Source organism: Malus domestica, chromosome 11 (assembly GCF_042453785.1).
Source record: "Malus domestica chromosome 11, GDT2T_hap1".
NCBI classification, from domain to species: Eukaryota; Viridiplantae; Streptophyta; class Magnoliopsida; order Rosales; family Rosaceae; genus Malus; species Malus domestica.
The window spans coordinates 35,069,961-35,214,139 of record NC_091671.1 but is presented as its reverse complement, the minus strand read 5'-3'; the positions used below and the strand labels follow the sequence as shown (position 1 = coordinate 35,214,139).

General features: G+C 38.9%; 9 protein-coding genes, 3 long non-coding RNA genes and 1 pseudogene across 13 annotated transcripts; 6 read left to right on the top strand and 7 right to left on the bottom strand.

Annotated features, from left to right (window-relative positions):
* Positions 1-14,843: 14,843 nt before the first annotated feature.
* Positions 14,844-17,499, bottom strand: LOC103413305 (uncharacterized protein At4g28440-like). The gene is made up of 2 exons (XM_008351783.3): positions 17,048-17,499; positions 14,844-15,353 (listed from the first exon to the last, which is right to left on the bottom strand). The coding sequence occupies exons 1-2, from the start codon at positions 17,310-17,312 to the stop codon at positions 15,142-15,144; spliced, it is 477 nt and encodes a 158-aa protein (XP_008350005.1). The 5' UTR covers positions 17,313-17,499; the 3' UTR covers positions 14,844-15,141.
* A 3,828-nt stretch (positions 17,500-21,327) lies between these two features.
* Positions 21,328-23,934, bottom strand: LOC103430141 (D-amino-acid transaminase, chloroplastic-like). Its single transcript, XM_070807364.1, has 5 exons — positions 23,583-23,934; positions 23,387-23,448; positions 22,653-22,828; positions 21,806-22,479; positions 21,328-21,630 (listed from the first exon to the last, which is right to left on the bottom strand). The coding sequence occupies exons 1-5, from the start codon at positions 23,617-23,619 to the stop codon at positions 21,527-21,529; spliced, it is 1,053 nt and encodes a 350-aa protein (XP_070663465.1). The 5' UTR covers positions 23,620-23,934; the 3' UTR covers positions 21,328-21,526.
* A 5,229-nt stretch (positions 23,935-29,163) lies between these two features.
* LOC103448720 (probable aminotransferase TAT2) lies at positions 29,164-36,828 on the bottom strand. Of its 2 annotated transcripts, XM_029089036.2 has the most exons (9): positions 36,551-36,745; positions 36,291-36,430; positions 31,825-32,219; positions 30,756-31,095; positions 30,422-30,640; positions 30,207-30,266; positions 29,731-29,886; positions 29,548-29,641; positions 29,164-29,444 (listed from the first exon to the last, which is right to left on the bottom strand). In XM_029089036.2, exons 3-9 carry the CDS (start codon positions 32,085-32,087, stop codon positions 29,326-29,328), a joined length of 1,251 nt encoding a protein of 416 aa, XP_028944869.2. In that variant the 5' UTR covers positions 32,088-32,219; positions 36,291-36,430; positions 36,551-36,745; the 3' UTR covers positions 29,164-29,325. The 2 variants fall into 2 exon arrangements, with proteins under 2 accessions (XP_028944869.2, XP_028944868.2); XM_029089035.2 differs by lacking the exon at positions 36,291-36,430 and having other exon boundaries at positions 36,551-36,828.
* Positions 36,829-57,007: 20,179 nt separating this feature from the next.
* On the top strand, positions 57,008-60,008 carry LOC103448847 (L-type lectin-domain containing receptor kinase IX.1-like). The gene is made up of 2 exons (XM_008388109.4): positions 57,008-59,490; positions 59,655-60,008. Exon 1 carries the CDS (start codon positions 57,331-57,333, stop codon positions 59,413-59,415), a length of 2,085 nt encoding a protein of 694 aa, XP_008386331.1. The 5' UTR covers positions 57,008-57,330; the 3' UTR covers positions 59,416-59,490; positions 59,655-60,008.
* A 22,509-nt stretch (positions 60,009-82,517) lies between these two features.
* Positions 82,518-96,428, top strand: LOC103428777 (L-type lectin-domain containing receptor kinase IX.1-like). Its single transcript, XM_029089034.2, has 3 exons — positions 82,518-84,747; positions 85,626-85,673; positions 95,492-96,428. The coding sequence occupies exon 1, from the start codon at positions 82,614-82,616 to the stop codon at positions 84,708-84,710; it is 2,097 nt and encodes a 698-aa protein (XP_028944867.1). The 5' UTR covers positions 82,518-82,613; the 3' UTR covers positions 84,711-84,747; positions 85,626-85,673; positions 95,492-96,428.
* A 3,210-nt stretch (positions 96,429-99,638) lies between these two features.
* On the bottom strand, positions 99,639-100,121 carry LOC139189543 (uncharacterized). Its single transcript, XM_070808514.1, has 2 exons — positions 100,005-100,121; positions 99,639-99,890 (listed from the first exon to the last, which is right to left on the bottom strand). Exons 1-2 carry the CDS (start codon positions 100,119-100,121, stop codon positions 99,639-99,641), a joined length of 369 nt encoding a protein of 122 aa, XP_070664615.1.
* A 4,581-nt stretch (positions 100,122-104,702) lies between these two features.
* On the top strand, positions 104,703-106,221 carry LOC114819649 (uncharacterized). Its single transcript, XR_003766966.2, has 2 exons — positions 104,703-104,989; positions 105,155-106,221. It is a non-coding gene; the product is annotated as an uncharacterized lncRNA (long non-coding RNA).
* A 6,897-nt stretch (positions 106,222-113,118) lies between these two features.
* On the bottom strand, positions 113,119-114,376 carry LOC139189110 (uncharacterized). Its single transcript, XR_011572638.1, has 2 exons — positions 113,488-114,376; positions 113,119-113,379 (listed from the first exon to the last, which is right to left on the bottom strand). It is a non-coding gene; the product is annotated as an uncharacterized lncRNA (long non-coding RNA).
* Positions 114,377-115,240: 864 nt separating this feature from the next.
* On the top strand, positions 115,241-117,900 carry LOC114819648 (L-type lectin-domain containing receptor kinase IX.1-like). Its single transcript, XM_029089033.2, has one exon. The coding sequence runs from the start codon at positions 115,320-115,322 to the stop codon at positions 117,714-117,716; it is 2,397 nt and encodes a 798-aa protein (XP_028944866.1). The 5' UTR covers positions 115,241-115,319; the 3' UTR covers positions 117,717-117,900.
* A 2,141-nt stretch (positions 117,901-120,041) lies between these two features.
* On the top strand, positions 120,042-120,470 carry LOC103448846 (agglutinin-2-like). The gene has a single exon (XM_008388107.1). The coding sequence runs from the start codon at positions 120,042-120,044 to the stop codon at positions 120,468-120,470; it is 429 nt and encodes a 142-aa protein (XP_008386329.1).
* A 222-nt stretch (positions 120,471-120,692) lies between these two features.
* LOC103448716 (uncharacterized) lies at positions 120,693-121,671 on the bottom strand (annotated as a pseudogene).
* Positions 121,672-126,109: 4,438 nt separating this feature from the next.
* LOC103448717 (L-type lectin-domain containing receptor kinase IX.1-like) lies at positions 126,110-128,790 on the top strand. The gene has a single exon (XM_008387985.4). The coding sequence runs from the start codon at positions 126,453-126,455 to the stop codon at positions 128,565-128,567; it is 2,115 nt and encodes a 704-aa protein (XP_008386207.2). The 5' UTR covers positions 126,110-126,452; the 3' UTR covers positions 128,568-128,790.
* Positions 128,791-141,616: 12,826 nt separating this feature from the next.
* On the bottom strand, positions 141,617-143,636 carry LOC139189099 (uncharacterized). Its single transcript, XR_011572609.1, has 3 exons — positions 143,509-143,636; positions 142,688-142,746; positions 141,617-141,806 (listed from the first exon to the last, which is right to left on the bottom strand). It is a non-coding gene; the product is annotated as an uncharacterized lncRNA (long non-coding RNA).
* Positions 143,637-144,179: the final 543 nt, after the last annotated feature.

Sequence of the window (144,179 nt, the reverse complement as noted above, 5' to 3'; positions counted from 1 at the left end):
CCTGCTGCAAGTGAATGTGGGAAAATGGATCTTCTCTGCTTGCTCAAGAGATGTCGGCTGAGAAAAAACCAAAGACTTATTTCGCTGCTCATGAGGGTCCGCTTGCTACCAAGAGGTATGTGATTGACATGACTTCTTCCAATGGGAAGAAATGTAAGGCTGCTAGATCTGAGCATGTGGCGTCTTCCATGTTGAGAATGGCTAGTACAATTGTGGATAAGATTACTCAGCGTAAAGGTTTTATCATGCCCCCAGTGCCGAAGTCTGTACCAGGACGTTCTTTGGGAGCCAAGTCCGGTTCACCTTTGTAGAGACTTGCTATTATGACGAGTGGTAAGGTGGACTCTGCTGCTAAAGTGGCGCCAAAGCCTGCTCCCTTTGCTGCTGAGATTGATTCGCCTCAGATTCAAGATCTTAAGCTTGCAATTTCTGAGCTTCGTTTCGCTACTTATGCTAAGAAGAGAGTGGATGAGCTGCAGCGCGTCCGTGTTAGTCTGCTTAAGAAGAATGAGCAACTGAAGGGTGAGAAGGATGGGCTTGAGGTTTTAAGACCTTCTCAATTTCTCCGGAAGACTTGCTTGCTTTTACTTTTAAGGCTTCCATTGGTGAAGTAGTTGGAGAAGTTAGTGCCCAGACTGGGGCAGCCAGGGGTGAAGCGTCGGATGATGCCGCTGCTAAGAGCGTTACGGCTGTTGAAAGTGTGGCGACCGAGTAGTCGTGGGATGTCCAAGCTGCTGTAGTGTAGTATTTTAGGTAGCCTTTAGGATTTTTTTTTGTTTTTCCTTGTAGCTTTTGTTTTGCTTGAACTCCTTCGGCCTTTGCTAGTTGTTTATAAACATGTTTTCCTTCGTTTTTCTTCATCTTCACTTCTTTTGTTCATGCCCTAACCTTTAGACTTGATAGACCAGTGGCAGGCATGCTACTTTTTTATAAGCAGACAAACTCGCGTAGCCTATGCAGCCGTAGGTGTTGGTGTAGAACTTTGCAAAGTTGTTAGCCATAGGGTTGGCAGCCGGATGCCTTACTTACAGAAGAAGACAAGTCCGTGTAACCACTAGGCTGTTAACCTTAACTTTCTTCAATTCCGTAGGTTGCATAGCAAGTATCACAACACTTTAGGACTTGGTGTAGGTTGTTCCGCGCTTGGCAGAGGTGAAGCTTATCGACTACGTAGCATGTCGGCAGTGGATAAAACTTCGTATATGCGCGCTAGCTTGTTTAACCTTTCACAAGAATGTGCTGTTGTATAAGTCTAGTGCGGCTTCACTGCTCGAAGGGCAAGCCGTAGGCAGTCTTCCGGAATCCGTAGGCTACCTTAGTGCACTCGGTAGCAGCTTTAGGATTCCAGGGCAGCCGTCCATTGGATGTACTGCGTAATGTGCCCTCTCCGTCTCTAGGGCCCGGTTCCCCACGGATTAGGCCAAGAGACCCAAAATCCTTCAGTTAGCTAAGCCTTGAAAAAGACCATTGCGGCTACTTCTAGGAATCCCGGCGCAAGCCATCGTGCATCTAGTTATACTAGGGCAGCCAGGCTCATCCACGTCTGGATATTCGGAGTGTAAAGTTTATCCTCCCGTCTTGGAGAGCTGACCCATATGGGTGTCGGAGAATTGGTTTACCCTCTCGCACTGGAGAGCATGGTTGGTCCCTCGGGGGTTCGCAATTCCTGCGATGAGTCCCTAAGAAGGGCGCAATCTTCTTTTGAAGTGCAGGAGTGATTAGTTGTTGTAAGCATGCAGCCAAGCCAAGTTGTGATTACTTCTAAATTCCTCATTGAAAACGAACGAGAACTTTAGCTGTAAGGTAGGAACTGCATAACAACTGGATAGTCCTCAGCTTGTGAGGTGGTGCCCGTCGAGCTTATTGAGTCTTCGGGTTTTGATGTAGCGGGAGGTCACACATGGTACTTCTTCAGATTGTAGGCCATCCATTTCTTTTCAATCTTTTTGCCGCTTCATGGTGGTGAGGGTGTAATTACTCTTGCCCCCTACTCTGCTGATCTTGTACGGACCTTCCCAGATGGGATCCATCTTTTTTGAGCCTTCTCTGCCGGCAGTGATGAAGGCTTTTCTGCGTCGTCGACATGCAAATGCCAGAAGTCTCCATCGGGTGGAGTAGGCGCAGCTAGAGTGTGCTCGGCTACTTCTGAGGCATCGTTGGGCCGCTCTGTTGCGTCACCTAGGCTCGGCGTGAAGACGCAGTAGGGAGCTGTGGAGATAGGGCCATGTCATACGCAACAGGAGATGTTCAACTGCCGGTATTGGGCCACTCTAGAGTTGAATCATTGAGCAAGGGTCGGCTAGGGCCGTGTGATGCGCAGCAAGAAATGGTACTCAACTGCCGGTACATGTTGCTCCTATGTAGAATCTTTTAGGGTGACGAGGACAAAACTTGCTTTCGAGTGTGTCCTTCCAGTGTTGCGTTTGTCAGAAAACTTTACATCTGCCAGGGTCTACGCCTTTATCGTCGCGCGTCTGGATTGGGCAGAATAGTACGTCATTAGGATGATTGCATGCGTTTGAAAGTAAAACTTGTGCTTCTGGGTTGCAACAATTATCGCCAAAGTTAGCTTTTGAATTTTTAATAATATCGAGGAGAGCTTTTGAACTGTAGAATACAGGTAACTGTGGAATACAGGTAGTCGGGCCCCCATCTCTTCTCGCATGATGGTAGAGCTTATTGCTACTTTAGATACCGTCAAACATGTGAATAAGTCATCCGCTGCTTTTAGGGAGGTGATGTTGGGTACTTCTTCAAGTCCTTGAATGTGCATTGGCGAGCCTCATCCCAAAGTGCATACTTCTCTGCCAAAGCAAAAGAGTCTGCCAGAGTTAGATCTTCTTTCATGATCAATTTTCCGAATAGCAGGTGATCTGCTGGAAGTCCTTTTTGGAAGGCTGCTCTAGCTATCGAGTCGTTGCATCCGACTATTTTTGCCTTCTCTACTTTGAACCTCCTCACATAGTCGCGAAGTGACTCATTTGGGTTCTTCTTGACGTTGAACAAATGATCAGATTTCTTTTTGATCGAGCGATAGGATGAATATTCTTTGGTGAAAACCAAAGAAAGTTCGTAGAAATTCCGGATGGATTGTGGCGGCAGGGTGTAGAACCAATCTTGCGCCTCGCCTTGTAGAGTGGTGGCGAATATCTTGCACATAAGCTCATCGTTGTTTCGATAAAGGATCATTGCGCTTCGGTAGCGCTTTAAGTGTCTCTCCGGGTCTTCATCCCCTTTGAAAGATGTGAAATGTGGCATGCTGAACTCTCGTGGAGGCTCTGCCTGCTTGATCTCGTCCGTGAAGGGTGACCTACTTATGTTGGTCATGTTCCGTCGTAGTGCCTCGTCGGTGACCTCGTTGCGTTGGAAATCATGCAATCGCTTGGTCAAGAGTCTCTCTACTTCTTCCTGAATTTGCCTTTGTTGGGGTAGCGGAGCTCTCGGCTGCCCCCAGCCATGACTTGCTGGTCTAGTCTGCTCTTCCATGTGTTTGACTAGTCTACGCCGCAGATGCAGTGCATGTGGTGCGTTTCTAGCAGGCAAGCGAGTTCTTTGCAGGCTGCTGGTTGAACTTGAGCTGGATTGAGTGACTGCTTCTCTCCGTCCGTCGTGCTGCCTACTCTGATGTGAGGTGGATGATGCTCCTTGTGGGTTTAGCCGTGAATGAACACTTTGTCCGGAAGGTTGCTCATGTTGACTATCGGAGTGTGACCCCAACCGTGAATGTATGCTCATCCGTGGGCCTAGTCGAGAGTACACGCTCCTTCGCGCGCTAAGACGGGAGTATACGCTATCTCAGGGGCCCAATCGGGAATGTACACTGCCTGAACGTTCGGCTCGTGGCTGGTCGAATGGCTGCTTGCCAGAACGCTGCTGGAAAGGTTCGTCTGCCCTTGTCCTACTTCGGGATACCTCGTCCGGGGCACGTTGGATCCCGATGCGTTGCAAAAGTTGATTCACCAAAGTTGTCTGTTGTGCAAGGGCGCTCGTCAACTCTATGACTTGTCGAGACAAGTGTTGTTCGCCATTTGGATTGGAAGAGCTTGGAAGGAATGCGCCTCCTTGGGCAGTGGAAATGTGGTAGACTCCGAGCGCGAGATTTGAGTTAGGAAATGTCAAATCAGCGAAAAAATGTGGTGAGAATGCCCCCGGCTCGATGGTAGGTCCGGATGGTTGAGATAGTCTTGGGCCGACTTGGGCTGCTTGGAAAGCCACGGGAGCAGGCTGGGCCGTGAGAGTGGGCTGCTCGAAAGAAGCAGGCTGGACCACGGGAGTGGGTTGCTCGTCGGGAGCAGGCTGGGTCACGAGAGCAGGCTGCTTGGCAGGAGCAGGCTGGGCCACGGGAGTGGGCTGCTTGGCAGGAGCAGGCTGGGCCACCGGAGTGGGCTGCTCGACGAAAGCAGGCTGGGCCACCGGAGTGGGTTGCTCATCGGGAGCAGGCTGGGTCACGAGAGCAGGCTGCTTGGCAGGAGCAGGCTGGGCCACGGGAGTGGGCTGCTTGGCAGGAGCAGGCTGGGCCACCGGAGTGGGCTGCTTGACGAAAGCAGGCTGGGCCACTGGAATGGGCTGCTCGTCGGGAGCAGGCTGGGTCACGAGAGCAGGCTGCTCGGCAGGAGCAGGTTGGGCCGTGAGAGTGGGTTGCTTGACGGGAGCAGGCTGGATCACTGGAGCAGGCTGCTCAATGCGCGGTGCATGTGAATGCGAGGCTTGGGCTTGGGTCCACGTAAACTTGGATGGCACGGCTTGGATCGTGGTCTTGGTACCGTGAGCCTTGGATGGCACGGCTCGGGCCGTGGTGAAGGCTCCATGGACCTCGCCACGAGTGGCTACCGAAGTAGCCACCGCGGTGGTTCCCATGGTGGCCGTGGTGAAGGCACCATGGACCTCGCCGCAGGTGGCTACCGAGGTAGCCACCACGGTGGTTCCCATGGTAGAAGCTTGTGGTGATGATGCCGCTCCCCTTATTGTCGCATTTTGCCTCACGGATCTCCGGGCCGTGGTGAAGGCTCCATGGACCTCGCCACGAGTGGCTACCGAAGTAGCCACAGCGGTGGTTCCCATGGTGGCCGTGGTGAAGGCACCATGGACCTCGCCGCGGGTGGCTACCGAGGTAGCAACCACGGTGGTTCCCATGGTGGAAGCTCGTGATGATGATGTCGTTCCCCTTATTGTCGCATTTAGCCTCACGGATCTCTGCAATCCCATTTCTTGAACATTAGAATTTTCACTTGTGGAATTTTCTAAATTTCTAGCCATTATATTTTGCTTATACGTTTTATCAAAGAACCTTTGCAAGTAAAAAATTCTAATAATAAGAACGTATGAAAAATATTCAAATGGACTAGAAAATAAAGAAAAAACCTTTTTGTGCGAGAGTCTTCTACGAGTATGGATTTCAACTCTCAATGAAAGCACCAATTTGTGGATGCAAATTTCTTCCTCCTTGATCTTGGACAATTTTGCACCTACAAAACAATTAACACCTTAGGTTAAGGCTAAGAGCCTCACGCGCCCACGATGAATGGGGGGGCTTTGGCCGAAGAACCTCCGATGCCAAAGTTAGAATTTAGAGAGAAATAGTGTTTAGAGAATTTTGGGATTTTTGCCAAAGTGTTGGAATTAGCTTTTTGGTGAGAATGGGAGTATATTTATAGGGATAGGAGGTGGCTAGGGTTTTTTGGGTTTTGTTCATGATTGATGGTAATTTTGGGAGTTATGTAGTTAATTGACTAATTAATTTGGCTAAATAGAATTATTGCCAAATTAATTAGCTAATTAGTGGGATGAAATGGGAAAATATGGGGAGATCCACTAGGATGGCCGGCCATTTGGGAGTTTTGGGGTTAAATGGATGACTTTCAATTAACAATTAATATATTATTTAGGTAAATATATTAATTGGCTAATTAACATTACAAAAAGGAATGAATATATGATTTTTTTGGCATGATTAACTAATCAATAAAAAAGATTAGCTAATCAGATGTGAAAAAGGTGAGTCAAAGTGGGAAAATAAAGGAGATGGCCGGCCCCTCTTTTGGGAGAGAGATAACCGGCCTTTAGGGTGTTTTTTTGGTGTTATGGCTAATTTAATTGACAAATTAATGAGTAATAATCCCATTAATTTGTCAATTATCTCAATTTATGTAGGATAATTGGTAGGTTATGAAATAACTACCTAAAATGTGGATGGATGAGATAATTTGGAATTGGTTACCTTTTCTGGAGCATTTTTGACTTGGTTGAGGATGATTGCTTGCTACTCGCATGTAGGATCCTCGTTATAGCTCAAGGGTATTTTTGTCTTCTTTTTCCCAAAATCCACGTGTCGCCTTGTGAATATTTTTGGCTCCACACTTATGATTATTATTATTGGAATTATATTGTTATTTTTCATATTTCCTAATATTGCTCTAACAATCTATAGATAGAATTTCGCCCCTACTCTTGTGCTTGTAGTTTGATAAGAGAGAGAAAGAGAGAAAGAACGAGAGAGGGAGGGAGAGAAAGGAGAATGGCAGAAGTGTTGGTCGCGCGGAGTGGGTCAGTCAACTTTTCTTCTCGCGCGCTTGGGCCTTCGAGTCGGTAACCTCGAAGACCCTTTGGCCCTGGAGTTTTAGCATTCTTGTTTGGTCTCTCTTTGGGACTAGTTCCAAGTCTTCGTATGACGGTTGATCATTTTGGCACAAATAGGGGCCTTCCAGTTTTACCCATGTGGAGGCTACAAGAGGGCCTGGCCACCTGCGTGCATTACTCACAACTTTTTAAATCTTATCTGCGTGATTGACGCTCAAAATTGCACCAAGTATCACTCTGATTTTAATTTAATCCAAGTAAACCAATTTTTCGACTGAATTTGTAAATCAAGTGATATGTCACAATTAAAAAATAAGTAGGTTAATCAATACTTAAGTAATAATTCAATCATCAATAACCACGTCATATGATTTAAATATATGGTCACCCTAACATTATTCTGTCTCGAAACTTAAAATTTCAACGAAAAAATCTCTAGTGTACCACCTAGCAATGAGTGGTATGAAAAGTGTAAATGAAATTCATTGTTTACGAATTAATTAATTGGAAATAAAATATCTAAATAATTGTGAAAATCAAACTTGACGGTAACTCCTAATACTACGTAGCATTAAAGCGGCCGCCTAGTTGTTTCCTCAAATTTACCTAGGAACTATTTATCAAACTATTTTAACTTTGCATTTAGCTAATGTCTTAGAACATGAGTTCTAAATCTTTCCAACTGAAAATGGCCAAGCCTGGTGTTTTGTTAGGGTTCTTGCAAATGCTATTCCGGGTGGCTTTGTGAAGACCAATGATTCTGTCAAGACCAACAACAACAACAACAAAGCCTTTTCCCACTAAGTGGGGTCGGCTATATGAATCCTAGAACGCCATTGCGCTCGGTTTTGTGTCATGTCCTCCGTTAGATCCAAGTACTCTAAGTCTTTTCTTAGAGTCTATTCCAAAGTTTTCCTAGGTCTTCCTCTACCCCTTCGGCCCTGAACCTCTGTCCCGTAATCACATCTTCGAACCGGAGCGTCAGTCGGCCTTCTTTGCACATGTCCAAATCACCGGAGCCGAATTTCTCTCATCTTTCCTACAATTTCGGCTACTCCTACTTTACCTCGGATATCCTCATTCCCAATCTTATCCTTTCTCGTGTGCCCACACATCCCACGAAGCATCCTCATCTCCGCTACACCCATTTTGTGTACGTGTTGATGCTTCACCGCCCAACATTCTGTGCCATACAACATCGCTGGCCTTATTGCCGTCCTATAAAATTTTCCCTTGAGCTTCAGTGGCCTACGACGGTCACACAACACGCCGGATGCACTCTTACACTTCATCCATCTAGCTCGTATTCTATGGTTGAGATCTCCATCTAATTCTCCGTTCTCTTGCAAGATAGATCCTAGGTAGCGAAAACGGTCGCTTTTTGTGATATTCGCTAGATTGCTCCGGTCATTAGTGTGGATAAGTATATAAATGGATAGAGATAGGAAAGCAAACACAAGATGTACGTGGTTCACCCAGATTGGCTACGTCCACGGAATAGAAGAGTTCTCATTAATTGTGAAGGGTTTACACAAGTACATAGGTTCAAGCTCTCATTTAGTGAGTACAAGTGAATGATTTAGTACAAATGACATTAGGAAATATTATGGGAGAATGATCTCGTAATCACGAAACTTCTAAGTATCGGAGTGTGGTGTCGTCTTGACTTGCCTTATCTGTCTCATAGGTAGATGTGGCATCTTCTCTGGAAGTAGTCTTCCTCCATCCAGGGGTGGTATCTTTAACTGGTGGAGATGCACAAGGTAATGTATCAATTTCACTTGAAGCTTACTTGTAGTTTCAGGCTTGGTCAAGCGCGATACAAACCATGTAGTAGGAGTCCCCCAAGTCGCCGAGCTAGGGGGTCTGCTGAAAGAGGTGACAGACAAGGTAAGCAATCAGAGCTCCGACTGATTGTTCACCTTCTCCCCATCTTGCAGCGGCATGAAGGATAAAGAGAAGAAAAATGAGAAGAGATGATATGAGATACTTTTGCTTTTGAAGAAGTAACTTTCCACATGCTTATTCTTGAACTGAGCTGGAGGGTTTTCTGGTTTCCTCCAGAGTATAAGGCCGACTGAAGAATTTGAGGGTCAAAACAAGTCCATCAAATCTAGAGTACGTTCCACCCTGCTGATATGGGATACTTTTGCTTTTGACAGAGTAATGGATGTATCGGCACGTGTGCTGTTACGCTTGTCTCCACATGCTTCCTTGTATCCTTCGCACTTGCCCTATCTGTTCCTCAAGCAGATGCGGAATCTTCCCTGGAAACATAAGATGTTGAAGATGAGTACTCGAGAGCAATGCCAGGTAAGTAATCAGGTACGGGGTTCCAGGCAGTCAGTTCCTGGCTGGAAGCTTGATTCCAAGTGCTGACTGATTGCTCTCTTTCTCCTTGTCTTGCAGGGAAAAACAAGGCCAAAGGAAAAGACAGGGAAAAAGCATAATATGGGATACTCTTGCTTTTAACCCTGATGATATGAGATATTCTTGCTCTAGTATAGCTTGTTTGCAGAGGTATTATCGGGGGGAAAGAAAGCTGAATATTTCGAAAGGCTTCGTTGGGAGTGCCCTCTCATATATGATGAAGGGTTGAGCATTTTTGCAGGTCTGCCTGTCCGTTGGGGATGGAGGTCGACATATATAGGAGTCTCCCTAACAACAAGTAGTAATGTTATTCCTTTACCCTGCTTGGTCATAGCACGGTAGTGGGAGCTGCCAGTTTCACATGTTTTAACTCTGTCAGAGCACTTTGAAAAAGTGGTCTGTGGTATCTGGCTCTCGAGATTCGGAGAACGATGCCTCTTCGATTTTTGAGAAAGCAATCATGCTGGGGGTCTGGCTCTCGAGATTCAGAGAGCAGTGTCTCTTCGATTTTTGAGGAAGTAATCATGTTGGGAGTCTGGCTCTCGAGATTCGGAGGGCGGTGCCTCTTCGATTTTGGAGCAAGCAATCTTGTTGGGAGTGTTGTCTCGAATGTGAGTAAAGGTTGGGCATGTTTGCTAGTCTACCTTGCCACGAAGCACAAAGGTTGACACACAGGGACTTTCCAATTATCCAGCAATGGTACTGTTCCTTTACCCTCACTTCGATTTTGAGAAAGTAGTCATGTTGGGAGTCTGGCTCTCGAGATTCGGAGGACGGTGCCTCTTCGATTTTGGAGCAAGCAATCTTGTTGGGAGTGTTTTCTCGAATGTGAGTAAAGGTTGGGCATGTTTGCTAGTCTACCTTACCACGAAGCACAGAGGTTGACACACAGGGACTTTCCAATTATCCAGTAGTGGTACTGTTCCTTTACCCTTGTAGGTAATAATATGGTAGCTAGACCTTCAAAATTTATGTGTCTAAACTTTGTTAGTGCTGTTTCTTTGCTATTCTTTTACCTTTCTTGGTCAGAGCGATGTAGTGGGAGCTGCAAGCTTCACGTGCTGAAATTTGGCAGAGAACTTTGGCAAAGTTATCTGTGATACCCATGAGCTAGTGTTGCGTGTGGGAAGTGGGTGATTGAACAGTAAGATTGATGTGCTTTCTACTTCACCAGAAGTCTTCGACAGAATGCCCATAATTTCTGCAAAGCTGAGTGTGCGTGTGACAGGTGCTGACAAGGCTAGAAAAGTAGGTGCCTCTTCGATTTCTGAGATCGGCCCTCGTGGTCTCTGAGCAGCCCAGCTTTTGAGAAAGCGAGCGCCTCTTCGATTGATTCGGAGAACGATGCCTCATCGATTTTTGAGAAAGCAATCATGCTGGGGGTCTGGCTCTCGAAGATTCGGGGAGCAGTGTCTCTTCGATTTTTGAGAAAGTAATCATGTTGGGAGTCTGGCTCTCGAGATTCGGAGGGCGGTGCCTCTTCGATTTTGGAGCAAGCAATCTTGTTGGGAGTGTTTTCTCGAATGTGAGTAAAGGTTGGGCATGTTTGCTAGTCTACCTTGCCACGAAGCACAGAGGTTGACACACAGGGACTTTCCAATTATCCAGCAATGGTACTGTTCCTTTACCCTCTCTTCGATTTTTAAGAAAGTAGTCATGTTGGGAGTCTGGCTCTCGACATTCGGAGGACGGTGCCTCTTCGATTTTGGAGCAAGCAATCTTATTGGGAGTGTTTTCTCGAATGTGAGTAAAGGTTGGGCATGTTTGCTAGTCTACCTTGCCACGAAGCACAGAGGTTGACACACATGGACTTTCCAATTATCCAGCAGTGGTACTGTTCCTTTACCCTTGTGGGTAATAATATGGTAGCTAGACCTTCAAAATTTATGGGTCTAAACTTTGTTAGTGCTGTTTCTTTGCTATTCTTTTACCCTTCTTGGTCAGAGCGATGTAGTGGGAGCTGCAAGCTTCACATGCTCAACTTTGGCAGAGAACTTTGGCAAAGTTATCTGTGGTACCCATGAGCTATTGTTGCGTGTGGGAAGTGGGTGATTGAACAGTAAGATTCATGTGTTTTCTACTTCCCCAGAAGTCTTCGACAGAATGCCCATAATTTCCGCAAAGCTGAGTGTGCGTGTGACAGGTGCTGACAAGGCTGGAAAAGTAGGTGCCTCTTCGATTTCTGAGATCGGCCCTCGTGGTCTCTGGGGAGCCCAGCTTTTGAGAAAGCGAGCGCCTCTTCGATTTCTGAGATCGGCCTTCGTGGTCTTTGAGCAGCCCAACTTTTGAGAAAGCAAACGCCTCTTCGATTTCTGAGATGAACCCTCGTGATCTCTAAGTAGCCCAGCTTTTGAGAAAGCAAACGCCTCTTCGATTTCTGAGCAGGCGCCTCTTCGATTTCTGAAGCTCCGTCGAGTGCAGATTTTTATAGGGGCTGACATTAAGTTCCAAAGCACATTTGAATCTCCACCAGTAGAAGCTTCATTCTTGCACTTCTAAGATCTTGATTTGTCCGACCTCTTCTCTCTTCAACACCTTTGAAAATGTCTGGCCCCTCCGACCGTTGTTTTGACTTGAACCTTGTTGAAGAGGCAGCCCCGCCTTCTCCAGACAACATATGGCGCCCATCCTTCGTCTCCCCTACTGGTCCTCTTACCGTTGGGGATTCCATGATGAAGAATGATATGACCCCTGCGGTGGTGGCCAGGAACCTTCTCACTCCCAAAGATAACAGACTACTTTCCAAACGGTCTGATGAGTTAGCTGTTAAGGATTCGCTGGCTCTCAGTGTTCAGTGTGCAGGTTCTGTGTCTAATATGGCCCAACGCCTATTTGCTCGAACCCGCCAAGTTGAATCATTAGCGGCTGAAGTGATGAGTCTCAAACAGGAGATTAGAGGGCTCAAGCATGAGAATAAACAGTTGCACCGGCTCGCACATGACTATGCTACAAACATGAAGATGAAGCTTGACCAGATGAAGGAAACTGATGGTCAGGTTTTACTTGATCATCAGAGATTTGTGGGTTTGTTCCAAAGGCATTTATTGCCTTCGTCTTCTGGGGCTGTACCGCGTAATGAAGCTCCAAATGATCAACCTCTGATGCCTCCTCCTTCTAGGGTTCTGTCCAGTACTGAGGCTCCAAATGATCCCCCTTCGGTGCCTTCTCTTTCTGGGGCTCTACCGACTGCTGAGACTTCTCCTAAGCAACCTTTGTGAAGGCTCCCTCTTGTGTGTTTATTTTGACTCATGTATATGTACATATTTGTAGCTTATCGGGGATATCAATAAATAAGCTTTCCTTCATTTCAACGTACTGTGTTAAATACACCAAAGCCTTCTTCGCTAAGTTCTTTGAATTTTCTTTTGTTGAAGCTTGTATGTTGAAGCTTTCTGAGTGGAGCATGTAGGTTGGGGTAGTGTTTCCTTAATTTTCCGAGTGAGGAAAACTTCTCGGTTGGAGACTTGGAAAATCCAAGTCACTGAGTGGGATCAGCTATATGAATCTTAGAACGCCATTGTGCTCGATCCTGTGTCATGTCCTTCATTAGATCCAAGTACTCTAAGTCTTTTCTTAGAGTCTCTTCCAAAGTTTTCCTAGGTCTTCCTCTACCCCTTCGGCCCTGAACCTCTGTCCCATAGTCGCATCTTCTAATCGGAGCGTCAGTAGGCCTTCTTTGCACATGTCCAAACCACCGTAACCGATTTTCTCTCATCTTTCCTTCAATTTCGGCTACTCCTACTTTACCCCGGATATCCTCATTCCTAATCTTATCCTTTCTCGTGTGCCCACACATCCAACGAAGCATCCTCATCTCCGCTACACCCATTTTGTGTACGTGTTGATGTTTCACCGCCCAACATTCTGTGCCATACAGCATCGCCGGCCTTATTGCTGTCCTATAAAATTTTCCCTTGAGCTTCAATGGCATACGGCGGTCACATAACACGCCGGATGCACTCTTCCACTTCATCCATCCAGCTTGTATTCTATGGTTGAGATCTCCATCTAATTCTCCGTTCTTTTGCAAGATAGATCCTAGGTAACGAAAACGGTCGCTCTTTGGTATTTCTTGATCTCCGATCCTCACCCCTAACTCGTTTTGGCCTCCATTTGCACTGAACTTGCACTCCATATATTCTGTCTTTGATCGGCTTAGGCGAAGACCTTTAGATTCCAACACTTCTCTCCAAAGGTTAAGCTTTGCATTTACCCCTTCCTGAGTTTCATCTATCAACACTATATCGTCTGCGAAAAGCATACACCAAGGAATATCATCTTGAATATGTCCTGTTAACTCATCCATTACCAACGCAAAAAGGTAAGGACTTAAGGATGAGCCTTGATGTAATCCTACAGTTATGGGAAAGCTTTCGGTTTGTCCTTCATGAGTTCTTACGGCAGTCTTTGCTCCTTCATACATATCCTTTATAGCTTGGATATATGCTACTCGTACTCCTTTCTTCTCTAAAATCCTCCAAAGAATGTCTCTTGGGACTCTATCATACGCTTTTTCCAAATCTATAAAAACCATGTGTAAATCCTTTTTCCCATCTCTATATCTTTCCATCAATCTTCGTAAGAGATAGATTGCCTCCATGGTTGAGCGCCCTGTCATGAACCCGAATTGGTTGTCCGAAACCCGTGTCTCTTGCCTCAATCTATGCTCAATGACTCTCTCCCAGAGCTTCATTGTATGACTCATTAGCTTAATACCCCTATAGTTCATGCAATTTTGTACGTCGCCCTTATTCTTGTAGATAGGCACCAAAGTGCTCGTTCGCCACTCATTTGGCATCTTCTTCGTTTTCAAAATCCTATTGAAAAGGTCAGTGAGCCATGTTATACCTGTCTCTCCCAAAAGTTTCCACACTTCGATTGGTATATCGTCTGGGCCTATTGCTTTTTTATGCTTCATCTTCTTCAAAGCTACAACCACTTCTTCCTTCCGGATTCGACGATAAAAAGAGTAGTTTCTACACTCTTCTGAGTTACTCAACTCCCCTAAAGAAGCACTCATTTCATGTCCTTCATTAAAAAGATTATGAAAATAACCTCTCCATCTGTCTTTAACCGCGTTCTCTGTAGCAAGAACCTTTCCATCCTCATCCTTGATGCACCTCACTTGGTTTAGGTCCCTTGTCTTCTTTTCCCTTGCTCTAGATAGTTTATAGATATCCAACTCTCCTTCTTTGGTATCTAGTCGTTTATACATATCGTCGTAAGCCGCTAACTTAGCTTCTCTGACAGCTTTCTTCGCCTCTTGCTTCGCTTTTCTATACCTTTCACCATTTTCATCGGTCCTCTCCTTGTATAAGGCTTTACAACATTCCTTCTTAGCCTTCACCTTTGTTTGTACCTCCTCATTCCACCACCAAGATTCCTTTTGGTGTGGGGCAAAGCCCTTGGACTCTCCTAATACCTCTTTTGCTACTTTTCGGATACAACTAGCCATGGAATCCCACATTTGGCTAGCTTCCCCCTCTCTATCCCACACACATTGGGTGATTACCTTCTCTTTGAAAATGGCATAATTCAAGCAGAAAGTATAACTTTCAATGTTTCTCATGAAGTACCAGGTTGTATTTCGGTTACACTGCAAAATTTCTCCAATTTCAAATATCTAAAGAGGAAATATGCTTGAAACAATTAAATTAGATTGAATTCTCACAAGCAAATATGTTCATCATCCGATCCAATTATGTCAATTCCAGAAGTCACGGATCCACTCTAATGAGCTAAATACCAGGAAAAATAAAAATTGGTTTCGGCTCGATTCGATTGGATCCACCCAGAAAAACCATCAGTTTCGTAGTGCTAAAGAATTGAATGCATGCATTTAAAAACGAAAAAGAAGGTGCAACATATAAGCAAGGAACTGATGGGGATGCTAAAGATGAGAAGAAATCATTGAAACACTTTCTTGGTGATGAACATTTGCTTACATTTCCATCTTTCATAAAAACAAAAGCTGTTCCTGCCACATCTAACAAAACCCTAGGGTCAGGTCATGATAATAATATTATATTAAAGCGTCACCAAGTCTTTTTTCACGAAAAACATCTTCGAGCCATTCCCAAACTAAACTTCCATCAATACGATATAAGCACGTAGCAGCAATAGCAGATTACTACGGAAAAAAACCAAAACCAACCATCGACGCTTTATGAATTTTGATTCTTCACTCACAATATACTAATTGCCAGGCGGCGCCCCTCCTTCCTCCTGAACATTCACCAGCTCATATTCCACTAGAGAGAGATTGTTATCCTCTTTGACTACAAAGTTTGCAGGTTCAGTGACCTCAATACGTCCCCATTTATCAACTGCTAGCCTCATCGATCCCTTGAACATGTCAATCCTTGCATTGCGGAGAATTACAGTTGCACCAGGCTTCATCAAGTCAACTGGGCAAGCAACAAGGTAAAACAAGATACAGTAACTGGGAATAATCATTTCAGCAAAACACATTTATTAAGAAACAGCGAAACTGCGCTCAGTTGTATGATACCCTTCATAGAATTTTACAGTAAACGAAACTCCAACTTATACATGTTCGCATCATATACAAAAGAAAAGTTGCAATACAGTGAAATTTATTTCCATTACATTTTTCTACAAAATGTGCAAAATTAATTAGATCAATATATTAATTCAAGTAAACATTGGGTAGATTGATCAAAGTATCAACATAACTTTACAACAAGGGTACCTTACATCAAGATGACAAGATGCCTGCCTCTAATTGAAGAAGGATCTATGTGAAGTGCAAGAATTGCTCATCTCTTAAGCCTAATTTCCTAAACTATACGTCTAAGTTGAACAAACTCAATTACTAAAATCCAGAACATCAAATCTCCATCATCTCAAAAGAAGATTCCACAGAGGTCCCGTCCCAATAAATAAGGTCTCTGCAGAAATCATTCCATTATACTTTTCACAGTACTTAAACAAGACAAAGTACTACTAAATCTCATCAAATTCAAAAACATTAATCACAAGACAATATTCTTGGTTTGATATGCTTTGCATGATATGTAGAATCAACAAAATAACATAAGACGAGCACCTAATCTCCAAACTTCATTTCGCCAAACATTTAAAGAAACACGTGAATGCGCCTATTCTTAATATTCTCTTCCTTTATGATTTCAACACCCTGCTTGTTCTACCTTATCCATATCAAGTCCACCAAATTATTGAGCATAAAGGTATCTTATTTATTTAGATTTCTTTACATAGTTTAAATTTTTTAAAGCACCACTGTAAACAGATATTCTAGAAACAAAAGCAAACTAAGGGCCTGCTTGGAAATGCATCTCTTCTAAGCACTTTCATGGTGGGTCAATTAAAATTTTTGATAAAAAATCAAGTGCTTCCTAGAAAAGCACTTGAAGGTATTCCGCGAGGAAGCACCTGCTTGGTGCCACTCCAGAAATAAAAATACAAACCATAATCAATTTCACCTTCTTTTGCCAAACAGTGCCAGCATAAAACTTAACAATGCAGACAACAACTTATCCCACTAAGTGGGGTCGCTGTATGAATCCTAAAACTTAACAATGCATAAAGCATCTCACTTCATTCAAACCTGTTAAAACATCACCAAATACCGGCAAAAAGAATAAACAATGCACAACTCTTAACTTTTCTTCAATAATTTCGAAAGATGTTAAAAAAAGCAATAACCAATAAGTAGATTTCTATAACTAGCATAGATAATTGTTGCAATTTTTTGCACCCAAGATTAACAATTAGGTTCATCTGAATTTTTTTACACCAAATTGAAGCCGCATACAATGTGCATAGCCTACTTAATGTCTAAAACCATTTTCTCTAACTCATTTGAGTTTCTCTTTTCTTCTCTAACCACCAAAAGCCATTAATCCTAATGCCCCCTTTCTTTCTGGCAGCCTATCCATTTTGCCAGCAACCAATACAGAAACAAATAAATCAGTAAACATAAACATACCCAGAAAAATATGTACACACAAATGAATCAAACCAAACAGACAAATAAAGTCAATTTCTCACAACCCAGACAAACAAAGCACATAAATCAACTTTCCCAAACAAACTGTAAGAAAAAGAGCCCCAATACCTTGATCGTTCCTGGCAGTGAAGAGAATGGTCCCAGTCTCGTCCCCAATCAAGCACTCAGAGATTCGAGTCTGGCGAAGGTGCTGCGACACCGATCGGCCCTTCTGCAGCACAGGGTTCGAGCTCAGGACCTTGGCGACGAGCGTGTGGCCGCTGGTCTCCGGCTTGAGCAACTCGACCTTGGTGAACACGGGCTTCCTGAGACCAGGCTTGGCATTGCTCTGCTGGGGTGTCTGAGACGGTGCCGTTTTGGTGGACGTCGACATGGCTTTCAAGTCCAAAAACCCTAAACCTAACCCTAAAATCGAAAGTCCAGGGGAAATGGATTTGTATGTGTTTTGATCTCTCTCTGCGACTCTCGCTCCCCTCCCCGCTTTGCGTTTTGGTGTGCTTTTATTTCTGCTATTGACTCTCTTACTTGACCATAAAAGAAAATAAAAAAATAAACTTAAAAAGACTTTGTGACGCTTCGTTTTCTACCATTTTACTCGTGTAAATCATTTTTTAATGTTACGATCTAATGATATTTTTTTTAATTTTTAAGTAAAAATTTTAGATTTGAATCTCGATAAAGATAAATTTAAGTTATATTATTATTAGATCATTAAGAAATTAAGTTTATTATTATTTTTTTAGAGTAAATACTTCTTTTTGTTAAAAAAAAAAAAAAAAAACTCGTGCCTCGCTAGTAGTTTGTGACTAGTGAGTCTGAGTTCGTGGGTTTGTGACTCTTCCGCTACCGCTTCTCTTCAGGCCTGTTTAGTATTTGGGCCTAATTTGAAGCCCAATATTTCAACCAATTTAGAGTCCAAGAGGTAACCTCTTTTTATTGAACTTTTATTGGAGCCCAAGGAGTCCTTATCATCAAAGGAAGTTGACCTACACCCCCGAGGCCCCAACTCCAAGTCTACATTTATAAATTTAAATTCTGTGTGTTACAAGAAGATGTTTTGGTTTGCAAGTAGTGGTTTGTTCAGATGGTTAGGGTAATTTTCTTCAACTTACTGTGTTTAGTGTATAAATCTTTCTTTGTCTCCTTAGTGTAGTTTTGAGTAGAAAAAATCAGAAAGATGATTTGATTTTTCTATCAACAAGGAGAGGTATTTGAACATATAACTTCTTTTTTTATTTTTTTATTTTTTTGGACAGGAGAACTTCTGTTAATGTAGATTTGGGAAGTGAAGAGAATGGGCTACTGGGCAACACCTAGGTTAACCTAACCTAATATCATGAAAGTTGATTATAAAATTAAATGATAATATAAAGTATAACTAAACTTTTTGTAAATACATATAAGATTCCTTAATTATTCGATATGAGATTTACACTCTCAACATGATCATGTCGAAATTTATAATGTTTATCACTAAGATCAACTCCAACCCTTGGAGCCAAACCCATATTTAGGTCTACCAAAAGACATAATTTAGTTTTATGAACCGTGAATATCACAGATCTCGCATGACCTAAATTTCAGGACGTAAAGTCTATTAGTTGTTGTGGATTGGTTTTAACTCTTTTTTTTTTTTTTGGAACTTTGAGTTATGTTATCTTAATTTAATTTTAGAATATTTTAACCTAAAAAAAAAATTAAATCCAACAAAATTTTCAAAACCGAACAATTCACACCAAGTTCTAACCAACCACCCAACCATTTTTTTTTTACTGTTGGTTTTGAAAAACAAAAAAAAAACATGAATTGCTGGATCAAAATCCTTAAATTGCCAAAAATGAATTTAATCTAGACAGTTGGTCCCCAACGGCCATTGAGACCCCTAAAATGTTAAGGGGTGTGATATCCACACACCCCATTTTACTTCTCACACACGTTTTTAATTTTCGGCCGTCGGATCGGATGAATTGAAGAACATCAAGGTACAAAAATTATCAAAAGGTATGTAAGAAGTAAAATGGGATGTGTGAATAGCACATTCCAAATGTTAATGGTTTGTATTGGCCCCTTATTAATTGGGGCCCAGCTGTTGACCACAATAATTCATTAGTAGCGTTGCTTTTAAAAAAAATTGTGGAGCCCCCAAAAAATTTAGGTTAGCCAAATTTGAATTTCAAACCAATTTTTTTGAATTTATGTCTCCCTCCCTATTGAATTGCAAGTTTAAACCCAAATATTGGGTTTGAGTCTCCCTCATAAAGTCGGTCTAATGAACAAGGCACTGAAATTTCACACACAGCTTCATAAATCAACCAGTAGTATTTATGAACATTTTGAAATTAAACAAAACAGTAATCACGTGCCTATGGGAGAGTGACTTACATTTAATAAGTTCACCAGAGAAATGTAGGAAAACTCTGTCAAAAAAGACTCTCGGCTATATCATCATTTTTACACAATGTATTATAATATCAACTCAAAAATTATGTTAAAAAAAAAAAATTACAAAAAATTCATAAATAATCTCACTTAAAAAAATCTTTTCTACATTTCTCAAGCTCACTATTATCGTCACGTCAATTAGTAAATAATATTATTTTGCGCACTTGCCGTTGTGCGTACGTTTTTTAATCGCACGATATTAGATTTATTAAATGGGGCCGTTACGTCTGGCGTGAGCCGTGGAGGCTACTGTCGTTTGTCGAGTAAAAAGTCAGAAAAGACGGGCAGCAAATGTCATCATCACTAGCATGTGTGGATTGCACTTCCCCAAATAAAGCCCATATAAAGGAAAGCATAAACCCTAGCTGGCAGCCGACCAAACACCGAAGTGGCCACACGATTAGATAAATTCGAAAGGAGGCGCCCCTTCGATGCCCTGAAACCTTATCTCTTGCATCCAAGATCTTAGATCTGACTTTGCAAACTTGAAGAAACCTTTCTCTCTTTCTCAGTTTATATGCAGGTGTTTATGTTTCTTTGAAGGCATCTGCGGGGGACGAGATGGTACATCTTTGGCCAGAATATTTCTCCCCGGGTCATCAATCACTGCAAGTCACTGGTCTGGAGGACGACGCAGAAGTTACAGATTCATGGAAGATTCCCGAGGACATGGTATGTAAGTTTGGGATTTCAATATTGGGAGTTAGTGGCATCGGTAAAGTTCTTTTTTCTTGTCGAGGATGTAGAAAAGAGCTGGGAGTTGTTCTGCAATGAGTAACTATAGCTGTTTTCTACTTATTTATCAAAAAGTTCGATCTGTGAGCAAAAATAAGGGAGTGGAAAGAAGCTACGAGATTATTGATCGGTATGATGAGTAAAAATACTTTTTTAAATATTCATACCTTCAATATCTTGGTAGATTTTGCAAGGAGAATTGGTTAAGGAAGCAAAAAACGTTATTGAAATGATGATTCAAAGAGATTCTCTTTGACAAGAATGTGCTCATTATCTAGAACACATTGATTCTTCACGGAAAAAAAATTGTATTTAATTTGGAAGATTGGTCAAGATACAAATTTGGATGTATATTTGTTTCATTGTAAAGCTAGAAATGTATTAATGATGCGATGCGATTAATTTAATTTATCCTAGATATGTAATAGGTTTAGATGTATATTTGTTTCTTTGTTAACCTATTAACGTATAAATGAATGTGTTCTGGTAAGATTTATTTACTGTGATAAGGCTTAGTTGTTGTTGATGTTTTGGCTCATGGCCGTAAGCAGAAGCAATTTTTTTTCCCTTTATTTTTGGCGCATCGACATTCCATCATCAAATCAAAAGAAATATGAATGTGCATATGAACGTTAATTAACTACTCGACAGAATGGCTGCCCTGCGAAATTTTATTTACGCTGTCTGACTCGTAGAAAGTGTGTAAACACTGAGGTTTCATCGAAGGGGGCAAGTTTCTATTTGATTAGATTGATGTTGTTCACCGGCAGATCTATATGTTGGAGGAGTTGAAACTTTTAACCCTTGAAGGAAATGTTTTTGCAGTATAAGAATACTGATACACCAGACATGCCTTGGCAATTGGCCTTTGGAGATGCTTCTAACCATTTTTGGCAGTAGGATTTCGAGCTGTTCTTCAATTGTTAAGGAACAAGAATATGCTTTTCGAAAAGGGTTTTCGCGTTTAGAATTCTCATACATTTTGCAAGGGCGTTCAGTTCATTCCAACACGATTTACAGCGAAATTCGATAGTCATGCAATCTGAAAGCAGAAAGTACGCTTTGACACATCTTTTGGAAGAGCTTAGGTGTGTTGAGTTACGCATCTCACGCTAACTACTGCACGAAATGAAGCTACAATCGATGCAGTTCATGGTTTCAAGTTGATCATGATGTAAAGGAGTTAAATTACTGCAATGTGGTTTCCCATATTTTCCAATATATCTTCTGCTAAAAGATTTTCATTCCAAGAAAAGTTTCTGAAGTATTTTATTCAATCATTTTCTCTCCATCTTCATAAACAAAGAAACCAAAGATGGAGCATCGACAAAGCATTTGTAACACCAGGGGTAATGATCAATGAGGCAGCTTAGATGCGAGAACACGCCCTCCTTCTGCCTCCTGATCTGATTACTCGGTATAAGGAACAGCAGTCCTCTGCGTACCAACCGGACCTGCTGTCATATCCTCCCAAACAAGATCTGAGAGTGCCATTGTCAATTCTCCCACCTTTCCTGTTACACAAAAGTTACAACAGATCAGCAATCCCTTGTAAGAATATAAATATCGCTGCATCGGAGAAGCAGGGTGGCAACTGATTTTACGACGCAAAAAAGTAGGGAGCCTCAGTATGAAAGCCCTACATTCATTTAAAGTTGATAAAAAGTTTAAGAGCAAGTCGTTCGTTACCATCTCCAATAGGTTGTTCATCCCACGCGATAATTGGCAAAACAGGAAGTGTGCTTCCTACATACATCATTTCAGCTGAGTTTTTGGCTTCTTCCACAGTTAGATTTGCAGTCCTTATAGCTTTAAGGCGCCCCTGCTCAACCAACTTCGGTGCTAGTTCAAGCATCCTTAGCACGGTGCACCCACTAAGGATCTTATCGAAGAAGGGCACTATAAGCTCCTTGTCATGAGTTATAAAAGCGACATTCACATTTGGACCTTCTGCTATGTAACCTTCCTCATCAACCCATATGGAAGCATTTGCTCCCTTCTCTTCGGCTTCCAATTTTGCAAGGACATTTGGAAGGTAGTTCACGTTCTTCATTGTTGCAAACTCAGGTGATTTCATGGGAATGGTGGATGTGATCACTTTAACCCCTTCTTTGCACTGAGAAAAGTCCTCATCAATTACTACTGCATAGAAAGCGGGTGTTGGCAGGTCTGTAGGAGAGAGCAAGAAGTTTCCGGGACCTGCACTCAGCCAATATCTTAGAGATCCCTTCTTGATCTGTGATGCTGCAGCCAGTTGCACAAGAATGGTTCGAAGAGTTGATCGAGGGAAAGGAGAGGAGATCTTCGCATTTGAAGATGATCTTAGGAAGCGGTTTAGGTGGACATCAAGTTCATAGATGAATCTGCAGGAATCAGAACTCAAATCAATAACTCAAACTCTATGCCTTATTGGATGTGACAAAAGAACAAAACTCCGAAGCCTATACTATACTTGAATGAAACCTTAAAACAAAAGTGTTGCAAAACATAAGCTATAAAGCTGGAGAACCAAAGAGGAAAATCTAAAGATGCCTACCCGTTTAAGATAACCGCTGTGTCAAACACACCATGGCCTCGATGAACCATGTGATCGTCAATTGGAATCACCATCAAAGCTGGATCAAGAATAATTCCACCATAAGTGCTCGAGAACATGGCTGGGTATGGTTTCTTTTCAACTTGGCTCCACTTGTCATGCAGCTTTTCAAGCAACTGGTTGATAAAACACCATCAAATTAGAAAGTTCAGAGTTTGACAGGCATAGTCTTCTTTTTTCTCTCAAATCAAATAAAAAACTCATTGGCGCTAAGCGTGAGGGAATGCTAGACGTTTGGTAATTTCCCCTCCGACCATAATATTTATGGAGTAGAATGACATTGACAGGTTTAGATTCGGCCATAAGAAGGAAATTTAAGCAATGAGTATCAATCTCACAAAAGAAAACGGCATAATTGTATCAATTTATACTCAAGTAACAAGCCATTGATCTTAGAATGCAACTATCTAATAATCTCTCAAGCTCTCAACTCAGTTCTTTCGAACTCAACTCGTGCTTGCACACATACACTAACGATAATTTGGAACCAAGTTACAAAACAACTGTCCTGTATAATTGTATGCATAACACATTTAGACTAGTCTTTTGTGTTTCTAACAGCGAACACTGAAGAATTTAAGGCCATAGGAAATTAACAAGGTTCACAATTTACATGGCTGAAATAAACCATGGCAGCCTGTGATATAAAAGAAATGGGGGTTTCGAGTTCTCACCTCGGATGATGATTTGAACACATGAACTTTGAAATCATTGACATCTCCAACCTCCAATGTATCTTCACAACAGCAGCAGCAAGAAGTTCATCAACAATCAAAGCACCAATTATGTTTACAGATCACCATGATCAGATAATTTACAAATGGAAAAACCCCAAAACACAAAATTAATACACAGAACAGAAGTTCTCACCTGATTTCTTTTCGGAAGAAGGGCTGTGGCTTGCCATGGATTAGCAGAAGCAGAATTAATTACCAGAGTTAATTACAATTAAGCAATAGAGTGAGGAAGAAGGGTGATGGAGGATTAGGGGATATGGAACTGGTTTTATACCGCCATTAATCAACAATTAAAGTTAATTTAGAATGGAAGGGAAGGGAATCCATTTTTGTTTCAACCCTTATGCAAGTTAGCAGTTTGTCTTGCAGCGTTGTGGATTGTATCATACAGTCAAGGTTACTACTGACTTTTGTTCTTTGTGTTGTAGCTTTGATGTTGGGAGAGATTCCATTTCCAGGTACCCGTGTGATGATTGCATCAAATTAAGCACTACCCATAAGTAAATAATATTCTAGTAAAATGAGATTAAGACTAAAGAATTTTTCATTGAAGTTAAAAATTGGGAATTGTTATTGACACTCCAAAAATTTCATTCTACACCTCAAACTTTCTATATTTGGAAAGAAAAATACACTTGTGAGAAGTTTAGAATGAGATTTTTGAAGTGCCAATAACACTTCTCTAAAAATTTAAGTGGAGTTTCAAATGAATAATGAGTTTTAATTAATAAGACACCTTTTTAGCAAGATCTCGTTCTACTGTAGTAAAAACGAGACGATATGACTTTAAATATATACGAGAGGAAACAAGGAGAAAACAGTAAAATATATAAGACTATATGGTGAATACATGGCCGCCACAATTTTATATTTAGTAAAACGAAAGAAAATTGTTATTAGCATTTTAAAAATCTCATTCTACACTCCTCATAAGTCTATTTTTCTTTCTAATTATATAAAGTTTGAAGTGCCAAATGAGATTTTTAGAGTGCTAATAACAATTCCCAAACGAAAACTTGCTAAAAAGTTGTTTCTTAATTAATGAACATATGTTATTCAATCGCTTATGTGTGGAACAATGTAAAATCTCATATCGGGAACATGATAACATAAAATACAACATGTAATGAGTAATTACATGACTAATAACATCAAGACATTTTATGATAAAGCTTCACACATGAGTGTTGTATACAATATTCGACATTGCAATCATCATCAATACTAGGCACCCCACCTAAAAATCAATAATGCCAAGCCACATAAGTTTTTGTTTTACCACCAAACCACATAAGTCAAAAGCTTTGTTTTACGTTTTAAATCTTATGTTAGAATCACTAATATTTATGCTCGTCCAAAAGGGTGCTGACAAGTTTAAATTTTTTGCATTCATTTTGTGTACGATCTCTCTGTAATTTTTATCATTGATTGATACATGTTTATAAACTTAACCCTCTTTAATTTTGTTATCATAAACTTAATATGTGTTAATCAATAATAAAAAACACACAAAATAAATACAAAAGATTTGATATCGGAGTTCACATGCATACTACTTTCTTGGCAATACTATCACCATGACTTGTTCCCCCAAATAAAGACAAATGAACCCATGAAGGTGCATTGTTTAATAATATGTCGGTACATTTGAGCTAGCTTTATGCACATACCAAAACATAAAAAATAAGACAAGTTTGAAGGCCATCACATTCATTAATCAAATCATAAATTTGCTAAAGATGAGAAATAAGACAAGCCTAAAGACTCTAAACGCCATTTGTACTGCATAATATGAGTTTAGGAACTCTGGGACATTTAATTAAATGGTGAATGATTGTTAATTAAATGGCTAAACAACCTCTAAATTTAACAGTAGCGTAGATGAATGCGAAGGAAAAACCGAAAAGATATAAAGGAAAGGTATTACAAAGGGGAAGGTAGCGTAGCTAGCTAGCATTCCCCTTTGCTTCTTTAGTTGTTTCAATGGTGTGAGAACTGATTGGTATGTAGGCCTGGCAATTACTGACACGACCCGATAACCCGACACGACACGACTCAAAATTAACAGGTGTTTGAGTCGACACGATAACGAATCGGGTATTATCGGGTAACCCGATAAGCACCTGTTAAGATAACGGGTTGGGTCGGGTATACACGTGGGTAACACGATACACGATAAGCAGAATATTAATTTAATAATTTTATAACCCTAAAAAATACTATAATAATTATATATAATAATTTAACAATTTTATACCCCTAAAAAGTTTAAAACTATAATTATATATATATATATATATATATATTAAATTAACTATAATAATTATATATACTATAATAATTATACCCCCAAAATATTAACTATAATAACTATATATATATATATATATATTAAATTTTAAATTAAATTTTATACCCCTAAAAAAACTATAATAATTATAAGTACAAAATAAATAGATTTAAATCTACATAATAAATATATATATATATATACACACACCATTGAACTTGATGGGATACACGAAACTAATTTCAACGATCAAACCGTCAAACTTGTTTGTATATGCTTCGAGATCGCATATGCCAAAAATCACAAAAAACAAACATTCAGAGATCAAGTACTGAGGCAAAACATTTTGACGGTGATAAAACAAAAAATCACGATTTAACGGTTATTTTAACTTCGATTTTGATGATTTTTTACAAGTACACTTTTTGACTCTATACGAATACAATGAATGAATTCGATCGTCAATTTAAAATATTTACACATGTGGATACCACAAAATCTTATGTTATACTTAATGAAAGTATAAATAAACTCTAAGTGTTAGTGAATCTATCGTTTTGATGGAATACGAATTCTATGAAACTAATTTCAACGATCCAACCATCAATCTTGTTTGTATATGCTTCGAGATCGCATACGCCAAAAATCACAAAAAACAAACATTCAGAGATCAAGTAATGAGACAAAACTTTTCGACGGTTATAAAACAAAAAATCACGATTTAACGGTTATTTTAACTTCGATTTTGATAATTTTTTACAACTACACTTGTTGACCCTATACGAATACAATGAATGAATTCGATCGTCAATTTAAAATATTTACATAAGTGGATACCACAAAATCTTATGTTATACTTAATGAAAGTATAAATAAACTCTAAGTGTTAGTGAATCTATCGTTTTGATGGGATACGAATTCTATGAAACTAATTTCAACAATCCAACCGTCAATCTTGTTTGTATATGCTTCGAGATCGCATATACCAAAAATCACAAAAAAATAAACATTCAGAGATCAAGTAATGAGACAAAACTTTTCGACGGTTATAAAACAAAAAATCACGATTTAACGGTTATTTTAACTTCGATTTTGATGATTTTTTACAAGTACACTTGTTGACCCTATACGAATACAATGAATACATTCGATCGTCAATTTAAAATATTTACATAAGTGGATACCACAAAATCTTATGTTATACTTAATGAAAGTATAAATAAACTCTAAGTGTTAGTGAATCTATCGTTTTGATGGGATACAAATTCTATGAAACTAATTTCAACGATCCAACCGTCAAACTTGTTTGTATATGCTTCGAGATCGCATACGCAAAAAATCACAAAAAACAAACATTCAGAGATCAAGTAATGAGACAAAACGTTTCGACGGTTATAAAACAAAAAATCACGATTTAACGGTTATTTTAACTTCGATTTTGATGATTTTTTACAACTACACTTGTTGACCCTATACGAATACAATGAATGAATTCGATCGTCAATTTAAAATATTTACACAAGTGAATACCACAAAATCTTATGTTATACTTAATGAAAGTATAAATAAACTCTAAGTATCTATCGTTTGGATGAGATAGGAATTCTATGAAACTAATTTCAATGATCTAACCGTCAATCTTGTTTGTATATGTTTCGAGATCGCATATGCCAAAAATCACAAAAAACAAACATTCAGAGATCAAGTAATGAGACAAAAAATTTTAACGGTTATAAAACAAAAAATCACGATTTAACGGTTATTTTAACTCCGATTTTGATAATTTTTTACAACTAAACTTGTTGACCCTATACGAATACAATGAATGAATTCGATCGTCAATTTAAAATATTTACACAAGTGGATACCACAAAATCTTATTTTATACTTAATGAAAGTATAAATAAACTCTAAGTGTTAGTGAATCTATCGTTTTGATGGGATACAAATTCTATGAAACTAATTTCAACGATCAAACCGTCAAACTTGTTTGTATATGCTTTGAGATCGCATACGCCAAAAATCACAAAAAACAAACATTCAGAGATCAAGTAATGAGACAAAACTTTGCGACGGTTATAAAACAAAAATCACGATTTAACGGTTATTTTAACTTCGATTTTGATAATTTTTTACAACTACACTTGTTGACCCTATACGAATACAATGAATGAATTCGATCGTCAATTTAAAATATTTACACAAGTGGATACCACAAAATCTTATGTTATACTTAATGAAAGTATAAATAAACTCTAAGTGTTAGTGAATCTATCGTTTTGATGGGATACGAATTCTATGAAACTAATTTCAACAATCCAACCGTCAATCTTGTTTGTATATGCTTCGAGATCGCATATACCAAAAATCACAAAAAAATAAACATTCAGAGATCAAGTAATGAGACAAAACTTTTCGACGGTTATAAAACAAAAAATCACGATTTAACGGTTTTTTTAACTCCGATTTTGATGATTTTTTACAACCACACTTGTTGACCCTATACGAATACAATGAATGAATTCGATCGTCAATTTAAAATATTTACACAAGTGGATACCACAAAATCTTATGTTATACTTAATGAAAGTATAAATAAAGTCTAAGTATCTATGGTTTGGATGAGATACAAATTCTATGAAACTAATTTCAATGATCCAACCGTCAATCTTGTTTGTATAATTTGAATGGTTTTTAATGTTTGGTTTTTCTATACTTAGTTTATGCGGAATAGAGTTCTGACGTAGAAAACCTTACCGAAAACATCATCAACAGAACTCTTGAAGGCAATAGATCAAGCCAAAGTTCCAATACAATTTCCCCATGATGATCGATGAAAATTGAGGATTTTGTAAAAGAAATAACATTCAAACTTTGAGTTCTATTGGCAAGGTTTAAACTTTTGAGAAAGGCTTCACAACCTTGAAAACAAAAACTCTTTCATTTTGCATATCCTTGCACATTTAATATTTTGTAATAGACTAGTGTATGGATGTTTTTTTATTAGGCTCTTATTTTCGAGTGTAGATGTAGTACTTAAATGACAAATATGTTTTAATGTTTTGAAGTAATATTTATGTGGTAATGTGTGGTATGTGCAAATTTAAGAAAAAAATATATTTTTCTTAACGGGTCATAATGGGTCATAACGGGTCGGGTCACTTTACCCGTTGGGTAAAGTGACCCGACCTGTTAAGGACCCGTTAAGATAACAGGTGTGACACGACACGACCCGTTAAGATAACAGGTGTTACACGAAAACGACACGAACACGACAGACACGACCCGTTTGCCAGGCCTATTGGTATGGTAGTTAAGGCCTTGTTTGGTACAAAGGATTGAATCGGAATGGATAAACAACTATTTTCAAGGTATGTTGAAAGAAGAAATGAAAATTTTGTTGCTAACTTGGAGATACGAGATGGAATACCAAACAAGGCCTAAGAGTTTAGTATTCCATACATGTGGGATACGTTCTTCGTATTACAAATGCCAGACCATCAGCAAACAATGATTTCTAGCTGATTTACATATAATTTTGCTATTTCCTGTTGCTGCTATTTGTGTATAAATATATGTAATACATCTATAATTTTCTGGCATGCCTTTGGTAGAAAGACTTTGTCCTCCTCAAAGCTTCTTCAATGGAAGATGGATCAGCAGCAAATGTAACGCGTATCCAACTGGTCAGCCCTACTGCTGTTCCTGCAATACACACATGTAATCTCCGTTCGTTAATCAGCTAGATGCTTGTAAACCAGAAAAAAGTCATGGAAAATATGGTTCTGATTGTTCATTAATTTCTAACCTGGAAGAAAGATAACGTTTTCCTCTTTGACGAGCTTGAAACAAAACTCGATATCATCATTGATATCTTCCAGTAGCGAAAGGTCTAGTTTCACCTGCATTACATAGAAAATTAATAAGCAAAGATGTATTAGAATGCAAAGTTCAAAGTATATAAACAATTGTGTTTCCGTGAATTTCTCACCATTACGGCCATGGATCCTTCTGGTTTGCTCGGACAGGTAAGACAAGGGATCTCATTTATCCTATCCCAGCAAATGTCTGAGGACTGCTTCAGCAAATAGAGAGTTTTCTTGAAGAAAGCCTCTTCGGTTTGTTGAAGGATGCGAGGAACTGCTGCCTATAACTCACCAGATATGTCATTTTGAAACAGAGACGAAAAATAAGTTAATACCCCGACACAAGTTTAAACATGCAAATCTAATATTGTGTTTTTCAGGTTTTAGTTCCAACTTCCAAATCCTGAGGAACTCTGTGAGTAGGTTTTGACATTTAACAGATTTGTATTCAAAATTGTCTTTAATTATACCAATCTGATATGATAGCTTGTGGAAGATTGAGGCCGCATGTAGAATGATCTAAAGCCAAATAAGGCCACTAATCAAGAAAACTAGCATTAACGTGTTTGAGTAATTCAAAACAAGCATATGAGTAACAAACCTGAATGAAAGTTGCAGGCCCTCCCAAGATGTCAAAATACTTCTTGATGCGCTCAATAACCTGCACAGAATGAAAACAGTATATGGAGTTCCTAATCAATAATCGTCATGATTTTTATACTTGCATCATCCACTTTATATGAAGTTTATATTTCTGAGAATGCTGTGTATGTGTTCGCATGTGTGTGTGAGAGCAAGAGAAAGAGGGAGGAGAACCTTGGGTATTCTAAACATGCCACATGGATCAGTCGTCACAAACCAACCAAGTCGCCATCCAGGAACTATCCATCTCTTTGACAGGGACCCGAGAGTAAGAACCGGAACAGTTGATCCAAAAACTCCCATTGGCACAAATGGTTTATCCCCAAAAGCAAGATGCCCATAAACTTCATCAGCAATTACAGGAATTCGGAGCTTTTTTGCAGTTTCTGCGATCTAAGTGCGATACAACACAATAGGTTACAACGATATCCAGTGCCAATAACCAAAACAGGTCTCTTAGTGTACAATATTTTGTTCTGATGCCATACCAATACCATAGACCACTAACCTTCTCCAGATGTTGGTAACTGTACACATTCCCACAAGGATTCCCGGGGTTTATAATTACCATTGCAACCGTGTTGTGATCTGCAAGAGCTTCAACAGCATCAAGGTCAACCTCCCATGCATTCTCTTGCAGGAGATCGAAATGTCGAATTTCAAGATGTCTAAAAGCAGAACAAAGTTCATAAATAGGGAAGCATGGCTTTGGAAGCAAGATATTGGCACCGGGGCGAGCAAGCATTGCCAACGCGACATCAATGGCTTGTGTGCAACCAGATGTGACAAAAACATCATCAGATGTTAACTTGTATGGAAGATCACGAGACAGATACTCAGCAATTGCTCTGTAATGAAGTGAAATAGCAAAATCAATAATATCTGTGATGAATATGCATCATGAATATGATTAAATTGAAATACCCCCTCAAGGGAATATGCCCGATGTTTGCTTGCCGTACAAGCCTGCAGTCTATTATCCAACACATGTATCAAATCCGTCACCATTTAAACACCACTTTATCAAGGAAGATAGGAGCTTGGCTTTTTGACAGTAAATAAAATTTGGATTGTTTTCGACCGTAATAATCGGAGTATCCCATCATCTATCAAGCTAATGACTTGACCAAATCCTATGAATTCAATCATGTATTAACTAGATAATCCAAAAAGCTTTAAAAGGCTTTAGTAGGACTAAAATTTACCATTAATTTTCACAGAAAGCTTTTGCTCCAGATAGCAGTTCCTTTACCTCATAACTCATAAGGCAAACGTATTGCTCCTCCTCGATTTGTACCACGCCATTAGTAACAAAACACCCTCCACAATCCAATCAGTATGTGTAAAGTAAAAAGAGAAGTGAACAGAACTACGAAAGTAGTGCAACTAGAAGATTAAAAAATGCAAATCGAAACCGAACTCCATAAACTCCAGGAACCCAGAAACCCAGAAACCGAATTTGGCAGCATTTAGAATCCAGGACAAGAATTCGATGATAACAAGAAAGAACAAGACAACCAATTTAAATAATTAAACCAACAAAATCCCAGAAATAAAAACCCAAATTAACAATTTACCTTCTGGTTTGAGGAAGACCAACAGTGGGTGCATAGCCATTGAACTTGTCGGACTGGAGGGCGTCGACTACAGCTTCCTGCGAAACATGCGTCGTGTGGAAGCAAGAGAAGGCAGTCGGGTCGCCCATGCCCAAAGAAATCAGGCGTCTGCCGTCGTTTTCGTCGACATTCTGCAGCAGCAAGCTGAGGATGCCTTTGATGGTGATTGTCGTAGAAGTGGTGTCCACTGGTGCAGCTTGGAGGTCCGAGGTGCGGTTTTCCATGGAGGATTTGATGGGTTGTCTGGGGGAGGGGTCTTTTGTTTGAGCTTGGGGAAGTGGGGTTTCGGTGTTTGAGGTCAGAGAAACGTAGAGAAATGGAGGAGGGGGTCCGACAAGTGGAATGACTCAGAGGAACTGCATGTCCAAAGAAACACCACATGTGAGGTTTTCAATGCTTGTGCATGAATGAATACAACAAAACATGGCAACTGCTGGATGGAGTTTTAGTTCAATACACTACCAACATGTCACTTTCTTTTAACTTCTGGCCTAAATTGCACCATGGGTTATATGTCAATGTTACTCTTGCGGTGAAAAAACTTTGGATAACACTCGTGTGGTTAAGTACATTCATCTTTCATCTAAAATTTGTCCTATTTTACAGGTTAAAAAACCTAGATTTTCGAAATGAATTAAGCTAAATTTATCTAACGTACAAATCTATTAAAAAAACTCAACCATACGAGTAAACAAATTGGGGTTTTCTGTTTTAATTACTTGTAATTAGTGAGTTTTGTTTCCTATTATGATTTATTTTTTATTAGTAATTTGGTTAGGATTAATTTCCTTTTTCGTTTTTCTCAATAATTTTTGTAATATATAAATATATATATGAAAATATATGGGTTAGGACTGAAACATTTTTTTTATGGTTCTCATTTCGTAACTTCTTTCAATGACCCGAACTGTCTATATTTTAACTCATCATTCATAGGTCATTCTTGCAAAAAATAAGACAAATTCAAAACTATTCAGACGTTCATTTGTAGTGAAGAAAATAGAAGAATACGGTTTTGCAAAGGGATACTCAAATGACTATATATATATACAGAGAGCTTAAGGGGAGGGATCCCCATTTTTTGAAAAAAAATGGGAATTAGGTGTGGGACCCACTTCACATCTAATTTCAACGATCCGAACCGTCTATTTTGTTAGTCTCGATTCATAGATCATCCTTGTAAAATATTAGCTAAATTGGAAATGTTTAAGATATCTAATTGTGTTCAAGGAAATGAACGAATACTTTGTTATATAAGAAAATATGAAATTTGATATTGATAATTAAATAGGCAAATGGTTTCGGATTGAATTGAATTTTTGCAAGGATGATCTATGAATCGAGACTAACAAAATAGACGGTTCGGATCGTTGAAATTTGATGTGAAGTGGGCCCCACACCTAATCCCCATTTTTTTCAAAAAATGGGGATCCCTCCCCTTAAACTCTTTGTGTATATATATATATATATACATATATATATATATATTGACCTCTAAAACATAAAAAGTACATACTAGAAAATTCTCACATACAGTTAATTTTAGCAAGTAATGTGCATATTAGTCTGAATTGGAAGTACAATTGGGTGAGCAGATTTGAGTTTAGCTATGCTAGCTAGAGCAGTGTGCTTCACACTTATGCACCACAACAAACTCGAATTCTTAGATGAATTAATTTCTATCATTGTAGAAAAAAGTAAATTTGAATGGAAAGGTTGATTTGGACTAAGATACTCAAACTCAATAGGGAACTTTAGGTTTGGACTAAGTTTATTTTAATAAAAAATCATGCTATAGCTTTATTTAATTAAAAAGACTAAAATTTTAATGAAAAACCCTTAAATTTTAATAAAAAGGACAAAAGAACTTAAATTTTAAAGAAAATGACATAATTTTAATATTAAAAAAAAATCAGACGCACGAACCCATGTGTCCTCACACTGTTTATGAAACTTCTACACTGCTTATGAAACTTACGACACTGCTTATGAAACTTACTGCACTGTTTATAAAAATTTGCGACACTGTTTATGAAATTTACTAGACTGTTTATGAAACTTAACGGTACTACATTCTTTTCTGTCCTCTTCTTGAATATTCTTGGCACATTCTCACTTTCCAAACACATTTTATTCTTCTAATTTTCTTCGATACTCATTAAAATACAAAGATTTAAAAGCAATTTTCATTAGTTTTCCTAGAAAATATACACATATATTTATCCTTTTATTGCCAAACATCAGTGTGATGACGTATTTAAATTTCTCCTCTTCACATGTCGATGTCCAATGCATAAAAAATCATAGCCAAAAATTGAAGCACCGAAACGAAAATCAAACAAAAATTTGTCTGCCATTTAAGATACAACATCAATGTTCCTTCATCTGAAACTCCACTTGTAATTACCTAGATAGTTTGAACTTGAAGCATTTAGCATTGTGGCTATGCTTGCGCGAAAGCGCAATAGGTTGGTCAATTTCATTCAATGTTTCATAGGTTGTAGTTGATGTGCATCAAGTCAATTTGAATTAAATTTGGGTTCGGATCCAAGTTTGACAAAACCATGTAAACATGCAACTTGCAGAAGCGAAGTTGTCTGATGGAGAATTGGGTGGTTGGGTGGGTGGGGGCGCGCGCACAGCGCGATATTTTTTTTAATGTTTATTTATTTATTTATTTATCCTTATCATTAAATAAGGTTAGTGTATGATTTTTCATTAAAATGCAAAAATTTGAGATCTTTTTCATTAATTTTCCTAAATTAATAACCATCTTAGACCTAGTTTGGAGTTGCTTTGGAACCATGTTATTCCTATGAAAACGAAATAAATCTTTTTCTCTATGCATCATGCCAAAATCATAATTGTTGGGTCCCTTAAGACAATTTACTGTTTAGATTGTGGCCATTTTCTTGGTTACCAGACAAGCAATAAGTACTGGTTTGGTACTGATGTGCTCTTATAAAAAGTGGGTATTAAAAAAAATTGAGCTAAAAAAGATTTTTGGTAAACACTTAAAAAACAGCTTATTTTCACAGTTTTGAGTGAAAAAAAATTGAAAACATGACGCAACAAAAATGAGGTTATTCTCACAGTACTGCAGAAGTAGTATTTTTTTCAAAACACTGCAATACCAAACCAACCCTTCAGTATAGACAAGTATAAATTGAAATTTTCCTAAACTCGTATAAGGTGACAAAAACTGTCACATACAAAATCTCGTATTGGTTTTGGAATTCTTTTCCTAAACCAGGTTTACAAATTGCAAGTTGATTTGATTGATTGTCCTTCCATCAAATAGGCTGTATACACGTGTGTATACACGTGTAATTCGATCGAAAACGCGACATGTACCAAACTCACAGCACATCCAATTATGTGGCTATTAAATGAGGTTGTTGGTGGTTACTAGTTATCTTCACGAGTCATTTTCTGTCTCTTAAAGAAAATTTTGTTGGAGGATGTATTTGAGATGAGATGGTAAACTCTAGTACCCAAAAAAAAGTATAAAAAAATAGAATAATGTTAGGAAGATTAAGTTTGTTGAGAAAATTATGAAAATTAAAAAGCATAAAAATTGATGATTTATTTATTACTTAAACATTAATAAACATGTTCATTCATATTGATGACACATCATTAGTTTGTAAATTTTGTCTTTAAATTTAATTTTCTAGCATTACCCTAAAAAATAACATTCTCCCAAATGTTACATCCGATTTTTGTTTTGTATGTTTTTTTTTTTTTTTTTTGGTTTGGCTTGGAGAAATTTTATCCAACAAAGACAAGAGAGCCCCATACGGAGGAGAAACGTATAATTAAGAGGAAATTGTTAGAGTTGCTATATTATACAGAATAGTGCTACAATTATTTTATATTTGTAATATTATTTGTACTATCTCTTCAATAGTAGAGCTTACCAAAACATGTGAATTCATCCTTATTAGAAAAATAATACAAATGATGATACAAATAAATAATAAAAATAACTTTTTTATTTTTATATTATATATGCCAATTTTGTCATCCAATCCAGACCACCTTGTTTTTTGGGTTAATTCCTCCATACCACCTATGGCTCCTTTCTTCTTATCCTATCACAAACAGGTTTTTCTAGGAAATTGGTTTTTAATAACTAAACAAGCGGCTCGACAAAAGTGTCATACACAACCCGTTAGAATCGAAATGACTTGCAATGTTTTCTTATTAAAGTATCACTTAAAGTTATGATTTAGTTTTATTTTTACGAGATGTCTTAGGTTTAAAGTTCAAATGATAAATTTAAAATTATTATTATCTACAAAATTTAAACATGATTTCTCACTTACAAATGAAAAATAATAAATAATTTTATTAACATCTCCTTAAAAGAACAAAATAACTCTTCAACGATAGAAAATTGAAAAGATGTGTGAATAAAAGGGCACCATTTGTTTTTGATAAACGGGTGTGTGATGCATTCACACCTCCCCTCCCTCATTTGTTTTTGAAAAATGCATGGTTCATGATTAGAAAATGGAAGTGCGCCTTCCAATGTTGTCTCTACATCTCAAACCCCAAACTAAACCTGATTCATTTTATAATTCAAAATGCATCATTGAAGTCTCTTAACAAAGGATACTACCATAAAGCAAAAAAAACACATAAATAGAAATAAAACAGAAGAAAAAAGGGGAAAAAATGTTACCAGCAGATCGTGAGCAGAAGAAATGATGGAGATCTGCATGAAGTTCTCTTGCGTGCGTGTGAAACTTGCTTCCTGATGAGTGGTAGTGATATATATATAGAAGTCTCCTCCCAAAAGTTGTGGAATGTTCAAGTCATATTTATAAGATAATATGTAATGGGGTTGCTTTCAATTTCTAATCTTCAAGATAAGCTCAAAGATTCATCGATTTGTTATCTTTTGTGGGGAAGAGTAGAAGACTACTTTACTACGTCTATCCAACTGGGAAGAAGCAATCAGATGGGCTCTTGCTCATGGAAAGCTATCTACATCTGTCAGTTTTGAACAGTCAACTCAAATTAAGAAGAGTAAAGATTCTTAGGTTTAATTTCCTTCGAAGATCATTTTTCCAACAATCAACTAAATCGGAAAGTTGTATGTGTTGGAGAACAATTCAGAAATAAATAAAAAATAATAGAACTCAAAATTATAAAATTTTATTAATCAAAATACTTACTGTGCAGAATGAATTACATAAATAAATATAAGAATATCAATGGTACTAACTTGATTACAACATGTAGAGGATAGCGCAAAAGCTATGTCATTTGAACAGTATTTCCGTCACACTCTTGTGCTTGTGGTTTTACAACGTCTGCTCAATCAGGATACAACTACCTAATTTTACAACCCGCACTGAATTATAGAATTCGAGCGAATTGCTTTGTGTGTTTACTCTCTGAGAATTGTATACAGAAGAAAAGAAGGAAAGAGCCTATATTACTCTTTGATTATGCCATAACCTGCACGTAGGGAGGCGTCAACGACTTTAGGGCAGCGACATCGCGCCTCTCTTTGGTTCACAGGCTAGATATTCTTATTCTCTTTTTGCTAATTTTATTTTTATAAGTCTGATAGTGATTATACATTTGAATTGATATATTTGATCATATAAATAATTGGTATATTTATGCAATATATTTCACAATCTAAAGTCGTACAAGTGTGATAATATAATTGCAAACTTTACAATCTGTTTTACAGTACCTTGAAAGCCCTAAGAATTGTAGTTTTTCCTGTGTTGAAAGTGGAATTTTTAGGGTTCTGTCGTTCATTGAATTTTTTTTATTTGGGTCCTGTCGTTGTTTTTTGACTCTGTGCATTTGTTTTATTCGAGTCCTTGTCATTGAATTTTCTGACTAGGTAAACCTTACCCTTCATTCATTGTGTCCTATCATTGAATTGTCTGAGAAGGCAAACCTTGCCTTTAATTCATTGCTTTTTTGACTCTTTGCATTCTCTTTATTTTATTTTTTTTAGTACCAAAACATTTTAATATTGCATATCTGTCAACTATTGTTTGGGGTGGATAATCTTGGTAAACTACAGTTAATAATTAAATATTACTTGTATACTGCATACTAATACATGTAAACTGCAATTATCTAATATTACTCGTAAACTGCAATTAATTATTAAATATTACTTGTAAATTGCAATTATTTAATATTTATTTGTCAAGTGATTTGACTACAATTGCATCAGTGCGTGATTATTACAATTTGTGTGTGATTATTCAGTACCAAGCACTTGCATCTTTTATGCTTTAATTAAATTAAATATGTGCTTGATTATTACAATTTGACTACAATTGCATACTCATATATGTTAATTGTTTTATCCTTTAATTAAATCTGTGCATGACTATCATTATTAATTGATCTGTGGTTATTATATAGCAGTATAGTTTATCCTATACTTGTTAAAATTTTTTAGTGACAATTTGTTTTAATCTCTACAGTATTATAACAATCTTATATCTCTCTCACCTGTTATTAGTTAGAATTACATAACAAATGGCAAGCCTAGAAGAAGCCAATAGTGTTAAGCCTAAAAAATTTAGTGGGCATAATTTCCGTAGGTGGCAAAAACAAGTGAAATATTGGTTAACTGTCTTAGGACTTGTATCCACACTTGAAGAAACTCAATCAAACAAAGATTCCTCTTCTAAAGAGTCATCTTTCTAAACTAACCCCTGAACTTATAGAATACCATTGTCACAATAGAATCTTAAGTGCCCTTTCTGATCATCTCTATGATGTGTATCATGCTACTACATCCACCGCCAAAGAACTTTGGGAAACTTTAGAAGCAGAATATGAAATTGTAGATGCTGGGATGGATATGTTCACGGTCTCAAACTTTAATGATTATAAGATGGTTAACAATAAGTTTCTGGGGGAACAAATACATGAGTATCAAGAGCTATTAAGAGGTGTTGAAAAGAAAGGAACAAAGTTCAGTGAGGATTTTAAAGTCTCATGCCTTATTGATAAATTGCCTCAATCTTGGAATGACTTTGCTAGAACCTTAAGGCATAAACAAAGAGAATTTACTTTGGTTCAAGTCATAAATTCAATTAGAATTGAAGAGAAACATAGGTCAAGCCAAAAGAAGGAAACCGAAAAACAAACAACTGTGAACTTAGTTGAGAATGACACCAACAAATATGGAAAAAACAAAACCAAGTTCACCATAAATAATAAGAGGAATTTCAAACCTAGAAGAACAAATTATAAATTCAAATCACCCAACCAAAATAAGAACTTTCACAAGACTAAGGATCAAGGGAGAGAGAAGGGGGTTTGCTTCGTTTGCGGAAGAACTAATCATAAGGCTAAGGATTGCTTCTACAAGAAGATTGAGGAGAACAAGTATAAGTCAAATCATAATGGTCCAAAAGCCCAAGTAAATATGCTGATGGAGCAACAATCTTCTCAAACACATTTTAAGTATGATTCATTTGTCAATTTTACTTATGAAAATAAGGATTGGTGGGTAGATTTTGAAGCTAATGTACATGTTTGTTTTGATCGTGAATTTTTTAAAACCTATCAGAAATCAGGTGGAGGACGTGTAACTCTAGGAAATGAATCAATGTCACAAGTGCTTGGAATTGGAGATATAGAACTAAGGATGAAATCTGGAAAGATCTTAGTTTTGAAAGACGTGCGACATGTACCTGATATTAGAAGAAATTTAATTAGTGGATCATGTTTAGTAAAGCAAGGCTATAAAGTTGTAATGGAATCAAATAAGGTTGTAATAACCAAGAATAATGTATTTATTGGAAAAGGTTTTATTAGTGAAGAATTATTTAAGTTAAGTGTTTCTTCAGAGTGCAATACTCTTCCAAAAGTTCTTAATGTTGAATCTAGTAATGTTTGGCATGAACGGTTGGGACATGTAAACTTGTTCAAAATTAAGAAAATGATGGATTTGGACCTAGTCCCAAAGTCAAACATGAATCTTAAGCATAAGTGTGAAATTTGTGTACAAGCAAAACAACCCCAAGGAACCTTTTAAGTTCGTGGAAAGGAACACCCAAATTTTAGAGCTTATACATAGTGATGTTTGTGACTCAAATAGATTACCTACTAGAGCTGGTAATAAGTATTTTGTCACATTTATAGATGATTGTTCGAATTATTGTTATATTTATTTGATAAAGACCAAGGATGAAGTATTTGGTAAATTCAAGATTTACAAGACAGAAGTGGAAAATCAATTAGAGAAAATGATAAAGAGACTTAGGTTTGATAGAGGTGGTGAGTACACTCTTACCAATCTTAGTGTTTTTTGTGAAGAGCATGGTATTATACATGAAGTAACAGAACCCTATTCTCCACAAGCAAATGGAGTTGCAGAAGGGAAGAATATGAGTTTATTGGACATGTTGAATGCAATGCTTTTGAGTTCTGGATTACCGGAAAATTTGTGAGGGGAAGCAATTTTGACTGGATGTTTTATATTAAATAGAGTAATCATTAAAGACAACACTACTACTCCATATGAAATTTTGAAAAAGAGAACACCAAATCTCCAAGTCTTGAAAGTGTGGGGGTGTTTGGCTAAAGTTGCAATCCTAGAACCTAAGAGAAAGAAGATAGGACCTAAAACCATGGATACTGTTTTCTTAGGTTATGCTCATAAGAGTAGTGCCAATAGATTTATATTCATCAACTCTGAAATAAATAAAATTTCGAATAACACTATATTGGAGTCTAGGGATGCAACATATTTTGAAGACATATTTCCTTTCAAGACTAGAATGCAAAAGCAAGTGGTAGATAGATCATGCACTAGTACTGACAAGCCTCTACAAGTATTAGCCATCAAGTTACAAATGAAGAAGAACCTTTAGCTGAACTTAGAAGGAGTAAGAGACCTAGAGTGGAGAAGAACTTTGGTGATGATTTTTATACTTTTCTAATTGAAGGTGATCCAACAACATATAAGGAAGTCATGATCTTTGTTGATGCTCCATTTTGGAAAGAAGCTATAAACAGTGAAGTTGAGTCTATTTTACAAAACAACACTTGGGAGTTAACGTATTTACCACCCGGAACTACACCAATTGGTTGTAAGTTGGTATTTAGGAAGAAACTGAAGCCTGATGGAAGTATTGACAAGTACAAAGCTAGGCTAGTAGCCAAGGGATTCACTCAAAAGAAAGGAATTGATTATTTTGACACTTACTCTCCTGTGTCTAGGATTGCCACAATTAGGATCCTCATAGCATTAGCTTTTATACACAATTTAGTAGTACATCAAATGGATGTTAAAACAACATTTTTGAATGGAGACTTAGATGAAGAAATTTACATGGAGCAACCCGAAGGATTTATAGTGAAAGGCCAAGAACATAAAGTGTGTAAGTTGGTTAAATTGCTATATGGACTCAAGCAAGCTCCTAAGCAATGGCATGAGAAGTTTGATAAAGTCATTTTAGAATATGATTTTGAAATTAATGAGCATGAAAAGTGTGTCTACTATAAGGAATGCAATGGACAATGTGTTATTTTATGTCTTTACGTTGATGATATATTATTATTTAGAACAAGTCTAGAAATTGTGAAAGATGTAAAGTCTTATCTATCAAAGAGATTTGATATGTAGGATCTAGGAGAAGCCAATATTATTTTGGGAATGAAAGTAGAAAGAACACAAGCAGGTTTTATTATAAACCAAGCTAGTTCAATTGAGAAAATGCTTAAGAAGTTCAATTTTTTCAATTGCAATCCTATCTCGACACCATATGAACCAAGTGTGTGCTTACTTAAAAATAGTGGTGAACCCGTGTGTCAACTCTAGTATTCTCAAATGATTGGTCTTTGATGTATGTAGCAAATAAAACTAGACCTGATATACCTTATGCGGTTGGAAGGCTAAGTAGATACACTCATAATCCAAGTAAAGAACACTAGAATGCTTTAAGGCGAGTATTTAGGTATCTAAGAGGAACTATGGACTATTCTATACACTATAAAGGATTTCCTTATGTAGTAGAAGGATATAGTGATGCAAATTGGATCACTGATAGCTCTGAAGTGAAATCTACTTCAGGTTATGTATTTTTATTGGGAGGAGCAGCTATATCTTGGGGATCTAAGAAACAAACAATAATTTCTAGAAGTACAATGGAATCTGAACTCATAGCTCTTGATACTGCATGTATAGAGGCTAAACGGATTAAATTTTTTTTGCTTGATATCCCATTGGTGAGCAAGCCTATACCTGCCATCTCCATACATTGTGATAATAAGGCCATGATTGATTTAGTGAGGCAGACACATACAAATAAGAAATTAAATAGACATATTAATGTTAGATACAAATCTGTGAGAAGCTTGTTAAATAAAGAAGTTGTTTCTTTAGACTATGTGAAGTCGGAAAAGAACATTGCTGATCAATTAACCAAAGGTCTATCTAGGAATGCAGTCCTAGATTTGTCGAGGGGGATGGGCTTAAACCCATAAGGAAGTCACCTAGGGAAGAAACTCAACCTTTGTGATTGGAGATTCTATGAAGAAGGTTCAATGGGTAGAAACAATCCATATTGCGTGACTTATATTCTAGCACTCTAAAATAGGAGATTTGAAATAAAATCCCTTGCTCATCCCTATGACATTTGTGCTGATGATATGTGATGTTAAGGAAAGACATTGTCTTGAATGAGTTCCAAGGCGTGCAATCTCCTGCAGAGTACATGTCACATGTACTCTTGGAGGACTCACCTAAGTGAGAGTAGTCGTGAGGCCGTGACGGTGAGAATTGGGTTGTTCTTTAAAAACACTCATGAGAATCAAGATTAAGCGTATGGCCATAAATAGTGCTAACCCGCGCCAAGTTTTTGATCAATACTATGTGTGTCATATGTTGTAATCTGAATTAGGGAATCTAGTTCAAGACTTAGTTCACTATGATTCCTTCAGACGAAAACTATGATACTAAGTGTAGGTTCAAGTCCATAGACACCTACACCCATTGCATGGTATACTAATTGCCCAAACTTCCGTTTCTTTAATTGTGTCATTTTTTTATTCCTCATAGAGTTTTGAATCTTGTGGGGGATTGTTGGTTATTTTTAAATATTTTAATAATATTTTATTTTAAAGATTCAAAACTTACTATTATTATTTTATTTTATTTATTTATAATATTTAAGAGTTTGGGCAATTGATCACTACTTGACAATCATGTCTGTCGTTAGCGTGCATATCGGATCAGACATCCTGTGAGGCTTTGGGTTGTATCTTGGAGTTGTAAGCACCGCCATAACCTGCACGTAGGGAGGCGTCTACGGCCTTTAGGGCAGCGACATCGCGCCTCTTTTTGGTTCATATGCCAGATATTCTTATCCTCTTTTTGCTAATTTTATTTTCATAAGTTTGATAGTGATTATACATTTGATTTGATATATTTGATCATATAAATAATTGGTATATTTCTGCAATATATTTCACAGTTTCTTTGCTGCAAATGATTGTATTAACGATTTTGAATTTATTAAAATTTTTTGCAAAGATAATATATGAACAATGAATTAAAATAAAGCTCATAATAACAGGGTATCACATTATGTCATAAATAAGTAAAAATACTGAGCATGTCAAAGAAAAAGAATTTACGATATCGCATCTGTCGAATAATACTAGCAAGTGGTCGGTAAACTTGGCAAATTGCTCATTAATCGGATCCAATTAGCTTGCAAAAATTCAATATACGAGTGGAGGCTTAACATCCCATGTGGCGGCGTTGGGGGAGTGCCATAGGAACAACGGTACATGGGCCATCTCAAAGGGCCACCCAATTTTTTATTTTATTCTATTCGGAACTAACTACAATACTTAATACAATTACAATTTGACGGTCATATAAAATTTATATAAATATATGTATTTAATATAATTATTATCTGATTGTTGATTGTATTAAATCTAAGTATTGTAGTCATACCTTATAATTATACTTTCTTTTTTACTTGATTAAAAACATTTAAACATCCCACATTATTTTTACATCAGCTGACTCGCAGCCCAGCATCAACCATATTGGGCCTGTAGCCCACATCAGCCCCAGTTTTGGGTCATGACTTATTTTCTTCACATAAGGTACCGAAGCTACCCCTAATACACCCATGAAACTCGCAGTTTTTCATCCTACAATTAAACTAAAACATGTCTAATAGAACTCGAACATTCTACCTTTCGACTATGGACGTTTTTCCATAGCTCTAACCACAATCTTGTTCACTTTGTTACAACAACATGTTGAACCTTAACAAACTAGACTTTACCATTTTGGAAGTCTCTGGAAAAAAAAAACTACTTGAAAAAGGTCCGAGATGTGAAGCTCCACCTTACCATAAAGAGTCTGAGAGCCACTATTGAAGTTGAAAGGAACATTTCGGTTGGTGAAGCATACAAAGTTACTGCCATGATCTTCATTCAAAAGCATATGCACGATGCAAATGTAGACTGAGTAACTCACTGAAGAGGATTTCCAAGCTTTATGCCTTGTTATGGAAGAATGTTTCGATCACCGAAAGATGATCTTTTTGCCTGAAGCAAGAAACGAGTGGCAAAACTTTCGTTTCCAAGACTATAAGTAAGTGAATGAATACAATATTGAAAGTATGTCGAATTCAATCACTCCTCAAATTCTGCAACGTGGAGAGGATCTTCAATTCAACACACAAATCAGCATTCTACATGAAATGTCTCATACCTTTTGAGAAAACTAACTTGTTCAATAACCGTCAGCACAAGTTTCGACTGGGTAGATGGGTTTGGGTTGGCAATCGATGGACGATGATCGATTGGATAGATGGGATTTTCCAAAAGCAATCAGCAAAGGCAATCGACGAGATTTTCTAGAAGCAACCAACAAAGGTGACCGACTGGATAGACGGGTTGAAGTTGTAAAGTCAGTTTGCCTTAGAAGACTCGATTGTTTGGTTAGATGGTGTTTCTCTCAAGTCCAGCTAATTATTTATCTTAAGTCTTAGTCGGTGAAGAATCTTTGATTCTTTCACCGAACAAGGTCCTGCATTAGTTTTCTCAATGAAGTGATGTGTTAATTACATGTTACTTTTAGAGTTCGGCACACAGACAACCGAACCATTTTTGAACTTCTTAGTGATTTGCAGAACCTTATCTTCATGTTAAAGAACCCAAGGCCAATAGTGTTGCTTCTTCGACCAAAATCCCTCAGTTCAGAAGTCAGCAGTACATTTCACCATATTCAAAATATTCGCTTGGAAAAGCGCGGTAGCAAATTGGCACGCCCGCATCAGCATTCAAGCCACCGAAGGACGTAGTTACTTTGGCTTGCGTGCCACGTAAGCTATCTATATCTCACTACCTTTTTCATAACAAACCAAAGCACCAAGAACAAAAGTTTCTGCAATTTTTTTTTCTTGGTTATATTCAAGTCTCTTTGTTATCTTTGGTGCGTTTGGGGATTATCTTAAGAGTGTGCAAAACTTTGACGACCACTAGGCATTAAATTGAGCGTCGTTGTATCCACAAGGCTAATTCTCATCTCTCCTTAGCACATAAGTTGTGGGGGAAAATTATGTCTGAAAGATAACGTAGATTTCTACGTACTACGTACCTTGAAGAATCCTTCACCCTATCTTTTCTCTATGTAGCCTAAAGCTACTAGCCTCAGATATCCAATAAAAATTGTCGGAGTTAGCAAAAGGGACCATAAGCACAAAATATAAGGAAGAGGATTCTCTCTTGAGCTCAAGATGGGGATCCTCCTGACCAGGAAATCAGGGCCGTTCAAATTTAATCCAACGATTGCAATTATTATAACTTTTAGAGGATCCTCCTGTTTGGAGCCGTTGGATTAAATTTGAATGGCCCAGATTTCGTGGTCAGGAGGATCCCCATCCTGAGCTCAGGAGAGGATCCTCTTCCAAAATATAATTCACGGACTTAAGCAACTATTATTAAAATTCAGAGATTAAAACTAAATGCATGTTATAGTTCATTGTTCATTGCCTCAATTATCTAAACAAATACATCAACTCAATCCACGCCAAAAGATTAATCACCGCAATTTGTGTGCAAATTGGGAGATGTGAATTAGAAGAAGCTTCTTTGGACTGTTGCGTGATTAATCTGTTGGCATATTGAAGCTGCTGCTTTTATTTTTTCTATTAGTCCAAACACAATATGCCAAAAATAATAAGATCAAGTATTTTATTAACAAAAATATAAAACAAAATGCATATGCATGACTAATTAACGTACATGAGCGGGAGCCTTTAATTAATCCTGATGATGATCTTTCCAACGTGAGAAATAAACAACAAACGATTACAACAAAAAAACATATAGCTAGTCTATAGATTCAGACGTCTCGTTAGGAATTGTCAATTTACTCTAACAATACTTTATAAATATAACTTCAAAACACAGTTGTAAGTTAATTAATATCAGTAGCGGAGCCAGAAATTCAGACTAGAAGGGGCCTTTAAGCCATACAAAAGCAATCAGACAAAATAATTGCAATTTTATTGAATGGGAGAAAAATTAAAGGTTTTGTTTTTGGTATTGGCGTGGAAAACTTTAATCAAACAAGAGTGGTAGAGCTTAATTTTTTTAGTATTTAAATGATTATATCATAGCCAAGGTATTAAATATCGATGATATTGGAAATATCGGTAGTCCAAAAACACGGAAATTTCGATGAAAATATCGAGATATTATCGATATCGATAAAAATTGAATAAAAACTACGGAAATTGTAAAAAAACTTGGAAATTTTTATTGAAACTTTGCAGAATGTTTATTTAGTCAATTATCTATTAGTTTATCACAAAAAATTGGAAGGAAATGCATTGCATGATGGATTTAACTTATTTAAGTTGATTATATAGTGAGCTGGCAAACATTGTAAGTGTAGAAAATATGTAGTAATTAATGAAAGAAGTTTAAACACACCATAATCATTTATATATAATGAATTAGTACACTATTTTACACTTTATACATTGCATGGTAAGATACATGAATGACTTAGTACCACATAGAGATGGAACAAAATGGAAGACATTTCCAGTAGCTTCAAAAAGCAGGGTGAATATATTGAAGACCAAACCTCACGATCACTGACACGTGGGCTGGATATTTTGAAAGTAGGTTTGGATTTTTTTTTCTTTTCTTGGATAACACACACAGACTGACACATAGGCTGGATATTTTAAAAGCAGGTTTGGATTTTTTTTTCCTTCTCTCGGATAACACACACACACACACACACACCCCACTTCCACACACACAGACACACACAGACACACACAGACACACACACATACCACTTCTTTCTCCCTCATTCCTCTCCTCATTCATCTCCGGTTCTCCCCCCATCTCTTCTCTGCAAGTCTTCTTCCCAGAGCAGACAGACACACACACACCCCACTTCCCTGTGTTTCCCCCTTCCCCAATCCCTCGAACCTTCTCCCTCATTCATGTCCTTGTTTCTTTTCCCCCGGAGCCAAGGTTCTAAAAAACGCTAGGCGCTAGTCAGGCGGTGGGCTAGCACCTAGCGCCTAGGCGGATTTAGGTAAATTTTTTGTATATCTTGTAAATAAGTGCATATTGATACTTACAAAAAATTATACTTGTATGAAATCCATAGATAAAATAATAAAAGAATGATAAAATGTAAAAAGAGTATCCAACAAGTCCAAAATTTAAAAATACATTAAGCATATATGCCATATAACCATAGTGATGAGTATTTTAGGATGACACATGTACAACAAGTTTATAATTTAAAACAACATAAAATGCAAAATAGGAGGAAAATAAGGAAATATAATAATGTAAGATACTAGGCAATTTTTTAGAACTGCTTGTATAGGAAATTTGAGAAAGATAAAATGAAAAATAAAAGAATACATAAATAAATATTTATTATAAAAAATGAGTTTTATGTAAAATTTTAAAAATTTTCTAAGATCTTTGGGCCTCACAAGACTTTTAATAAAAGAAACCCTTTGTTCCAATAAAAAATAAAAAAAATAAAAGAAACCCTAACTGCAAATCAATAGCCGTCACGTCACCCACCCACCTCACTTTTCCCTCAAACGGCTAAATTTTCTAGATGATTGGGTCAAAGAAATAGTTAATTAATAAGTTTTTTTAATAATTTTGCTCACCTCCCAGCGACCACCATCAGGCAAGGGGATCCATCAAACGGTTTAATTCAAACCAGAGCAGGTTTTGGGATCCGGAGAAAATGGATTTTTCATTTCCGACGACGGAGGAGCAGATCTTGGGTCTGAGCCTGGATTGCAGAGATAGATTTGGGCAGATATGACGATGCAGCCTCGGCTGCCTTTCCGACGACGGAGCCACGACGATTGTTTCGATAATATCGAATATATAGCGATATTATTGATATTATCGATAATATCGCGATATTTTGACGACAATTAGGGTGATATGTGGGAAAATATCGGTCTCTCTGAAAAACGATAATATCGACGATATTTCACTGATATTATCGATATTTTAGTCATTGATCATAACAAAAAAACTTGTTTATGACTTTGATAAATAAAAGACAAAATTTAACCAAGACTTAAAATTATATATTGTTCTACATTGTCTAAGTTTTGTTTTATACTAACTGGCCAAAAGGTGAAAATAATTTTTATATGTAAAATATAAAGCTTATTGTTATAAAAAATAAGTAAATAAAAGGTGGTGTAACATCCCACATCGCCTAGAGAAGTGATCCTTAAATGTATATTCTCATCCCTACCTAGCACGAGGCCTTTTGGGAGCTCACTGGCTTCGAGTTCCGTAGGAATTCCGAAGTTAAACGAGAAGAAGGCCAGAGCACTCCCAGGATGGGTGACCCACTGGGAGGTTGCTCGTGAGTTCCCAAAAACAAAACCGTGAGGGAATGGTAAGCCCAAAACGGAAAATATCATGCTACAGTGGTGGAATGGGCCTGGGATGTGACAAATGGTATCAGAGCCAATCCTTGGCCAGAAGTGTGCCGACGAGGACGTCGGGCCCTTAAGGGGGGTGGATTGTAACATCCCACATCGTCCAGGGGAGTGATCCTTAAATGTATATTCTCATCCCTACCTAGCACGAGACCTTTTGGGAGCTCACTGGCTTCGAGTTTCGTAGGAATTCCAAAGTTAAACGAGAAGGAGGCCAGAACACTCCCAAGATGGGTGACCCACTGGGAAGTTGCTTGTGAGTTCCCAAAAACAAAACCGTGAGGGAATGGTAAGCCCAAAGTGGAAAATATCGTGCTACGGTGGTGGAACGGGCTCGGGATGTGGTCCGCCCCGGGCCGAGATGTGACAGGTGGGCTTGGTTTAATATGGTAAAACAAAAGGCAAAAATCTGAAAGATGTAACACCAGAAAGTCTCGAGCCACATTCTCATTTTATTTGTGATGATTAAGTAGTAATTTAATTTATAGGTATCAAAGTCAAAATCTGAAGAATGGATTTTGACTTTGGTAACATAAGATTGAATTGTAGAAAGAACCATCCGGATCTTTTTTTTATTGATATTCTTGGTTACTAATACTAACCAGGAAATCTCTATTAAACAAAATAAAAGAGTGAATTCTTTCAAAATGAAAGAGTGAATTCTTTCGCTTTCTTCCGTGGAATTAGTTAACAAGGTCTTGCATTTTTCTATATGTCCTGAAAATAATCCCCCACTAAGAATCCTTTTTGTTGGATCGTATTTGTTTGGGCCCAAAATATTAGTTTGGGCTGAGTATAGAATTATTCTTGGCCCAACGTTTAGTTCTGGACCGGTTAGGTCGTGGGCTTCCAAACTTGGGTCGGTTAAGCCATGCTGTAAGACGAGTCAAATCCTGGTGCAATGAGGAGTCTCGGCAAGATTAATAACCTGGAAGTGAATCCGGCTTAATAAAGGGCTAGGTTCACAATTATGGTGAAAATATGACTGGTCGAGTTGGTATTTGATCAGGAGAAGAAGTCCTAATCTGGGTAGGGTTGTAACTCGACCTTGAAGGTATCCGGTGCTATAAATAGAGGAGGCTGTACATCATTCAAGCCCCCTCAAATTCAACACATAACTGCCCTGCACAAACTCTCTCAACAACTTTGAGATTTTTATTTTCTTTTTTCGCTGACACATCTTCCGTTGACATCAACAGCACTGTGAAAGCAACCGGTGATATCTTAAGTCGGCATAGATAGCTCTGTCGTCGTAGAATCAGCCGATCTCGTAGTATCTTCCGTTGGCATCAACAACACTGCGGCGAGGATGGTTGGTTACCTATCCAAGTCTTGGTCGAGAAGGATTTCCGAATCCTTATTGATTGAGGTCATCTCATTAGCCTTCTCGGCGAAGTGAGGTGTTACAGTTTATTGAGCTCGGCGCATTGCACGCCAAGTTATTTTATGATTGGATATTCTCAAGTGGGATTTAGAGTTCGACATTCAGACGGCCGAACCACGTTCACTATTAAGACTTATATTCGCTTTAAGTATTTGTGCCCTTACACTTTGGTGTCAATTCGGCGTGAGTTTACTCTGACGAATAACATCACTGTGATCAAATCCGACGACGACGATTCGTGAACTTCGTAAGAATAGTAGCCTTGTCTTCAGGTTCGAGAACCCAAGAGGCTGAGACGTGTTCCTTCCTCGGTCGCAATCGCAAGACCCAGAAGTCAGTTGCGCGCCCAACGCAACATCAACAAATTTACTCCTCGGCCGAGCTCAGCCGACGAGTTGGCATGCCCCGCATTCATCGAAGGACGTAGTTAGCTTATAGATTACTTGGCCTGCGCGCCACGTAGGCTTGGTAGTTTTTAGGGTCAACAGTATTATAACGAATTCTTTAGGAGTTTTAGGAAATACTTTAAAATTTTATTAAATTACGAGATTTATAAGACAAGAAAAGATAATAACTACATATATAGTACTACGGTTTACTAATATTTCTATTAATTTGTAAGTGAGAGGTACTCTTAAGTTTGAATTTTGTGACCAATTTACTCTTCACCTCTTAATGTAAAGATATTGTGTATTGAAAAAAAAAAATGCACCTTACTTGTACCAGGTCTTTGTAGGTTAGCATTCAAGTCGTTTAATAATGGGTAATATGGGTCTAATTTTATAAGGTAAATTACACTTTACCATCTCAAGTTTGGGGTTGATTTCAATTTCTTACAACATCCTTAAAACATTTCAATTTCATACCTCAAGTACTATTTTATTTCAATATATTACATCCGTTACATTTTCCATCCATTGATCCGTTAAGAGCTGACGTGGTTGCCAAATGTGTGCCACGTGGCAAATTTGTTTAAAAAAAAACAAAAACTTAAAATGCAGAACCCACCCCCACATCCCCTGCAACCCCTGCCCACCATTTTTCTGCCTCTTGAGCCTTCCAACCACCTCCCTCTCCTCCACTCTCTTCACCTCCCCTCCCATCCAAAAACCCACCCCATCCCACCCCACCCCACCCTACCCCACCTTCCCTGACTGTCTGCAGTCACACGTTTACACCAACACAGACACATAACACACCATCGAGAGAGAGAGAGAGAGAAAGAGAGAGAAAAAGAGAGAGGAGAGAGAAGATAAAGAAAGAATGGGAGAGTGCTGTCCTCCGATGGATCTGCTCAAGTCGGAGCTTATGCAGCTCGCCCAGATCATCATCCCTATTGAGTTTGCTCACCTCACCGTCTCTTATCTCAGCGACCTCGGCCTCTTCCAATTCAAAGACGTACGCCTTTTACTCTCTCTCTCTCTCCGATTCCCATTTTTCTGTTTCAATTATGGTTTCTTCTTCTTTTTCGATTGGTTTTTTTGCTGCGGAGAAACAGTAAAAACCCTAACTTCAATTATGGAGTTAGGTTTGCTAAGGGTGGGTGGGGGGTTGCAAATAAGAGAAGGGAAAAATAGGGTGGGGGTGAAAAGGAGAAAGGGCTCAGGGAAGGTGGGGGTGGGTTTTTGGATGGGAGGGGGGGTGAAGAGAGTGGAGGAGAGGGAGGTGGTTGGGAGGGAGAAGAGGGGTTGCGGGGGAGGTAGGGGTGGGTTCTGCGTTTTTAGTTTTTTTTTATTTTTTATTTTTTATATATTTGTTTTTATTTTATTTTGAGAAGATTCAGGTTAAAAAAAAAACATGGCACATAGTTGGCAGCCACATAAGCTCTTAACGGATCAATGGATGGAAAATGTAATAGATGTATTATATTGAAATAAAATAGTACTTGAGGTATGAAGTTGAAATGTTTTAAAGATGTTGTAAGAAATTGAAACCGAACTCAAACTTGAGGTGGTAAAGTGTAATTTACCCAATTTTATATGCATGTTTTGAATGAAAACCACTAGTATTACATCATCATAGGTGGGGTCTAGTAAGTAGACGTCAGCAACTAAAGTTTCCATGATTTCAAAACAAATTACATCAATTATCATTGTACGTTTTAACAGAACTCATCCAAAAATTACTGTGAACTAGATTTGGAAAAATTAGTTTATTATTGTACCATCGTTGGGGCAAAATGGTTTATCAATAGTTATGTTAATTTGCTGCGGTTTCCATTTTTATTTCTTCTTTGTATCTCTTTATATTTGTGCTTTGCAGAAAGATTATGCTACCTGTGTTGGTGGAAATGTTTTCTACCTATGTGAGGGAAAATCGAGTTTATAATACCTTTTGTCCAAAAGCTCCCATCGCCATAACAATTGTTTGGGTTAATATTTAAATTTTGAGCTTTCAGGAAGGAAAGCCCAAGAGAGTTCAATAAAGAAGGTTTTGCTCGAAACCCAGATCATCCATCTCGAGATATTATGGCGGCTCCCCATTAATGTAAAGGGCCAGTTGCTTACAAGAAGTGACAAATGATGGAAAATCACCAACTCTCGGCCCAAAAGTTCTTTTGGATGGCAAACACGTAAAAAGGCCGGTGACTCACTACTCTTCAGTTGCTTTCGGGCAAGAACAGAAACAACACAGCTGGGCTAATTTATCTATAAAAGGGGGAAGAGGGCTTAGAGACGAGGACACTTAACCAATCAAACAAACAAACATACAACTTGTCTCTTAGCCAAGCAAATACCTAGAAAGCCATGCTTTGTCCAGACTCTGCACCCTTTTAGCCTTAAACTTCCTTAAAAAGACATCTTTTGTCTATGTAAAAACTTTGTTACCTTTTTTTTTTCCCTAAATGCTGTAGTATCGATCTCTCATGTATAAACTCTTTCCCAATCATCCCCTTTAGTACTCAATCATTTTGTAACTACCAAGAGAAGAGACCACAAGACATTTTAACCTTGCCCGACAAGGTGAAATCATGCCCGACTCTCTTTGTTTTTGCCTTTCCATTAATAGATCTGGTGTTATAATGTATCCCTCAATAGATATGCAAGTTATTTTCGGTCTCTTGATTATTCAGAGTTCCATTAACTCCCAGATCTGGTTTACTTAGTACCTTTGCTATTGTAAAAGTAAATGAAACTGATGTTTTGATCAAATCTGGACTCCTAAAACATACAAGATAAACAAAAGTCCTTGATATCAAGGCATAGAAAAGAACTTAATGTGGACTTAACCCATTCACGACAATCCTTTGATAATGAGAAGTTAGAATAACTTGGGGCGCAAGTAATCGGCTTAAACACAATCATTCTACATCTGCCATACAAAGATGGCAGTGGCACGCCTCAGTACTTAGTTAGTTTTAATTGCGAGCCTCACGGCCTACACCTAAGGCCTGACAAAAGCACCTTTCAGAACTAACTCCGTCATCTTCTTGTAGCCCGACGAGCAAGCGAGAGCCAGATAGCCAACCAAAGTGACAACTCCTCGGGGAGCTGTGTGCTCGAGCCTAGGACCCTTCCCAGTGGAATTCCTGCCCGAACAATAATTCTGCTAATTTGTTAGGTTCTAAACCTTTTTTTTCCCATCTTCTTGTTAATGTTAATGTTTGTCTACCTCAATTGGTGGAAACTGTAGTCTAAAATTTGCCTGAATTTTATTGTTCTTCTCATTGAGCAGGTATTATTATTGTTTTTGTATCTATTATTCAAGTACTCCAAATAATGAACGTGTGCGTAAAGAAAAGAACAGGAAAATGATGAGGATTGAAGAAAGAAGAAGAAGATCAACGTGCATATAGTTAATAAGCTAAAATTTAGGAGAATTATTGTTTTACTTTTTCATGAATTAATTAAGAGATTATGATAATTTTTAGTTATAACTAATGATAAGATTAAGGGTACCTTTGGAATGAAAGAAAAGGATGCAAAAAATAGAGATGCAAAAAAATAGAGATGACAATGCTGATGTGGAGTTATCATTTTTTTTGTTTTTGAACAAACAATATTAAATACATTAAGAGCAGCCCCAACATGCCCAATTCCCGTGGGTATAGGCCTTCCCCACTCCCCCCGCCACCAAAAAAGCCTTCAGCCCACACCAATCAATTGGGCTCCATGGGAGCCCGACATCCCAACAGGCCAGAATCGCCTAGCCAACACATAGGTGTTGTGACATCACGCTGACGTCAATCAATTAAAAATTTATAAAAAATATAAAACTATAAAAAAATTATAATTTTTTTTCTATAAATACCTAACCATGTTCTTCTACCTTACACCTGTTTCAATATTTTCAAATACTTTCAACTAATCTTTTATTATTATCAAAAATTAAAAATGAAAAATTCTAAAAAGTTAATTAAAAGTACAAAAAATTATAAAAAAAATTAATTAAAAATACAACATTTCAACCAATCTTTTTCTATAAATACATAACCATGTTCTTCCACATTACACAACATTTTAATATTTTCAAATACTTTCAACCTATTTTTTTATTAGGATTCGAAATTAAAAATAAAATTATTTTATAAAATAAAAAAATACAAATATTTTAATACGAATTGCCTTGGCTATTCGGTTTAGGGGCGAAGATGCACTTAGATAGTTGCTGTTCACTACAGGTCATTATTGTTCATTTAAAGGGAGTGACTTGCCTATAGCCCGCGAGCCTAGCAACACTGGAACTGCTCTAAGAGGGTGGGAGAATGGGCTAAAACTTTACAATGAGCTAGCAACACTGAAATCTTAAAGGCTACTGACAATTTCAATCAAGTAAAGATCCTAAACAGCAAGAACCTGAAGCATCTATTCTTCAAAGCCCTTCCATTCCACACCTACAATACACATCGACCTTCCCAGTAAACAGCCGGGAACACCCACATGGCTCAGTTCTTTTCTCAACCATTTTCAGCCCCTCGAAAAGAGAAATAATTCGAAATATTAAAAAATAATTAACAAAATGTAAACAAAATTTTGCGTCCATGCTAATTTCTGGGTACTTGTACTTTTCCTTCTTCCCACAATATATAGAGGCCCATTGTGCTCCTTCCCATTCCCAATCCCTACACCCTCTCCTTTTCCCTCTTCTTTTTCTCTATCTGCTGATTTAATAGAAAGAACCTGAAGCATCTTTGCTTGATTGAAATTGTCAGTCACCTTCAAGATTTCCTTTATGCTAAGATCCTGATTTCATTGATATTGGCTGGGAACATTATGACATAGTGGTCTCTCATTTTTCCTAAATTCTGATTTAATAAGGTTTTGTTATTTGGTTTTAATTTTGAGGGTATTTAGGTCGATTTAAGTGGTTTTTCTGCTACATTTGAAAGATTTTATAAAAAATGACATTTATGAAATTAAGTGTTAAATTTTGACTATTATTGATAAAGAACGAGACTAGGCTGCTGAAGATTCAGCAGCACCTCTTGTTGCCAACCAATCACGACTGGACACGTGTCCAAGTTGTGAAATTTTTAATCACAACTTGAACACGTGTCCAAGTTGTGAATTTTTTAATCACAACTTGAACACGTGTCCAGCCGTGATTGGTTGGCAGCAGGAGGTGCTGCTGAATCTTTTAGCAGCCAAGTCTTTTCCATTGATAAATACCCCTTTCCATTTGGTGGGGATGGGCACATTTCGCAAAATGGTTATTTGCAATCCAGATCTCTAATTAGTGGTCTAAATTAAGAGTTATTTATAATTGATGATTTATCATATCCTATTCATAACATATTTTTGTACCACATTTTCATACCATCTTAAGTGACATTTGATGTGAAAAGTCACATCATTTGAATTAATTAGATTTTTAAATTTAGTTCATTATTTAATAACTAATAATTAAGAAAAACTAGTTAATTCAATGATGATTGTGGTATACGAGAAGTCTTTTTTATTTCTTTCCTTGGATTTTGCAAATTTTTCAAATGATGTGGCTGGCCGCATCAGATGTCACATAAGGTTGTATAAAAATATGATATAAAAACATGATATAAATAGTACATCGTTGAGGTTTTGGGGAAGAGATAGAGAGGGGCGTCAGCCTCACAGCAAGGGGAAGCTATGGGGACTAAGGACGGGGCTGGGAATCATCGGGAAGGGAGGTGGAAGGTGGTTATGGGTATTTTACTTTCTTCTAGTTTTATTTTCTCTTTAAATTTTATTTTTTATATTAAAATAAGTTTTTTTATATTAACATTACAATGGAATACGTGTTAAATTTTGAGTGGAAGTATTATATGTTGACAAATTCGTCTTTAGCGAGAATCGAACGTATCATTTATAAATATGATTTTAAAAGACGTTAGGCGCTAGTCGTGTGGCGAGCTGGGACCTAGCGCCTAGCTAGGAGGATTAATAATAAAAAAACTTCAAATCAGGAACCTTAGATTTAATGAAATCTAAAGCTTAAGAAAGATGGAAAAATATTTGTTCCTTTTTTTTTATCCCAACCCACTACGTGCGCGCGCACACATAACCGTCTATGTTTTAAGTCTTTTATCAAAGATTATGTTTAAAAAAACAATCATCCCTTCCATTCTATGAACCCAACTCTCCTAAAATGTAAATATGTTTTCGAGGACGACTGAAAACATCACCATTAACATGTATGTGTGTGTGTGTATTTTTTTTTCTTTCTTTCTTTCCAAAGCTTCACATCCTTCCTTCCCTTGCCCAAATTATGAATAAAAAGTGGTAAGGGAAGGAAAGTGATTTCTATTTGAATTGGTAATATTCGAACATGAGTTTAAAGAGTCAACAAGGTCAAGTTGTGGAAGGAAAGTGATTTGTATTTGAATTGGTAATTTCCGAAACTTTTGTGTTTGTCAACAGCTTTGGGACCGAGAACATCCTTAATTATCATTAATATCACCAAAGCAATTAAGGATGTGAAGAATTAGTACCCTTTTGACTCCACACCTTCAATAACAGCAGAGTATACAAATTTTTTCTGTCAACTCCTTGTGTCAATAATTCCACAACCTAGGCTACTCTGTTCAAGCACGTACTGCTCTTTCAAGTATTTACTTCATATGATTTGTTCAAGCTAGCTTAATACAAACCCTCTGAAACTCCATCTCTCTCCTGATTTCCAAAAATGGTTGCCATGATCATTGCATCCACACTCCGATCTCCAAAGCTTCACTTCCTACTTGTTCTCTTCCTTCTCTTAACCCCTCCTATAACACCATTAAACTTCAGCTTCTCCAGCTTCAGTGGTGCTGACTTCGCCACTATACTTCCAGAGGGCGATGCGTATTTGGACCCCCAATTCCTCCGCCTCACCAAAAGCGCTGTGGACCAAGAAAAGAGCGGCAGTGTCGGCCGAGCCACTTTCCGCCAACCCTTCCTCCTCCGGGAAAACGCGACCGGAAAACTGGCTGATTTCACCACCAATTTTATCTTCGCCATCGACTCCAATCACAGCGTTAACTATGGCGACGGCCTCGCGTTCTTCATAGCCCCAAATGGCTCCTTCCTCAACGCCACACTAGGCAAGGGTAGCAGTCTCGGCCTCCCTTTCGACTCCACACCTTCAAACGACACCAGTATTGTGAGGAATCAGTACCCTTTTGTGGCGGTGGAGTTTGATATCTTCCCAAACGGGAAGCAGCCAGCCTTCGACGACCCCAACTTCCCTCATGTAGGTATCGACGTCAACTCCCTCAACTCTTCTATTACCAGCTGCTGGGATGGCGGTATAATGGTTGGCAAACCAAATAGTGCTACCGTTACTTATAATTCCACTACAAAAAATCTTAGTCTAGCCGTCACTAGTTTTGATTACAATTATATCGAACTAGAGATGAAACATATTTACTATATTATTGATCTGAATGATTATCTGCCTGATTGGGTCGTTGTGGGGTTCTCTGCTTCAACGGGTAGCTCTGTTTCTCTTCAGAAGATCATCTCATGGAATTTCACTTCCACTTCACTCGTTGATCACGAGGTTGATGCTGCACCACCACCGGCGGTGGTTGCAGTTCCTGCATCAAACCCCATGGCTGGTTCTGCTTATCGAAGTAAGCGCATAGGACTAGTAATTGGGTTGGGAGTTGGAGGATGTGCTGTCGTGGTTGGTGGGTTGGGTTTGGTTTTGTTCATTTTGTGGAAGAAGAGGGAAACAGGAGAAAGTAGTGATGAAGATCCCGTGGTTCATGAATTGGTTGACAACGACTTTGAAAAGGGGGCTGGTCCCAGGAAGTTTTCGTATAGGGAATTGGCTCAGGCGACGAATAACTTTGGTGAGGAAGAAATGCTTGGAGAGGGAGGATTTGGTGGGGTTTACAAGGGCGTTATACCAGACTTGAAGTCACCCGTTGCTGTTAAGAGGATGTCGAGGGGTTCTAAACAAGGACTGAAGGAGTATGTCTCGGAAGTGAAGATCATTAGTCGACTTAGGCATCGCAATCTTGTTCAACTGATTGGTTGGTGCCACGAAAGAAAATTTCTACTTGTGTATGAGTTCATGCCCAAAGGCAGCTTAGACTCTCATTTGTTCAAAGAGCAAAGCGTGTTAACTTGGGAGGCAAGATACAAAATTGCTCAAGGCTTGGCCTCCGGATTGTTCTACCTACACCAACAATGGGAGCAATGTGTGCTACATAGGGATATCAAGTCCAGCAATATTATGTTGGATGCGAACTTCAGTTCGAAGCTTGGGGATTTTGGGTTAGCAAGGCTTGTGGACCACGGACAAGAGCCGCAAACGACGGCATTGGCTGGAACCTTGGGTTACATGGCTCCCGAATATGTTGTCACAGGAAAGGCTAGCAAGGAATCAGATGTCTACAGCTTTGGAATTGTTGCTTTGGAGATTTGTTGCGGGAGAAAATCTATCGATCCAAAGTTTGGAAGTAGTAAGGTCAATCTGGTTGAGTGGGTTTGGGAGCTTTATGGAGAGGAGAGAGTTATTGAAGCAGCTGACCCAAAATTATGTGGAGATTTTGATGGGCAACAAATGGAGTGCCTGATGATTGTTGGCTTGTGGTGTGCTCATCCGGACTACAAGATGAGGCCTTCAATACAACAAGCCATTCAAGGGCTCAACTTTGAGGCTCCATTGCCGAATCTCCCATCAAAGATGCCGGTGGCCACCTATTTTGCTCCTCCGAGATCGCTCTCAAAGTCGGGTGGTGCTTCTGGTTCTCAAGGAGGGCAAACTGAATCTTCAGGCTAAGCCTACAACACCAATTCCTCAGACTTCACAGGATCTTCTTCTGCAACAAATTCCCATTCGATAAATCTCACTTGGGTAAGAAACAGACTATAATTTACCGACTGATAGGATCCTGGTTTTTCTTGGATATTTTCTAATTTCCCTTTTTTCGTGTTTTTGAAATGGTAAAATCATGCATAAAAAACAGACTGAATATGATGTATATGTGGTAATTGTCGTGATTGATTTTCTTTGACCAGGTCGTAATGTGAAAATTATATGAGAAGTTACACGTTGACATGAACGGATTTTGGACAAAGATAAACGATGGCGCCTTGTGCCGGCTTTGAGGGGGAGCAACTTGTCCAATTGCAGGGCCCCCACCTCTAAAGGACCCTCAACTTTTGGCTGATATATGGTTAGATTAATTAACTCTGCGATCTGATTACTTTGTTTTTCGTTTAGGCTGAGAGAATGGAGTGGGAGATAGAGAGATTAAAGAAAGAATGTATGGATTTTTAATTTCAAAATTTTAATATTATTTGTTGCTGAAGGTCTACCTTTGGATTTAGTGTTTTACTATATTATTCATCATTTTGTTTTGTTTCATGGCTTCTTTTATTTGTTCACTACTAATTTTGTTGATTGATCACATAATTTTGGTGAGATTATGTAATTTGGTACTAGAGCAAAAGGGTCCAATTTATAATTTCCGCATAAGGCCCCTAAAATCTTAAAGATGGTGCCTTGCTCCGCATGTATATGCCTAAGATTATAGAGAGTTTGATGAAATTTACTTAATTTTCAAATTTAATTTGATGAAATTTACACTTTTAAGAGTCAATAAAAGTCACCTGTATAGAATAAAGACTTTATGATCTCTAAAAGTCTATGAAAATCTTGTAGTATTCAATTATCATTGTGGCTTATTTTATTTGACAAGGAAGAGAGGGGAGGCGCGGCAACAATAGTAAAGAGAGAGAAATGTGTTTATAAGGTTGTGTAGAGGAAGTTTTACACCTCGAATCTAAGTCCTGACGGGGTGCAAAATAAACATGAGTAGACCAAGTTGATATATAATATAATAAAACAATTATTCAACATACTAACCCACAAAGTTTTATGGAAATTCAATAGTATAGTATGTAATAGGTTTTCCGAAAACCCTAGCATGCCATAAAACTTTCTTAAAACATAAAACATATGTCGTATATAGTGTGCTAACTAGTGGTATCAGTATAGCTTGAAGACATATAGAACTCTTCCTTCAGAACACTTCCTTCACAAGTATCAATCGCCCGAAGGCTCCTACAACACCCAACCCGAAGGTCAATATAGTGACCACTAGATGAGCACAAAAATCATTGAATATAATCTTTCCAAACATAAGTACATATATCTCAAAAATAACTTTATAGTATAAAGTCATCCATCATTTATACCATAAAGAAGTGTGTAAAAGCATGTTCATAAGCAGTATAAAGTCATCCATTATCTATACTACAAAGAACATGGGTTCAATAAAATATGGTAATTGAAAATATTCTAAGTAAGCGTAATAGTTCATAAAACGTTTCAGGAAATGTAGTTATTAAATCATGATTTTCATGTATGCATTTCTACTATTAAAACATGCATTTTAGAAGAGGTCCACTCATAGATAGGGGTGGGTTCAAAAAACCGAAAACCGAAAAAAATAGCCGAAAAAAACCGAACCGAAAAAAAATCAAACCGAACCGAACCGAATCTGGCTGGTTCGGTTTCGGTTTTTAAGGTCCGGAAACCAAACCGGACCGAATCGAATCGAAAAAAATAATAATATATAAATACTAAAAAACATGCAAGCGTCAAGGTTTGAACCCCTTCCCTGCAGGTTGGGGTTAGTCGCTGCAAGCCCACTTAACTGTAGGCTTCGAATTGTTATAATTGCACCAGTAAGTTATTTATAGGTTTCTTGTATTTAATGCTCCATTTCCCATTTCATATCTCAAACACTCTCTCTCTCCCATTTCCCATTTTCGCTGCTTCCTCAGTCTCTCTCTCTCTCCTTCATCTCTTCCTCCAAATCACTCTCTCTCAAGTCTTCTCATGTCCTCCTCCTCTTCTTCCAAACCATGATTTTCCCTTCTTCCACACCATGATTTTCCCTCGCCCCTTTCGAATCGTAACCCCCTCCAAATTGGAAGATTCTAATCCGGGTTTTCCGATCTCTCACAGGTAATTTTCAAATCAAAACGAATATGATTTATAATTTTATATTGTGATTTACTGAATTAAAATGGGTTTTTCTTTATTTTGTTGGAATTTTGCATAATCTTCCAATTTGGCAACAGATGCATAGGTGTTGCCATGGTTGACGAGAGGTTTGGGACTAAAAACAAACCCCCAAGGTAAAAAGCTCTTCTGGTTGGCTGCTATTTAGTTCTATTGGGTTTATTTTCATGGAAAAATCAAAGAATTAACACATGCATGTGTGTTTTTCTTTGCGAGAGCTCTCAGATCCACAACAAGAAAGGTGCACTAACACCTAATAATGTCAGATCCATGGCAAATTTGTTCTAGATTAAAAAAAAAGCTTTATTTGTTCAAGATCCATGGCATATTTGTTCAAGAAAGGCTCTCTGTGTTTTTCTTTTCAGTGCTCAATCAATCTTTTTAGATTTGTTCCAGATTAAAAAAAAAAAGTCATGAAAAAACCAAAACTGAACCAGAAAAACAGAACCGAAAAAAAAAGCCGAACTGAGAAAAAATCGAAAAAAATTAAACCGAACCGAAATTTCGATTCGGTTTTGGTTTTGGGAAAAAACCGAACTGCTGAGAACCGAACCCAGCCCTACTCATAGATACTTCGCTGTCGGAAAGCCACGCAAACTAGCGAAGACAGAAACGCCACAATAAATGCACCTAAGCACATAAAGGGTTCAATTAATAAAACTCTACTTAAATGATTGAATTTGGAAAAATGGATCCAGGACGTCGAAATTAATCTAGAAGGGGTCGAAAAAGTCAACAAAAAGTCAACGGTCAACGGATCGGTCATCGGGTTTAGGCTTAGGGTTTGGACTTGGGTTAGGGATGCTTGGGTTTAGGCTTACATGGGCTTGGGCTTAAAAGCTCGGCCCAAAGGAAATGGGTTTTGGGGTTTAACGGGCCAAAGGCCATGGGTTGGTAGGCCCAAGGGCCTAGTTTGAAAAGGGATTTGGGCTGGGCTTAAAAAACTTGGGTCTGGTTGACCCGTTTTCAGGCCAATAAATTGGCTGGTTTCTGAGCACCACTTTAAATGCCCATAACTTCTTCGTTACTCAACCAAAACAAGTGATCCAAAAATGAAAGTTATAATACTCGACGAGACGAAGAGATTGGTACCTTGCATGACAGCTAAATCACATTCAATTGGCCAGAAAACGCTTCAAAAAGTGACTGTCAGCGGGAAAATTGTTAACCAGACGGAATTTTTGGGTAAATTTTAAACGTCCAAACTTTGTCAATACTCAACGAAATTGAGTGATTCTGAAGCCAACATGTAGTTAGGAATGTGGAGAAGATATTCATATCAAGTGGGGACCTAGTGGTGGTCTGAGGTGGCTGAAAAATGGCCTGAAAGATGGCCAAACGACCACGGACCGAAAATTTTGAGATTTGCACATTGACTTTCCTTGAGCTTTTCCGAGTTCCTACACCACCAAAACCACCCAAAAACTTACTAACCATGAACCTAGACATGATTTACAGTGATAGGGACCAAATTTCGAGGCTTACCTTAATCAGAAATGTGAGAAACTCGTCGAGGAAGATGATGAATAGTGTTGGTCGAGAGGGATAGAAAGGTTTGGGGGGTTCTTTCTTCGTTTCTAAAAATACAGGGGAGGATGGTGGGGCTGTTTAAGTTGTTGTGTTATTTGTGTCTGATCTCAGAGAGGGAAGGGAGAGTTGTAGAGAGAGGGCAAGGGAGTGAGAGGGAAAAGATAGAGAGAAAGAGAAAGTGAGAGGGAGAGAGATGAGAGAATTGAGAAAGAGGGAGGGGACTCACGGGTCCAAAAGGAAAAAGGAAAAAGGGCCGGGGTAAAGGGAACCAAAAAGGAAAGGGAGCCCACATGGCACACCATTTAAGAACCAAAAAACAATAGTTTAAACAAATGAAACCTAACCAAAGTAAAAATGCGAAAATACCCTTCCATTTCGTAAATTCCGGGACGAGTTGTTACAGAAGAATCATTATCCTCTAGGGAATACAAGTCCTAATAGGGAAGAATAACCAGTATCAAATCTAATCTAGGATTTACATAATCACACACTAATACAATGTTTATAACATTCTCCCTTGAATGTGTAAATACTCAAGTAGATTTGGCATCCTGTAAAACTGAGGAAGTCGACTCGTCGACACTAATAATGGGAACATGCTAGTCTCAAATAAAGAATGAATTTGCATATGGACCTAAATCTCACAAAAAACCCAATGGCTATGTTAAAACTCGAGTAGCGACAAAACCCATAGTTTAAGGAAAAGTGCGTAAGAAAATGCAAAGTCAAATAAAACGTCTACACGATGTCATCAGAGATATGATCAACCTAAGGTGGGTGCCTTATCAAAACCTCGTTAGGTAGCAAAAACCCAAAGGGAAAAATGCTCATAGTCGTAGGGAAAAAGAGTACATTAAGATCAAGCAAATATACTTTAGGATACTCCCATGAGTTTGACAGAATTTCGAAGATAATTAATGATGTTACAACTCAGAAAGTTTACACATACTTATTCCTTGAACAAGCTTCTGAAACGTCGCATTCGGTAGTGATTTGGTGAAGAGGTCTGCTAGGTTGTCCTGTGAACGGATTTGCATGACTTCAATCTTCTGATGCTCTTGTTGTCAATGTGTGAAGAAGAACTTCGGCGCAATGTGCTTGGTGTTGTCTCATTTGATACAACTCTTTTTGAGCTATTCGATGCATACTACGTTATCTTCATAGATTGTCGTAAGGACGTCAACGACGAGAGCTTCGAATATGGCCTACAACCGCTTTTATCCAGAAGCATTCCATAGTAGCTTCATGTAAAGCGAGTATTTCAGCATAGTTAGACGAAGTGGCAACTAAGGTCTGTTTAGTTGACCTCAAAGATATTGTGGTGCCTTAAATGGTAAAGACGTAACCCGTTTGAGAGCGTGCCTTGTGCGGTTAGATAGGTAATTTGTGATAGCATAACCAACAAGGCGGGAATTGACTCAAGAATCGAGGGGGGTTGCGGCATCACTCGAGGATCCATAAGGATAAAATAGGCCCAAATCTGTAGTACCCTTAAGGTAACTGAAGATGTCTTTCACACTAATCCAGTGTCTGCGTGTTAGTGCATTACTGTATCTTGCCAAAAGATTAATAGCAAATGAGATGTCGGGTCTAGTGCATTGAGCTAAGTACAATAAAGCGCCTATCACACTTAGATAAAGAATTTCGGGTTTCAAAATCTCTTTTTCATCTTTCTTCGGACGGAAGGGATCTCTTTTTGCATCAAGCGATTGAACGACCGTATGAGTACTTAAAGGCTTCACTTTATCTTTGTTAAAGCAACGCAACACCTTCTGGATGTAGTTTGATTGATGTACTAAGATTCCATTTGAACGGTACTCTATCTTGAGACCGAGATAGTATTGAGTTTTCCCAAGATCTTCATCTCAAATTCTGATTTTAGGTGCACGACAATTCTATCGAGCTCTTCAGGAGTTCTGATGAAGTTCATGTCGTCGACATAAATTGCAACAATCATAAAACCAGAATGTGACTTCTTAATAAGTACGCAAAGGCATAGTTCGTTGTTCACATATCTCTGACTAGTCAAATATTCACTCAGACGGTTATACCACATTCTTCCGGATCACTTCAAATCGTAGAGTGAAAGCCTCAACAGAATTGAGAGTGTGTTCCGAGGTTTGGAACTATTTGATCGAGTGTATGTAAGTCATTTGAGAACTTTCATATAAATTTTCGTATCAAGATCCACATAGAGATACGTAATTACTACGTCCATAAGCTGTATACTCAGGTTTTCAGAAACTACCAAATCGATAAGGTAGTGAAAAGTAATCACATCCACAATGGGTGAATAAGTTTCGTCATAGTCAATCCCGGGGCGTTGTGAAAAGCCTTGTACAACATGACTTGTAACGCCAATTTCATTATTCTCATTACTCTTTCGACCGAATACCCACTTGTAGCTAACAAGCTTCATATGTGGAGAAGTATGAGCTATAGGTTCAAATATCTTACAGTTCGCAAGCGAATTGAGTTCAACTTGGATTGCTTATTTTTAGTTTGGCCAATTAGTTCTATGTTAACATTCATCAACGGAACGCGGTTCTATGTCATCGTACATCATGATCTCAGTAGCTACTGCATACGCTAATGCATCGTCGATTATCATCTCATTTTTATACCAAACATCATCTAAGCTAACATAATGGACTAAAATCTCGCGATTCTCGAGAACTGAATTCGTCTCTTTTAGGACGCTTCTGTAATCTAGATTTTCTTCATGAGTTGGATAGAATGAGTAGGCGATGGTCGAATTCATAGTAGGCTCAGTGGCCTGTGTCATGGATTTCCTTTTCCGGGTTGTCACGCTTTTGTGTAAAAGCAGAGGATTAGCTAGCCGCTAACGTACGTGGATCGGTCGAATTGGTGTCCCGGGCTTCTAGGAGGGAAGTCTGTCGTACATTTTTTACATCCATCATTGCAGGCACATTTGTAGCTGGAATATCTATCGTTCATTTGTTACATCCATCTTTGCAGGCACATGTGTAGCTGGAATATGTGATCTTGTCACTCTTGTTAGATCTGTGAAAACATCTGGCATGCTATGGGCTACGCTCTGAAGATCTAATATGCTTTGACTTCGGTTTCAGACTGAGCAGTGCGGGGATCTTAATGTAACAAAGTGGGAATTGTCAATGATGATTTGCGTCGTTCTTCAAGAATATGGATGTTCTTATCTCCCCCTAACGACGAGAATACTGTCTCATAGAAGTGACAATATGCAAAACGAGCAGTAAAAAGATCGCATATCAAAGGTTCTAAGTAATGAATAATAGAAAGAGAATCATATCATATTTGACATAGATTCCCATCCTTCTCTGATACCCATTTTTGTATGTAAGGGCGGAGAATACGGCACATAGACCGCACAACCAAAAAAGCGCAGATGCAATATGTCGGGTTCGTATTCGGTAACCAATTAAAATGCGTTATATGGTTGGGTCGCAATGGGCCTTAGGCATATCAATATGGCTGCTTGCAATATTGCATGGCTCCAAGCAGCGATCGGGAACTTGGTACATTTGATCAACGATCGAGCAATCAGTTGTAACTGCTTAATGAATGCCTCTACCATGCCGTTCTAGGTGTGAACATAGGGAACTGAATGTTTAACTTCAACCTTAACCGACATGCAATAGTCATCAAAAGTTTTAAATGTGAATTCTCCGGCATTATCCAATCAAATAAATTTGATTAGATAGTTAGGGTGGTGAACCTTGAGCTTGTTAACCTGAGCTACCAATGTGAAGAATGCAGCGTTTTGTAGACAACAAGCACACGTGTGACCAACGTGTGGAAGTGTCAACCAATACCATAAAGTATCTAAATGGTCCGCATGGAGGTTGAATCGGTCCATAAATGTCCCCTTGAATCATTTGTAGAAAAGTAGGAAGATTCGAACAAATTTTGTCATAAGAAAGCTTAATGATAAGCTTTTTCATAGAGCAGATTTGACATGCAATTCGATGAATTGAACCTAAACTTCGGGTTAGTGGATGCCTATGTGAAGATTTGAGGATATGGCACATCATTGTTTATCTAGGGTGTCCCAAACGATCATGCCAGAGTGTAATTTTGTGCGTAGTCTTTGAGGTAGGGCCGTCCACATAATTTCTTGCACAATTCTTGAGGTAGGGTCAGCCACATAGTGGCTCACTATAGGGCGTATGGTTGTAGTATACAAACCACTTGGGATACACTTCATCTTCTTTAGAATACACTTCAGTCCATATTCGTAGGAAGTGATGCACATAAATTCAACTTCGTTTTCTACATATGTTTCAGTGTGGTAGTAATTGTCTAATTATTGTCTCGAATATCTTTAATGCTCAACAACGTTCTTCCGGAGTGTGGAAAATAAAGTGCATCTTGAATGGTCAAAATAGTGTCATTAGACAACATTATACGAGCATTAGCATGAGGAAACTATAGTGGATAAGAAAATAGACATGAAAGGGATAAACTGGAGATGACTGGATTTAGATGTTTTAAAAATAAGTTGCGACGATGCTTGGAACAACAAGACATAGAAAAGAGGGACTGGTTAGGTCATCAGGGACTTTGCTGGGATCTTGAAGATGGTGGAAGGCATTGGGCAATGCCTCTACCATTGCATTGGTATAGTAGAAGCTACAACAAGCAGAGAAGCCCTTTAATACTTTATAATGAATGGACTCGATAAGGTTAAATCAGCCAATTAGTTTTATGGTGGAACCTCAATTTCTCAATTTCTCAATTTCTATTTAATGTAAGGGCAGATGATGTATGTGTTACTACCAGAATTTAATAAAATCTTCTCTCTTTTGAAAAAACAAAAAAAATTTAATAATAACCATAGGGTGGCCTAGTGGTTGGGGATGAATTTCAAGCCCGTATTTCACATGGAACGTTTTGGATTCGGTTCCTGGTGCTGGTCTTTGTTTTTTATTTTTTATTTTTTAAGAATGAATTAATTTCATGATTTGAATGCATATTAAATTATTAATAACAAAATTACATTGTATAAGTAAATTAATTTTAACACACATATAATATATATATATATATATGTATATATATATGTATATATATATATGTATATATATGTATATATATATATATATATATATATATATATGTATATACATATATATGATAACAATACAACATACGTGCCTAATCTATGTGATTATACATGCAATGACACACCCTGATCCTAGAATCAAGGCATGACGACCAGCACGCCCAATCCTAGAATCAAGGCGTGCTGGTCGTCACGCCTTGATTCTAGGATCGGGGTGTGTCATGCAATTTTTTTTTTCATGTTCATGTGCCTAGTCTATGTGATAATACATGCAAAAAATGTTATTTGATTCAAAATTAATTTATCTATATTTTAACACAGATATATAATAACAATAAAAAGTGTCTAATACATGTTTAAATCCATACAAAATAATTTACCTTCATTGTTTTTTTTATCAAACAATATTATTTGATTCAAAATAATTGATTGTACAAAGGATTTTTTTTTATACGAAAGATGCCCTTTTTTTTTTAAAGATGGGTAAATTAATTTATATATATGTTGTATTATACAAGAAAGGTAAAATTTTCTTATGTGTTTCATAATTCGGGTGACCAATAACATTTATTGACATAATTTGGATTATATGGCATAAGTTGTAAATATGTTGTAATAATTGGTTACATTTTTGTCTACATGGCAGTCTATTTTAATTTTTTTTTAATAAACCATATTATCTAGACTAAGGTAGATGAGGGTGGCCTTAGCCTCACAATGTGCAAACAATAATGTGGTTCAAATTTGCTTTTGGCAAGAATCGAATCGAAGACCTTTCATTTACAAGTGAAGAGGAATACCACTAGACTGTAGTACTAAGTGGCATTTGAATGTTTAAAATTAGGTGAGTTTTTGTTTGGAAAATAGGAGTTTGAAGGGCCTATCTTTAAAAGAAGGAGAATATACACCATACCTTTATAGAAATAGAAACAATACTAGGAAAAGGGAGGGGCGGACATTGAACCTAACCCCTCTAAAACAAAAATCTCAAAGGTAATAACCTAAAATGCACGTTGCAAAGCAAAAAGAAAAAAAAAAGATCAAGCAAAAACAAAATCATCAAAGGGGAGATAATCCTGTAGGTCGGGATGGCCTAAAAATTTGTGTGCAACAAAGGGAGAGTCTCCAAGGGTGGAGCCACACGCCATACAAGGAAAGATGAGAGTAACCCAAAATTTGCTAAATTATCACCGATCACATTCCCTTCTCATAAAAAATATGAGAGCAACGGAAAACCATGTGCTACAAAAATCAAGGTGTATCCAAAACTTCATTGATTTTAAAGGAGTTCAAAAAGTCAAGGATTTTGATGGACTTTGAGTGCTTTTATAGTAAGTTTTTTTGTCATATCAAATTCAACCTCTCCCCTGAAATTTTGATGGATTTTATTTTTTTTCACTCTTGATAATATACTCCAACCCATCATTATGCAATGATTATCCTTCCACCACCATGTTGCAATCACCACCTTACCATGATCATCTCCTCCACCCCACCACCACCATTGTCACCATCACTGTTACCACTGCCATTGCCATAAGCATCATCACCACCCCTATCGCCATCTCTACTGCCGCCACCATATAAACCACCTCAACTACTACCACCTTACCATGACCATCACCAAGGTCTCCACCACTACTGCCACCACTACCACCTTGTCATGTTGGTTAAATTTTGTTGATGTCATCACCATCACAGACACCACCTTCATCATGATAGCCACCTTTACTACCATAATCACCACCCAAACCCCTACTCCACCACCCCAACACCACCTGTACTACCCAATTGCCAAAAATCACCCCATGACTTCCACCACCTCATATGATCACTTTGAGATAATAATTTTTTTTAAAATAGAAATGTTTATTAATAAAATGGTCATTAAAAAGTTCATGACAATCCACATAATTCTATTTAAATCCATGATTAAAGTCTCACAAACTCCATCAAAATCTATATAGAATTCACATCTCTAAATCCTCATGGATTTCATTGAAGTCAAGTATAAGGTTGAATAAAACTTGAAAAAAAAGGGAACACGAACCAAACCATACCAGGCTTGAAAAAAAAACCAAAACGAGAATACTGAGCTATTCAGCAACCGAAACCAAAACATTCTCGAAAATTCGATACAAGTATCATGAACTTATCTCAACATCTTTGATATACCAAACCTGAGAACCCGTTAACGAGTCGAGTCGTGTCGTGACCTCAGGTTTTGGTGTCGTTAACAAGTCATATCGTTAATGGGTCGAGTTGCTTCGTGTTGGGTTTACGTGTTATGCAAGAAATTGTCATGCTTGATGTCTACGCCTAAACAATGGGTTATGTACGTGTTCTTTTTTTCTTATACCTGTTATCTTATCGGGTTCTTAACAAGTGACCCAAGAACGATCTGACTCGTTAATTGGTTATTAACGGATGACAACCCGACTTGTTAACGAGTTGACCCATAACTTATTATTTTGTATCGTTTTATGTCAGGTTAATATGTTGTGTAAGAACTGCCAGCCTATCCACCTATCAAACGATTTACACTATTGGATCTTCTTAACCGGAAATGGCTGGAAAGAGGAAATGTTCCTTTTGTTAGGGTACTCCAGCGAACAAATCTAATGAAAATAGGGTGAGGCCTGTAGCTCAAAGGATTAGAGCACATGGCTATGAACCACGGTGTCAGGGGTTTGAATCTCTTTAGTTCTCATAAAGCTTTTTACCTCTCACTCACTTTCATTCTAATTTGTACTACTGTATGCTCAAATTTAGGCAAATTTATACTTTAATATCATAAAATAATTTGTATGTAATTTAGGAATGATTTTTATTTAATTTTTGTTGTTTTTATGTTGCCATTTCCCCCATATTTTGGATTCGGGTTTCGCCTAGCCTCTATGTTTGACGAATTAAAACTAAACTGTTACAGATTTGGTTTTATTCTATTTCACTGAAAGACTTTCTATTCATATAGTATGATTGTTGTTTATACCATACTTAGGGTCTCCGTATTTAGACCTCGTATAAATACTCGGAGGACTCAAATGTAATTATGTAATAAAGAAAGGGGCAAATATGTACTTAGAGGAGGAGCCCTTATTCTATAAAAGAGCCTCCTCACCCTCACAAACCCTAACCCTCTCCTATCTAGAGCAAAGCTCTCACACTCTCTTCCTCACAAATACTCTCAGAGAAATACAATCAGTGTGGACATGGCCCAAACCTTGGGGTGAACCACGATACATCTTGTGTTATTTACATTCCATGCAGATTCACGATCGGATTTACGTTGTTTCAAGACCTCCGGTTTTGTGCATCAACATTTGGCGCCGTCTGTGGGAAACGACACAAAAAGCTATATCGGTGCTCTCTCAATTTTTCATCTCACCACCATGGAAACCTCACCACACTTCACCGTGAATCTGCAAAATCACACAAGAGGGATAAACAAGGGAGCATGAGGCTAATCTGTTCAGTTGCCATAAAAAACTTGATCTGACAAGTTAAAGAATCCAAAGTGGCTGCACCAAGGGAAATATTTTTGAAGGATTACAAAATGCCTGACTACTACTTTGACTCGGTGGACTTGGACTTTTCATTGGGTGAGGAGAAAACAATTGTTAGTTCAAAAATACGTGTCTTCCCCAGGGCTCCATACCAGGTGAACTTGAAAATTACTTAAAGGGCTAATGGATCAGAGAAGAGGCCGCATCGAGCAGCAGCAGTAGCGGCCACTCTTAACCATCAAAGTCGAGCTCGAGTAGCTCATCATCTCCATTTCTGTTAGAAAACCTCGCTTCTTTCTTGGACAATTATTTAGACACTCTCTCTCCTCTTCCTCTTCTTTATCGTCAAGCTCGCCGTCGTGCCACATCACGCGTGTCACCGCCGTTCTAGTAGAGTACGTGTCGTCAGCTCCTGACTCCGACTTCCACTGAGAGCTCTCGCGCCTCAAATCGCTCCGTTCCAGGCTCGCCGACAACACTGTGCCACCAGCTGACCGTTAAAGTCACAGAGACAAGTTCAACTGAGACTAATGTGATTGGGAAGAAGAAAATATTTGTGGCTGGTGCCACTGGAAATACTGGTAAAAGAATTTTTGAGCAGCTGCTAGCCAAGGGTTTCTTAGTTAAAATCGGAGTTCGGAACTTGGAGAAAGCGAAAGCTAGCCTTCCCTCAGACAACCCAGCTCTTCAAATTGTGATGGCAGATGTTGCAGATGGTTCTGATAAGTTAGCAGAAGTGATAAGTATTGATTCAGAAGCCCTTCAAAAATTTCCCAAAATTCTCAGGCTTTTGATCGTCTTGATCCACCCAATTCCATGGCCATCACCAATGGCACCTCTTCGAGAGCTGCGGACACTGAGAACAGCTTGGAGAAGATCAAGCGCTAGCTCGCATCGGGTTCGGGCCAAAACTTGTTGCAGGGTCCACTTCTCAAGCGAGAAAGCAGAGATACTTGATGATGGATATAGATAGAGGAAGTATGGTAAAAAAACAGTGAATATACTCATCACCACCGATACGAAGGTCTTCACGGTCGGGGCAGTCGCCGACCCAGATCCCATCTCTTGCGAATACCACGAGCACTAGTGGAAAACAGGAAGAAGATAAGTTTTCTTATCAATATTTCTATTATTATTCTCCTTTGTGTTGTCTGCCATCTGCCAAAAGAAAGAGAACAAAAATGAATGAATTATAGGTGGTGGTGCTGCCCTTCTTTATGCCTCAAAAGAGCTGGAAAAGTTGGTGACTGCCAACTTCGATCAAAAGATAGGTTCCCATTTTCTGAGAAAGCAAAAGAAGATAAAAAGAAGCAGACATAATTACGGTGGTGTTGTCATGCAGAAAAAGGAATTATGGGCGTGACCCATTGAGCAGAGGATCGAATTTATTTTTGTACGATGTAATTTATTTTTCCTATCTTCGGAGACATCTGTATAAACCCCTTCAGAGGGTAATTAAAAAAAAAACAGTAAAGCCCATAGTAAATGGGTTGTAATGTTGTGTAGAGGGCGAAGGCCTATAAGCCCAAAATAGCTCCAACCAGGCGATCAAAAGTACGCTCAGTACTCCAAAATTATTCGGCAACCTGCCGCTATTACCACCAACCAGGTGATCAAAAGTACGCCAGTACTCCAAAATTATTCGGCAACCCGCCGCTATTACCACAAACCAGGTGATGAAATGTACAACCCGTACTCTAAATATCATTTGGCAACTAGCCATTCATGCCACCAACCAGGTGATGAAATGTACACCAACCAGGTGATGAAATGTACAACTCGTACTCTAATATCATTTGGCAACTAGCCATTCATGCCACCAACCAGGTGATGAAATGTACAACCCGTACTCTCCTTCATGCCACCAATGAGGTGATCAAAAGTACGCCCAGTACTTTAAATTATACATGAGCATTACTCATGTCAATCATACATAAACATTCATGAGCATCACTCATATCAATCATACATAAACATTCATGAGCATCAATCATGTCAACATTCATGAGCATCACTCATATCAACATCCATAAGCATCACTCATGTCAATCAACATAAACATTCATGAGCATTACTCATGTCAATCAACTTCAAAAGCTTCATTTACAAAAGCTCTAGCTTCAAAAGCTTCATTTATAGAGCTCCAGCTCCAAAGCTTCACTTGCAAAGCTTTACCTACAAAGCTTCAGTGCAGGGTATACAAATACCGCCTCCGAACAACTGCCACTTCGGCCTATACATGGATTCAATTTGAAGTCTTCAGCTAACAGACTCTATTGACCGAAGACTTGGGGGACTACACTATACACCATATATTGGGCCTCAACTGGGCCTCATGAAAAATACTTGGTGGACTTAGCCCATTATTTATGTATTAAGGAGCGAGCCCTTATTCTATAAAAGGGACTCCCTCACTTTCATTAGAAAGTACCCATTATTCATGTATTGAGGAGCGAGCCCTTATTTTATAAAAGGGACTCCCTCACCTTCATTAGAAAGCAACGCCGCCAGCTGAGCAACCACCCCGCCGTGAGTATCACTCCTAACCCATCACTTATGTATTGAGGAGCGAGCCCTTATTCTATAAAAAGGACTCCATCACCTTCATTAGAGAGCAACGCCGCCAGCTGAGCAACCGCCTCGCCGCAAGCATCACTCCTAACCCATCACTTATGTATTGAGGAGCGAGCTCTTATTCTATAAAAGGGACTTCCTCACCATCATTAGAAAGCATCAACTCTAGTCTATCATTCATGTATTGAGGAGTGAGCCCTTATTCTATAAAAGGGATTCCCTCACCTTCAAACACCACAAAGCCGAGCCAACCAAGGCAACATAAGCCACGAGCCGAGCAGCCTCGCAACGTGTGCTACTTCTAGTTAAGCATCATTTTAGATTGAGCACTGCCTCATATCGAGCATCAGTTCAAGATAGCATTTAGTTACTTCGGCCCACACATGGATTGAATTTCAGGTCTCCAGCCAAAAGACTCTCTTGACTGAAGACTTGGAGGACTACTGTTTATACCATACTTTGGGCCTCCATATTTAGACCTCGTATAAATACTCGGGGGACTCAAATGTAATTATGTAATAAAGGAAGGGGCAAATATGTACTTAGGGGAGGAGTCCTTATTCTATAAAAGGGTATCCTCCCCCTCACAAACCCTAACCCTCTCCTATCTAGAGTAAAGCTCTCACACTCTCTTCCTCACAAATACTCTCAGAGAAATACAATCAGTGTGGACGTAGCCCAAACCTTGGGGTGAACCACGATACATCTTATGTTATTTACATTCCATGCAGATTTACAGTCGGATTTACGTTGTTCCAAGATCTTTGGTTTTGTGCATCAACAATTGTATTTGTGATTAAGATTGGGTGGCTAGATCTCATCCGAGATTAAGTGCCACTAAATAATCATTATCATTTTTTTGTTTGGTTATGGAGTCATGAGATCACATAAGGATATTCAGCAATCTTGGGCACCTTTTTGTCCTTAAAAATTAGACTCGGCAATTTCTGACACGACACGAAAATGACACGAAAATAATGGGTTTCGGGTCAACACGATAACTAATTGAGTCATTATCGGATGACCCGTTAAGAACCCGTTAATAACGGGTTCTTAACGGGTATACACGCGAGTGGGTAACCCGTTTCGACCCGTTAAGAAAAAATTATTATGATAATTTTCAAGTTTAATTACTAAAAGATTTATTATAAAATACAATAGCCATATTAATATATACAATATATTCTATATTAAATATATAGTTTTGTATTATTATTCTATATAAGTTAAAAAAAAAAGTTTTTGTCATTATTTATTTTTATTATGAGGGTTCTTTATTATCATTACTAGGATAAATTTTCCTTAACATGTTGTTGTCCAAAATTAAAATAAACTAGTATAATATTTGTATAGGCAAAAACTAAGAAGACATACATACAAGTATGAAAAATGTGAAAGAATATATAAACACTTGTGATTCATCATTATTTCTCTACGAGTAGATAATGGTTACACTTACATTATTGTTTAGATTTTTAAAATCCTCCAAACCCTCATGAATAATGTTTTTTATTTGAGGGAAAAATTAATAAAATTAATTATAATTATTTTAGCAGTGTAAAAAATGTAAAAAAAAAAAATACAATCACTCATAGTGACAAGCTTTACAACTTTTATGAAGGGGTTAGCTTCGAAATCCAACACTATAATCCATAATCCATAAACCTCAAATTTATATTTAACCGTCGATTGTCATTTATGCTTTATTCTTCTTACTGAATTTCATTTTCTTAATTTTCTTTTTTGAAAACATGATCATCTGAAGGATGTAAGAAGATGAACGGTTCAGATCTTTGATATCATATTTCGATATTTACGGTTAACTGAAATATAAGTCAATGTCATATAGTATGTAGAAACTTTATAAACATCAAGCAATATTTTCACTAACCGTAAAACTTCGAATATAATATCAATGATCCAAACCGTTCATCTTCCTGCATCGTCTAATAGATCATGTTTTAAAAAAAGAAAATATGAAAAAACCAAATTTGATGAGAACAATAAAGTGTAAATGTAAATGACAATCAATGGTTAAATTTTGATCTATGATTTATATGATTATAGTGGCGAATTTCGAAGTTAAGTTTTTCATGAAAGTTGTAAAACTTGTCATTACGAGTGTTTATATATATTTTCTATATTTTTTACACTTCTACATTAATTAAAAAACTATTAAAGACTTTATTTAAATAATAGTCGTACGATAAATGAGAGTAAATCTGTACCGTTGGATTCTATTTCACTTATATTATTAGAACTTTTTTGGACGAAAAAACCCCTTCTCTATTCCAATATTTTCTAGTTTTACCATTTGATCAATTTAGGTAAGTGAAAATATACTTAAAAGAAGAATGCATTTTTGTGTTTTGGATGTGACAATATGATATGTATATACTTATTTAGTATTATGCTTTTCATTTGATTATTTATTGGTTTAAAATATATTTTCTTTAATGGCGCCCATCCTTCGTCTCCCCTACTGCATCGTCTAATATATTTTCGTCTCCCCTACTGGTCCTCTTATCATATTATCTAAGAAAAGACTTAGAGTACTTGGATCTAACGAAGGACATGACACAGGATCGAGCACAATGGCGTTCTAAGATTCATATAGCCGATCCCACTCAGTGACTTGGATTTTCCAAGTCTCCAACCGAGAAGTTTTCCTCACTCGGAAAATTAAGGGAACACTACCCCAACCTACATGCTCCACTCAGAAAGCTTCAACATACAAGCTTCAACAAAAGAAAATTCAAAGAACTTAGCGAAGAAGGCTTTGGTGTATTTAACACAATACGTTGAAATGAAGGAAAGCTTATTTATTGATATCCCCGATAAGCTACAAATATGTACATATACATGAGTCAAAATAAAAACACAAGAGGGAGCCTTCACAAAGGTTGCTTAGGAGAAGTCTTAGCAGTCGGTAGAGCCCCAGAAAGAGAAGGTACCGGAGGGGGATCATTTGGAGCCTCAGTACTGGACAGAACCCTAGAAGGAGGAGGCATCAGAGGTTGATCATTTGGAGCTTCATTACGCGGTACAGCCCCAGAAGACGAAGGCAATAAATGCCTTTGGAACAAACCCACAAATCTCTGATGATCAAGTAAAACCTGACCATCAGTTTCCTTCATCTGGTCAAGCTTCCTCTTCATGTTTGTAGCATAGTCATGTGCGAGCCGGTGCAACTGTTTATTCTCATGCTTGAGCCCTCTAATCTCCTGTTTGAGACTCATCACTTCAGCCGCTAATGATTCAACTTGGCGGGTTCGAGCAAATAGGCGTTGGGCCATATTAGACACAGAACCTGCACACTGAACACTGAGAGCCAACGAATCCTTAACAGCTAACTCATCAGACCGTTTGGAAAGTAGTCTGTTATCTTTGGGAGTGAGAAGGTTCCTGGCCACCACCGCAGCGGTCATATCATTCTTCATCACGGAATCCCCAACGGTAAGAGGACCAGTAGGGGAGACGAAGGATGGGCGCCATATGTTGTCTGGAGAAGGCGGGGCTGCCTCTTCAACAAGGTTCAAGTCAAAACGACGGTCGGAGGGGCCAGACATTTTCAAAGGTGTTGAAGAGAGAAGAGGTCGGACAAATCAAGATCTTAGAAGTGCAAGAATGAAGCTTCTACTGGTGGAGATTCAAGTGTGCTTTGGAACTTAATGCCAGCCCCTATAAAAATCTGCACTCGACGGAGCTTCAGAAATCGAAGAGGCGCCTGCTCAGAAATCGAAGAGGCGTTTGCTTTCTCAAAAGCTGGGCTGCTTAGAGATCACGAGGGTTGATCTCAGAAATCGAAGAGGTGTTTGCTTTCTCAAAAGTTGGGCTGCTCAAAGACCACGAAGGCTGATCTCAGAAATCGAAGAGGCGCTCGCTTTCTCAAAAGCTGGGCTCCCCAGAGACCACGAGGGCCGATCTCAGAAATCGAAGAGGCACCTACTTTTCCAGCCTTGTCAGCACCTGTCACACGCACACTCAGCTTTGCGGAAATTATGGGCATTCTGTCGAAGACTTCTGGGGAAGTAGAAAACACATGAATCTTACTGTTCAATCACCCACTTCCCACACGCAACAATAGCTCATGGGTACCACATAAAACTTTGCCAAAGTTCTCTGCCAAAGTTGAGCACGTGAAGCTTGCAGCTCCCACTACATCGCTCTGACCAAGAAGGGTAAAAGAATAGCAAAGAAAACAGCACTAACAAAGTTTAGACCCATAAATTTTGAAGGTCTAGCTACCATATTATTACCCACAAGGGTAAAGGAACAGTACCACTGCTGGATAATTAGAAAGTCCCTGTGTGTCAACCTCTGTGCTTCGTGGCAAGGTAGACTAGCAAACATGCCCAACCTTTACTCACATTCGAGAAAACACTCCCAATAAGATTGCTTGCTCCAAAATCGAAGAGGCACCGTCCTTCGAATCTCGAGAGCCAGACTCCCAACATGACTACTTTCTTAAAATTCGAAGAGAGGGTAAAGGAACAGTACCATTGCTGGATAATTGGAAAGTCCCTGTGTGTCAACCTTTGTGCTTCGTGGCAAGGTAGACTAGCAAACATGCCCAACCTTTACTCACATTCGAGAAAACACTCCCAACAAGATTGCTTGCTCCAAAATCGAAGAGGCACCGCCCTCCGAATCTCGAGAGCCAGACTCCCAACATGATTACTTTCTCAAAAATCAAAGAGACACTGCTCCCCGAATCTTCGAGAGCCAGACCCCCAGCATGATTGCTTTCTCAAAAATCGATGAGGCATCGTTCTTCGAATCAATCGAAGAGGCGCTCGCTTTCTCAAAAGCTGGGCTGCTCAGAGACCACAAGGGCCGATCTCAGAAATCGAAGAGGCACCTACTTTTCTAGCCTTGTCAGCACCTGTCACACGCACACTCAGCTTTGCAGAAATTATGGGCATTCTGTCGAAGACTTCTGGTGAAGTAGAAAGCACATGAATCTTACTGTTCAATCACCCACTTCCACACGCAACAATAGCTCATGGGTACCACAGATAACTTTGCCAAAGTTCTCTGCTAAAGTTGAGCACGTGAAGCTTGCAGCTCCCACTACATCGCTCTGACCAAGAAAGGTAAAAGAATAGCAAAGAAACAGCACTAACAAAGTTTAGACACATAAATTTTGAAGGTCTAGCTACCATATTATTACCCACAAGGGTAAAGGAACAGTACCACTGCTGGATAATTGGAAAGTCCCTATGTGTCAACCTCTGTGCTTCGTGGCAAGGTAGACTAGCAAACATGCCCAACCTTTACTCACATTCGAGAAAACACTCCCAACAAGATTGCTTGCTCCCAAAACGAAGAGGCACCGTCCTCCGAATCTCGAGAGCCAGACTCCCAACATGACTACTTTCTTAAAATCGAAGAGAGGGTAAAGGAACAGTACCATTGCTGGATAATTGGAAAGTCCCTGTGTGTCAACCTTTGTGCTTCGTGGCAAGGTAGACTAGCAAACATGCCCAACCTTTACTCACATTCGAGACAACACTCCCAACAAGATTGCTTGCTCCAAAATCGAAGAGGCACCGCCCTCCGAATCTCGAGAGCCAGACTCCCAACATGATTACTTCCTCAAAAATCGAAGAGACACTGCTCTCCGAATCTCGAGAGCCAGACCCCCAGCATGATTGCTTTCTCAAAAATCGAAGAGGCATCGTTCTCCGAATCTCGAGAGCCAGATACCACAGACCACTTTTTCAAAGTGCTCTGACAGAGTTAAAACATGTGAAACTGGCAGCTCCCACTACCGTGCTATGACCAAGCAGGGTAAAGGAATAACATTACTACTTGTTAGGGAGACTCCTATATATGTCGACCTCCATCCCCAACGGACAGGCAGACCTGCAAAAATGCTCAACCCTTCATCATATCTGAGAGGGCACTCCCAACGAAGCCTTTCGAAATATTCAGCTTTCTTTCCCCCCGATAATACCTCTGCAAACAAGCTATACTAGAGCAAGAATATCTCATATCATCAGGGTTAAAAGCAAGAGTATCCCATATCATGCTTTTTCCCTGTCTTTTCCTTTGGCCTTGTTTTTACCTGCAAGACAAGGAGAAAGAGAGCAATCAGTCAGCACTTGGAATCAAGCTTCCAGCCAGGAACTGACTGCCTGGAACCCCTTACCTGATTACTTACCTGACATTGCTCTCGAGTACTCATCTTCAACATCTTATGTTTCCAGGGAAGATTCCGCATCTGCTTGAGGAACAGATAGGGCAAGTGCGAAGGATACAAGGAAGCATGTGGAGACAAGCGTAACAGCACACGTGCCGATACATCCATTACTCTGTCAAAAGCAAAAGTATCCCATATCAGCAGGGTGGAACGTACTCTAGATTTGATGGACTTGTTTTGACCCTCAAATTCTTCAGTCGGCCTTATACTTTGGAGGAAACCAGAAAACCCTCCAGCTCAGTTCAAGAATAAGCCTGTGGAAAGTTACTTCTTCAAAAGCAAAAGTATCTCATATCATCTCTTCTCATTTTTCTTCTCTTTAACCTTCATGCTGCTGCAAGATGGGGAGAAGGTGAACAATCAGTCGGAGCTCTGATTGCTTACCTTGTCTGTCACCTCTTTCAGCAGACCCCCTAGCTCGGCGACTTGGGGGACTCCTACTACATGGTTTGTATCGCGCTTGACCAAGCCTGAAACTACAAGTAAGCTTCAAGTGAAATTGATACATTACCTTGTGCATCTCCACCAGTTAAAGATACCACCCCTGGATGGAGGAAGAGTACTTCCAGAGAAGATGCCACATCTACCTATGAGACAGATAAGGCAAGTCAAGACGACACCACACTCCGATACTTAGAAGTTTCGTGATTACGAGATCATTCTCCCACAATATTTCATAATGTCATTTGTACTAAATCATTCACTTGTACTCACTAAAGGAGAGCTTGAACCTATGTACTTGTGTAAACCCTTCACAATTAATGAGAACTCTTCTATTCCGTGGACGTAGCCAATCTGGGTGAACCACGTACATCTTGTGTTTGCTTTCCTATCTCTATCCATTTATATACTTATCCACACTAATGACCGGAGCAATCTAGCGAAGATCATAAAAAGCGACCGTTTTCGCTACCTAGGATCTATCTTGCAAGAGAACGGAGAATTAGATGGAGATCTCAACCATAGAATACGAGCTGGATGGATGAAGTGTAAGAATGCATCCGGCGTGTGTGTGACCGTCGTAGGCCACTGAAGCTCAAGAGAAAATTTTATAGGACGGCAATAAGGCCAGCGATGTTGTATGGCACAGAATGTTGGGCGGTGAAGCATCAACACGTACACAAAATGGGTGTAGCGGAGATGAGGATGCTTCGTGGGATGTGTGGGCACACGAGAAAGGATAAGATTGGGAATGAGGATATCCGAGGTAAAGTAGGAGTAGCCGAAATTGTAGGAAAGATGAGAGAAAATCGGCTCCGGTGATTTGGACATGTGCAAAGAAGGCCGAATGACGCTCCGGTTCGAAGATGTGACTACGGGACAGAGGTTCAGGGCCGAAGGGGTAGAGGAAGACCTAGGAAAACTTTGGAAGAGACTCTAAGAAAAGACTTAGAGTACATGGATCTAACGGAGGACATGACACAAAACCGAGCGCAATGGCGTTCTAGGATTCATATAGCCGACCCCACTTAGTGGGAAAAGGCTTTGTTGTTGTTGTTGTTGTTGTTGGGTAACAGGTTGAGTCATATTACCTGTTAATATTATCGGATAGATTTTGGGTTGGGTCATTTTATCTATTTATTTTAACGGGTGTTACACGACACGACTCGTTAAGATATCGAATATGACACGAAAACGACACAAACATGAAAACATGACACGAATGTCAGGTCTACTAAAAATTAAGTGGCCAAGAAGAGAAAACTCGAAATTTCAGGTACCCAAAGGTTTGAAACCACTACGCCCACAAGGTCATAAGCATATATGGTTTTCTACTTTTGTCCGTGGTGAAGACTTCACGATTGGCTGCGCTTTCGTTTATGTGAATCTAGATTGTAGATTTGTTTGAAAAAAAAAAAAAAATTTGCAAGATTTATTTTTGACCAATTCAAAACGTTCCAAATCAACGACTAAAAGCTGGTGTAAAATAATGTGGCTCCACTCAAATATATCACCATGCTCCACTCCTCTGATGTGTCATGCCAACCTTACCTCACTTTTATCTCACCCTTTCTTTCACACCAACCTCAATCCGGTTTCGTACCTAAAACCTCTACCATTTTAGATGTCAATTTTCCAGTCTCTCTCTCTCAAAACAAAAATGGATCACAAAAGCTCTCCAATCATCACACCAATTCACTCACCAAACCATCTTCTATTCGTCATTGTCTTGCTTCTTTTATTCCATTATGCAACTCCATTAACCTACAATTTCTCCAGCTTTCCCAACAGCACTATCAACAGTTCGATATCTCTAGAGGGAGATGCTTATACTGACGGCCAATTCATCCAACTCGCCAAAATCTATGAAACAGCCGCACTTAGAAAGAACGGGAGCGTCGGTCGAGTAACTTACCGCGAACCCTTCCTCCTCCGTGAAAACGCCACTGGAAAACTTGGCGATTTCACCACACATTTCACGTTTGAAATGGACCCGCTAAACAATAAATATGCCGACGGGCTCGCCTTCTTCGTGGCGCCAAACGGTTCCTTGCTCAACTACACACTAGGAAGAGGCGGCAGCCTCGGCCTCCCCGTGGAGCACCTAAACTCAACTCAGTCAAGGAGTCAGTATCCCTTTGTTGCGGTGGAGTTTGATATCTACTGGAATGCGAGGTCAAACATCGGTGACCCGGAAGGCGATCATGTGGGAATCGACATCAACTCTGTCAAGTCTTATATCACCACCAAGCCTTGGAATGGAAGTATTTTGGATGGGAAGCAAAATGGTGCTTGGATTAGTTATAATTCCGGCTCAAAAAATCTTAGTGTTGCTTTCACTAGTTATGTAAATGGTAGCCAGTTGACGACTTATCTTGATTACATAGTTAATCTGGAACAATACTTACCGGATTGGGTCATTGTTGGGTTCTCCGCTGCCTCCGGTGCTCGGACAACTCAATTCATGATCAAATCATGGAGTTTCAATTCTACACTAGTTCCTCCGCCAAGATCCAGCTCAGGAAGTAACAATATAGCACTGGCTGTTGGGTTGGGCCTCGGTGGATTTATTGCGTTGGTAAGTTTTGTTTTGTGTATCTTGTGGAAGAAAAGGGCACGAGGAAAAACTAATACCAATGAAGACCCTACAATTCATGAGTTGATTGATGGCGAATTTGGAAAAGGGACCAGCCCAAGGATGTTTTCATACAAAGAGTTGGCTTTAGCAACAAGTAATTTTGCAGAGGTAGAAAAGCTTGGAGAGGGAGGATTTGGTGGGGTTTATCGAGGATATATAAAAGACTTGAAGTCATATGTTGCTGTCAAGAAGATATCAAGCAAATCTAAACAAGGGTTGAAGGAGTTTGCATCTGAAGTAAGGATCATTAGTCAACTTAGGCATCGAAATCTTGTGCAACTCATTGGTTGGTGCCACAAAAAGAAACTCCTACTCGTGTATGAGTTTATGCCCAATGGCAGCCTTGATTCTCATCTTTTCGCTGAAAAATGCTTATTACTTTGGGGGTTAAGATACAAAATTGCTCAAGGCTTGGCCTCTGGGTTGCTCTATCTACACCAAGAGTGGGAGCAATGCGTGCTACACAGGGATATCAAATCTAGCAATGTTATGTTGGATTCAAATTTCAATGCTAAACTTGGTGATTTTGGGCTAGCTCGACTTGTTGATCATGGAAAACAATCTCAAACAACAATAGTGGCTGGAACAAGGGGCTACATGGCTTTGGAATATGTTATCACAGGAAAGGCTAGCAAGGAATCAGATGTCTACAGCTTCGGAATTGTTGCTTTGGAAATAGCATGTGGGAGAAAACCCATCGATCTCGGTTTAGAGAGTAGCCAAGTTGAAATGGTGGAATGGGTTTGGGAGCTTTACGGAGAAGGGAAAGTCATTGAAGCAGCTGACCCGAAACTGCACGGAGATTTTGATGAAAAAGAGATGGAGTGTTTGTTGATTGTCGGGTTGTGGTGTGCTCATCCGGACTATCACTTTAGGCCTTCCATACAACGAGCGATTCAAGTGCTTAACTTTGAAGTTCCGTTGCCCATTCTCCCAACAAACATGCCTGTAGCCACATATTTAGCTCCTCCAGTAGTACTCTCAATGTTGTCTGGTGATACTAGTACTACTACAAGCTATGAAAAAGGGCAAACGTCTCATCGGTCATCTGGGAGTGCGTTTTCTTATAGAACTGGTTCGTGATAGCACATCGTATCTTCTGCAAATTCTTATCAATTTGGTTAGTGAAATATGGTTTCATATATCTGTACACTATTCTTTTTAGATATATCTTGTTTTTTGTTTTGGTTTAGTACATATAAAATCCCCCACACATTGTATGTGTGAGAAGTTGAAAAAAGAGAAGGCATAAGAAACTTGTAGTTCAAGCGGATAAAAACATGGGCAATGCTAAACTAAATTTGTCAACATCAATAAAAAATAAGCATGTTAATCAACACTTCAGTAATAATTCAATCATCATAACCACATCATTTAGTTTACAAAATTTAATTTAGTCTCCTTAATGTTACCCTAAAAGCATATACTCTACTATAAGATTTTGTGTTTAATTTCTACTCATTCAAGATCGCTTGTATCAAGACAGAAACAAACAAAAAAAAAGTCGGAAAAATGTGTTATGTGAATAAAGGTGAGGAGATTTTGTTTTATTTCATTTTTTGTTGTTCAAAGTGATAGATAGTTACTGTAAAAGAAGTGTTTGGATTTCATATTTTAGTTAGGTGTTTTAAGTTCTCCTTTTGCAGAACAAAAGATGCTCCGATCTAATCCTCATTAATTAGTGAAAGTGGCAGGATTATTAGAACATGAAATTATTTTTAAAATGCAGCTAGTTGTTCAAATAATTGTTGTGCAAGTGGTAAGCTCCACTGTTTGTCACAAGTTGTTATGTATTATAACGATTCCACTTGCTCAAAGTGACACTACCACCACCACGAGGAAGTTGAGGAATCTAATTATAGTATTCAATCAATATTTGTTTAACCATATATACAACTTGTGCTTAAGCATTGCAAGTAGTAAGCTTCTCCAGAATAAAATACTAATAATTAATCATATATTTGTCCGTAGCCTTAACAATCAGAGGTGGTTTTGTAGGTAGCAAAATGTGCAATCTCACATGGCGCTATATTTGCGTAACTTCCGGTAAGTTTCTCAAGAAAGAAAAAACCTACTAATTAATCACATATATTAATCCGTAGCCTACAAGTAAACTGTTTGGATCTTGACCGTGTCAATTAAAATACCAAATAAAATATTTAATCTTTAGGCAACTCCTACAAATAATCAATTTACATGACGATGATCTTTAGGCAACTTCCAAATGAGAACTATAAGCATTGCATATGAATAGTTAGGCATACCAATTCCTCGGACAAGCTTCTGGAAGGTTGACTTCGGTAGTGATGTCGTGTAGAGGTCAGCAAGGTTGTTTAGGATCGGCTTGCATGACTTTAATCTCCTGATGCTTTGCTGATGTGATGTAGACGCAATATATCTTGATGTATCATGTCTTGGTCGAGTTGATACATACGGCATAGTCTTCATGGATCATCGTTGGGACTCAACAATGGATGAAAACATAGTAAGTGATTCGAATATACTCAACAAAAACTCCTAACCATGTCTTACGTGTGGCGTAGTGAAATAAGGTGAGTCTTTGAATAATCGAAGATTTTGCAACTAAGGTCATGTCGTGGACCTCCAAGATATTGCGGTATCCCTTAACGGTAAAGACATAACCATTCAGAGATTTACCTTGTGTGGGTTTGATAAGTAGCCAGCGTCAGCATAACAAACAAGGCAAGCATCATTCCGAGGATCAGGGGGGTTGGATCCGCTTGAGATGCATTGGGATTTGCCCAAATTTGTAGTACCTTCAAGGTACGTCTTTAATACCAATTCAGTGGTTGCGTGTGGGTGCGATGCTGCATCTTTACCAATAGATCAACAATGAATGAGATGTCATGTCTAACACAACGAGCTAAGTACAACGAAGTGCAAAGTTGAACACAGATATGGAATTTCGAATTTCATAACATTTTCAAGGGTCTCATTTGCATATAACGTATGGACGATCACATGTATACTCAAAGGTAACACTTTCGGGGTATAGTTTGACTGGTAGACCAAAGTACCGTATAAAGAATGCTTCAACTTCAGGTCAAGGCATTATCGAGATGCTTCAACTTCAAGTCAAGGCATAAATGAGTTTTCCCAAGATCCTTTATCTCAAATTCCATCTTCAGGTGCGAGGTAGTTTTCTCAAGCTTTTTCGAAGTCTTAGTGAGATTCTTCTTAATGACATAAACTGTAACTCTAGCAATTCGGAATAAGACCTCATAGTTTAACACGCAAAGGCATTCATTCATATCCCTAATTGATCAAATAATCACTTAGACGGGTATACCGCATTTGTAAGATTATTTCAATCCATAAGCGAACGCCTCAAACAAGTTAAAAGGGTGTTCCGTGGTTTGGAACTATTTGAACCAGTCCATGTAATTTTTCATGAACTTACATGTTAACCTCCATATTATTATCCTTATGGAGAAACACTAACCACATTTCATTATGCTACTATTAATCACATGACGTTTGAGAGAAACCTTGTGCCATAATGCGTGCATCATATAGCACTATTTCATTCATCTTATAACGCTTCATTTCCCACTTGTAACACAACAGGGTAACCTTGGGCAGTGTAGGAACGATAGGTCCAAAACATACTTTGGTGAGGAATTTGACCTGGATTGTAATTTCGGTTGTCCAATCAGTTATATGTTGTCACCTAATCAACGAAACACGGTTTGATATCGTCGCTTTTCATTTATGTCGGTAGCTACCATATAAGTGAAAACATCATTGATGGTAATCTCATTTCAATTCCATTAACTCATCCAAACTAGTATACTAGACTAAGAACTTCAAGTCTTGGGAGTAATCCGGATTAATCTCATGAGATGGAAATGATTTGAGACAGCGATTAGTATGGATTCATTGTTGTACCGTGTCTTCCTCGTCTAGGAAGTGAATTCTATGAACCGAGTGATTTGTCGTGTTCTAGGCCAAGACAGATTGATTGGCTATCTGCCGGTGTACCAGACCATCCAACAGAGGCGTCCAAACAGTCCAACAGGGGCGGTACACCCTTCGGGGATGTTGACTTGATGTCTGTTAAGTATGTCTATCCTTGCAGGCACGTTTACAGCTAGTATATGATCTTGTCACTTTAGCTAGATCAGAGGAATACGTCTGGAGCAACATTCTGAAAGCTAGAATTCATCGCATTTGTTTACCACACTTGTGTAATATGAGGATCGAGATGAGACATAGTGGGCAACGTCCACGTAAATTTGTGTCGTTCTACAGGAATATTGATGTTCTTATCTCCCTTTAATAGCAGGAATACTGTCTCATTGAAGTGACAACCCGCAAATAAGCGGTAAAGAGATCGCGTGCAAGGGCTTAAGAGAGCTAGTGTGAAGGAGAATCATGATCGACAAAGATTCACATCCTTCTTTAAGGATCCATGTTGGTACGTTGTGGCGACGCAACTTGGCACATGGAATGCACACCCAAATGCGTAAATACGAAAAATGTCAGGTTCATACCCAGTAACCAACTATAACGTCGTATAGGTTGGGTGGCAATGGGCCTTAAGGTGGACCAACATAGCTGTTTACAAGATTGCATAGCCCTAGGCAGAAATTGAAAACTTCGTACGTTCACCAAGGTTCGTGTGATCATTTAAATTGCACTTTATGATCACTAATCGAGGCTATTTGGGGTGAACATGGGAATTCGATGTTCAATTATAAACCCAAAAGATTGCAATACTTTATCGAAAAAACCATCGATATAAACTCTCTGGCATTATCCAGTCTCCCGGACTTTAGCAACAATGTGTGTAGACAAACATGTGACCAATTTGTTGATTCATCAACCAAAACCATAAGCATTTATATGGTCCGCATTTTGGTTGGATTAGTCCACATATATTCCCTTGAATCCACTGTGAAAAATGGTGATTTTGTACCTTTGTGAGGGATGATTTAGAAAATCAATTTCCTTAATGAGCAAGCTTGGCAAAGTGTGCTTGTAGACACAAGATCCTTTCATCGGGTAAGGAGATGCGTTGTAGCATCATTGTTCGACCTAAGTGTCCCAAAAGGTCATGCTAAGGCAAGTAAACTGCTTAGTAACTAGGCTCCAGGCTGACCACATATTGTGTGTTCCTAGTTGGGAAACAACCAATTGGCCCCAAATCAAAGCTTCAGACTCATTTTTTGGAGGTCATGCAAAGATATGTCACTCTATTTTCTTTAGTGGTTTCATTCATGATCATTGTCAACTCGAATATCCTTTAAAACTGAACGACGGGGAAATATAAGGTCACTTAAATGGTAATTCAGTATCATTCATACAACGAGGAGCGTGCCAATGCTCTTAATTGGGTTAGATGAACCTGAAGTCATTGCTAGAGATATGATTTAGGTATAAAGTCAGTGTGAGTAGTATCACATTCATCCAGACAATTAACTGTCCCACATTCATACTTAATCACGTGTTTAATTGAATTCGGTCACATGTTTTAAGAAACATGATTCAATTAACTTGTATTGAGGACAATATCAATAAGATTATCCATAATGGAAAACAAACACCAAACTTGAATCCAAGAACATGGAAAAATGTTCATAAAGTAAACCAAAGTTACTAAGGGGATTCGGCTAACAAGGCCATTCCTGTCAAAATTTTGCTCTTCCAATGATGTTCGATGAAGTAAAATTAGTCTCACATGTTGACTACGAGAATGATACTCATCAACAACATTGGTAGGGGCACGAACCGGTGCATAACCAATGATCTAATCCATCAAGACGGAAGTAGATTCTGCAGGGTTGAGGTTCGAGAATACTATCCCTTATTCTTGAAGTTTGAGGTCTTAGGTGCCAAGGATCATGCTTCGGGCGTGATGCCACACCTTGGCAGACCCTAATTGTACCATATGTTGTAAACACAAACTCAAAATTGGATTGTGAGAGAGACAGACCTCGAATTGGGTTCGGTAAGCTTCAGCTGAAGTTAGAGGGGTCTATTCGGTAAGCCTTTGCCGAAGCAGAGTAGTACCATTCGATGCACCTTTGCCGAAGCAGAGCAAGTGCTTCGGTGCATCCCTACAGAAGCAGGGCATTACCATTAGGTAGGTTTTGACTGAACTGGGTTGAGCCATTCGGTAGACTCCAACCGAACTAACTGAGTCTATATCGTTCGGTAGACTTCAGCTAAACTGAGTCTATACCTTTCTTTCACGTTTGTGGTAGTAATTAGATCTAAGAATTTGGTAAACTTCTGCTTTCTACACTACTGTCTCAAAAGTGAGTTAGAAACATGGAACAACGAGAAAAGTATTATTTAGTCAAAATTTGATCGGATTTATAAACTTCAGAATTGTACTCATTCATGGATGTAATCATGGTGTGTTTTAGGCAATGTCTTTCATGATTAGACGGTCCGTAGGAGCGAGCCAAAGAGCCATGGAATCCTCATTCGGAAGGTACTTTCATTTGTAATGCTTCGGGCGTAAGTCTTCAAATGAAGATCATGGCGGAGGTTTATTCAGCTCTTCCATGCCATTGTTGTTGGAATATATATACCTATACACTTAAACTAACAATAATCCCTAGAATACAATCCAATTAAATTATCGAGTTCTAACCTGTAGTAGACATGGTTGTGATTCAAAAATGACTATTCTACTCACTAGGAGACTTGTATTCTCTTATGGTGATAGTCCTAAAATACGAAGAGAAAGTTCTCTGTGAGCAGGGAATCCAATTTATAAATGTCACATCCCGACCCTGGCTCCGCCACATCCTAGGCTTGACTTTGCCGTAGCACAATATTGTCCACTTTGGGCCCCGACCACGCCCTTACGATTTTGTTTCTGGGAACTCACACGAGAACTTCCCAATGGGTCACCCATCTTGGGATTGCTCTCGTGCGAACTCACTTAACTTCAGAGTTCTGATGGAACCCGAAGCTAGTAAGCTCCCAGAAAGCCTCGTGCTATATGAAGGTGAGCATGTACATATAAGGCATAGAGGATCCACTCCCCTGGGCGATGTGAGATCTAACAATAAAGCAAGGTTTACACAACTTCCATCTATCGTGGGAGTTGGTTACAGACCACATTGCTTTCAGTTCTAATTGTGGATGAGTGAGATCAAATACGTGCTTCGGTTTGAAACACAATGGATGTAACTTCTCAATTATAGGGAATGGTTTTACACGTATACAAAACTCAACATGGTTTATAATTTAAACATGCTGACTCACCTTTATCACTACTAGTTGAGTCCAATAAGGATTCTTACAATTGTTGGCTATAATGGTTTCTCAGCTTCTAGATAGTCAAGTAGAGATTTACGTCTTGTACCCCACATAAAGTGGTTTATATTAGAAACATCCAAATAAGGGAAAGCGAACTTGTGATGGTTCAACAATCCACTGAATTGGAAGGAACAAGATTGTGATTGGTGCTATGGGAATGAATCATCCATAAGCATCAAAGTTAGAACATTCGAGTTCTAAGACATGCTTTTCATGAAAAACGTTGGGTTTTCATGGATGTATTTGTTTTATGAAAACTTCAGGTTTCAAGGGCACTAAATTTGAAACTACAGGTTCAGTTTAGTTTATAAACGTTTAGTTCATAAAATAGAGGTTCTTGCAAGAACACATAATGCAATATGCTGATTTAAGTGTAGTGGATTTGAGTTGCTTTGGGAACTCAATTGTGAGGGCTTCGGGACTACAAAAGGATGTCAACGATTCAAAGAAAAGAAATAATGTATTGAATCATTAATTGCCAAAAAGTGGACTTCAGGCTAATAATTTTGGATTAATTGTCAGATTAATGGACTATTGGTCACTTTAATTAATTCAATAAATTGGACCATACATGGTCGATTGTAGAAGAAAAAAATAATAAAAAAATTCGGGGTAAAATTATTTAAAATGCCAAAAAAATAGCATTGGATTTGAAAACCATAGCCTAAAAGGGTTTGGGCTTGGGTTGGATGTAAAAGTAGCTTAAAAGTGTTAACAGGCCACGGGCCGAGGGAAAAAGAAGCCCAGCAACAGGCTGTTGGCGATTTTGGGTCGAGACCAACGTGGGAAACAAACCCAGCTGAAGCTGGCTTGCGGGTCACTCACGAGAGGCCTAACGAAGCTAGGGCCGTGGGACAAGCCTAACCTGCAAGGTTGGTTGTGGTAGCAACAAGCCGGGGCTTTCTCAAGCCCAGCAAGCAAAAGCTTGCTGGTTGTGGGGTCAGGATGTGGACCAGGGCTTTAGGCCGGTGGGGTTAGTTAATGTCATATCCTGGTCCGGGTCCATCACATCCCGGGCCCGTTCCACCACCGTAGCACGATATTGTCTGCTTTGGGCTTGCCATTCCTTCATGGTTTTGTTTTTGGGAACTCACGAGCAACTTCCCAGTAGGTCACCCATGTTGGAAGTGCTCTGACCTCCTTCTCGCTTAACCTTGGAGTTTCTACGGAACCCGAAGCCAGTGAGCTCCCAAAAGGCCTCATGCTAGGTAGAGATGAGAATATACATATAAGGATCACTCATCTGGGCGATGTGGGATGTTGCAATCCACCCCCCTTAGGGGCCCGACGTCCTCATCGGCACACTTCCGGGCAGGGATTGGCTCTGATACCATTTTGACATCCCGGCCCGGGGCAGACCATTTCCCGGGCCCTCTCCACCACCGTAGCACGATATTGTCCTCTTTGGGCTTACCATTCCCTCATGGTTTTGTTTTTGGGAACTCACGAGCAACTTCCTAGTAGGTCACCCATCATAGGAGTGCTTTGGCCATTTTCTCGCTTAACTTCGAAGTTCCGACGGAACCCGAAGCCAGTGAGCTCCCAAAAGGCCTCATGCTAGGTAGAGATGGGAATATACATATAAGGATTACAATAAGAATTGCAACTCCTTTTGGAAATTGGTGAGAACGTCTATTACCGAGGAGTTTCCAAAGAAAAGTATAATCCCTAGACGAAGTTAAGGCTCGAATGATTTCATATGAAGCTGATGGTGAAAGATTAGAGAACTTGACTTCGTCATAAAAAAAAAGGCTATTGATAGAACAATTGTTGAGGACTTGTTCTAAAAATTTACTTGAACTTCTTCAATGGTAATGAATATGAGAAAATTGCTTCGATCCCACCAATTACCACTTATTAGACTTCGCAACAACTAGTGTTTGTCGTTTTTTCTAGCACGCACTTTGAATATTTCGAACAATTTCCAAGAAATATGACTCTGTCCTCCATTCTTAGAGAATGCACGTCGCAGAATATCAATCTGATGTTGAAAGTCGTCAAACAATCCTCTTCATCACTATTGAGGCACAATCTCGACACGAATTCTTGAATTTCAACAAGAAGGTGACAATTCAAACAGAGAAAGGTTCGCACAACTGCGCCGAATGACACCAAATCTAGAAGTCCTGAAATCCAAATGATGTCAAAACTGACACTTTACGGGAATAGAAGAGAATCCTAAGTATGATCTAAACAAACCACGCTCTGATACCAATTTGACACGCCCCGACCCTGATATTCCCCGAATACCAGGATAGACACGTGCTGGCCGACACCCGAGGGTGACGAAAGCCATTAATTGATACAAAAGCTAAGAATACGAAATAAATAAGAGTAAAAAATTTAAAATACAATGAATTAATAATTTAAGAACGTGTTCGGAGCATACAACTAACTAGAGCTCTAAAAGAATTAATATAAAATTGAATAAATAAAAGGATGTGGGTTTTACACCGAGAGGACTCGAATATGCTAATGTGAAGGCGTTGACGTCGGGATTGTATGCCTTGATTCTAAATCCTAAAAGGGGGCGCAAAACAAGGGTGAGTGGACCAAGTTCATATATATATATATACACAATACGAAAACAGTTATGAACATACTAACCCCCAGGTTTATATATAATGAAAACTACTAGTATAATAAGTGATAGGTTTTCTGAAATTCTAGCATGCCATAAAACATCTCAACAGGTATAATGCGGAAAAACATCATATAAATCATCGCGTGTATCATCTCGTAGATCGTCTCGTAAACGCGGTGTACTGCTAGTAAGATCACTGAATTAAATATATTCTCCTAGCCCTATGCCAGCACCGTGGTCTCTGATCTTGTAGCCAGAGATTACCAACTCCCGGCCCAATGCCTGCTTCGTGTCCCTCAGCCCGTAGCTAGGGATTATTTCTCCCGGCTTATCTGCTAACACCAGATCCTCACCCCAAGCGGCATAATGTCCACTAGGTACGCATAAATGGTTACGCCTCTTATAAATAACCACTTCATAGTATAAAGTTATCCATCGTCTATACTATAAAGAGGGGTTTCTAAAACATGTTCTAGCATCCTATCGTCATCCATCAGATAGTCTACCAGTTTATGATTTTTATAGAAAATACGATATATTAAAATATAGCTCAATATAGGCCAACAATTAATTCCTCACCAAAAACACAAGACGAAAATCAACATATTCAATAAACATGCTTAATATAAAATCAAATCATAAACTCGTAAGACATGCTATTCATTTATGCAATTGAACTATAAAATCATGTAATTTTAGAAGGGGTCCACTCACTGTACTTAGCTGCCAGAAACTGTGCCACTAGCGAAGATGGAAACATCATAATAATTGTTCCTAAGCACATAAATAGCACATTTAGTCAAATTCTACTCAAACGATTTAATTTGGGAAAATGGACATCGGAAACGGGTTCAGGATGTCGAAATTAGCCTAGGGGGTCTCGGACGAAAATTGAAAGTCAACCGAAAGTCAAAGTCAACGGGTTAGTCAATTGGGTCAGACTAGGTCAACGGGTTTTTGAGCTTGGATCCGGATTAAGGCTTAAGTCCAAAAGTCCAAGAGTTTAGAGATTGGGTTTAAAGCCCTTATTAGAAAATGGCCCAAGGGGCCCTATTTGATTTAAAACAATTTAAATAAAAGAAAATGGGTTTTGGGTTGGGATAGGTTTAGGAATAAAAAGGGTGGTTTGGGCTTGAGCCCAAACCCATACAACACCCACACATACACGCCAACACACACATACACATGCACACACACACACACACACACGCATGGACACACACTCACACACACAGAGGCCCAACACGCACACACACTACACACACACACAGAGGCCCAACACGCACACACACTCACTACACACATGCATAACCTAATACACACACACACACACACACACACACACACACACACACATGCACGGCCCAAATAACCAAAAGGGAACTGGGCCGGTCCAAGTAAAAGGGCTAAGGTTCATAGGTGGCCTGAAGGGCCTGGACGCTGACGGAAACCAATAGAGAAGAACGCCAGAGCTTCTACAGCTCCGGCCGACTGTAAACGTAGCCTTTAGGGTTCGCTCTAGCTACCAACATGAAGAGGAAGATGAGATGAGTGAAATTATACCTTTGGTTCACCATGAAAGGACCGAAGGTAGCCAGACTTGGGCTCGCAACCCACGACTGACCAGAAATTGGGTTTAGCACACCCACGGTGCCTCGGTGTGATTTCGTCGTCCCAAAAACATAATCAATGTTAGAATTTGGCAATAAGGGACAAAGACGAAGGAATTTCAAAGGAACCGAGGCTTACCAGTCATCGGAAAGGTGAGAAACTTGCTGGAGTATTTTCTAGGCTTTTCCGCCCCTCGCAGCGACAAGAGAGAAAGATGGCAGGATGATGATGACGATGATGATGCCGTTGACGTCAGGGAGGGTGGTTTGATGATAGGAGCATATTTATGCGACTGAGTTAGCTTGTTCTCATGCATTTATGTTGTTATTCCTTAGTAGTTTTAGTGTTTAAAGTCATTTTTGTGCAATTTCAGGTTCTAAGGACAAAGTATGCAAAAATGTGCATTTTGGAGCCTTTTGGAGCAATTTTGGGCTTGGAATAAATATCACATGCTTGGAACTAAAGGAATGGACGAAATTGAAGACCTAAAGATGAGGATTCCTACTTGAAGTAGGAAAGTTAAGCCAAGGTTTCCTATTTTGGTTTGATCTTTCCTAAATCCTAAATGTCCCTAAGTTCCAGCAACATTGAAGGTTTCCTATGCATTTTAGGACACAAATTAAGGGTTCCTTGTACCATAACAAACCTTTGCCGTGCACTCCATCCATGTTTAATTCTTGCATCAATCATCACTTCACTTTCACCTTTGAATCATTTTAACACCACTCCATTTTACCCATGCTTTGCATCATTACTTCACTTTCACCTTTAAATCATTTCAACACCACTCCATTTTACCCATGCTTTGCATCATTACTTCACTTTCACCTTTGAATCATTTCAACACCACTCCATTTTACCCATGATTTGCACCATTACTTCACTTTCACCTTTGAATCTTTCAACACCACTCCATTTTACTCATGCTTTGCCTTGCACTTCCTCTATAAAAGGAAGTGTGTGTAGCATAAATTGAGTTCATACTTGGTTAGATCATTCACTCCTATTTCAACACAACCTTCATCCAAACACATCCATTCATCTTCACATCCATTCCTCCATACAAACAAACCTTCAAACACTCACCAACACCTTGTGCCGTAGCAAAGAAAGGGAAGGAAAGTGCTTGGACGTGTTTGCTGTCCAACTTGGATCGTTAAAGCGTTTAGGTGTTTTCTTTCTTTTGTTTCTAATGTTTAAATTCATTTCCTTTCGTTTTGTTGTAAATATGAGTGGCTAAACCCCTCTTGGCTAGGGGTGATTTCAAAGCCATGATTATGTGTGCAATATAGTTTGATAAATTCCAGTTATGAACTCTTAAATCGTGAATGCAATTGGCTTAACTATTTGATTGATAACTTATTTGTATTTGTTAATTAAGGGTCGACACTTAATTGGCATGCATAAATCCGTTGCTAGAATATAGGGAAGTTTCACATAATCGTTACAAACTTATATTCACATGTAGTGAAGGTCGCTTATAAACGACCGCGTTAAGTTCAATTCCTAGCATGAGTGACATGATGTCATAGTTGCAAATGCTTTGTCAATGCTTATGATTTTCATTAAATGTAATGATCTTTGATTGTATCTCTATTATGATGTCATGTAGGGAACTTTAGAAGAATGTTTTGGGTTGTCGAATGATGTCATCCAATCCAATAAAACAAGGAAAATCTGAGAGTTAACTAGTGATGTCACGGTTAATTTGGAGCATTGTCGTTCATAATTCAATGAAGTAGTAAATGGAAATCGAGTTATTTGCATACATGTCATGTGTGGAGAAAAAACCTCTAGCTATCCCATCCATCATCTTATTTCTCACATTCGTTTTACAATCCGTCTAGTTTTTCATACTTGTTTGTTTGTTTCAACTTCATCCAAATCAAAATCCCCCTTTTAGTTTCTTGTTTCAAAGTGTTTCAAATCTGTTTTAATTTGTGTTTGTAAGTGTTTTGATTTAAGTAAAAGTTAATTTTCGTCCAAAGTCATTCCTAGTGTCTAGTTTAAGTTTATTTGGTTGTTTTAAGCTGTTTTGAGTATTTTAAGTTGGCTTTGAGTCTTGTGAGTCTTGTTAAGTGTTTTTAAGTTTAGTTTTATATTTTTGAGTCAGTTTAGAGGTTATTAGCAAGCTCTCCTAATCCCCGTTCCAGAACGATCCCTACTTATACTTGTACTACAATTGTCAAAAGAAGGTTAAATTTGTGTGTTAAGATAATTTTCGCACCATGTGACACTCTCAGGTGTGGGTCGAGGGGTAAGAGATCGGGGAGTGAGGGAGGGACGGGAGTGAGTGCAGAGAGGGAGAGAAGAAAGAATGGGGGTTACGAGGAAGAGACAGAGAGAGAACACGAAGATTGATAGGGTGTTGCCACGTGGCAGCTCAATTGGGTAAAGGAATAAGGACTAAATTGATAATTTCATAAACATTTTGGGGAACAACGAAATTATACATATAATTGGGGGTTGGGGTGTTACAGTTAACCTAGGCCAAAGCCTGGTTGGTTTTTAACACGGCAACAAGCCCAAAGGGCTGTGCGCATGGTCTAGGTGTTTGTATGACACTGTTTCCTCCACATGGCTGGGCTTCATGCCGTCGTGGTGATGCCATGGTGGTGCCGCAAAAATCCTAATTTTTTTTTTCGAATCTTTAGGCTTAAAAACCCTTAATTGCTTCTAAATTAATTTCGATACTTTGACCCACAAATTCCACATAGCATAATTGCATGCTGCATGAACAAGTATATATATTGACAAAGTATATGAACATTTATACAATATATATAATTGGAAAGAAAATATAAATATAGGGGGTTCATGCATCATGGGGAATGTTTTTATGCTTTAAGGTCGTTTCAAATATCTTTCTTTATTTTAAGTGTACCTGATTGGCAGAAAACAACAAAAGCCTTTGATTTTGTAGAAGATCCATCTCGGAAAGTTGGAATTGCATCTCCAATGCATTGTATCACGTTCAACAAAGAAAAATTAAATTGAATCAATAACATGTAGATCAATTTAATAAAATAATAAATTAATCATAAAAATAATGATTAAAATGTAATACTCCCCTGATTGAAGATCAAACTCTCTTTAGTGCAGCGTCAAGAGCGTACTGATAATATGTTGTAGACATAATTTACTAAACAATTATGGAGACCATAGAGAGAGGGGTGCGGCAGTAATAGAGAGAAAGAGAGATGTGTAATTGTGAGGTGTGCTCTATTCCATCCCATTGTGCCTTTATTTATGGTAGTAGGGAAAGTTAATTCCTTACCCTTTTAGGATTACAACTCTAATAGGATATTAACTACTAAAGGGAATATTCAAAGATATCTCTAGATACACTAGGATTTAAACAATCACATTCCTAATCTAATAGGACTGTAACAAATTTTTTTTAAGAGATGTTTTTAGGAAATGTTTTGAGAAATGATGACATTTTTAATTGGATACCAAACAAGCCCTAATTTTTTTTTTTTTCATTTTTCACTTTTAAGTTTATAAAATTAATAAATATATCTAAAAATTCAAAATTAGCCCTAATCACCTCTAAAAATAGTTCTGTATATGCACCTTTCTTTTTTCCTTTTATCTCTCTTTTTTCTCTCAAGAAGGTTAGGTGCGTGTTCCCCTATTTTGATTTTCTGATTTTCTCCAAGGGGAAGGTGACCCCTTAACTATTGAGAAGTATTTATAGTGTGTGGGTTATAACTTATACTTCATCATGAGAGATTGCTTTAAGGTGCGTATAAATATGCTATTTTTCAGACTCTATTCTCCCCGTATCTAGTGTGCAAAGAGTAATATGTGAAAAAGCCTTGTGAATATAATAGAACCTAGCAACTTGCTATTGTTGGTCTGCGTCTTGCACTTACGAAGATCTACCCAACATCGAAAGAAGATTTACAAGAAACTCAAGGATTCTAGAAACTAATTAACACTACAGTTTATTAGTTTCCAGATCTGGTATTATAAAATTACAAGATATTAATGCAGATTTTGCTTGAATAATATACGAAAATGAGAGTGATCTTCATTAATCAACCTCTATTTATACAAGTTGACATCCCTCTTCAATTTTTCAATGAAGAGTTGTTAGTCTACACAATGGAAGAGTTGTTAGTCTACACAATGATAAGACCCAGGTCTCAACATGCAATGACAACTATGGCAATGGAACGTGAGGGAAAAAGGTAGAGAGAGAGAAGGAAGAATATTCTATTGATTAATTCCGCAATGCCCATACAATTTTCCTTGGCCACCATTTAACCACGAGCCGATATATTTTTCCCCACTACATGTGCGTCAATTGGAAACAACTAACTAATCAAATGGACTCTCCTAAAGACTTAGGTTATTACAATTGAACCCCAATACAAAAGACCCTTACAATTAACCCAACATCCCTTACAAATCAGTCCCATATCACTACTACTTGTTTATTTCTTCTAATGAGCGATCCCTCCTTACAATTCACAATAATGCTCTCCCTTTCGAACAACCTTATCCTCAAGGTTCTAGAGTGAAAAATCTAGGTACTTCCAAGTTGCGCTTGCTTCTTCTTGGCCATTCCATTGCACCAACACCTGCACCCCTGCAACATTACCCTTCATGTACATCCTTTTAGCAAGTATGGCCTGTGGAATATTGTGAACCAAACCATCATCTGTGACTTGGGGTAGCTCAGACTGTGGAATGATAGCCGGTCTAAGTGGCTTCTTGAGACAGCTCACATGGAAAACATGATGGATCTTTGTCTCCGGGGGTAACTTTAATTTGTAAGCAACCAATCCAACTTTCTCCACAATTTCTTAGGGTCCATAATACCTTGGTTGTAACTTGTGATAGCTATGTGGGGTTAAAGCCTGTAACTGATTGGGTACCAGCTTCAAGTAAACCAAGTCACCCACTTCGAAGTGCCTTTTAGTCCTTTTCTTATCACTATATTGCTTCATCTGATTCTGTGCCACCACCAAATTGTTCTTCAACATTGACAACATTTTATCTCTGTTCATTAGCTTCTATTCCACAGTTCCTACCTTTGCAGTGCCTATCTCATAAGGAATTACTTGCGGTGGAGGGTAGCCATATACGATCTCAAAGGGAGTATGTTTCGATGAAGTGTGAAAAGAGGTGTTGAAGCACCACTCAGCCCATGGTAGCCATTGAACCCATTTCCTAGGTTGCCCTCCTACGAAACACCTTAAATAAGTCTCCAAGCACCTGTTCATTACCTCTGATTGCCCATCACTTTGAGGGTGATACCTCGAACTCATGCATAACGTAGAGTCTTGCAACTTAAAAAATTCCTTCCAGAAAGCACTTATAAAAACTGGATCTCTATCGCTTACAATAGAGTTTAGCATCCCGTGACGCTGGAAAATATGTTCCACAAAGAGTTATGCTACAGAAGAGGCAATATAGGGGTGTGACATAGCAACGACATGGGCATACTTGGAGAGTCTATCCATCACCACCCATATCACAGATTTGCCCTTGCAACTAGGTAAACCAACAATAAAGTCCATACTAATATCACTCCAGACTCTCTCTAGTATTGGAAGGGGTTGTAGTAATCTAGGGGTAAGATATTTTCAATTTTGTTTTGCTGGTAGGTAGGACACTCAGCTATGAATTGCCGAATGTCATGTTTCATCCCTTTCCAGTAGAACCCTCTTTTGATTCGCTGATAAGTTTTATGCACTCCTTGATGCCCTGAGGATGAGGTTGAATGATGTTCTGCAATAATTTTGACATTCCAATCAAAAGATGGGCCTAACATAATTCTTTTCTTATAACAAAGAAACTCGTTGTCAATAGAGTATTAACTCAACTTTGAACTATCAGTGCCATCATGTCTAGCTTGCAACAACATCTTCTTTTTCTCCTAAATCCATGCATTGTTCTCACTACCCCTTCTCAACTCATCCAACCAACCTGCATAGAGGTAAGAAATGGCAACACACTCACTGATCTCACCATTGTTAGTGAAAGGTTCTTGCATTTGAGGTGTATCATGCAGCCTTGACAATGCATCAACTACCATATTTTGAGACCCTTGTTTATATTGAACTTCGTAGTCATGCCCCATGAGCTTTGAAACCCACTTTTGTTGAAAATGAGTACTTGCCCTTTGACCTAAGAAGTACTTAAGGCTATTGTGGTCAGTTTTGATAACAAAATGCCTTCCTTGCAAGTAATTCTGCCATTTTTTCACTGCATGCATTATAGCAATCAACTCCTTCTCATAAGTGGAGAGAGCTTGGTTTCGAGGACCAAGAGCTTGACTAGTGAATGCCATAGGTCTTCCCCTTGTTGAAGAACAGCCCCAATGCCATATCTAGATGCATCACACTCTAATTCAAAGGGTTGAGAGAAATTAGGATGAGCCAAAACCTAGGGTGAAATCATGATGGATTTAAGATGTTCAAAAGCTTGTGTCGCTTCATTACTCCAATGAAAACCATTTTTTCGAGTCAACTGATAGAGAGGGTGACATATCTTGCCATATCTTGGAACAAATTTTCTATAATATCCAGTTAGTCCGAGGAACCCCCTTAACTCTTTGATATATTTTAGAGCTGGCCACTCTTGTATAGCAGACAACTTAGAAGGATCAGCTGCTACCCCTCTATGAGAAATGATGTGCCCAGATATTCAACACTCGACTGTCCAAAAGAGCATTTGGATTTCTTAAGATATAATTGATTTCCCTTTATGGCTTCAAACACAGTTTGCAAGCATTGTAAATGTTCTTCCCAACTCTTGCTATATATCAAAATGTCATTGAAAAATACTAACACAAACTTCCTAAGATATAGCTTGAATATATCATTCATCAAGCTTTGGAAGGTGGTTGGCATGTTGGTAAGTCCAAAAGGCATCACTAAAAATTTGTAGTGACCCTCGTGAGTTTGAAACACAATCTTTTCAACATCACTAGCTGTACTTAGAATTTGGTGGTAACCATATCTTAAATCAAGCTTAGTAAAATACCATGCACCATATAACTCATCCAATAGATCATCAATAAGGGGTATATGGTATTTGTCCTTGATGGTCAGGGCATTAAGTTCTTTGTAATCTATACATATCCTCCAACTGCCCTCCTTCTTCTTAACCAAAAACACAATGAATGAAAAAGACTATGGCTTGGGCGAATGAACCCTGCAGCCAATAATTCTTGAACTGCCTTCTCAATTTCTATCTTCTGTAATGGACCATAGTAATATGGTCGAATGTTTAGTGGTTTAGCTTCCTGGAATAAAGGAATGTGATAATCATGTTCCCTGGGTGGAGGTAACTTAGTAGAGACTTGGAAGATATCTTCGAATTGCCTCAACACTTCTTGAAGTTCGTGCAATTGATCCCCACTCTAATCACAAGACTCCAGTTTCTTTCCTTCCATAGAATAGAGAAACAGTCCCAAATTAGAGCTTCCAGCACCCTGTCAACGTTTTGTAGAGAAGTATCTGGAATGCACGGTGAGGGGGTCACAGTAGGAGACAATTTATAGTGGTGGTAATCCTTGGTCAATTCCATTGTAAGCAACTGGAAATCCCATAGGACCGGACTCACAGTTGACAACCATTGTACTCCTAAAACAACATCACAACCACCCAAGGGTAAAGAGAAGAGATCAACCTTATAGGTATACCCCCCAATGAGAGTATAGTATTCGTGCAACAACCCGAACTACGAACCTTGCCTCCATCAACTATCATGACTTCAAAGTTTCTAGTAGGAGAGATAGGTTGCCCCCATTGTTTCAACAACATAGAGTTGACAAAGTTGTAAGTGCTACCAGAATCTAACAAAATTCGAACATTGTGCCCATTAATTTGTCTTTCAACCTTCATAGTACAAGTTGTTTGGTCCTCCCCAGTACCATAAAATGCATAGGAACTGAGTTCCATGGGTGGATCAGGGCTAAGAACCTTTAAAGGTAATTCAACCCCCTCAAGATCAATGACATACAGCAATAACAGTTGCTTTAACCGACACTTATGCCCCGTAAACCACTTATCAGTGCAAAACCAACATTCTCTTCACTCTATTTTTCTTTGAATCTCCTTAGGTGACAATTTCTTAATAGGGTACTGGAAAATGATGAGTAGTGGTGGTGGTGATTGGCTTGGATTGAGCAGTGGATTTCATAATGAGAGTTCTGAGCTTAGCAAATTTGTCATCTAACTGCAGAGCAATGGAAATGGCCTCATGAACACTCACAGGTTTTAATATCTTCACATCAAATTTCAATTCCTTCTTCAACCTCCCTATGAAGCAACTCTTAAGTAAGAGCGGACCAATTTCAGGCGAACGAGTGGCTAAACGCCTAAATTTCGATATATAGTCACGGAGACTACCAGTTTGGAGATGTTTGAAGAGTGCTTCAGAACTATCTTCAAATGCAGGTGGTCCAAACTCTATACACAAGGCCTTAGTGAACTCCCACCAAGTAGGGGTGGTATTTAAGCAATCCAACCAACGAAACCAGTGGAGAACCTCACCGTCAAAATGGAAAGATGCAGTGAGGATACGTTGAGCATCTAGAATGTTGTAGAAAGAGAAATACTGCTTCGCCTTATAGATCCAGGCTAGGGGATCGTCACCTTCGACAAATCTTGAGAAATCAAGGCGGTGAGGCCATGGTAATCATGGTGTAGCTCCCCCTACTCACAGAAGGACTTTACGGAGGCGGCATGTGATCCATGTTCGGTGGTGGGAGGAAGCAGAGGCACCAGCGCCAAGGTGTTGACAACCGAGCTCACGACGAAATTGCTCAAAATAGAGAGGCAAACGAGCATCAAGGTGATAATTGATTTTGGAATCAAACGCTGTGTTAACCGCAGAGGTGATGAGGGGGGGAAGATCGGCAAGGGTAGTTTCGATGGAAGAGACACAGGCATCCATGACGGTGAAGCGAGTAGTATTTGTATAATGGGGCATGCACAGCAAGGAAAATCAGCGATTGAATGGGTGATATCAATGATAAGACCCAGACCTGCAATGGTCTCAACTTGCAATGACAACAATGGCAATGGAATGTAAGGGAAAATGGTAGAGAGAGAGAATGAAGAATAATCTATTGATTAATTCCGCAATGCCCATACAATTTTCCTTGGCCACCATTTAACCACGAGCCAATGTATTTTTCCCCACTACATGTGTGTCAGCTGGAAATAACTAACTAATCAAATGGACTCTCCTAAAGACTTCAAACCATGGCTGCCATTCAATTTTATAAAAATTGTTTCAGTTTTTTTATTCAAATTGTATGGCAACCGTATTGGAGACATAAATGGTCCCACCCATTCACTTTTACTTTTCAATCACCATTTACTTCTCTATTTTCTTCCCCACCACCAATTCAAGCATATTAATGAAATATCTTGTGTTGAACAAAAAATAATAATAATAAAAAAATTAAAGAGAAGTTTGCAAACAAACAAACTTCTCAAAAGACAAAGGAAAGGTAGCCCGTTTCAGACTTGGAAAACCCAAGTCGACAAAGACGGGAGCAAAAATAATAATAAATATATATAAAGAAAAACACATATATCTCCCTACAGAAGAGGAAGAAACGTGGAGCAAAAACTCCTCATTTTCTGCAAAACGTGGGAAGATTACAGTCGTGGAAGATTGCTGCACAGATAGTGGGAGAAGTTAAGGGAAAGTGGAGGCCTCTACTCCCCCACGTAAAAACTCCAGAGCCTTCCAACCATGCCTATAAATAAGTACTAGTTGCAGTACAAAAAAAAAAAAAAGGGAAACAAGAGGAAAGACTCTGCAGAAATTGAGAGACGACGTTGAAGAACGGAAGAACAAAGCAAGAAAGCAAGGGGAAAACCAACAAAGCATTCAAAAGGTAAAAATCCAGTTTTCTTAAAAAAAATTCTTCGTTTGGTATCTCTCGGTCTCGCAGGGAATAAAGAAGCAATTTGCTTCTCCAACCTATCCCATTCCCCAACGTCTTCCCAAATTGTAGCCCAACAAACCATAACGAAACCACCACATCTCTCTTTTGCTGCAGCGATATACAATGGAGATTTCAGCAAAATGCACCGATTGGATTCAACCCAATTTCAAAAAGAAAGAAACCAGTTGCATGGATGCCCAAAAAAGTTTTTTACATGGAAGGATGTCACTTACCCATCATCCCCAGTGATGGTTCGAGGTTCGTCGATAACGCGAGGATGATTACAAATAAAGCAACAACATGGGTGCCTAAAGAAGTTTTTGCATGGAAGGACATCACCTACCCATCGTGCCCAGGGATGGTTCGAGGTTCGTCGATAACGCGAGGATGGTTACAAATAAGGCAACAGTGACAAATGCACACCAGCAACCACCGAGGACCTTTGTCCAAGTTGTTGCCGACTTCCTCAAGGTCCAGACAACCGCAACCCTCCCTCTCTGCCCAACTTGCCGTTACGACGCCGTCGAGCACCACCACTTCACACAAACACCAACGGCCATAATGATCTCGCCGTCCTCAAACCCAGCGTTGATGTTGCCCCGTTTTAGGAGCGCAGTCTAAAGTTGAAATCGTTGCCGCTGTTCCGTTTTAGGAGCGCAGTCCGAAGTTAAAATGATTGCTGCTGCTCTGTTTTAAGAGCTCAGTTCGAAGAAACCGGCATGCTGCTGTTGCTCTGTTTTAAGAGCTCAGTTCGAAAAAGAAACCTACGTGTTGCTGCTGTTCCGTTTTAGGGGCGCAGTTTGAAGACATTGACGGTTGCTGCTGTTCCGTTTTAGGGGTGCAGTGCAAAGACATTAGTATTTTTGTTTCAGCTCCGTTTTAGGAGCACTCAAGGGATTTGGCAGAAAGTCGGGGAAGGAAGTTGTATAAAAAGAATGATACTTCCAGCAAAGAAAAAGAAACAACAACAAACCTCCGTCGTCGTCTTAGAGTTAAGAAGAAGAAGGATTGCTAACCAAGTTTAATCTGTTTAAATTAGGAAGTGAAGGAAATGGTCTCCAGCAAGCAAATAAAAGGTGAAGAGGTGAAGTTTGTCGTAACACATCCCTCCAAGTTTGTCGTGAAGTTTGTCAAAACAATATGAAAGCGATGATATGGAGACCACTAAGTTTTAAAGTTAAGAGGGGATCACGTGAAGAACAAAAGAAAGCCACCACTTCCCATTTAATTATGGTCTTTGTAAATTTTGCATTCAATCAAAAGCATGGAGACAAAATGACAAGAGTACAAAACAAAGTTTTGCCTCTTGTGGAAAACCAATCACGGGAACAAAAGAGGTCCCATTAATTGAATAGGGTGCATGAAACAATTAATATGGAGACAAAGTGATAGGTGCTACAAGACAAAAGGAAAGAGAGGATTTTTCAAGTTCTATTTGAACTTGGAAGCCTTAAAATCACATGAAAAGAAAAAAAGTAAAAGTAAATCTTGCTGTCAAGACGCTTGGAAGTCCCACTTTATGACAAAGTACTATTTCACTTTGAATTGTGCATCTCACATGGAATTTTGCTTAAGGAAAAGACATTATCCTATTTCACAAACGACTTCTCATTTTGCCAAGTCTAAACACAAGAATGCAAATCCAAATCAAGCATTTACGAACTACGCCGGTTTGATTCCGTTAAGGATACATAGGCAGTCTGATATCAAATTTTAGACGCAACCATGAAATCAAGATGAATCCCTGGTTTATATAGACTAAATTCACTTCTGACCAAGTAATTACAAACTCTACGAAGAGTAAAGGAAAAGTCTAAAAGCACAGTTCCTAGATTTCCAATTAAAGTATGCTGCTCAAGCAATAAAGTTGAAGAAAAAGTCAAATATCAAATGGCACGAGGCCGCGACAAAATCTCAAGTGCCACGAAGTCACGTCAAGTTTCAGAGGGCACAAGGCCGTATCAAATCCCAAATGGCACGAAGCCGAAGAAAAATCTTAAATGGCATGAAGCCACATCAAGCTCCAATGGTTTAAAGTCCTCGCTTGCATGAGCTAAAACTTCATAAGGCATTAAACGCTCCAATGGCTTAAAGTCCTCGCCCGCACGAGTTAGAACTGCACAAGGCATCAAATGCTCCTCACCCGCATGAGCTAAAACTGCACAAGGCATCAGTTGCTCCAATGGTTTAAAGTCCTCGCCCACACGAGCTAAAACTGCACAAGGCATCAAAAGTTCCAAGTAACTCAAATGCTCCTCGCCCGCATGAGCTAAAACTGCACAAAGCATCAAATCCAAACAAGTACCAAATACATGAACTACGAGTGACTTAATCCCTCAAGAGGGTACATAGGCAATCTAGGGTTCGACCTAGGTGCAATCACAAAATCAAATGAACACCAAAATCCTCAAGTTACATTTTATTCGAATTGGAATCAAAGGGTATTCCTTTCCCAAAAGAAGGGTTGTAATTAATTGGCGCGTAGCCTAGAATGGGTCGAACTCGAATTAATAAAACCCTCTTCGGAAAAATGAACGAGGGTGAAATTGTGTCGAGTGAATTATTTGTTTACATATTATGTACAATTTTTGCTCAACATCTTGCCACTTAGTACTACAGTCTATGATATTTTTCTTATTTGTAAGCGATAGGTTTTAGGTAATTCTCGTCTAAAACGAATTTGAACTACATTATTGCTAGCCCATTGTGAGGCTAAGTCCACCCATCTCTTTTTGTGTGGATAACATTGTTTGTAAAAAAAAAATATAATGAAATATTCTAACACTAACTAGGTGCATCTTGGCCACTACAGTCTGGTAGTATTCCTTTTCACTTGAAAATGAGAGATCTTAGGTTCGAATCTCGTGGATGACAAATTTGATACCAAATTAAGCTGTCGAATATGTGATGACCCATCATAAGCGTTACAACTTACTAACCTTCCTGCACGCTGCCCGCATGTGAAAGGCTTTTATTTTTATTTTTATTTTTTTTATTTTATAATTTTTTTATTATGGACACTACGCACCCCTTAAGTTATTTTCATGTGTTTAAAAATAGAGAACATAATCTTTACTAAACAACTTATTGTATGATGATTGGACACAGTAATGGCAACGTTACATAATAAGTCATATAGGGAGGAGTTTTAAGCTGGCTAGAGGTTAAAACAGAAGAGTGGAGTTTGTTTCAAACCGCAACGTGTAATTGTAGACTTGTAGTGGTGTTTGCATGGTGAGTTGCTATATTTCTGAGTCCTTTACTCCCTGCAAGCCTAGACGAAAGTGGGAAAAAAAAAATATTAAATTCTAATAAGATATTAGAATTTACCGAATAATGTTATGTTGAGGGAAGCTCTTAAATTAAATGCCAAATGCCCTCTTCATCGAAATGGTTTCATCCTCATTCCTCACAGTATATGAAGTCAGAATTGCAAGAAAACGACCTATCCATATATTAACCACCAATTTGGAGATGCTAAAAGAACGAAAATTTGATGTTAAAAACATGAATTAGAAGAAAAATGGGAATAAAAACATAAATTGGCACTAATATCTATCCTCCAAACCTTTATCTGTACAAATCAGACACTCCCGATTTCACCAGAAACCGCCAAGTCTTGGGTTCCGCAGTTGGTAGTCAGGACCTTATTGGAGACATTTTGTGATTATCACTTGCTCCAATGGATAATGGAATTACAGACACCAGGTTATAGTTCCCCTCGATGTCATCATAGTTCTTTAACCTTAATTTAGTTTTGAGTGAAAATATTACCAGAATTTAAAAAAAAAAACATAAAAACAGTTAAATTAATAGTGCCCTATAAGTCAGAGTGCTTACGCCATGAATCGTGCAATGGCATAGCATCAAATTAACCATTTCATCTGGTAAAGTCTCCGGCTTCGCAACAAAACCCTACAAACACAAAAATTAACCCACAAAAATAATAACCGTGATTCACAGAGAGAGAGAGAGAGAGAGAGAGAGAGAGAGAGAGAGAGAGAGAGAGAGAGAGAGAGAGAGAGAGAGATGGGTGTATGGACGTGAGGGTGGTTCTTATAAATGGCCATTGATTCAGCAAACCACTTTTGCTGTTGACGTTGATCAATTTTGTAAATTCTACGTGGGCAGAACATGGGATGAGAATGTGCACGTCTCTATTATTTATTTTCTTTATTTGTTTTGAAATTACTCGATCTCTTTTCCAATAATTTTTTTTTGTATGTATTTTTTTATGACAAAATTATCCCTGTGAATTTTGTTCTATTATTTTCAGTAAGGTTTGAATTTTTTTGTTTTAGGGACTTTTATGTCCAATTTTTGTTAGTGAAACTTTGAGACATTAAAACTCACTTCTGGCTTTTTAATATTAGAGATATGTTTAGTTCATAAATCAAGTTACCTCCGGCTGGGTTCGGGTTAAAATTTTAACAGTCATTGCCGTCGTCCGGTATGACTCCGTCTCTTGATTCCTTCATACAATTAAACCAACAACAAAAACAACATTCAAACTTCCAAAGGGAAGACAGTTTCCTTTTTCCCTTTTGTATTGATGTAAAAACTAAATTGTATACAAGAAAATTATCATCACGCGAGACCACAGATGAAGTTTTATGACTACGTCACAGAGAAGAAAAAACTCCGTAGCAATTTAAGTAGTTTCCAAGAAATACAAAGTTGAAGGCTGAGTGTATCTCCAATAAAGATGTCAAAAGTTAATTTGATGATTGACGTGATAATGTAAGAATTATTATATTTGTAGGATCCATTTAAAAAAGAAATCAATTAAAATAAAATTTTAAAATCTATAATTGATGCATTAATTGGATCAACGCAATAAAATAATTAAAAATTATTTGACATTACCTTTTCTCATATGTCAATCTACATAGTATTGACATATCGGTTGAAACTTGCTTATACCTTCAAATTTGATTATATGTCATTCCACTTAAGATATAGCGTCTTCTTTACAGATGGTTCGAAAGTTCTGGTCTCCTCCGTTTCGGAATACTTTCGTCCATCATCGCACTCGACTCGATGAATCTTGTCCATCACTTCCTTGTTATTGTCTTGCTTCTGATAATCCCTTGGGCAGCTCCTTTATCTTTCAATTTCCCCACTTTCCAACAAAGTGATCTTACCAACGGTACTGGATTATTAATTACCGAGGGAGATGCTGTTATCGCCAACCAATCCATTCACCTCACCAAAGACAACGTGGGTGGGGAAACAACTCAAGGAAGTGTTGGCCGAGCTACTTACAGCGAACCATTCCTCCTCCGGGACAATGCTACCAGAAAACTTCAACACAAGTTTCACAATTAGATTTGAATGGCACCCCACCACCCCACCACCAACCCCCCCCCCCCCCCCCCCCCCGGGAGCACTTGGAGTAGGTAGCAGTATGGGCCTCTCTGTCAACAGCTCAGTGGAAAATGTTACAGAGCCAAGCAATAAGTACCCTTTTCTGGCGGTGGAGTTTGATACCTCTTGGAGTTCAAGGCCAACGGTGGAGGATCCAGACTTCGGACACGTGGGGATTGACATCAACTCTGTCTAGTATTACCAAGCCTTGGAATAGTGGTGGTGTGGAAGGAAAACTTAATCGTGTTTGGATTAGTTATAATTCGAACTCGAAAAATCTTAGTGTTTCCCTCACCACTTATGCCAATGATAACCGAAAACAAGTGATTACTCTCAGTTTTTTGGTTGATCTTGTTTGGATCAAAACTTGAATTTTGGGCTCAGAAAAGGGGCTGGCCCAAAAGGATGCCCAAGGGAGAGTCGGCCTAAGCCCAGCCAAAGCCCAGAAAGCAGAAAAGGGGCTTTCCTGACTTGGTGCAGCTCATGAAGACCACTTGCTCACCTACCCAAAAGCCAAGTGGTATAGACTGACCAGCTATATAGCCCATAAAGTACTTTATAATGGCAGAACAAGTAATATAGCCGATGAGTCACTGCTTCTCAAGTTGCATTCGGGCAAGGCTGCTGCTACAAGAGGCCAAGCTGAGTTGTCTATAAAAGAAGAAAGAGAAATCAGGATTAAGGACACTCAAACAAACAAACAAATGCAAACACAAACTCTGCTCAAAGCTAGATTTGCCTTTAGAACGAAGCTGTAGTCAGCCCAAGCCTTCATCCCTCTCGGGACAAGCCTTCACTCAACCCTTGTAATAGCTCTGCTACCCTATTCAACCTTGCTGTAGTATCGATTTCTCTTTGTAAAACTCCTTTCCTTACCTCTCCCTAAAAGCTCTCAGACCCTTGATAAGCCACAAAGATAGGAACCTGCAAGACGACCAGGCTTGCCCGACAAGGTTAAACCTTGCCCGACCTTCTTGTGTTTTTGTCTTTTCATTCATTAGCCTAGCAATATGTTGTATACTTCCAGTTGTATTCAAGTTATTTCGATTAAGGTGACGATTGAAAAAATCTCTGAGTGCTTGGATCCGATTTGAATATATCTTCATTGTTCAAATCAGATCTAAGTTCTAAGCCCTCGGGCATATAAACTTGATCAGTTGAAAGTCCTTAGCCTCAAGGCATAAAAAAGAACCTTATGTGGACTTAACCCATCCACGATAACCCTTGATAAACAAGAAGTCCGAAGTTACTTGGGGCGCAAGTAATCGACCTATCCCTTAGTTTTATTTCTATTATATTATGATTATTATAGAACGCTTAAGCATGGAATGGATTCTGATAGGAAGCCTCAAGGCCTACACCTAAGGCCCCACAAAGGCATCTATTTGGATTCATTCCATTCTGCGGTCTGGAACGTTTGAGTATAAGAACGAATTCTGATAGGAAGCCTCAAGGCCTATACCTAAGGCCCCACAAAGGCACCTATTTGGGTTCGTTCTATCTCTCAAATTCGGGTAATCAGAAGTATAATAGTTGTAAGGCTCCTGCAATCAATCGACCGCATATTATATGTTCGAGCACTGGTTTAGTTATTGATGGGAAGCCTCAAGGCCTACACCTAAGGCCCCACAAAGGCACCTGTTATAACTAACACGGTTTCTCGGGCATATATATATATATATATACACACAATTAAAACGCGATACCCATTTTACATCTGCCATGCTAAAGATGGCAGTAGCACGCCTGAGTACTTAGAAGTTAATCTTGATTGTGAGCCTCAAGGCCTACACCTAAGGCCCCACAAAGGCACCTTTCAAAGTTAACGCTGTCCTTCTCTTCCAGCCTTGCCCGATAGGCCGTGCCCGACGAGCCTTGCCCGACAAAGCCCGACAGAGAAGCAGAAGCCCGACAACAGCCCTCAACCGGCGCCAACCTCCTGGGGAGCTGTGTGCTCGTCGGCCAGGAAACGTCCCCGACGGAAATTCCTGACGCGAACAGATCTGAGTAAATACTTGCCGGTTGGGTCGTTGTCGGGTTTTCTGCTTCAACAGGTAAAGCTCCTCCTCTGCTCACCTCCTGGAATTTTACTTCTACTTCACTGGTAGGTGATGGATCCCCTGCTCTTTCTAGCCAAGAAAATAAAGGTCTAGAACTAATCATTTGGGCCCAAACTATAAAAGAAGAATCTCTAGTTCCTGAGCCAATCCCTAGATCTAATGTCAAGTCAAGAAGACGAAAGAAACGAATGGGTGTCGTGATAGTAGTGCTTTAGGTTTGTATAACTCGTGCAAGAAAAGGGCAACAGGAGGAAGGGCTGATAAAAATCTTACGATTTCGAATCATTTGAGTGAAAAGGAGATCTCCCTGAAGAAATTTAGTGATAAAGAGTTGGCTTGGGCGACAAGGAACTTTTTTGATGGAGAAAAGATTGGAGTGGGAAGATATGGTGCCTTTTACAAAGGCTACATAAAAGAGTTGAACATATATGTTGCTGTGAAGAAGATGTCAAGAAGATCCGAACTGGTGCCCAAAGAGTATGCATCAGAAGTAAGGATTATCAGTGAACTTCAACATCGGAATCTGGTGCAACTCATTGGTTGGTGCCACGAAAAAGGAGAACTCCTACTTGTCTATGAGTTCATGCCTAACGGAAGCTTAGACTAATATTTATTCAAAGAACAGATCTCGTTAGTTTGGGAGGTAAGATACAAAATTGCTCAAGGCTTGGCTTCCGGGTTGCTTTATTTACACAAAGATTGTCGACATTGTTTGCTCCATCAGGGAATAGCATCCAGCAACGTTATGTTGGATTCGAATTTCAATGCTAAACTTGGGGATTTTAGATTAGCTTGGCATCTATATGAAAAACACTCGGACACTATGCCATTAGCTCCAGAGTATGCTGCCACACAGAGAGTTACCAAGAAATGTGACATCTACAGCTTCGGAGTTGTTGCTTTGGAGATTTCCTGTGGAAGAAAGGCCATCGAACCAAGGTTTGCAGGTGGTCGAGTCAATATATAGTTGAGTGGGTTTGGCAGCTTTATGGAGAAGGGAAGATCATGGAAGCAGCTGACCTGAGGTTGTGTGGAAGTTTTGATGAAAAACAAATGGAGTGCTTGTTGATTGTCGGTCTGCTCATCCAGATTACAATTCCAGACCTTCAATACGACAAGTGATCCAAGTGCTTAACTGCGAAGTCAAAGTTCCGTTGCTCATTCTTCCATTAAGGGCGCCAATGTCTACCTCTCCTCCTGACATATCACTCTCAGCGTCGTCTAGTTCTACAACCATCGCCACTAAGCCTCCCTCGAGCTCTCGCTGAAGTCGGTGGACTGTTAAACCTCGACTGCTGACCACCCAATCTGGTCTGACGCAGCCGATTCCCCGATGTTCTTGACTCGATCGACGACCTCATCGCCACGATCCAAGACTGAAATGGACTCCCATGGCCGACGACGAGTTTGTCGGCGTCACGCGTCTTGAGTTTCGTATGGAGCAGGCCACTCTCACTCTCCCTGACTCGTCCTCTCCTCTCTCTCACACCCAGCTCTATCTGCCGTTCATCCTTCATCATCACCGAACCCGGACCATCACCAAACTTCCAGAAGCTACTGGTTTGAAGATTAAGCCTAGCCGACACAGATTTGCCGATCTTGGGTTTATGAGATGGATTGGGATTTTGGGTTTTCTGGGTTTTTTTTTTGTTGGAGGTTGCGGCGGTCATTCGGAATTGGGAAGAGAAAAGGTGGATTTTGATGAATTTTTGTTGTTGCAGAAGAGGTGGTCCTTCGGAATTGGAAGGAAGAGAAAAGGTTGATTTTTAATGGATTTCAGTTGTTGCAGAAGAAACAGAAGGCGTTTGGAGCCGTGGATCCGTCCCGAATCGGTCTGTTTTAAATGAATTGGGTTGGATCTGGTTCCAAATCAACTTGGCCCACCCTATTGTATTTTAAAACAAGTCCGATCCTGTCCCTTCAAATTTGAACCTGGCTCAGCCCGTGCTCACTCCTACTTAGACCCTTCAGATTTAGTTTAGAGATGAACTTTCTCTAATGTAAGTTGCCATGAAACTCATCATTGAAATGAAGAGAACCATTTTGTAATTCAGGAAAATTTAAAAGTTTTGGACCTTGTAAAAGTACATTGACTGATGGTTACAGTTCAATTTACTAAGAGTATTTATTTCTGCATCTAAGGCCGTACATTTGATATTCCTTTCCAAATATCATTCACATAGGAAGACATAAAATACAAAAAGAGATAAGTAATGCTAGGTAGACAAATTTTTTAAACCAAATTTGTAAATCATATGATATGTCATCAATAAGAAATAAACACGTTAATCAACACTTAAGTAATAATTCAATCATAAAAAATAACGTTATGGTTTACAGAATTTAGTTTAAAAAGTTAACTCTTAGTATTACCCTAAAAACACAGGAGAATTCAAGGAAAAATGCGCTGAAAAGAAACTACAGCAGTTTCCAAGAAGTAAAGAAAAGTACGAGATTGTACGCGTTGCAATCCCCAATTAGAAGTGACAAACTTGATGGCCACAAGTGCTGGTTTCGGAACACTTTCACTAAAGTCAGGCAACCAGGTCTCCAATTAGAGACAATATCGCTTTTGTGTGGTCACGGTTAAGCCACGTTAATATTTTATATTACTTTTTTATAGAGATAATAAGAAAAAAATGACACTGAAAGTAGTGGGAGGGGGCAAACAACCTTGTCCGAAGTTTTTTATTTCGTCACAGGGAAGAAAAAAATTCCATAGCACTTAAGTAGTTTCCAAGAAATACGAAGTCGAAGGCAGAAAGTTCTGGTCTCCCCCTGTTTCGGAACACTTTCGTTACATTTTTTTTCTATTATAAATGGCTCCGCGGTCTGCTCTTTTCTAAAGCGACATGGTCTCTTCCCCCAAACCAAAAATGGCTGCCGTCATCGCACTCGACTCGACGAATTTTGTCCATCACTTCCTTGTTATTCTCCTGCTTCTGATAATCCCTTGGGCAGCTCCTTTATCTTTCGATTTCCCCACTTTCCAACAAAGTGATCTTACCAACGGTACTGGATTATTAATTACTGAGGCAGACGCTGTTATCGCCAACCAATTCATTCGCCTCACCAAAGACTTGGATGGGGAAAAAACTAATGGAAGTGTCGGCCGAGCTACCTACGGCGAACCCTTCCTCCTCCGGGACAAAGCTACTGGAAAACTTGCCGATTTCAACACAAGTTTCACATTCAGATTTTATGCCAGAAACTTCACCGCCCTCTTTTATGACCAGGGGCTTGCTTTCTTCTTAGCGCCAAACGGATCCTTAGTCAACCGAGCACTTGGAGTCGGTGGCAGTATGAGCGTCCCTGCCAACAGCTCAGTGGAAAATGCTACAGAGCCAAGCAATGAGTACCCGTTTGTGGCGGTGGAGTTTGATACCTCCCGGAATTCAAGGCCAACGATGGAGGATCCAGGCAGTGGTCACGTGGGGATTGACATCAACTCTGTCAAGTCTAGTATTACCAAGCCTTGGAATAGTGGTATTGTGAAAGGAAAACTTAATCGTGTTTGGATTAGTTATAATTCGAGCTCAAAAAATATTAGTGTTTCCCTCACCACTTATGCGAATGATACCCGAAGGCAAGTGATTACTTCTCTCAGTTATTTGGTTGATCTGAATGAATACTTGCCGGATTGGGTCGTCGTCGGGTTTTCTGCTTCAACGGGTGCTGCTCCTGCTCTGATTGACATCATGTCATGGAATTTCACTTCTACTTCGCTGGTAGGTGATGGATCCCTTGCTCTTTCCAACCAAGAAAAGAAAGGTCAATCTCTAGTGCCTTCAGCCCAAACGATAAAAGATGAATCTCTAGTTCCTGAGCCAAGCCCTAGATCTAATGTCAAGTCAAGAAGACGGAAGAAACGAATGGGAGTCGTGATCAGTAGTACTATTGGTGGGTTTATCTTGGCTTGTATTTTAGCTTTGGGTTTGTATAACTCGTGCAAGAAAAGAGCAACAGGAGGAAGGGCTGATATAGACCTTACGATTCCTAATGAATTGGGTGAACAGTTCTCCGATAAGATATTTAGTTATAAAGAGTTGGCTAGGGCGACGAGGAACTTTTCTGATGGAGAATTGCTTGGAGTTGGAAGACATGGTGCCTTTTACAAAGGCTACATAGAAGAGTTGAAGACATATGTTGCTGTGAAGAAGATAACAAGAAGATCCGAACTGGTGCCCAAAGAGTCCGAACTAGTGCCCAAAGAGTATGCATCAGAAGTAAGGATTATCCGTGAACTTCATCATCGGAATCTGGTGCAACTCGTTGGTTGGTGCCACAAAAAAGGAGAACTCCTACTTGTCTATGAGTTCATGCCTAACGGAAGCTTAGACAATCATTTATTCAAAGAACAGATCTCGTTAGTTTGGGAGGTTAGATACAAAATTGCTCATGGCTTGGCTTCCGGGTTGCTCTATTTACACGAAGATTGTGGGCAATGTTTGCTCCATCGGGGGATAGCATCCAGCAACGTTATGTTGGATTCGAATTTCAATGCTAAACTTGGGGATTTTAGATTAGCTTGGCATCTATATGAAAAACACTCGGACAGTATGCCATTAGCTCCAGAGTATGCTGCCACACAGAGAGTTGCCAAGGAATTTGACGTCTACAGCTTCGGAGTTGTTGCTTTGGAGATTTCCTGTGGGAGAAAGGCCATCGAACCAAGGTTGGCAAGTGGTCGAGTCAATATAATTGAGTGGGTTTCGGAGCTTTATGGACAAGGGAAGATCATCGAAGCAGCTGACCCGAAGTTGTGTGGATTTGATGGAAAACAAATTGAGTGCTTGTTGAAAGTCGGGCTGTGGTGTGCTCATCCAGATTACAGTTCCAGACCTTCAATGCGACAAGTGATCCAAGTGCTTAACTGTGAAGTCGAAGTTCCGTTGCTCATTCTCCCATTAAGGACGCCAATGTCCACCTCTCCTCCTGACATATCACTCTCATCGTCGTCTAGTTCTATCACCAGTTTTCAAGAAAACAGTGGGTCCTCAGGCCATGGAGATATGGATAACACCAATTCCTTGGATCCTGAACGTGTCGTTGAGAGCTTGGACCCTTCAGAACCTGTCACTGTGGTCTTACACCCAGAGTCGAATATTGCTACACACCGATCAAGGACGCCAATGACTACCTCTCCGGACATACCACTCTCAGCGTCGTCTATTTCTACCCCCCGTATTGAGAGAAAAAAAGGGGTCCTCAAGCATTTGTTCAAGAAAGTCCTCGGGATGTCGTTGTGATCTTAGACCCAGCGGCGTCTAGTACTCTCATCTGTTAGAGATATTAAGTCAATAGGTCAGATGATGACAAGTGTCAAAGGATTAAGAGTAGTTGTTAGTTTTTAGTCTGATGTGTTTGTTGTATAAATACTCATTAACAGTGTTGCTTACATATCAAGAAATACATTTGATACAATTTTACTTCTCTCTCTTCTTTCTCTGTCATAGCTCTCAAATCATTTACTATCAAGAATGTTATAGAACTTCATCTACAAGATTAACATCATCAAGGACGCCAACTACTACCTCTCTTGACATATCACTCTTAGCGTTGTCTAGTTCTACCACCACCAGTTTTCAAGAAAAAAATGGGTCCTCAGGCCATGACGATATGGATAACGCCAGTTCGTTGGTCCCGGAAGGTGTCTGTGAGAGCTTAGACCCTTCGGATTCAGGGTAGAGATGAAATTTAAAGGTTTGGCCTATAACTTTCTCAAATAAGTTGTCAAGAAACTCACCATTGAAATGAAGAGAACCATTTTGTAATTCAGGAAAATTTTAGAGTTTGGACCTTATAAAAGTACATTGACTGATGGTTAATATAAAAGTACATTGACTGATGGTTAATATAAATACGTTAATCAAACTTTGTGTATATATATTTTCAACTGGAAATATCAACTTTGCAATCATTTGCTTCCCTATTTTAGAGGCCGCTCGTTTGTCACACGGTGAATTAGTGACAAGGGAGTATCTCTCGTCTCTGTGAACACCAGTGTTTTTCTTTCCCACCAAAAGCAAAAATGGCTGCCATCGCACACCTCTCACCAAAGCTTGATCATCACTCCTTTGTTATTCTCCTGCTGCTGTTAATCCCTCCTGCAGCTCCTGTTTGAATTGAAAATAAACTTTGGGCCTTTGCACTGGCCCAACTCCTTCAGAAAATCACCAACGGCAAAATTAGGTGGCACGTATATGAATAGAATCAGGCTGGGGGAATTTTTGCAGAGTTTTGGCAACGAAAAAGCGCTTTTCAAAGGCAAAAACTTGTAATTCAAGAGGATCAAGGGTAAACTCATCCCTTGCCGAGCAAGTCACACCAACCACTTGATGATAAGAGGGATGTATCAAAGACAGAAAGCTTAATTCACAGGAAAGGAAGCTCAATAAAAGCAACTAACCCGAAGTTGTGTGGAAGTTTTGATGACAAACAAATGGAGTGCTTGTTGATTGTCGAGATTACAAATCCAGACCTTCAATACAAGTGTTTCAAGTGCTAAACTACGAATCCGAACTTCTGTTGCTTATTCTCCCATCAAGGACACCAATGACTACCTCTCCTCCTGAAAATCACTCTCGGTGTCGTCTAGTTCTACCACCAGACCTGAAGAAAAAACTGGGTCCTCAGGCCATGGTGATATGGAGAACACCAATTCCTTGGTCCCGGAAGGTGTCGTGAGCCATTAGATCCTTTTTGTAGTTCAGGAAAATTCTGAAGTTTCGAACCTTACAAAATTACATTGATTGATGCATGGTTGGTTAAAATATAATTCAACCGAGTATTTATTTCTTCACTTGAGGTCGTGCATTCGATATCCCTTCTGGAAATAAAGAAGAGTGCCAGATTCTAAGTGTGCAAGTCAACCAGCGGTGACAAGGTTGATGGCCCCAAGTGCTGGTTTGGGAACAATTTCACTAGATTCAGTCAACAGGTCTCCAAGTCCTCCCCCCAATCAAACTTTGTTTATACATTTTCAACTGGAAATTTCACCCTGCAATTATCTGCTTCTCCATTTTAGAGGTCCCTTGGTTGTCACACGGTGAATTGGTGACAAGAATGTCTCTGTCGTCTCTGTTAGCACCAGTGTTTTTCTTTCCCACCAAAAGCAAAAATGGCTGCCAATAACTCGGCTATCATGGCAGTCCTCTCACCAAAGCTTGATCATCACTTCTTTTTTATTCTCCTGCTTCTGTTAATCCTTTGTGCAGCTCCTTTATTTGGAATTTCCCACTTTTGACAAGGTGATCACACCAACAGTACGGATGTGTTGAAAAAATTAGTTACCGAGGGAGATGCTGTTATGAGCAACCAACTCATTCACCTCACCAAAGGCAGAAGGGGAGGGGAAACACTTGTGGCTTATGGAAGCGTTGGCCGTGTCAGGTACGGCAAACCCTTCCTCCTCCCGGACAACGATACAGGAATACTTGCTGATTTCAGCTCAAGTTTCACGTTCATGATCAACACAAAAAACAGTACCACCCCCTCCTATGCCGAGGGGCTGGCCTTCTTCTTAGCCACCAAACGGGTCCTTACTCAACCGAGCACTTGGAGTAGGTAACACTATGGGCCTCCCTGTCAACAGCTCCATGAAAAATGTTACTGAGCCGAGCAATGAGTACCCGTTTGTGGGGTTGGAGTTTGATATCTATCGGAATTCAAGGCAAATGGTGGAGGATCCAGACGGCGGTCATGTGGGGATTGACATCAACTCCGTCAACTCTAATATTCCCAGGCCTCGGAATAGTGGTATTCTTGAAGGAAAAGTTAATCGTGCTTGGATTCGTTATAATTCGAGCTTGAAAAATCCTAATATTGCCTTCACCGCTTATGCTAATGACACCCAAGAGCAAGTGATTAGTTCTCTCAGTTACTTGGTTGATCTAAATAAATACTTGCCGGATTGGGTCGTTGTCATCTTTTCTGCTTCAACAGGTGGTGCTACTGCTTCGCACAACATCACCTCATGGAATATCACTCTCGAGGTCGCCTAGTACCAACGCTTCTGAAGGAGGTCAAATCGAGTCGTGTGATAGTACCAATTCCTCCAGAGTGCACCGGATCTTCTGCAACAAATTCTCGTCCCTCTTCACTTGGATAACAAATAACTTTTCCGACGTCTTCTCATGTTCGCCACCAATCAAATAGCAAGCCTCGGTTATTGTTATTGTTATGATTTTTCGATCGTTTCAACTGCAACGCTAAGAATTCTCTGATAATATACGAGTGTGAATTATTAGCGAAAATTTGATTAGAGAACTATACGAAACTCCTAATCCCTTAGTAAGCAAATTTACAAGTAGCGAGTATTGAGATCAATGGCTACATAAACAACAGCATGGAGTGGTAGGGTATCAAAAAGACACCAACACAAACTTGACAAATTTTCAACAAACAACAAAAACACAAAAACAGAAATTCCGAAATCCGAAATCCAAAAACCTGCATCAGGATTCAGGAGGAGTAATCTGATGAGAGAGTCCTCCTTCTTGCTTCTTGCGCAAGACGAACACATCGGCCTCTTCGTACGCATAATTGGGGTGCAAATCCTCATGCGGATCTTTCTCGATCAAAAAAACTCTCTCACTCATTTCCCAGAACAGTTGGTGTGCTTCCAGGGACCTCACTTGGTACCCAAGTAAAACAACTCCATCGTCCTTAACCAGCGCCTCCATGGTGGACACAAGCGGGCCCACAGTCTCTTCGATGTACACAACGTCGGTCGCCATCACGACGTCGTACGGAGGACTCAGGGGCTTGGCCTGATCGGCCGGCTTGTTCCAGTGCACGATGGCGTGCTTGATCGTTTTCCCCAGGACAGCTTGTTGCGCTTGAGGTTGTGCTTCAGTGCGGGCATGACCGCGGACGAGGTCGGTCAGGCCAAGGAGGTACAGGCCCATGCCGGCGGCCCCGCATCCGGCCCCGGGCTAGACGGCTCGTTTGCCGTGGAAGTCGAGGACGGCGGAGTAGGAGTTGTGGGAAATGTTGGGGTTGGGTAGGGCCCAGCGCTCGGCGAATTTGACGAGGACTAAGGAGCAGGGCCAGACGGAGGTGCCGACGTGGAAGGAGCCGTTGTCCTGTTGGAGGGAAAGGAGGGCGTCGCGGACCGGCAGCTCTATCACTGGTGAGTCGGTGAACTTCATGCCTCCTTTTTCCTCACTCCCTGCTCCTAAGACCAACTCCAGCGTTGTAAAGTTCCTAGGGCAACTAACTATTGAATAGCGTACCGTAAACAGTACATGCCTTTAATAAACAGTAATTATATTTTGTATCTTTACTCATGAACTAAATAGTCATGGTAATATGCAATAAAATATTAGTATTTTTTATTTTGTAAAATAATAAAAATTTTATTTCAAATTTCGGATATAATTTTTAATCGGTCTCGTTGTACCACGTTTCATTAAATAAGAAATTACAACTCAAATTATTTAAGAAAATATAAAATTATGGTATAAGGTGGAAGATAATGATAAGATATTTATAGAAAAAAATTACTTTTTTATTTTTAAATTTTTTTTCCGGATTTTTTTATTAATTGTTTGCATTTTTTTTAAATTTTTTTAATTTTTTTTAATTTTTTTTTAAATTTTATAATGTAGTTGACGTCAGGATGCATCACATGGCCTCAGGCTTCGGGCCACCAATTTAAGCCGGGCCTCTCACTCGGGCCCCCCTCAGTCCACACGCCCGTATGGGCTGGAGCTTGTAGCTCTGGCTATTGGGTTGGAAAAATGACCGGTCCATCGAGCTACTCCCCCGGCTGGAGTTGGTCTAACCGGAGCTTCATCTTTATTTTGTGTTTTTCTTTAGCGCCAAGTAAATTCAATATCTTTAGAAGTTTAGTAGTACAATATCTTTTCTGACCATCAATATTCTCCCACCGGAGATTTGAACTTGACTACAATAAAAAACACATTATTTTAGACAATTTGACTAAATTCACATATACTAGCCATTTAGGCTCTGATGCAACATGAATGACAATTTTGAACGCGATGTGATTAGAGATGGGCAACAGTTATGGCAGGTGAGTAACCGCGGTTATTTATTCATAATCGTTTATTCTCATACCCGCATAACCGTTTACCCATAGGGTAATTACCTAAACGGTTATACTTATACCCATAATCGTTTATAAACGGTTAACCATACCCATAGTCGTGTACCCATTTAACCGTAACCGTTTAATACTCGTTTACCCATTTATCATTTTTTTAACTCGTTTATCCTTTCTTTTTTACCATTTACTCCTTTTTCACCCGTCTACATGTTTTTTTAACAACTTAAAAATTAAAAAGAAAATTTTGTCATAATTTTATTTTTCTAATAATTAAACACCGTTATAGGTACATTCATCATATATTTCCGCATTTTAATTTTTTAAGTCGTTATATCATTCCAATAATTGAAATAATAGTTTACGGACGATATTTTTAATTGTTTGTAAAGGTAATATAAAATTTGCTAAGTATTCTTCGGTTATAAAAATTGTTAAAAGACAATATTCTTGGGTTATTTAATTCGGAATGTAAAGTATTAACATAATATATATAATGGATCATGAAATTTAAAGTGGTTAAGGAAAACTATATTATATTAGCTACATAAATCATGCACTATAGTCAATAGCATTGATCTAAGTTCTGTCCAATAGGGAACATGGTTTATGTTAATTTTACATATATAAAATAAATGGGTAAACGGTTACCCGTTTATAACCGCGGTTAATACCCATAACCACCAATTTAAATTTCGCGGGTAAACGGTTATATCCATAACCGTTTATTTATTTAAACGGTTATCCATAACCGTAACTATGAAATTTAAATGAACGGGTAACCACGGTTACCCATAACCAATGGGTATTTGCCCATCCCTAGATGTGACAACCTCTCACTAAAAGGACAAAATAAACGAATTTAGATCGGTCTAATCCTGTTTGTGTCATAACATTGTCAACCATTTAACACGCCTAAATAAACATGGTGAACTCATATAACTCAATAACCCCTATATAACTCGTTAAAATTGAAGGTGGAATGACAAGTTCAACCCCTTTAATTGATTGTCCATTATATCTTGTGGACAGTTTTGTACTTTTTGATATTGAACGGTATAATATCGTGTCAATAATGTTATGTAACAAGTTTAATAACTGTGTCATGTTTATAAGTCATGTGAAGATCGCAGATTAAGCATAAGAAGAGCTGACCAAACTGGCCACGGATGTGAAAGCAGTGCCCTTGACTAATATATATATATATATATATGGATGATGATCAAGGGACAAAAATTTTGAAAAACATTTTTACACTCTTTTGTAATCTTTAGATCTTATAACATCTAACGGTATTGATTAAGAGTAATGTGAAGACTTTAAAACATTAAATGAATTGGATGATGATTTGGGTTATAACTAATAAGGAAAACACTAATTTAAAATTTAAAAAAAAAAATCTAACAAAAATAATTGAATTTTTTTTCAACAAAACCCTGAAAATATTTTTAACCTCCATCTACCTCTTTGTTTGCCGATTAGGCCTGCAACTCCATGCCTTGGATGTAAAGTCTTCTCCTTCTTTTTTTTTTTGTCTGAAAATATAAACTTTTCTTGGCTTTCCAAACAATGAACCCTAGTGAATAATAAAACATGATACTAAGCTAAGGGAAAGTTTTGCTTTAAGAAAAAAAAACAGTTAGGGTCTTGAGAAGGTTTAACGTTTAAGCGCCCTAATTTTAATCTAACAACTTAATCACTTTGTCACCTCCATAGCAAAACTCTAACAACCCAAGATCCAAGAATGAATATTTTGGATTTAGGCTTCTTCATTGTGGGTTTCAGTTTCACATTTTTTTTATCAGATTTTAAATTTGTTTTAAAAAACATTTTTTTCAATTTTATTCTATTAGATATTTTTTTATCATATATTCCACATAATCATTCAATTCATTTAATGTTTAAAAGTCTCCAAATCAACACTGTTGAATGTTATAAGATCTAAAGGTTTCAAAAGAGTGTAAAAATATTTGTCAAAATCTTTGTCCCTTGATCCTATCCCTATATATATATTATTAATAAAAAGTTAAAATGCATGAAGGAAAATCAGTGGGACTCTATATAAAATTGTCCCAATAACAAGCTAAGCCGTGACCAATATTCCTAGCAACGCCCTTCAATTATCGCTGGAGGGTGTCTATGGCCAATACATGGCGTACTCTCAGCGGACACGGTCGTCCGTGGCCATTGTCATCAATAGCCACACCTAAATCAGTGCCCATTGGAAAATTTTCTAGCAGTGTTTTACGTTTGAAAAAAAAAAATCACCCAACTAATAATTCTATTGTATCGATGTTAGCCTTAACCGTGCCCATAACTCGACTTATGTACACGAATTGCCACCACTAGACTGTCCACAATGGGAGACTTGAGACACCATCTAGATCGTTATATGTTGATGTGTACGACATTGACCCCATGGTTTTGCTATATTGTTTGGTAACTTAAAATGAGACAAAAACAATGTTTGCTTCACTAGTAAAAACTGGCCTAAGGCTACTGCTAATCTGTGGGCATTTTACCCTCAATAGCCAACATTAGATAAAATTGAAACGAATAGGCGAATAATCAATTGGCTGAAGAATTACTAATTGAACTGTTTTTTACATGAATAATTCTTGAAGAGAACCTATAAATTAAGTGAGAACTGAATGTATGCGATTCTTGACTTGCACACCAAAAATAAGAAGTTCAGTAAGGACACCCTTACTTTAGAAAACTTCTCGAAATGGGTATATAACACTTATGAAATTACACTTGTTCACTTACCAAAGTGATGGAACTGATAAGAAGTTAATGAACAAGATGCAATGTACTATGAAGAACTAATGCTATAAGAGTTGCCTAAAGACTCAGTTTGGTCTTCTTCAGGACCAGCAGTAGAACTAGACGACAATGAGAGTAATCCTGGAGAAGCTATTTATGTGGCCACCTCTGCATAATCCCGAACTTTTCCTCGGCAGGCAATCAATGAAGAAAGTTGAGTAAAACCAATAGGTAAGTACGCGGAGTAGCCCAACTTATTTTACAAGTCCTTGCAATTGGTTCCTCCTCCCATCAATATGGAATTCATTTAAGAGTCGAGTTATCAATTGTCATCTATTTCGAACCCTAATTGAACTCATCTATTCCATAACTTTGGCTCGTCAACCACGCGAAAAGAAACAATACACACACATTTAAACCTTCAATTCAACTCTCTCCAACTCTTGATTTCCTTTTAGGTGTTCCTGGCTGACTACCCAACGCTCATTTAAGTCCTATTATTTTTCGATGGGTAAAGGAATGACATGTTTGGGAAGCACTTATGTTTACAAGAGTTTTCACTAGCTAGAAACGGTTTATTAATTGCACAACCAATGGTTGTATTAAAATCCTAGTGTTTCTTTGGATACACTTGCAAAATGGTTGCTAAAGAAGCATCGAGCTATGTTGCGCCATAACCGGTCCGTATGCTATATATATGAATAGTGAAACTTGGAGAAACTAGAGGAACTAGAGATGTCATTTGGCCTTTATTATCATTCTAGCTAGCAGATAAATGATCAAGTCTTTCAAGTTTGGCGCTTAATCCACAAGGAGTCCAAGACAAAACTTATTAGTCCCCAGTCCCCACACCACAGGACTCGCCCGCCTATGATCTTTACTGGTCCCGCCCTCTTGAATAAGTAGGAACAGATGCACAAGGATGGCTGGCATTTGCATCTACCCAAAGTAAAAGATAAAACAAGTCCAACTAAAATGTCAATTTGGTCGTTCTGATGAAAGTCTTCCCAGAAACAAGTATCTTGATCTGAACAGGTAAGCAAAGTGCTGCTGATAAAAGTACTTCCAAAAAGAACTGATCTACTTTCACTTCTGTATTTTAGATGCTCACAATTTGATCTGTAAAGCTTGCCAAAAAAAAATTTTAGATATGATTGTCTCACCAAGGCATCTCAAATTTCTCCTTCTGTTGTCTCAATTATTTTCTTGTGCATCTCCATTATCCTTCAACTTCTCCACCTTTCCAAATGGCATCAACACTTTATCTCTCGAGGGAGATGCTTACATTGATGGAAAATTCCTTCGACTCACCAAAAGTGCTGTTGACGACGTACATGACCAAAGTGTCGGTCGAGCCACCTACAGCCAACCCTTCCTCCTCCGCGACAAGGCCACGGGAAAGCTTGCCGATTTCACAACAAACTTCACGTTTGTCATCGATTCCCGAGGCAAGACACCCTACGCGGACGGACTAGCCTTCTTTTTGGCGCCAAACGGGTCCTTACTCAACAGCACAATAGGCAGAGGCGGCAGTCTAGGACTGCCCGTCGACAACCCTCCCCACAACGTGTCAAAAAGTCAGTATCCTTTTTGGGCGGTGGAGTTTGATATCTACCAGAATGAAGTGACGTCCGTGGAAGATCCTGCCGGAGATCATGTCGGTGTAGACATCAACTCTGTGAAGTCTAAGATGACCGAATCGTGGAATGGTAGTATTACAAACGGACAAGTCAATAGTGTTGGCATTAGTTATGATTCTGCATCAAACCATGTTGGTATTGTTTTCACAAGTTATGTGAATGATGTTCAAGTGATGAAGCATATAGATTGCAGGGTTGATTTGAATGACATTCTCCAGGGTTGGGTCATTGTTGGGTTCTCCGCTGCAACAGGTTCTCTGACTGCTGTGGACAAGATCAAATCATGGAGTTTTGATTCGATTCAACTGAATGAAGAGAATGCAACGAAGAACACTTCGGTGGTTCCTGAGCCGAGCCCCGTTGTTGACCCCAAGTTAGGAAATGGGACCAATATAGGACTAATTTTTGGGTTGGGTGCCGGTGGGATTGTTTTCTTAGTTGGTGGGTTGGGTTTGGTTTGGTTTTTTATCTGGAAGAAGAGGAGTAGTTCAGAAGATGGAATGGTTAATGACTGGATCGATGAGGAATTCCAAAAGGGGACAGGCCCGAAGAAGTTTTCGTACAGAACATTGGCAGCATCCACAAGTAATTTTGACGAAAGAGAGAAGCTTGGAGAGGGAGGATTTGGTGGGGTTTATAGAGGCTTCATAAAAGACTTAAACACGTACGTTGCTGTTAAGAGGATATCAAGCAAGTCTAGACAGGGGATGAAGGAGTATGCAGCAGAAGTAAGGATCATCAGTCGGCTAAGGCATCGGAATCTGGTGCAACTCATTGGTTGGTGCCATGAAAAAAGAGAGCTCTTACTTGTCTATGAGTTCATGTCCAACGGCAGCTTAGATTCCCATTTGTTCAAAGGGAAAAGCTTGTTAGCTTGGGAGGCAAGAAACAAAATTGTTCAAGGCTTGGCATCTGGGTTGTTGTATCTACACGAAGAATGGGAACAATGTGTGCTGCACAGGGATATCAAATCCAGCAATATCATGTTGGACTCAAATTTCAACGCAAAACTTGGGGATTTCGGGTTAGCTCGGCTTGTGGACCATGGAAAGCAATCACAAACAACAATTTTGGGCGGAACTTTGGGCTACATGGCTCCTGAATGTCTTACCACAGGAAAGGCTAGCAAGGAAACAGATGTCTACAGCTTTGGAGTTGTAGCTTTGGAGATAGCTTGTGGGCAAAAACCCATTGATCCCATGTTGGGAAGGAGTAAAATGAATATGGTGAAGTGGGTTTGGGAGCTTTATGGAGAAGGGAAAGTCATTGAAGCGGCTGACCCTAAATTGTGTGGAGAGTTTGATGAGAAACAAATGGAGTGTTTGTTGATTGTTGGTTTGTGGTGTGCTCATCCGGATTACACGATCAGGCCTTCGATACAACAAACAATTCAAGTGCTTAATTTCGAAGTCCCATTGCCTACTCTCCCGTCAAAGATGCCGGTTGCTAGCTACTTTTCACCTCCGCTAACATTGTCAATTTCGTCGACTGATACTACAGATTTGGAAAGAGGTGAAACATATTCTTCAGGTTATCGTTACAACACGAATTCCTCACTGTTCACTAAATCATCTGCATCAAATTCTTCTTTATCAGCACACTTTAGTACACAAAATAAATTTTAATTTAATGATTCTGTTTAACGTATACAGAATTTGTTTAGTAATTTTTTTTTAATTTTTATGTTTGGCTATATTGTATATGTACTGGAACTGGATAAACAAGAAGTTCAGAGTGGACAAGCTCGACTCTGTTCTCCAAGCTGACTGTTTTCTACCCGTTTCTGTACTCAAAGTGTTTAAAGAGGTCTTTATCAAATTCTAGAAAGAAAGAAAATTAGAACAAAAAGATTAGCAGAAAAACCCAACTTTCAATTTTGATTTCTGAATGCTAATTGCTAACCATTTCCATTTTTCAAGCACTCCAATGAATTCAATTCATTTTCCATTTTGTACAAATTTTCTTTCCAAAATACATTTCCCCGGTCTATTAATTCGTTAACTTTGGCCCTGTCGACCAGTAGCAGATATCCAGAAATATGCTTCCTTATGGTATTGGTATGATGTAGAAACTCTCATATATATATATTTTTTGTACAAGCAATGCCGAGGGAAGGGAGGTTCAAACTCAAAACCTCGCGTGCAAAGTTAAATGCACTTAAACCCTAAGCCAAATATATTGTTGTAACTAAAAGAAGTTTTGGAGTTTTAGTTAAGTTTTAAAGGAAATGACTCTAGTCTTTTTCATTAGCATCATATTTTTGTTTAAGATGAAAGAAGCTCTCAGATAAGGATTAAGCTTTCCAAATTAATGTTTGGGCTGCTAATTAAAAGGGGCAATTTTAATGCCTTCATACCAGTAGTTGTCCTCGTCTCAACCTCCTCTTCGAGGCATTTAATCGAACAAGTTGCAGACTTTCTCCAAGTTGAAAGAAAAGATCAATTCACTTGAGCAATTAAATGGGAGAAGAAGAGGACGATGGAGTAGGCGCGACAGCCTGCACTGGCCCCTCCGCCACTGCCGTAGACCACACAAACAAAGCAAAGCAATAAATATATAGATAAGAAATTAAATGTGAAATGTACAACATATTTAATATAGTCACCTTGTCAACTTCAAGATATCGTGGTCTTCTCTCCTCAGTAATGCTCATCTAAGAACGTAAATAAGAGGTTCTGTGAGGATCATTTTAATTAAAATTGTCATATTAATTCAAGGAAGATAGAGTTATAAGCTTAAATCTTTGAATTATAAATTTTTTTTCACCCAATCAATTCTCTATGAAAGGGTAAGCAACACGTTTACTCTTATGTCGTCCTCGTCTATACCTCCTCTTGTCTCTCTTATTCGGGTAAAAAAAACTCAAATCATTTGATTCTAAAAGGGTTTCGAGCTGTCCTCCAAATACAATTATTCTGCTTGGCGTACCTAGAAAATATAATTACAAAAATTAAAGGAACTTAATTTATTAAATTTAATTTAATATAATTAAATATAATTACAAAAATTAAAGGAAATTAATTTATGAAATTAAATGTAATATAATTAAATATTTAAAATAAATTATGAAAATACTTACTTCGTCGTAGTAATTAGCGCCGCTTTCATGTCTACTTGCGGCTGCTAACAGTGCTTGATGCCATTTGTTCAAACTTGGCTGAAGATATTTCTTCCATCTTGAAGAACAACTCTTGTGGTTTCGGGTATTCAATGGAGTGGTGCCCTTTGTAGAATTAAGTATTTTTTGGACACACGAGTCCAAACAACTTCACTTGTTTGAGAACTCCCCCTCACATTATCTTCTGACGCCCATCTATATGCCCTGCAAAGAGCTTCATCTTCTTTTCAGGTCCAAGCTCTACCTTTCATTGCAGATGAGGCCAGTTGAAAATTATTGAAAATTTTGAAGGAGATATTATTGGAAGAGGTAATAAAATATGAGAATTGAAATGGTGAAAAATTTGTGAGGAATGGTGTAGGAATGACTTAGGTTTTTATTGGAAAAAATGAGAATTTTTTAGAATTTTTTAAAAATATTTTGGCCCAAAAAAAAAAAACAATTCAAGAACCAACGATAACTGACGTCAGTTAGCCGTTGGGGTTTGAATGGGAGCCCGACCGGTTGGCCTTTTGGCTATTTTTTGTCCAGTCGGGCCCATGAGCCATTTGGCCTGACTCTCGATTGGAGACGGTTTTTGGGCTATTTTTGGCCCTCATGACCATTTAGTGGAGATGGCCTAAGTGCAAAAGAGGAAGAATCTCTACAAGAGGAGCGGCATGCCAAACAAGTGAAGACGAGAGAAACCCTAAATTGACTAATTTGTCAGCTATTGTATTCACTTCTCAAAATGTATGAGAGCAACGAAATACCTGCAATCGAAAAATACAATTTTTCCAACGTGTCTGGAAAAACCAAATTCGTAATACTAATTACCTTGTTTAAAGAAAAATAAATCTAAAAACAATCCAAAGAATAGATCCACAAGGGAAAGTCGTGTGAAAATATTGAAATATAATTTTAATTCTCCGGCGATAGCGTGAAATCTGAGGCAGTTTGCCTCTCCTTGTTCATAGGCAAAAAAAAAAAAATGACAGAGAGAGCGAGAGATGGAGGGGGGAAGGGGATGCATAAGAGATGGCTAGGAGGAAGACATGGACGATTTTGTCTCCCCGGAGAAGACGACGTGGATTTGTGTTTGTGCTTTTTTTTCCATTCAGTTTGCTAATTAGAGATTTGTTTAGTTAGAGTGAATTTGGATGACGTATGATAGGAAGTATTGTAGCTCCACTAAACCGAAATTAACCATTGCACCCATTTTTTGGATTGGCACCCATCAAAGTACCTTAAATAGGTTTGTTCACCACTTCGGTTTGTCCATCACTTTGGGGTGATGAACTGAGCCCATGCACAATTTTAACTTGTAGCTTGAAGAACTCCTTCCAAAAGGTACTAACAATGATGGGACCATATCACTCACAATGGTGGATGATTGACTTTCCGTACATAGAGGCAATCAAACAATAAAGTCCATACTTATCTATGTCCATACTTACTGAGGAATAGGAAGTAGTTTCAGTAATCCAGGAGGGGATATAGTCTCATATTTGTTTGACTGACACACATTGCATTCAACCACAAAGTTTTTTATATCAGCCTTCATGCCAAACCAATAGAATCCTCTCTTGATTCTCTAAAAAGTCTATGTGGTGGCCTGCTGCTCGAGTTGAGTGGTGATATTCCATTAGCAATGGAGTTGGTGTCATCTTCTTGAGTTTTCTGTAATCTTCATGCTCAACGTGTGTAGACACGTAAATTTCCTTGCATACAAATGATGTATCACAAAGCTCCATGTGGCATATGACACATTGTAAATGGACAAGTCATCAATAACATATGGCACAAATCAAGCAAATGAAGAATAAAACTTCCCCAAAATTCGGCAAGGGGTCCAAATTGCTCCTAAAACTGGAAAGAAAGCTAAAGCATCTGCATAAAACAATCAAGAATTGAAGATTGCTCACAAAATAGGCAACAAGCCCTATAGATTTCGGCCAAGCAAGGGAAAATGGTTGAAATTAAGACAATCAAAGCCAAATCCATCCAAAGGCAAGCTTTGAGAAGTCTATAAATACAAGGTCCCAAGACAACAAAAGAGTCAACAATTTCTACTTTGAAAGGTTGACAATTTCTACATTGAAGGGCTGAAATTCTCACAAAAAAAGAACCTTTGCCAAATCTTTAAAGACTAATATGCTGCCAAAGCCCTCTTCGAAGAACGCACAACAAAAGCTGAAGCTTTCTTTCAACCAAAGCCGAAGCACACCCTTGAAGAATCAACAAGCATTTGTGCCGATTCCTTCAAAACTTTGTTGCAAGCTCAAAACTTATAACAACGTTCAATTCAAGATCAAGCCCCTTGAATCAACGAAATCCTACATCAACATTACCTTTGCCACAACCCTAAACCTGAGGTAAAGATCATCCATGCATTGTTTAGCTCAAAACCTGAAGTAATCATTCAATCGTTCGTTCGAGATCAAGTCATCGCAACCCTTGGATCAACAACTTACGCATCTACATCAAATTTGAAGACTAAATAAGAGAAAAGTTGTAAATAGAGATTGTAACCCTACAAATTGTTTAATACAAATCTACTTTATACACTTGTTCCCATTTCATTTGATACAAAATTTTCGTGTTTACAAATTTGGCACGTCCGGTGAGACCTCTCAGCCTCTCATCTCTGTCTTCAAATTTGCAACAAGCGCAAATGGCATTAAGAAATGATCAAGTTGTTCCTGCAACCAATGCAAAGAACAAGAACATCTTTGCCGCAAATGGTGGCACTTTGGGCATCACAACGCAAAGTAAGGCAAAAGCTCTTTCTGCCGTGCCTTCCACCCCAACATCAAACCTGCCAAATGAGCAAGAGCACCCGAGGCACGAGCTTATAATCACCTTGGCCTCACTAAGGGTGCCAAGGGAAGATAGCCCGATGAGGTACTCCGAGTCTTTAACTTCCGATGCCGACTCAAGCAGCAGCTCGTATCCTGTAGCCATGTAAGTCGTGACTACTGTGCGACTTTAATCGAGGAACAGCTAGCTCAAATGAACGAAGCAATTGCAAGGCTGACAAGAACCATGGAGGAAAAGGACTTGCAAATTGCCGTACTCATCAACTGTTTGGAGGCGCAACATGACAAGAAAATTGACCATTACCTGAAGGTTGATCCACCAAATAAGGAAACCAACGAGGAAGATGAACCGTTGCTAGAGAAAGCTAAGGAAAAGATGGAGGTAAACCAAGCTACAACACTCATGGGATCTCTGTCTATCCAACAACTGCAAGAAATGAACATCAGCATGATCAAGGCGTAGTACGAAGGAAGCTCACATGACTCCGTGCTATACTCAAAGCCATGCTCCAAGAAGATTAATACCTTGAGGATGCCAAGGGGTTATCAGATGCCAAAATTCATCCAGTTCGATGGAAAAAGCAATCACAAACAATATATTGCCATTTAATCGAAACTTGCAATAATGCTGGGATGGAAGGAGACTACTTTGTCAAGCAATTTATGCGCTCGCTAAAAGGTAATGCCTTTGACTGGTACATTGACCTTGAGCCTAAATCTATCAACAGCTGAATCCAGCTTGAAAGGGAATTCCTTAACTGCTTTTACAGCACTCACCGCACCATAAGCATGCTGGAGCTGACGAGTGCAAAATAATGGAAGGATGAACATGTCATCGACTACATCAATAGATGGCGTTCATTAAGTTTGGATTGCAAAGATCAACTTTCTTAAACCTCCGCCATTGAGATGTGTGTTCAAGGCATGCATTGAGGGCTACATTACATCCTCAAAGGCATAAAACTGAGATCATTTGAGGAGTTGGCAACTCGATCCCATGACATGGAGATGAGTATCGCAAATCATGGGAAGAAGGAGCCGAACACCGACTTAAAAAGGGATAAGGTGTTCACCTCAAAGGTAGACAAGACTGGGAAAAAGCCTGCCAATAAAGCTTTTACCTTCCATACAACCCCCATCAACACCTCATTCGCGCCTGTCAAGATCTCATCCAAAAATAAAACAAAGGAGATGAAAAGAGGTGAGCCTTCTTGCACCCAAGACAGATACAAAAACACTTTGAGGGAACTAGAGCAGAAGACGTAACCTTTTCCGGACTTTGACGTGGTTGCAATGCTAGATGACTTGCTAGAAAAAAAGGTAATCAAGTTACCTGAGTGCAAGCGCCCCGAAGAGATGAATCGGATTAATGATCCTATGTACTGCAAATATTATCGTATCGTGAGTCATCCTATTGGTAAATGCTTTGTCATCAAATAGCTCATCATGAAGCTAGAACCATAAGGGAAAATTGGACTTGACCTCGAAGCCACGGTCGCAACACATACTACTACAATTGTGTTTAGGTTCTTCGATCTCGTGCCTTTCCAAGTGACGAATGACCGCTCGTCTATCCTCAAGCTACACAACATCTTCTGCATAACCATCTCTGGGGGTAAACGACCCAAATGCTACTACCAAAGATGAAGAATGATGGACACTGGTGAACTACAAAAAGAAAAGGAAGCCAATACCACAAGCTGCACAGCCAAAGGTGGAGCAAAGGAGAAAGCACCGCCGCCACAACAATAGGAAGCCCAAAATAAGGGTAAAAGCTATCAAGCCAACATACGCAAGGGAACCTATGGAGTAGGAGCCACACATTCCCATCTCTTTGCATGAGTATTTCCCCAAGGACTTCTTTTAACAATGCACTACCACTGTTTATCACATGGTTGAAATAGAGATAGAAGAGCCTTCAAAAGGCAAAACTATTGTTGTCGAGGAAGAGAAAAATCTCACGCCCAATGAAAGCCAACCAACAACTTTAGCATTAAGGAAACACTACGATTGCCCAAGGAGATGTGAAAAGCACTAGTAGCGTCTTGGCGAATCCTGACGACCATAAAGTGCAAGAAAGCAAGGAAAAACGCTTAAAGCTTTGGCCACACGAATATGCCATATATTATGCCACCCATGACGCAATCAACTTCACCGATGAAGACTTGTGTTTAGGATCAAAGCCTCACAACCGTCCTCTCTTTGTCTCTAGGTACATAAAGAAGCACAAAATCAACCGCATGTTTGTGAATGATGGATCAGCCATAAACATTATGCCAAAGTCAACAATGACTACAATCGACATCAAGGTGGATGAATTATCCCGAAGCCGTCTCCTAATCCACCGTTTTAACCAAGGAAGACAAAGAGCGATGGGCATGATCCGAGTGGAGATGACCATTGGCGAACTCAAATCAAGCACACTATTCCATGTGATTGATGCAAGAACTTTCTACAGCTTACTCTTAGGAAGACCTTGGATCTATGAAAATGGAGTAGTGCCATCCACCATTCACCAATGCTTAAAGTTCTACCAAGAATGAGTAAAGGTGATACAAGGCGACACCAAGCCATTCACCGAAGCTGAATCACACTTCGCAGACACCAAGTTCTACATGGATGAAGAAGTGGTGCCCGAAGCTCTTCCAAAAGAGATCAAATCCACAGGCAAATCAACATCTAAAAAGCAGGAATGGCAAGCCATGCCCAAGAAGCAAGAAGGGGAAGCCGTGCCATCTTCAAGCAAAGACGATGATAAGCCTACTAAGCCTGTAACAACCAAAAGGAGTGTGATGCTCTCAAAATGACCAAACACACCAATCTTCCAATACATCCTGATATCGAGAAGAAAAGATGGGCAATCCTTATTAGAAACTGGAATAAGCAAAGCCGACACACAACTGCACAAGGACAATGTAAAGCTGCTCAAGACAAATGCGGTTTTACCTCTGACACAGCTAGGCAACGCTAAAGTTTCAAAACCACCACAAGGTTTCGTAAAACCCCTACCAAAGGGAGCGGAACCAAGCTCTCTTCCAACCAAGAGGACCAAAGAGTGTTTCGACCCAAACGTCTACCAACTCATGTCAAAGGCTGGGTACGATTTCCCCTCATTTTCAAATCTTGGAAAAAAGAATGCAAACATTGTCAACGATAAAAAATGTGACCTCACCGAGACTCAAAAGAAATTGAAGGAACATGGTTACGGAGTTGATAACAACAAAGTTTGACTTGGCTTCACACCAAATACACCTGTGAAGATTTCAAGTAAAGCAAAAAACACTAACGCTCAACACATCAGCGTGAGCATTGAACAAATTCAAGATGAGCCTAAACTACCTCTCGAACTTCAGTATTCAATAAGCTGAATCGTTCAAAATCCAAAATTTCGGCACTTGATTGCATTGGTGGTCAAGACCGAACTTCTGTCTTCAAACGGTTTAACACGCTAACACCCCAAAGCTTTGTGTTCAAAAGGTTGTCAAAACCTAAGAAACAAAGCAACACAGCTAGCTATCCTCCAAGATGGTCGACCTTGGAAAGACTTGAAGAAACCAAGAAGCCTTCTAGGAAGAGGAAGGCGGAACTAAATGGTAACGACGTTCAGTTCAAGATCAAGTCATTAATATCCTTGAATCAACGAAATCCTACATCAACACTACCTTTGCCGCAGCCCTAAACCTGAGGTAAAGATCATCCACACATTGTTTCAAGCTTAAAACTTGAAGCAATCGTTCAATCGTTTGTCCGAGATCAAGTCATCGCGACCCTTAGATCAACAACCTACGCATCCACATCAAATTTGAAGACTAAATCAGAGGAAAGTTGTAAACAGAGATTGTAACCCTATAAATTCATTAATACAAATATTCTTTGTACACGTGTTCTCGTTTAATTCAATATAGAATTTTCATGTTTACAACGTGTCTTTTAATTTATGTGCACTCCATTTGAGTACAAGAAGTTTTAAGTGATGCTTTAGGTAGTTGAATTGAACCTAGCACCTTAGACAAAGCATCTGCTACCATATTATCAAATCTATGCTTGTATTTAATCTCATAATCAATGGCTTTGCCATCCATTTTTGCTGAAATAGTGTGTTTGTGTAATGCCCTGGAAAATCTAAAATATATGTGTTTGGTGGGAAAAAAAAAAGAAAAGAAAAGAAAAATGCCTGATGGCAGAAGAGGAAAAAGAAGAAGAATTAGGAAGTTCGGGAGAGGAAATGGGAGAGTGATCCGAATTAGAAGAAGAGAGAGGAAGAAGGTTGACGAATCGGAGAGGGAACATGAGGGAAAATAAGAGAGGGGAAGGAATGCCCAACAAAAACATCTTTCCCTTATACCCGTTTCTTCATCCCAACCCGCTTTGGCCGGCATCCATTTCTAACAGCCTCGTGGCATTTTTCAAGCAATCAAAAGCTCCCCACCACTACCAAATCATTTCCGTGCCACTTTCCCATCCATTTTCAACCAAACTCGAAGTGTTTGGCCATGATTTTGCGAGGGATTCCACCGACATGTTCGAGTGAGCTCGACGGTGATCAACCATTTGTGAAACGTTTTCCACCAATTACCACCACCATTAGACTCCCCTTGAGGCCTAGAACAAAGCTCAACCAGTTGTAGGGTCGGCGGAGCATCGGAGGTGGCGAATCAATGAACACCTATTCTAAGGTTTTCTGGCGGTTGCAAGCCAAATTGGACCATTTCCCGACCATATTGGACTTGCCACAAGTATAAAACTTGTTCTACTCAATGAGATCTTCATTTCTGTAATTTTTGAGAATTTTTAGAAATAATTGAATTTGTCCGACGAATCGGGGCGGCTGATTGCCACCTGCAGGGGCGCATGGCCAGATGGACGTCAATGTTATTTTTAAGCCATATTAGATGTCTTGATTTTAGATTTGATAATCATTTGATGTAGGTTGATCATTTGAATCTAAATTCACTACGATCCAGTGCTTGATCAGTTTAGGAACCAACGATCCAACCGTTGGATTGCCACCAAACTTGGATACATTATAATACGTAATATTTGAGGACCTTAGGAACTTACAGATCGGGAATCCGACGTACGGATCTTCCCAAATTGGATTTGTAAGTTTGTAAAATAAAACGTCGACCGCCACTCGATTGTTGTGATTGGTTGAGATCCGACTGTTGGATCGTAATGAAATTTTAGTATGTTGTAAGCGTAATGTGAACTATGAATGGCTTAGCCCCTTCGTAGGGTACGTAGGCAGTCTAACGAGATGGTTAGATGCGGCCACAAAATAATCCAAATTTATTTGTGTTGGATTTCTTTTAAGGAAAGAAATAATTATGGTTAATATCGTGGAAATTGATCATGAATTTATTTTGGCCTACACCGGATTTTAGCTTCCAAATAAGAATTTTTGGGTCGTTATAGTTTGCTTTGTGATTAAGGAAGTACGTAAGGCTGTTATAGTCAGCTTTGATCACAAAGTGGCACTCCTGCAAATAATTTTACCATTGCTTGACTGTATGCACAATAGTAATGAGTTATCTTTCCAAGGTTGATAAAGCTTTGTTCCTAGGGCCAAAGCCTGGATGGTGAAGGCAATTGGTCCACCTTTTTGTTGTAACTCTCTAAAGTCTAAAGTTTTAAAGCCTTGGAACGGATTAGGGATGGGCAATGGTTATGCAGGCGGGTAACCGCGGTTAATTTACCCATAACCGTTTATGCTCATACCCGCATAACCGTTTACCCATTGGGTAATTGCCTAAATGGTTATACACATACCCATAACCGTTTATAAACGGTTAACCATACCCATAACCACATACCAATTTAACCGTAACCGTTTAATACCCGTTTACCCATTTATCTTTTTTAACCCGTTTATCTTCTTTTTTTTTACCATTACCCTTTTTTCACCCGTCTACATGTTTTTTAACAACTTGAAAATTAAAAAAAAAATGTCATAATTTTTTTTTTTTGACAATTAAACACTGTTATAGATACATTCATCATACATTTCTATATTTTAATTTTTAAGTCCTTATATCATTCCAATAATTGAAATAATAGTTTACGGATGATATTTTTAATTGTTACCAATGAAGGTAAATATAATATTTGCTAAGTATTATTGGGTTACAAAAATTGTTTAGAAGACATTTCTGTCAAAGTATTTCTGTCAATTTCACGGTAACCCGCAAGGAATTTAAATTAATTTGGCCAATTCTTTGATGATGAGAATCATCATTCCTGTAGTAGTGTTATTGAGAGAAGGACCGATGAATTCCTTGCTAATTTATTGGGTGCTAAGTATTATTGGATCGAGAACATGGTTTGTGTTAGTTTTACATATATAAAATAAATGGGTAAATGGTTAACCGTTTATAACCATGGTTAATACCCATAACCGCCCATTTAAATTTCGCGGGTAAACGGTTATACCCATAACCATTTATTTATTTAAACGGTTACCCATAACAGTAACCGTTTAATTTAAATGGGCGGGTAACCGCGGTTACCTATAACCAATGGGTATTTGCCCATCCCTAGAACGGATCCATTACAATCAGACGGATCAATATCGCTTGGATTCGTTATGATCCTAGATCGAAAAATCTTCGCGTTTCTTACGCTAGTTTTGTGAATGGTGTCCAACTACCTATTAATATAATCCTCTTTTGTCAACCAAAAATAGGGTAAAGATCAAAGGGAGACTATGGATGCGATCCCTAACAATTAATGTTCTTTGACTGAAACCTTTGTGATTTTCAATTTTTTATTGAAGTTCTTGATATTAATGTAATAATGTATTTCTATGTAGTTATTATATTTTTAAATTAAAAAAGAAATTTGTAGTTATTTATATTAATGAGATTTTAAATAAAACCAATAATTTATGGGATAAAAAAATACTAAAGATAAATTATACTCTCCAATATATTTTTTCTATATATACATGGGTATGTTCATCAATACTAACCAAAAAATTATTGCACAAAAACATGGGTACATTTAAAAAAAATATATATATATATATATATATATTAAATTTCTTCTATTAACTTGACATGAATACATTTTCAAATCAACGAAATAGAACGTAATGAACCCATATAAGTTTTAAAAAATTGATAAGAAAAAGATTGAATGAATTTTATATAAAAAATAGGTACATTTTATATTAAAAAAGGTACATTCTAAAAATAACAAATTGGTATATGAATGGGTACATATAAGATTAAAAAATTGAAATTTTTTATAAAAAAAAAAATTAATGGGTACAAACTTATTCTAATTTTATTTTTTATATTTTGGAGATGTTTTTAATTGAAAATTAATTAGGAATTTAGTAAGGATGTGAGTATTAAAACCCTAAATCAATTACTAATTTTTATTTTAAAAACAATTATGTAACTGACATGTAACTCATTAATACTAATATTAGAAACTTTGATCAAAATCTAAAAACTGATAAGGTCTCAGTTAATGAACATTAGAAATTAAAGATCTCATACTAATTTTTCCGAAACAATATGGTAGGGGTAACAGAGAAGCAACCAAGGGATCCCAGAAAAATACTGACTGCGAATGCAACTTTGAGAACAACACTGTTTGTCATGTCATAAATACAACCCAGGTGCGCTCCTTCGACAGCCAGGTAGAAAACGAAAGGAAAATCGAAATACAACCCAGGTGGGAAAATAGGAAGATGAACTTAGTAATGATTAGAGTGAAGTTTTATTGGGGAAGAAAATTTGCAGAGAGTGCTAGAGATTTCAATAAATATATACACATACACACGACCTTGTGCCGCTGCGATGTGTGAGGCAACATATGTATAGAAAGGTTGGATTTAATTCAACCTTGTACCTTTTGGTTGAACAATTTTTTATTAAAAGACATGATACTTACTCAGTAGAATTAAAAGATGCAATCAGTCAATATTTATTTTCTGGAAACTCTAAATAGATGACATGTTTTTTGGGTCAGCACTATTAAAAAGAGTTGTATGTCTTCAACTAAAATGAAGGGACTCGATGAACGGATGCTTTAATGTCTATAAATACTTATTGTGGTATACTATTTCAAACACAATTTCAGAAACTTATTTTTACTTTCCTTACTCTCTTCTCTCTCCATCACATTTATGCAATTTCTTTCTAGTTATTTCTAAAGGAATATAATTCAGTTTTGTTAATCGAACATACTATGTTGTATCATGGAAGAGATTTACCAAGAACTTTTTAGCAAACTCATTTGAGTAGGGGGCTAACAACACTTTTTGAGAACAATCCAAATCGTACTTCAAAGTCATCCTTAAGATTATTCTCTATATTTCTACTTTTACTCGAGAGGCTGAGAAAATTGTTTGAAAATTGCAATTGGGGGAGTTGTGTTGAGGAGCTGAAGCATGTTGGACTTGGCATCAATGGCGATGATGCGGTGCAGAAGAGCAGTGGTTTCTTTTTAATTTTTTAAATAAAATATTAAAATGAATACAAATATAATTTGTCTTTTATTTTTTATTTGTTGATTTTTGTCCAAATTTTCTTTTACGTTTTATTTGCCTCATATATTACAGGGCTCGTTGTGCCATGTCATTGTCTACGAGAGTATCACGTCACGCATTAACGGATGTGCTGACAGAAAAGGTAACGCAAGTATGAAAGTATGACAAAATATGTAGACTTTAGGTATGAAAGTGAGACGAAAAACAATTTAGGTATGAAAGTCGGAATTTCACAATACTTGAGGGTAGTAAAGTGAGAATTATGACACACCCCGTCCCGAAGGAGGGCATGCTGGCCGTCACGTGAGAGTGACGTGACCATTTGCACAGTACGGAAGCTTTAAGATACAATTTATAAGTTGATACACCCGAAGGTGAGTCCTAATTTTGTCCAATCTGTCAGAACACCGTCGAATTCCTCGTAGTCACCACACCTTTGTGATTCCTGAACCTGGAGGGGCGCAAAACCAAAATTGAGTGGGTCAGTAAAACAATTCTTTTCCAAATCCAAACATTTCTCAAAACGTTGTAACCCCTCTCCGTAAAACCTGTATACTTTCCCAGAAATGTAAAATATAAATATACATATATATTCTCAAACTTCATTTTTACTATCTCAACATTTTTCTTTATCAATCATGCCATGCCATGTCTAATTCAACAGTTAAGTATGGATGCATCAACAATAATCATATCAGGTGCAAGAAAGTAATCAACCGGAGGCCCTCTAATAGCCATGTACGGTTGAACCTAGAGCTCAAAATCTATCACTCTCACTCTGCCGGAGTCACCTCTGTGACCTGTCCGGCCTTCTGCACACAAGTTACGCTCTAGTGCTTTCTCATCAATCATCTGTGCACATAATCTAAGGTCACCCACCAGTCGAAATCTCACTAACACTCTTCGACTGGCCCGTCGCACCCACTCCGCGTGGACTGTGCGACCAGCATCTACTTGGATCCAAGGCGAGCGTGCGATGCGGTGAATACTATAAGCACTAAACCATGGTGCAGGATTTGAGCTCAATATACATTAACATCATCATATCAGTATTTAAATACTCACCTGATACTCACCTGTGCGTCCGCCGCACCATTCATTCATATGCATCATATCTCAATTTCATACTTTTCATATCATTTCATGCATGGCAATTCGATTCACATTTCTATATACTTTTCATATACTTTTATGCATGGCATCTCAATTCACATTTCAATATACTTTTCATATAATTTTATACATTGCATTTAAAGCATACTTTCATTCAATTTCAATTTCTGGGAAAACGTCAAGTATATATATATACGGAAAACAAAACTGCCCACTCACCTGGAGTTCGCCCTACAACTCCCTAGCACAATACGCCAAGGCGTCATGACGATCGGCGCCTAAAACAATAATCAATTCCAACCTCAGAATTCATATCGATAGAATATATAACTTATATAAAATACGTCACTACGTAGTTCAATCCGGAAGATCCACCACTCAGATTTTAAATCCATAACTTCCAAAGGTCCACAATATATCTCTAGGATAACATCCTAAAATTTCATTACCATCCAACGGTCGGATCTCCGTCAATTTCCAAAACTAAGTGACGGTTAACATTTTATTTTATGAACTTACAACTCCAATTCCGGAAGATCCGTAACTCGGATTCCCAATCCGTAAGTTCCAATAATCCTCAAACATTACGTATTGCAACGTATTAAAGTTTGGTAACGATCCAACGGTCGGATCATCAATTCACATTTTCACCTAATGCGAAAACTATAAAACGTTATTCGAACACCTAACCAACAATCCTTAATAACTTTCTCATACGGTGCTCAATTTGTGTATATGAATATACCACAGTGATCTACTCGACGTCACGGACGTCGACATATTTTTAAAATAATTGTTTACTGTAGCACGCGCCCCCACGCGCCAAGGAAGGCACGGGTCCACGCGCGCCCACGCGCACCTTCTTCCTCGCGGGTTCGCCGGACTGGTTTTTCCGGTGGCCGGAAAACTGGGGAATTTTCAAATGCTTCGTTCTCCTTCGTTTCTCAACCATGTTCTTCGTATAATATATCAATTTAAAGCCCTCAACATGTAGAATTACAATATACTACTTTTAAGCTTCAAAAACAACTAAATCTCACCGGAAAAATCCAAGCAAAACCGGCCAAACTTAACCCTCGTGATCCCGACGTCCAAATCCTTCCAACGAAGCACTCCGAGCTTCCTTGGGACCTCACTAAGCTCACCATGAGCTTGGATTGTCCTAAAAATCAACCAATTCAAAGCTCATGAACAGTACACATTCACGGCAACTTTAGAAACTAGGGTTTTCGAAGTGAAACTTACCTTAAACTGGTACCTACGTGATCGTGGAGTCCTCAGGAGTGCAATGGTGGTTTTAAATCCGGCGTTGGTAATAGTTTTAGGTGGTTTTGATGGTTGCCCGTGTGTTCGAGAGGGTGAGAGAGAGAGTGAGGTCTGAGGAAGAGAAAGAGAGTATGAAGGACAGTATACGGGAAATGGGGAGGGAAATAAGGAATGGGGATCCCACGTGGTCCTTTTCCAATCCCCAACTCTAAACCACAAAATTTTAACCTAAAAATCTAAGTTCCATCCTTATTAAATTCCATTTTATTTTCAAAACTTAGGAACCTAGATAATTATCAACTTGAGCTTCACATACTTAGTATTTCTTAAGGGCAATTTCGTCCATTCACAGCCACGAATGTAATATTTTGGAACGGGCTGTGACAATTATCTATAAAAACTAATTAAAACAAGCAATCTTAAACTGAACAGAAGAGATTTACAT

Bases quoted from the DNA above. Each gene is read 5' to 3' on its own strand.
- LOC103448717 (XM_008387985.4), top strand. From the start codon at position 126,453: ATGATTGTCTCACCAAGGCATCTCAAATTTCTCCTTCTGTTGTCTCAA.
- LOC103448720 (XM_029089035.2), bottom strand. From the start codon at position 32,087: ATGGAAAACCGCACCTCGGACCTCCAAGCTGCACCAGTGGACACCACT. The intron at 30,641-30,755 runs GTTAGTGGTCTA...TATCGCACTTAG, and splicing joins GTTACCAACATCTGGAGAAG to ATCGCAGAAACTGCAAAAAA. The intron at 30,267-30,421 runs GTTCTCCTCCCT...CATTCTGTGCAG, and splicing joins GCATGTTTAGAATACCCAAG to GTTATTGAGCGCATCAAGAA.
- LOC139189543 (XM_070808514.1), bottom strand. From the start codon at position 100,121: ATGTTGTCAATGTTGAAGAACAATTTGGTGGTGGCACAGAATCAGATG. The intron at 99,891-100,004 runs GTACCCAATCAG...TACAAATTAAAG, and splicing joins ACTTGGTTTACTTGAAGCTG to TTACCCCCGGAGACAAAGAT.
- LOC114819648 (XM_029089033.2), top strand. From the start codon at position 115,320: ATGGTCTCTTCCCCCAAACCAAAAATGGCTGCCGTCATCGCACTCGAC.
- LOC103430141 (XM_070807364.1), bottom strand. From the start codon at position 23,619: ATGGCAAGCCACAGCCCTTCTTCCGAAAAGAAATCAG. The intron at 23,449-23,582 runs GTGAGAACTTCT...GCTGTTGTGAAG, and splicing joins TTCTTCCGAAAAGAAATCAG to ATACATTGGAGGTTGGAGAT. The intron at 22,829-23,386 runs GTGAGAACTCGA...TTTATCAACCAG, and splicing joins TGTTCAAATCATCATCCGAG to TTGCTTGAAAAGCTGCATGA.
- LOC103428777 (XM_029089034.2), top strand. From the start codon at position 82,614: ATGTCAATTTTCCAGTCTCTCTCTCTCAAAACAAAAATGGATCACAAA.
- LOC103448846 (XM_008388107.1), top strand. From the start codon at position 120,042: ATGGGCCTCCCTGTCAACAGCTCCATGAAAAATGTTACTGAGCCGAGC.
- LOC103413305 (XM_008351783.3), bottom strand. From the start codon at position 17,312: ATGTCGACGTCCACCAAAACGGCACCGTCTCAGACACCCCAGCAGAGC. The intron at 15,354-17,047 runs GTATTGGGGCTC...TTGCTTGCCCAG, and splicing joins CACTGCCAGGAACGATCAAG to TTGACTTGATGAAGCCTGGT.
- LOC103448847 (XM_008388109.4), top strand. From the start codon at position 57,331: ATGGTTGCCATGATCATTGCATCCACACTCCGATCTCCAAAGCTTCAC.